Source organism: Pseudorca crassidens, chromosome 11, assembly GCF_039906515.1.
Source record: "Pseudorca crassidens isolate mPseCra1 chromosome 11, mPseCra1.hap1, whole genome shotgun sequence".
Classification (NCBI taxonomy): Eukaryota; Metazoa; Chordata; class Mammalia; order Artiodactyla; family Delphinidae; genus Pseudorca; species Pseudorca crassidens.
The window spans coordinates 94,698,302-94,840,598 of NC_090306.1; the positions used below are offsets into that span (position 1 = coordinate 94,698,302).

Genomic DNA, 142,297 nt, shown 5'->3' on the forward strand with positions numbered 1-142,297 from the left:
TCTGAAATCGGCAAGGCAGGCCATCAGGAAGGGCCTGCAGAACGTTCAGGCCCAGGCTGAAGCTGTGGTCCGCAGCGGAATTTGTTCCCATCGCTGCATCTTTAACTTAAACACACCCGCAAGGTTCCTTTTGCCTTATAAGGCAGCATATTTGCAGGTTTTCCAGATTAGGATGGGAACACCTCTGGGAGGCCGACCACAGCCCCCGAGAGGCCCCGAGAACCCTTCCCGTTCATTCATTCATTCATTCTCTCATCTCTCCCCCGCATGGTCCACCTAAGCGCTAGGCCTGTGCTGAGGGCTGGGGGCACAAAGGGAGGCAGTCTGCAGCCCCGCCCTCGAGGGAGGCCACTGTGGAGGCCGAGGCAGCCAGAGAAACAAATGACCGTGATGCACAGTGGAGGTCAGGGTTCAGAGGACTTTGGTGACGCGGTGCGGGGTAAGATCTGGGAAGAGAGGAAGGAAAGGCTGGCTTGTATGGAGGGAGGAGGGTGTCTGTGGGACAGGGGCTGTGCCAGGGCGTGAGGGATGCCACGGCTAGAAAGGAATGGTACCCTCTCTGCAGTCAGGTTTATTCCCACCCTTCGTGGCAGGAGGGGAAGGAATCGGGTTCTAGGAAAACCAACACTGAGGTACTAGGGAGTGGAAAGCAAAATTCCCAAGGTTTCTGAAGAAAACAATGGAGACCCGAAGGGACTGTCGAGGGGACCTCTGGTTAGTCCTTGAGCCGCGGCCCCCTCCTTCCTCCCCTCCCCGCGCCCTCCCGCTCCTTTTACATCAGGTGCTGCTGGTTTGAGAAGCGCTGGCAGGTGGAGAGTCCAGGCGGGACCAGCGAGACCGGGGCGCGTTTGCTCTGCCCTTCATCCCACAGAGAGTGGCAGGAGAGAGGCCCAGCCAGGCCTTCCCTGCCGAGGGGCACACCTGAGGCTGGGGCACTGCCAAGGGCCGCTGGGCTGGGCCTCGCTGCGGGTGAGGCCTGTGAAGGCCTCTCCTTTCACCGCCTTCTCTGAGGGCCCCCGGCCTCGCCTCCTCCAACTGCTAAGTGCTAGGGACGCAAGGGAGAGCCAGGGTGGCCTGTAAAAGGAGAATTCAGGCTCCCACCACTTGCAGCCGAGTGAATGGGGTGGGAGGTGGGGGAGGGCGGATTGGGAAGGTCTCCTTTCCTCTGCTGTCACATTGGGGTAATTCCCCACCCTCATTCCTGGCCCAAGGTCATCGGCTCCGCTGTGGGGGTGGGGGGTGGGGGTGGGGGTGGGGGCGAATCCTGCCCACGGTTGCAAAGCCCCAGTTACTTCACCGCCTGCTGCCATTAACCACATCCGCAGCCCATTCGAGAAAAATCTCCAGCGAAGCAGCGTGTTCACCACACTATCCACAGTGTCTCCCTCAGTGTCACGCTGGGGGCACAATAAATACCCCTCTTCCTCCCCTCCTTCCTTCAAATAATCGCACATTAATTAGTCTATAGTGTGGCAGGCGCTAGGCTGAGACGTAGGCTTTACACGTTTCTTCACTTTACAGCTGAGGAAAGGGAGACTCAGAGGGGTGAAGTGACTTGCCCAAGGTCACACAGCAGGTAACACAACGGATATTTGGACCTAGTTCTTCTACCTGACTTTTTCCACGTGACCCAAAGTGTCCCAGCAGGGAAGTGTGGAGGCAAGGAAGCGGGTGGCCTGTTAAGGTGGCGGCCAGAACATCAGGAGATGAGCTGGGACAGGTGGGCTGAGGCAGGGTCACAATGAGCATCAGAGGTCAAGGGAGGGGGCTTCCCTGGTATCGTAGTGGTTAAGAGTCCGCCTGCCGATGCAGGGGACACGGGTTCGTGCCCCGGTCCGGGAAGATCCCACATGCCGCGGAGCGGCTGGGCCCATGAGCCATGGCCGCTGAGCCTGCGCGTCCGGAGCCTGTGCTCCACAACGGGAGAGACCACAACAGTGAGAGGCCCGCGTACCGCAAAAAAAAAAAAAAAAAAAAAAAAAGTGGAGAAAAGGAGAGGAAGGATCTCTGTAGAAGCAACTGGAAACACAGGCTGCCTCTGGGGAGCGGGCCTGGGTGGCAGGAATGAGAGACTGGGAGACTTTTCATGATGCCTTCTTTGTACCTTTCGAATTTTGTACCACGTGAATATTTTATCCAGGCAAACAAATTAAATAAGTAACATAATCAGGCAGTTTTGCCCTGACCCAGCTTTGTCCTGACCCAGCTCCCCCCACGCTTAACCTCCTGCATTCTGGAAATACTCCAGGGCTTGTGTTGTCCTTATCAAAATTCCTTTAGGCCTTTGACTCCTGTCTCAGCCTGACTGCAGCATCCACCAGCCTGTGGGAGTGGGGTGAGTCACAGACACCCACGGCCAGCTGTTTGCCATCTGCAGGCCTTCCTGGAAAAGAGCCCCTTCCAGCTGTGGCCCCCATCTCTGGAAAGCCGCTGGTACCCCTTTCATCTCTCTTTCTCTTACCTCTCCTGATTGACTGGAATTCAAATGAATTCAACCCCCATTTATTGGGTGTGTCAGGCACTGTGCTAGGAGCAATGAAAACCTCCCGACAGATCTGAAAGGGGGGGATTACTAGAGCAAGGAAAGAAGTGTGGGGGTGGGGTGGGGGGGGTCATTCTATATGTATGTCTGCAGGGAGGTACTTCTGAGTACTTTTCTTTTGTGGTACCACCTCCTCCAGGAAGCCTTCCCTGATGACTTCTCCCTGCAGACATTAAGGGCCCTGACTCCCAGCCCAGGGCTCGCCTGGAGCTCAGACCAGCAACACAAAAGGCTTCCAGAAGCAGGGATTGCCAGGCACTCAGACCCTGGGCAGTCCTTTGGCAGCTGGCACAGATGGGTGGCACTAAGTGCTGTCCCAGAAAGGGACCTGCCTACTTTATAACATGGGGTGACTCTGCCCTGGTTGGGCTCTGCTCACAGCAGCCTGCCAGGGCAATCCGGGGAGGGCAGGGCCACCTGATAAAGCCTATCTCATGGACCCTCCTAAGGGAACCAGATAGGAATCCTGCCTGTTTACAGGTAAGCAAATGAAGGTTTAGGGAAATGAAGTGGCTTGCCCCAGGCTCCTAGGCAGGGATGACCCAGCTGTGGCAGGGCCTGTACTGTTTCCACGACACCATTGACACCATTCTGCCTGTGCTTGGAGGTCCACAGCCCTCCCACAAAAACACACACGCGTTCCTGACAAGGAGCCTGGAACCTTGCCATGAGCTCTCTTTCTTCCTGGTTACCATGAACAGCCCCTAAAAAGCAGCAGGCACCCCTGAAGGAATTATCAGCCATTTCTACTTGAGTGTAAATTAGTCATCAGACCCTGAGACTGGAGCCGAATGCAGGGCCCTGCACCAAGTGACACATGGCAGGTGAAGAGGGAGAGGTCCCTGGGCAGGGCTGTGCCCTGGGAGTGGCTGGGTGGAACTTCCCTGGAAGCACCTGTGCCCTGGGCCCTGTGAAGTGTCCAGGGCTGGAGGTGCAGGGCGACGTGGAAAGAGCACTGACTTTTCTCGGGTTCCAGCCTGAGCTCTACCACCTCTTACCTGCGTGGCCTTGGGTGAGCCAGTCACCTCCCTGAGCCTCACAACCTCACCTGTGCCACGGGGATACTATTAGCGTATCTACCTTGCAGGTGGGGGTCCATCCCAGGGTTCTCAAATTGACTGAACATTGGAAGCCCCTGCAGGGCTCCTTAGAACCTAGGGTCCCCACCCCAGAGTTTCTGCTTTAGTTAGTCTGGGGAGGGGCCTAACTAACTAACAAGTGCCCTAACAAGTTCCCAGGTGGTTCTGGTGCCGCTTGTGCTGGGACCACTCCTCTACAAAAGATCTCTATGAGAACAGACTTGTGGTCGTCAAGGGCAGGGGGAGGTGGGGTGGGGGAGGGATGGAGGGGGAGGTTGGGATTAGCAGATGCAAACTGTGATACAGAGAATGGATAAAGAACAAGGTCCTACTGTACAGCACAGAGAACTGTGTTCACTATCCTGTGATAAACCATAACGGAAAAGAGTACGAAAAAGAATATACGTATGAATACCTACATATATAAAACAGTCACCTTGCTGTACAGCAGAAATTAACGCAACATTGTAAATCACTGTACTTCAGTAGCGTAAAGCTTTAAAATGACCTCTATGAAACTAGGGGATCAGGGAGGGGGCAGGCGCAGAGCAGAGCCCACAGAAGACGCTAAATACACACTTGGCGCTTTGCAGGGATTTCACGCCCCGTCACCACAGCTGCGCAGAGGGCACCAGGGGGCAGAGAAGAGGCGGCTACGGGGCCGGGGTCCAAGGGCCGGGGCTCTGAGCTCTCCGCAATACCCCCCTCTAACCCCATCTACTCTGTAACACTGCAGCGAGCAGGTCTTTTGCACCTAATTCATACATGAAGAAACAGGCTGGGAGAGGTCACGGGACGTGTCCAAGGCCACGCAGGCAGCAAGGTGGAAATTGAATCGGAAGCCAGACCTCTGACTCTGAGCCCTGGACGTTTTCTAAGCACCACACCGCCTCTCCTAAGGGTCATCCAGCGGATGTAAAAATATAAGAGCAGCGCAAACCCGTGCGGGTGGTTCTTCCCCCCCGGATGGCCCGGAAGCCCCAGCTCTGCAGAGACCGCTCTTTGCCCCCAGGCTTTGGTTCGTGCCACCCCGCCCCCCAGTTCCTTGCCCTTATGGGTCCTTCTGTCTTCCTGGAAAGGGACTGTAGCCATCGATGCTCCCCCCGCCCCCAGGCCCTGATGCAGTGCCAACACCCAGGAGGTGCTCAGTGAACTTGGGCTTCTCCTCCCCTCCTCCCCCCCTCCCCCGGCCCCAGCCCAGCTCCCTGCTCTCCACGCTCCCGGGAAAGGCGGTCCTCAGAGCCCCTCAAAAGTGAGATCCTCCCTCCTGAGCCCCGGGAGCCTGCACAGGCTGCCTGAGTGGAGCGGGAGGGAGGCATGCTGCATCCCCCCAGGCCAGCTGACAGGGTCAGAGGGGAAACTGCATTTCCTGCTGGGCCCCTGGGGAGCCTTGTCTCTCAGAGAGGCCGGCTGGGTCTCTGCACAGGAGCTCCTGGGGAGAGGGGGCAGGGATGGGGGAGGAAGGAGGGAGGAAGAGGAGAAGGGGAGAGAGAGGAAGGCAGGCATGGAGAAGAGGAAGGACAGGGCAAAGGGGAAGGGAGGCAAAGGGGAAGGGAGGCAGAGGGGGTTGCGAGAGAAAGAGAAAAAGAGGCAGAGGTGAGAACCAGAGACAGAGGGTGACAGAAGATTGGAGAGCATGAGATGCAGAGAGGAAGAGGCAGGAGAAAAGCGTCAGAGAAGCAGGAGAGGGAGAGCACGTTAGAGACGAAGTAGAAAGAGGTGTGAGAAAAAGACAGAGAGGCTTAGACAAAGGCCAACAGACAGGCAGAAACCTCCTGAGACCAGGCAGACGAGGCCCCGAGGAAACACTTGAATTTCCCACACGTCGCAGATTTTCTTTTGGGTTTTCTTTGCGTCTGTGCTGTGAGGCTTCAGGCCAGGGGCCAGCACCACATCGAATTGACCAATAAACATCACCGTCATGGCCACTGATGGCCTGATGGGTAACGGCCCAGCCGTAGAATTTGGAGGAAGCTGGCTGGGCCCGGGGGGGAAGTGGTCAGCTCCCCACAAGCCATGGGGAAGAGTCCCCCTGGGGTCCTGACTTGTAACAGACTCCTGGGAAAGGCCCTGCCTACCCTCCCCCAAGCACATCCAGTAATCCTTTTTTTTTCTTTTCTATTATAGTTTATTACAAGATATTGAATATAGTTCCCTGTGCTGTACAGTAAGACCTTGTTGTTTATGTCTTTTATGTATAGTAGTGTGTATCTGCTAATCCCAAACTCCTAATTTATCCCTCCACACCCCTCCCCCTTTGGTAACCATAAATTTGTTTTCTATGTCTGTGAGACTCTTTCTGGTTTGTAAATAAGTTCATTTGTATCTCTCTCTCTTTTTTTTTAGATTCCACATATAAGTGATATCCTATGATATTTCTCTTTCTCTGTCTGGCTCACTTCACTTAGTATGATAATCTCTAGGTCCATCCATGAAATAATGCAAATGGCATTATTTCATTCTTTTTCATGGCTGAGTAATACTCCATTGCATATATAAATACCACATCTTTATCCATTCATCTGTCGATGGACATCTAGGTTGCTTCCATGTCTTGGCTGTTGTAAATAGTGCTGCAATGAACACTGGGGTGCATGTATCTTTTCAAATTAGAGTTTTCTCCAGATATATGCCCAGGAGGGGTATTGCAGGATCATACGGTAACTCTATTTTTAATTTTTTAAGGAACCTCCATATTGTTCTCCATAGTGGCTGTACCAATTTACATTTCCACCAACTGTGTAGGAGGGTTCTTTTACCTCCACACCCCCTCAAGCATTTATTATTTGTAGATTTTTTGATGATAGACATTCTGACTGGTGTGAGGTGATACCTCATTGTACTTTTGATTTGATTTCTCTGATGATTAGTGATGTTGAGCATCTTTTCATGTGCCTGTTGGCCATCTGTATTTCTTCTTTGGAGAAATGTCTAGATCCTCTGCCCATTTTTTGATTGTGTTCTTTGTTTTTTTTTGTATTGAGTTGTATTAGCTGCTTGTACATTTTGGAAATTAATCCCTTGTTGGTCCCATCGTTTGCAAATATTTTCTCCCATTTTGTAGGTTGTCTTTTTGTTTTATTTATGGTTTCCTTTGCTGTGCAAAATCTTTTAAGTTTAATTATGTCCCATTTGTTTATTTTTGTTTTTATTTCCTTTACTCTAGGAGACAGAACCAAAAAATATTGCTGTAATTTATGTCTGAGTTGTTCTGCCTATGTTTTCATCTAGAACTTTTCTAGTATCGGTCTTACATTTAAGACTGGATCTTAGAGGAAACGCTTTCAGCTTTTCACCATTGAGTATGATGTTAGCTGTGGGTTTGTCATATATGGCCTTTATTATGTTGAGGTAGCTTCCCTTTATGCCCACTTTCTGAAGAGTTTTTATCATACATGGATGTTGAATTTTATCAAAAGCTTTTCCTGCATCTATTGAGATGATCATATGGTTTTTATTCTTCAATTTGTTGATGTGGTATAGCACACTGATTGATTTGAAGATATTGAAAAATCCTTGCATGCCTGGGATAAATCCCACTTGATCATGGTGTATGATCCTTCTAATGTATCATTGGATTTGCTAGTCTTTTATTGAGGATTTTTGCATCTATGTTCATCAGTGATATTGACCTGTAATTTTCTTTTTTGGTGCTATCTTTGTCTGCTTCCAGGATGATGGTAGCCTCATAAAGTGAGTTTGGAAGTGTTCCTTCCTCTGCAATTTTTTGGAATAGTTTCAGAAGGATAGGTGTTATGGTGCCTCTAAATGTTTGGTAGAATTTTCCTGTGAAGCCATCTGGTCCTGGACTTTTGTTTGTTGGGAATTTTTAAATTAGTGATTCAATTTCAGTTCTCGTAATTGGTCTGTTCATATTTTCTATTTCTTCCCAGTTCAGTCTTGGGAGATTATACCTTTCTAAGAATTGTCCATTTCTTCTTGGTTGTCCATTTTATTGGCATATAGTTGCTTGTAGTAGTCTCTTATGGTCCTTTGTATTTCTGTGGTGTTGGTTGTAACTTCTTTTTCATTTCTGACTTTATTAATTTGATTTTGATTTGATTGATCTCCCTTTTTTTCTTGATGAGTCTGGCTAAAGGGTTATCAATTTTCTTTATCTTTTCCAAGAACCAGGTTTTAGTTTCACTGAACTTTTCTATTGTTTTTTTAGTATCTATTTCATTTATTTCTGCTCCGATCTTTATGATTTCTTTCCTTTTACTAACTTTGTGTTTTGTTTGTTCTTCTCTCTGTAGCTGCTTTAGGTGTAAGGTTATTTATTTAAGACGTCTCTTGTTTCCTGAGGTAAATTTGTATTGCTATAAACTTCCCTCTGAGAACTGTTTTGCTGTGTCCTTAGGTTTTGGATCATTGTGTTTTCACTTTCATTTGTCTCTAGGTATTTTTTGATTTCCTCTTTGATGTCCTCAATGATCCATTGGTTGTTTAATAGCATATTGTTTAGCTTCCAGATGTTTGTGTTTTTTGCAGTTTATTTCTTGTAGTTGATTTCTAATATCACAGCATTGTGGTTGGAAAAGATGCTTGATATGATTTCAGTTTTCTAAAATTTACTGAGGCTTGCTTTGTGACCCAGCATGTGATCTATCCTGGAGAAAGTTGCATGAACACCTGAAAAGAATGTGTGTTCTGGGCTTCCCTGGTGGCGCAGTGGTTGAGAGTCCGCCTGCCGATGCAGGGGACACGGGTTCATGCCCCGGTCTGGGAGGATCCCACGTGCCGCAGAGTGGCTGGGCCCATGAACCGTGGCTGCTGGACCTGTGTGTCCAGAGCCTGTGCTCTGCAGCGGGAGAGGCCGCAACAGTGAGAGGCCCACGTACAGCAAAAAAAAAAAAAAAAAAAAAAAAAAAAAAAAAAAAAAAAGAATGTGTATTCTGCTGCTTTCAGATGGAATGCTCTATAAATATCAGTTAAGTCCATCTGGACTAATGTGTCATTTAAGGCCTGTGCTTCCTTATGAATTTTCTGTCACTGGATGATCTGTCCATTGGCATAACTGGGGACTCAAAGTCCCCCACTATTACTGTGTTACCGTCAATGTCTCCTTTTATGTCTGATAACATTTGCCTTATGTATTGAGGTGCTGCTATCTTGGGTGCATATAAATTTACCATTGTTATATCTTCTTCTTGCATTGATCCCTTGATCATATGTAGTGTCCTTCTTTGTCTCTTGTAACAGTCTTTATTTTAAAGTCTATTTTGGGACTTCCCTGGTGGTCCAGTGGTTAAGTATCTGCCTTACAATGCAGGGGATGTGGGTTCGATCCCTGGTTGAGAAACTAAGATCCCACATGCGGCAGTGCAACTAAGCCCGCGTGCCACAACTAGAGAGAAGCCTGTATGCCACAACGAAGAGCCCATGCACCACAACAAAAGACCCCACACGCTGCAACGAAGATCCCGTGTGCCACAACTAAAACCTGACACAGCCAATCAATATATAAATAAAATTTAAAAAAATAAAATAAAGTCTATTTTGTCTGATATAAGTATTGCTACTCCAGCTTTCTTTTGATTTCCATTTGCATGGAATACCTTTTTCCATCCCCTCATTTTCAGTCTGTATGTCTCTAGATCTGAAGTGGGTCTCTTTTAGACAGCATATATATGGGTCTTGTTTTTGTATCCATTCAGCCAGTCTACGTCTATTGGTTGGAGCAATTAATCTGTTTACATTTAAGGTAACTATCAATACGTATGTTCTCATTGCCATTTTGTTAATTGTTTTGGATTTGTTTTTATAGGTCTTTCTTTTCCTCTTCCCTCTTTTGTTCTCTTATGATTTGATAACTATCTTTAGTGTCGTGTTTGGATTCCTTTTTTGTGTGCATATCTATTATAGATTTTTGGTTTGTCATTACCCTGAGGTTTTGGTATAGCATAAAATCATTTTAAGTTGCTGAGCTCTTAATTTCAAATGCATTTTAAATATCCTGCATTTGTACTCTCCTCCTATCACGATTACTGGCTTTGATATCATATTTGTACGTGAATGATTTCCTACCTTTAATATATATTTGCCTTTACTGGTGAGCTTTTCCATTCATAATTTTCTTGTTTCTAGTTGTGGTCTTTTCTCTTCCCTTAGAAAAGTTCCTTTAGCATTTGTTGTAAAGATGGATTGTTGGTGCTGAATTCTTTTAGCTTTTGCTTGTCTGTAAAGCTTTTTATTTCTCCATCAAATCCAAACGAGAGTCTTGCTAGGAAGAGTATTCTTGGTTGTAGGTTTTTCCCTTTCATCACTTTAAATATATTGTGCCACTCCCATCTGGCCTGCAGAGTTTCTGCTGAAAAATCAGCTGATAACCTTATGGGGATTCCCTTGTATATTATTTGTTGCTTATCCCTTGTTGCTTTTAATATTTTCTCTTTGTCTTTCATTTTTGTCAATTTGATTACTACATGTCTCAGCGTTTTCCTCCCTGGGTTAACCCTGTATGGGACTCTATGCACTTCCTGAACTTGGGTGACTCTTTTCTTTCCCACGTTAGGGAAGTTTTCAGCTATTATCTCGTCAAATATTTTCTGAGGCCCTTTCTCTCTCTTCTCCTTCTGGGACCCCTCTAATGCAAGTGTTGGTGCCTCTGACATTGTCCCAGAGGTCTCTTAAACGGTCCTCATTTCTTTTCATTCTTTTTCCTTTATTCTGTTCCACAGCAGTGATTTCTACCACTCTGTCTTCCAGATTACCAATTCGTTCTTTTGCCTCATTTATTCTGCTATTGATTCCTTCTAGTGTATTTTTCATTTCAGTTATGGTATTCTTCAACTCTGGTTGTTCTTTATCGTTCCTAAAAATTCCTTGTAACTTCTCGCTCTGCTCATCCATTCTTTTCCCAAGTTCTTGGATCATCTATACGATCATCACTCTGAACTCTTTCTTGGGTAGATTGCCTATCTCCACGTCACTTAGTTCTTCTGGGATTTTATCTTCTTCCTTCATCTGGAAGATATTTCTTTGCTGTCTCATTTTGTTTAAATTACTGTTTATATTTTTATGTATGTAGTGGGTGAGTTATGTTTCTTGACCTTGGAGAAGTGGCCCTCTATAGGGGATGCCCTCTGTGTCCCAGCAGTATACTCCCCTCTCATCACCCAAGGGCCAGGAACCGGCTGGTCCTAGGGTAGGTTCCGAGTGTGTATGTGCACTCAGTTCCACAGGCTGCAGGACTGTAGTTTCTTGCTTCTGGTGTCTGCCCCTGGGTGGGTGAGGCTCGTCTAGATCCTTGTGCAGGCTTCCTGGTGGGAGGGGCTGGTACCTGCCCACTGGTGAGTGGAGCTGGGTCTTGGACCTCTGGTGAGCAGGGCTGTATCAAGGGGTGTGTCTAGAGAGGGCTGTGGGCTCAGGAATTCCTTAGGTAGCCCGTCTAAAGACAAGGTGGTTCTGTATTTCTGCCCTGTTTGCTGTTTGGCCTAAGGCATCCCAGCACTGGGGTGAGGCCAGGTCTCGGGGCCAAGGACCCAAGAAGTCTGCCTCCAGCCAGAGTTCATGTAGGTGAACACTCCCTGCTATGTCCGCCACCAGATTTTATGACCCCAGAGAGAACCACAGCTGCCCCCGCCTCCCCAGGAGACCCTCCAAGACCAGCAGGTAGGTCTGGCCCAGGCTCCTATGGAGTCACTGTCTTTGCCTTGAGTCCCAGTGCACACCAGACCTTGTGGGCACCCTCCAAGAGTGGAGACTGTTTCCCTCAGTCCAGTGGAGCTCCTGCAGTCAAGCCCCACTGGCCTTCAAAGCCAAACTACCTAGGGGCTCCTCCTCCCAATGACAGGCCCCTGTGCTGGGGAGCCTGGCATGGGGCTCAGAGCTCTCGCTCCTGTGGGAGAACTTCTGCAGCATAATTATTCTCCGGTTTGTGAGTCACCCACCTGGGTGAGATGGGATTTGATTATGTCTCAAGTGCACCCCTTCTACTGTCTCATTGTGGTTTCTCCTTTATGTCTTTGGATGTATAATATCTTTTTTTGGTAGATCCTAGTCTTTTTTATTGATAGTTGTTCAGCAGTTAGTTGTGATTTTTGGTGTGCTCATGAGGCGAAGTGAGCTCAAGGTCGTTCTATTTCACCACCTTGTCTCCCTTCCATCGGTTCATCGATTTTTAATTATCCATATGCCCGCCCTTTCATTTCCATTAGTAATCAAGATTTAACTGATAAACTAATTTAAAAAAACTGACTCTTCCAGGCTTCCCTGGTGGCGCAGTGGTTGAGAGTCCGCCTGCCGATGCAGGGGACGCGGGCTCGTGCCCCGGTCCGGGAAAATCCCACATGCCGCGGAGCGGCTGGGCCCGTGAGCCATGGCCGCTGAGCCTGCGCGTCTGGAGCCTGTGCTCCGCAACGGGAGAGGCCACAACAGTGAGAAGCCCGTGGACTGCAAAAAAACCCAAAAAACCCCGACTCTTCCAATACCAAAAGTCAAAGTGGTGTCACTGGCAAAGCCCACTGGGGTCCCCAGGAGAAATAAGATGGAATCTAGGTGATAAGTTCTACCCTCTTCTTTTGTGATTAGTCTAGTTTCACTTGCCTATACATGGCCCTGTGCAATGACCTGGCACTGACCACATAGGATTAACGTTCTCAGCACAGAACCACTGTGCCAGACACTGGCCGGCCATGTGCAGAAGCCAGCTTTTGTGTTCATAACCATAGGCTGGGTGGAAGATTTGGAATTGTTTGCAAAAATAAGCAACTGGTCAGAATTAGGGATGAGGAGGTCTCTAATGCCACCAGTCGAAGACCAGTGGGAAAGTTGACAGCACAGTGGACGCAAATGGAGAAGTGAGAACATGCTGGGACCAGGGTGAACGGTCCACCTCAGGGCCCAGCAGAGAGGAGGGATGACCAAGAGTAATGAGAGAGAGGCTGGGAGGAGGAGGGGCATTAGCAAGCTTTAGCCTCCACAGAGAGCACGTGGACAGCTGGAGACGGAGCAAAGACCCCTCCCTTCCACAGGGGCCTTTGGAATCAGTAGCCCCTGGGCTCTCATGCTCATGCATGGTGGGCGGTCAGGTAACCCTGGGGCTGCACCCCCTTGGTGGGCAGAGGTTGGCACCTGGTCCAGTACTTCCCCTGCACAAGGTGAACAGTCAAGCCAGAGGACCTTAAGGGGGGAGAACCGATATTTGTTGGGTCCTGTAGTGGGTTCAATGGGTGCTCCCCCTCCAAAAAAATGTATGTCCGTGACCTCATCTCTGCAACCTGTGAATGTGACCTTATGTGGAAAAGGGTGTTTGGAAATCCTTTAAGTTAAACATCTTGAGATCAACAATGATTATCTAAGTGGGCACTAAATCCAACGACTAGCATCCTTATAAGAGACACACAGAGAGAGCAGCGTAGGGGAGAAGGCCACGAAGAGACAGAGGCAGAGACTGGAGTGATGCGGCCACGAGCCAAGGAAGGCTGGAGACACCGCAAGCTGGGAGCGGTGAGGAAGGCCCCCGCCCAGAACCTCTAAGGGAAGCGGCACCCCAGGCTCCAGCAATGGCGCCCACCCGCCTCTCCCATCACCTCCTGCAGCTCCCTTCCCAGGGCCCGAAAGTGCACCTCCTCGGAGGCTGGATGGGTCGGCTGCTGGAGGCCTGGTGGGTGCCCTGTCTAGGAGTCTGCAGCTCTCCTTAGCAATCGGGCCAGCCACACAGTGGCCCCGAGGGCCCGCATGCAGACCTGCTGCCTGAGTCCACACCTTGGATCAAGTGGGCACCAAACCCCTTCTCTAAGGAGAGCCTTTGCCTGCCCCCCGTCCTGCCTGCAACTGCAGGGACATCTGTCTCCCCTGCCCTCGCACTCCCAGCGCTTGGCAAGGGGCCTGGTCTATGCTCAGCCTTTGTTCAAAGCATGAAGAAGGAAGGAACAAAGGCTCTGACGGTCCTGTGAAGAGCCCCTGCCCCAGTACCCACAGGCCTCAGCACCGACTCCCTCATTCCCCCTTCTATGGTACCTGGGATGAACCTCCATAGGGCAGGCTTTGCATCGTCTGATGACTAAGAAAGCTTCTGGAAGTCAGCGCCTGGGCCTTGTATCTCTATCCCCCAGGCCAGCTCAGTGTCCATCACATAGTAGGTACTCAGGAACTGAAAGGAACCAAGATTTATGAGACACTCTTAGCATCCTTGAATCTGGCCAGCCTGCCTTTCTGTGTGACTGTCACTCCCTACTGGAGCATGTGCCCCAGCTGAGCTGCATTCCTGGAAGCTTCCAGAAATTGCACAAAGTAGGTGCCTGCTGCAGAAGCAAAGCACAGTCCCTTCTAGGTGGTCCAGGTACAGTCCCTTCTAGGTGGCCCAGGTACAGTCCCTTCTAGGTGGCCCAGGTACAGTCCCTTCTAGGCCACCTGCTCCGGCGCAGAGACAGCCCCAGACACATGGCTCGTAGCACAAGGTTGTCTTTATTGTGATGCTCAGTGGAAAACATCTGTAAACCAGCTCACTGTAGTGGTGGCGGCTGCAACCATGCTAAGGCACTTCCATTATATAAAAAAAGGGCAGGGGTGGGAGTTCTGTTCACTCCTTTGTGACAGCAACTGGGACCTGAATTCAGAGCTTTTTAGGCATATGTAGCTTTTATATATCTTCATGATTTCTTGAGAGTTTGTTTCCTTAAAAAAAAAAAATGCCTTTTTTGCCATAAGTAAGTCTAAATGCAGCATATACAGAACAGTTAGGAATACGGGGATCAGCCACCAGTGCAGACCAGTGTAGGACAAGCTACTCTCTTCTAGACGTGGTTCCAAAGGAAAGGCAGTGATAAAGACTTGGAATTTTACCATTTATTACAGTTAGAGGGAGAAAAGACAACTGTTTTTTTCTTGTAAAAATATCTGTGCAGATGGCAGAGTCTTGAATTATACTGAGTCAACGGTGCAGGTCAGCTACCCTCGGGCCCCAGTCCTGGAGTAGGTTCGAGATCACCTGGCCCTTTCCACTGCTCTGGCTGTCAGGCTCGGGACAAGTCCCTTAACCATTAAATATATTTGGTCCCCAAGAGTGTTGGAAGAGGCCACGGCTGGCCTCTCCAGCTTGGCCCCTGGGCCCTGTCTTCTCAGCCCAGAAGCCCTGCTGCAGCAGGGGTGGGCTGCCCTCGGCAAAGGAGGGAAAGGGGTCATCATTGCACTTGAGACATTTCAGAATCAGGAAGGTGGTGGTGGCGCTGCCCGGCAGGGGTGGGGAGGAACGCCCCTCCTTCCCCGCGACAGCTTCCCGTGCCCTGCACAGAAGTGGACCCCCTGGGCCTGCTCATGCCGGACCACCCAGAGCCCACGGGAGTGGGGGGCCGCTGGGGCAGAGGGTGTGAGGTCACCGCGTGTGATTGACAACAGCAAAGAAGGGAGAGGGTGGCGGAGGCGGGGGAAGGTGACAACTCTTCTGGGGCGTCGGGCTAGCAAAACTCCTTAGTCTGAAGAAAAATAGATTCGTAGAAAACTCTCTTGCCCATCCCCGGAGGCCCGCCCTCCTCACCTCACCATCTTGTGCTTTTCGGCAAGGGAAGGGGTGGGGGGGATACTGCTGGTCGCTCTGTTCCCGGGCCAGGGCCCAGGACCCTGACTCTTTGGTATTAGATTCCGGGGGGCGGGGGGGGGGAGGGGGGAGGGGAGCAGGCTGCAGCAGAGGAAGCCGGAAGCCCTTCAAGGAGGCCTGGCGGGATGGGCGGGGAGGTGAGGCCTGAGGTCCCCTGGCCTGGGGGGACGAGGTGGGGTCACGGTCACAGCAGTCCCAGGAGGGAGGAGGGGTGCTGCAGGGCTGGGAAGGGGAAGTGGAGTCGGTGCTGTCGTCCGTCTCGGGCAGCAGAAGAAGAAGAGGTTGTTACTCGGCAGCTTTGGCCTCAGCCGCGTCGGCTTTGCCGTCCACCTCCTCGTCCGAGCAGTCGCCGGCACCTTTCCGGGCCATTCGGCGGGGCACGACGAACGGCAGGTCCCCACGCCTGGGGGGCAGAGGCAGCGGTCAGCAGTGCTGGCCAGGCGGCCGCAGTACAGCTCATGTGTTTCAAAGTGATCTTTAGAGGAAACTAGCTCCTGACATCCCACGGGGAGAAGCAACGGTGGGAGGGGGGCCTCCGGGGACACAGCCTCCAGCGGGGACAGGAGGGCTGTCCCCTCCTGCCCCCCCGGCCTGAAGCTTCCCACTTTCACCCAAAACACTAGCAAAAATCCGTCAGGTAATGGGGGCTGATTCAAAGCGGGGAGGCACAAGAGCAGATGAAGCTGCCCCTGCAAAATGCCACCCTCTGACCACACTCAGTACCAAACAGGTGAAACTAAGAGACACACAATGACTGTGTACAGCGCACAGAGACAGGCGTCTCCTTCCGGTCCCCGCTAAGAAAATCGGTATCACACACTGACCAGACTGTCTGCTCTTGTTGCTTTCATGCTTTAAAAAACGATCCCTGGGAAAAGGAGGTAAGCAGTGAGAATCTCGACCAAGAAGACCCTCTGCCTCAACCATTTCATGCTGCCTGAATGTGACGTTCCTTTGAGAATTGCCAAGCAGCCCTTTCCATTGGTTCAGAGCTAGAAGATGCCCGTATTCACCCGGCGCCTAAAGCTGCGCCAGGGACCGGCCGGTTGCCTCAAGCAACTTCCAGTTGACAAAACCTGAAAACGTTCTCATCAGGTTTAGCGCTGCGACAGGAACAGACTCTTCAGGCAGGACGGGAAGAAATCACCCGGAGAGTTTATTTAAAAGGCAGGGCTAGGACCTCCCTGGTGGCACAGTGGTTGAGAATCCACCTACCAATGTAGGGGACACGGGTTCGATCCCTGGTCCGGGAAGATCCCACAGGCCACGGAGCAACTAAGCCCATGCGCCACAACTACTGAGCCCACGTGCCACAACTACTAAAGCCCACGTGCCTAGAGCCCGTGCTCTGCAACAAGAGAAGCCACCGCAATGAAAAGCCCGCGCACCACAACTAGAGAAAGCCCGCGCACAGCAACAAAGACCCGGCACGGCCATAAATAAATAAATAAGTAAGTTTAAGAAAAAAAAAAAAAAGGCCGGGCTACAGCCCAGGAGGCAAGGAGAACGAGGAAGGGCTCTCTGACTGGCACTTTCTCGGCGTCATTAAGCACCTCGCTCGTTGACATCTAGCTGAGAAAGGTGACTGAGTTTATAGGAGCCTCATTTTCCAAATTCTGCTCTTCAGGACAAACTAACTTTTTGAAGGAGAAAGGGTCCTGTGAAGGGGCGGGTGGGGCCGGCGGGGCTCACCTGAGCTTGTTCTTGAGGGAGCTGACCTCGCGGTTCATGGCATCCGCGGTCTCCGTGGCATCCTCCAGCTCACGCTGCAGTTTCCGGCGGGAGGCATTAGCCCGCTGGGCCTCTTCCTCGGCCTCCTCCAGCTGCCGCTTGAGCTGCTTCAGGCGGGTAGACGCCTTGTCCGCCTGCGGAGACGCGTGGCCAGGGGCCCCGGTCACGACCCCACATGCCTGTGGCCCTCCCCGCCCTCAGCCGCCAAGGGGCAGGGCCCCGCTCCGCCGCCAACACACCTGGTCCTTGTACTGCTCGGCGCTTCTCCGCTCATCATCCACCTGCAGCAACACATCCTTCAGCTTCTTCTCGGCCCGACGCACCTGCTTGGAAGCCGCCTGGCGCTCCCTGAAAGGCATGAACACAGAGGCTCAGGGGGGCACCCTCTTTCGGAAGGTCTGGCCGACAAATCCACAGGCCGGGCCACCCATTCCCGGGCCTCACTGGTACTTCCCCTGCTGCTAAGGTAGACCGCCTTTACTGAACACTCTTATGAAGGCACTGGGATTAGCCCCATTTCACAGATAAGGAAACTGAGGTTCAGGGAAGGGAACTGACACATCTCAGAGAGCACATATAAAGCGAGGAAAAAGAGGACTTCCCTGGCGATCCAGTGGTTAAAGACTCTGCACTTCCAGTGCAGGGGGCACGGGTTCAATCCCTGGTCAAGGGAACTAAGATCGCACAAGCTGCCCAGTGCAGCCAAAGAAAAAGCAAAAAGGAAGACTGACCCCCATTACCCCAAAGAAGTCTCCGTTTTGTTGAGCCCACAGATGGGCTGCCCAGGTGGGTGGGAACCCCACCTCTCGGATTCAGCCCTCAGAGAGTCATCAGGCTCCCCAACTTTAGAAGTGGGCTGTGGGTCCTATTCAAACTCCACAAGCCCCGGCAAAAGGCCCCAGGGAAAGGGATGAGAGCCCCGTCAGGATGGGGGGAAACAGTCTCAGGGATGGGCACACAGAGGAGCCGGCAGATGGTGCCAGGTGACGGGCGAGGGGCACCCACTTGGTCTCGTTGTCCAGCTGCTCCTCCAGCTGTGCGATCTTGGCCTCGAGGGCGGTGATGGAGGCCTTGTACTTGGACTTGACAGTGCCCTCCATCTCCTGCAGCTTGACCTTGAGCTCCTTGTTCTGGCGCTCCAGCTGCTGCCGCGCGTTCTCGTTCTTCTGGGCGTGACTGCGCTCCAGGTTCAGGTCGGTGTTGATCTGGTCGATCTGTGGGAAGAAGGGCTGATGACCTTGAGGAAGGCGGGGATCCCGGCCGGGGGCAGAGGAGGGGCAGCTGGACCCTGCAGGGCCCCCGATCACTAGGCCTTCCCACAAGAGGGAGCTGCCCAGCATAAAGGGTCCAGAAGCAGCTCAGTGCCCGAGAGAGAGGAACCAAGGAGCCAGTGCAGGCACCAGGACATCGTCCCCTAAGCATCAGGGGGCGGCCGCCTCTGCCTCTGCCACTGGGGAGGCCCACCCGCGTCACCGAGGGGGCCCTGGTGCGCAGAGAGCCCCGCCGCTCACCTGCAGGTTGGCCTTCTTCAGCCTGTCGTTCACCAGCTCTGTGTTGCCCTGCTCCTCCTCCAGCTCCTCCTCCAGCTGTGCGATGCGGGCCTCCAGGCGCCGCTTCTCCTCCAGCGCCAGGGCACTGGGGAGTGGGGGGGGGGAGGTGAGAGGGGCCGAACCAGAGCGGGGAACCCCGCACCCGCTCGCGCTCGCGCCGGCTCACCCTTTGCCGCTGCTGTTGGCCATCTCGTCGGCCAGCTCGTCCCGCTCCTGCTGGGCCTGGCGCTTGGCGCGCTCGGCAGCTGCCAGGTCCTGCCACGGGAACCCGAATGTGACCCGCCGGGGCCGCCCGCAGCCAACAGCCCTCCTCTGTTCCCGGCACTCTGAGCCCCTGGCCCCCTCTTCCCAAACCCCTTCCCAGGCCTGCCTCCTCCACGAAGCCCGTTCCCAGGAGCCCCTCTGAGGCCACAGCTGAGGCGCCGTATGATCACACAGCCCCATACCTAAGCGCTAAGAACTAAGCCAGGGCTTCCCTGGTGGCGCAGTGGTTAAGAATCCGCCTGCCAATGCAGGGGACACGGGTTCGAGCCCTGGTCTGGGAGGATCCCACATGCCGCGGAACAGGTAAGCCCGTGCGCCACAGGTACTGAGCCTGCATTCAAGAGCCCGCGAGCCACAACTACTGAGCCCGCGCGCCGCAACTACTGAGTCCGCGCGCCGCAACTACTGAAGCCCGCGCACCTAGAGCCCGTGCTTCGCAACAAGAGAAGCCACCGCAATGAGAAGCCCGTGCACCGCAACGAGGAGTAGCCCCGGCTCGCCGCAACTAGAGAAACGCCTGCGCACAGCCACAAAGACCCAACGCAGCCAAAAATAAAAATAAATAAATAAATAAATAAAATAAAAACTAAGCCAGGTGCCGGGGATGTTGCAATAAACAGGAAATCATCCTGGCCTGACGGGATGCTGGTCCCTCTACCTTCCAGGCAGACAGGAAGCAGGGGCGACAGGACAAAGACGTGAGTTAAGGCCACAGTGTGGGGCTCTGAAAGCCGGCGGGGGCAAGGGCTTCACCCTGAGGGTGAGGCGGCCTCACCAGAGACCCACGTGTGCAGGAGGGCACAGCCGGTCTGGTCAGGGCAGACGAGGAGAGCCTGGATGTCTGGCCCAGCTAGGAGCAACTGGGTAGCCAGCATCATCAAGGCAGAAGGCTGCCTAGAGCCTGGGGACGCTTTCCCGACCTGCCTCGTGTGAGGACAAGGCGCCGTAAGCCTCTGGGAGGGACCCCTCCTCGCCAGGCAGGAAGTCACCACAGGTGGTGGTGATTCACGCGAGGGAGCCGGCCCCAGGAGGTGACGAGTTAATTCACACACACACACACACACACACACACACACACACACACACACACACACACACACACGTTCTAATCACACCAGGGAGCCTTGCTACTTCATGAAACCCCGAGGGGCAATTCTTTCAGAAAGCAAGAACCACACCGGCCCATCGCTGGAGCCTGGCCGTTCTTCCAGGTATGCCCGGGTGGCCCCGGCAGGTGGGTGGAGGCCCCGAGCGCCCTGCTCCGGTCCGGCCCACCTCCTGCAGCTGGATCATCTCGGCCTCCATGCTCTTCAGCTTCTTCTCGTTCTCCTTGGCCTGCGCCAGGATCTCCTCGCGGGAGGCGCGCGTGTCCTCCAGCTCCCGCACGCAGTCCTTCATCTGGGCCTGAGGGTGGGGAGGAGAGACTTGGTGCCACTGTCCCACCGCTCCCGTGTGCCCACACAGTGCCCGCCGACAGGGACCGACGGCTGGGCCTCAGCCTGTGGCCACATTCAACCAACATGGCTATAAAAGGGCAAAAGAGGAAAGACACAGCTTCCCTTTATTCTATACCATCTTTACACGCTTTTAACTGTCAGGATCTACAAAGCACACCTGCGGCAGCGTTAGTCCCCGGGTGGGTATTAGTCCAGCCATGTTTTTGTTTACTTTCTACCGCCTCCTGTTGACTTGGATCCCGCACTCTGGGGCCATCCCCACTGCTCCAGGTCAACGGCCACCTGCCAGGTTAGTCCCGGCAACATGGCGCAGTCACGTGTCCTTTGTTCACTGGTGATTCGTTTTAACTCTGAAGATCTTGGGAAATAGTTGTGTTTTTTTCCCTTTTGGAGATAAATCCCAAATTGGGATTCCCCAGGCCAAAGGATACAACCCTTGCTGGGCAAGGCCAAGTGGTACCAGGTAGAGTGGCCACCGCAATGAGAGCACCTATGCCCTATGACCTCGCAAACACCAGTGTTTACACTCGTTCTTATTGTTGCCGGTTTGCTGGATATGATGTGGCATCTCAGAGCTGGTTTTTTAAACTTATTATTCTTTCATTACTGATGAGGCCAAGTATGTGTTCTGTGCTCCGAGCTGCTTCTCTGAACCATCAGCTTAGAAACTTCCACCATTGTCCGTTAAGGCTGGGATGGGCCACGTCTGGTTTATTCTAGAAATCTGCCACTAAGTGACTATAACGCCATTGCATTTCTAGGTTTACACTTGTTTGTTTCACTCAAAGACAACAATCTTACTGCAAGTTTGCTTCTGACTAGTTTGTTTCTGCTCAGCTTCTGGGTCTCCATCTGGGAGATGGAGCTAAAGGCACCCAAGACCTTCCTCAGGGAGGGCAACGCGGCACTTCCCAGCATTCACCGGCCACCCTACTAGTGTCCCAGCCCCGTGCTGAGCCCAGCGCTGCCATGTGCGGCCGGATCTGGTTGGGTCCAGCCTGAGCTCACCTGCAGCTTCCGCAGCTGTTTGATGGCTTCGTCCCGGTTCTTGTTGGCCGAGTCGATGTGGGCCTCCAGGTCCTTCAGGTCCATCTCCAGCTTCTTCCGAGCAGCTACGGCCATCGAGCGCTGCTTCCTCTCATCCTCCAGCTCAGTTTCCATCTCCCGCACCTGGGGCGATGCCAACGGCTCAGGAAACCGGACGTACCCACAGACCCTGCCTCAGCTCACGTCCCGGGTGGGCTTGGTCCAGTCCCGTGGCGTCCACGGGGCGTCCAGGGACAGGGAGGACTCCTGACCATAAAACCCTAGTAGAGGGGGTCACTGACCTCCAGGCAGAGGATTGGAATGTGAGGACGTGGAGGGCGTAATCAGGGGACTCCCCCAGTCCCGGCGGAAGGAGAAAGGAGCCCCCAGAACCCGGGGCTCCCTGCCCGCCTCTGCCCAGGGGAGCGGGAGGGCCGTCCGCACCTGTCTGACCAGCTGCTTCTTCTTCTCCTCGCTCTGCTCGTCGCGGCCCTGCAGGTCCCGCTCGAACTGGGCCTTCATGGCCTGCAGGTTCACCTCCAGCCGCAGCTTGGCGTCCTCGGTGGCCTGCAGCTCGTCCTCCAGCTCCTCGAGCTGGGTCTTCATCTCCTCCACCTGCTGCTCCAGGGCCCGCTTGGACTTCTCCAGCTCGTGGACCTGCCGCCGAGGGGATGCGGTCAGGAACAGAGGGGCGCAAGGCCCCCAGGTCCCCAGCCTCAGTGTCCGTGAGCCCCTAATCCTTCGCGTCCTGAGGCCATCTCCCTCCCCCCCCACCCCCGCCCCAGTGCCGGCCGTGGGCTCGGGGACTCACGCTCTTGCCGACGTCGTCCTTGGAGCTCATGAGGTCCTCCATCTCCGCACGGAATTGCTTGTTGAGCCGCTCCAGCTCCGCCTTCTGCTCCACGGCCTCCTCCAGAGCCCGGGCCAGAGACAGCGCCTTGGTCTCCTTCTCCCGGGCCTCGGCCTCTGCCCGGTCGCGCTCCTCTGCGTACTTGGCGGAGATGGTCTTCTCCTCGGCCAGGAGCTGGGAGACAGAAGGGCACCATGAGGCTCGAGCAACCGGCTCTCAGAAAGAGCTCAGGGCCTGCTGGCCTCTGGCAGGTAAAGCATCTGGGCCCGAACTCCCTGGGGAAGGAGGGTCCCAGGGGCCAGGACTGGGGGGAGGGGGACCAAGGAGAGCAGCGAGCCGCTGCTTCCGATTGTGACACGTGCTGTGCAGCGTGTCCTCATAAGCAGACGGAGGTGGAGGTGGCCTCTGCCACAAACCATTGAGTCTGTGTAACTTTTATCACTTAGTAACCGAGGTTCTTTATGACACTCAGTGCCCCTTCCGGGAGAACCCACAGGCAGTAAATATTTCACCCTCAGGACCCGGAAAGCCCCTGGTTTTCCTGAATGACTGGTTGGTGTTTACCTTGAAAAGAAAGCGAATCTGGCTGCGCGGAGGCGCGAATCCCTTGTGGCCCCCCTCCAAGGACGTGCGGCATCTTTTCCCTGCGCTGGCCCACCCTGACCGTATCATCTTATTTCCCCCCTCCCCCTTCCCTTTGCTGCAGCACCTCTTTATTCCATGGACTTATTTCTTAAATGGGAAACGCTTTAGACTGCACGACTCCATTTTTCTATCCCACCCCACTGCCTGCGTCTCGGTAAGCCGCCTCAGAGCTCCTGGAGTAAGCAAGAGTTGTGAACGTATAAAGAAAAATTCTAATTAGAGAAGATTCGAAAAACATAAAAAACCAGGAAAGGGGAAAAGTTGCTCCCAAACCTATCGTGAGCGCTTTCTTTCCAGGCGCCTCAACGAGCTGGAATCTGGGAGGGCCCTCTGAGCGCCTGCCCCTCAGGGCCTCCTCCCGAGCTGGTGACGGTGACCCCGGGCTGGGCTGACGGACAGAGGCCCCTGCCCGAGGCAGGGTGTCTGCAGAGGGGAGGACATGAGGCGGTGGCAGCACCAACAACACCCACCTGGTCGAACTTCTTCTGCTTCTTCTCCAGGTTGGAGACGCTCTGCCGCTGGTGGTCCAGGTCCACGAGCAGGTCGTCCAGCTCCTGCTGCAGCCGCGTCTTAGTCTTCTCCAGCTTGTCGTAAGCGGCCACCTTCTCCTCGTAGCGCTGGCTCAGCCCCTCCAGGTCCTTCTGGAGCTTCCTCTTGGCCTCCTCGGCCGTCTCCAGGCACCCCACGCCGTCCTCCACCTTCTTCCTCATGTCGGTGACCTAGGCGGGAGCAAGGGGTCAGGAGGCACCCAGCACGGCACCTGCTCGGGTAACGTGGCCACACCTGGGACAGCTGGGAGCTGGCCTGCCACCCGCCAGCGGAGGAATGGGGCACCAACCCAGTTACGGAGACGGCTCCCCCAGCCACTTCCCGCTCCCTCTGGGGCCAGGGGAATGGAGGTTCTGCAGAGGGCCGGTGCCTAGCGCACAGAGCCCGGGGGAGGCGGACACCACAGGTCAGCTCGGCAAGGCCTCTCAGTCGTGACCCGCACCAGCCGCTCGTACCAAGACGGAGGCCTACAGTGGGAAGCCTCCTCCCCTCCCCCAGGCAGCAGCCTAGTGCCCCCTGCCTGCAGGCGTCCGTCTTGCAGCCCCCTCCTCGCATCTGGACACACAGCTGCCACCGTGCCCACACTCCCTACCGCCATCCAGGTACCCTGTACCCTCCCCGACCTGGTGCAGATCTTCTGGCACGTTTAAGTCCTAAGACAGGATCCGGAAGAGGGCCCTTGGTCTATCTTTGGCCCCGGACCCTTTCAGAGTCTAGAGAAGACTCTGACCTCCTTCTCATAACGAGGTTTGAACGTGCATAAAGCAAAATACGCAGGATTACCAAGAAACCAATACAGAAAAGTGCAGGTGTCGGGTATTTTTTAAGACTGTGGTTCAGTAACCATCGTGCTTCTTTATCAGCACAGCAGAGAGCAGGCTCCTGAGGGGCTAGGAGCATGATGACCTTCCCAAGGCCTGCCCTCAGCTCGGACACGATGACCAGTGGTTTCTACTGAACAGGCCACCGGCACTGCGAGGGCCACGGCTTGTTGCCTACATTCGTAACAGAAGAAAACGCCGAAGGCCAGCTGGAGATTGGTGAAATGACGATGTACGTCTCCTCCACCCAAGTTCATGGGTTCCTAAATTCTCCTTGGGGACCCCAGGCATGAGCCCTGGTCTGGGGAGGGCAGGAGCTCCCCCAGGGGAAGGTGTCCAGCTCGGGGAGGCCTGGGTGGACCCAGCGGCAGGGCTGTGCCCTGGAGTCCAGGTGGGCGCCCCATCAGAAGCTCCCCAGCCTGCAGGCTCCAGCCCACAGTTCCCAGGGGTGTCTTGCAGGGAACCAGCTCCGGACCTGGGCGTGGAGGGTGGCGATCTGCTTCTCGAGGTTCCGCTTGGCCTCCTCCTCCTCCTCCAGCTGCTCCTTTAAGGAGTTCTTCTCGTCCTCCACCTGCTTCAGCTTGGTGCTCAGACTCAGCTTCTGCCGGTTCTCCTCCTGCAGGAGCTCCTACTCCGAAAACAAGGAGGGCAGGGGCTCAGGACCCGCAGCGTCAGGGCCTCGCGGTCCCCATACCCTTGGTGGAAGAGGGGAGCAGTCCCTCGGATTCAGGGGGCAGCCTGGCAAGGAGCCGGGAGGACGCAGAGAGCCGCGGATGCAGGGGAGGACGCAGAGAGCCGCAGATGCAGGGGAGGACGCAGAGAGCCGCGGATGCAGGGAAGGACGCAGAGAGCCGCGGATGCAGGGGAGGATGCAGAGAGCCGCGGATGCAGGGGAGGACGCTCTGAGACAAAGACCCAGAAGCCTGACAGCTAATGCCGTGCGGGCACAGGAGCCGTCCCGCCCTTACCTGCGTGTCCTGCAGCTGTGACTCCAGAGTGGAGAAGTCCTTGGTGAGCTTGCTGGACTTGCTGTCCGACTGGGTGAGAAGACCCGTCACATTGTCCAGCTCGACCTGCGCACGGATGGGAGACAAAGCCCCGTGAGCTCGACCACGACTGCTTGGGCCCCACCTCGGCTCTCTCGGCCATGCTGGACCTGAGTCACAGGCTGAACCCCAGAGGCCTCGCAGATTGAGCCAGGTTGCAGAGACAGAGAGAGAGAGAGAGAGAGAGAGAGAGAGAGAGAGAGAGACAAGAGCGGGAGCCCTGGCGATGTGGGCCAGGACCCAGGAGGTCCGGCGGAGGCCTCACCTGCAGCTTGGAGACCTTGTCGGCCAGCTCCGTGCGCACGCGCTCCCCCTCGGTGAACTTGACCTGCAGCTCCTGAAGCTGGGCCTCCACCTTCTTACGCTTGTGCTCGGAGTCCCCCTTGCCCTGAAGTAGCACCTTCACCTCGTTGGCCAGCTCCCCTCGCTCATTCTCCAGGGTCTGCTTGGCCTTCTCGAGGTTGGCTTTCACCTGGCAGCGGGGAGAAAAGCGAAGACGTGAAAGGGGGCACCTGTGACGTGAGGCTGGTCTTTCTAACATCATCGAAGATCCGGCGGGTCCAGACCCAGAATTGGCTGCCTTTGCAGCAAAAACGACACTGGGCAAGTCTGGGGGATGACGAGCTGGCAAGGATCCCAGACTCGGAAGGCTTGGGCCTGATGTGAACTCAGCACCCAGCTGGGGCCGGACACCCGGCACGTGGGCTCCCCCAGCTCTCACACCATCCCTGCCCAGCCTCCTGCACCAGCTTCAGGGAGCGTCCAAGGGCAAGATGCCATCATTGCAGATGTTAAGATTTTAGCTGTTATTATAGGATGATGGAAATTATAATTGTTCGTAGGTAGACTTCCAGAAAAGCCTCTTGAAAATTTGATGTTCAAAGTAACACAGTGATGTTCTTCCAAACAACATAAAAGCCGAGTTTACAGAATAAACACGACAATCCCAATCTAGTCCGTACCGAGCCGGTCACAGCATCACGGGCAAGGTCAAGGGTAAACCGGACCCAGCGTGAATGCAAAGTCACTTTGGGTGAAAACAGCTAAAGGACCAGGCAAGGCTTCAACCTGCCCAGAACCAGGTGGAAATTGAAGGTAGACAGGTAGACAAGGCAGGTTTCTGAAAATATTGTACAGGTTGCCGTGTGGAAGAGCCTCTGCCTTCTCGGGCTGCCACCAAGGGTGGCCGTGAGCTGGAGGCCACCGGATGCAGGACTGGTCTTGTTCAGGAACTGCCCGGCCACAGCCGAGAAACCATATGGGGTCAACGTCCCCAGGGTTCTCCCACGAAGACTCCAACTGACCACCTGTTGGGGGTGTTCTAGAGAAGGGACGGGCTTCAGAAAAGGGGACCCCGATGGCCCTCTGAAACTCAGAGTCGCTCCAATTCCATGAAATCTTCTGGTCTGGCAGGTTGATGAACAAGGTAATAATGAGAATAAATGATTCTTGAACAACTTACCGAGCCCTTACTATCCAAGTGCCTCACATGTTACCGACTCCAACTCTCACATTAATTGTAGGAGACGGGCTATCATCAGCCTCCCTTACAGATGGGGAAACTGAGGCACAGAGGGACCTACATCCCCAAGTCACACAGCCACGAGGGGCTGGAGCCTAGACCCTGCAAGGGCCCCCTGACCGTGGCAGAGCCTCACGGAGCCAGTCCTGGGGAGGCCCACGCACCCGCTTCGTCTGCTCCAGCTGCTCTGCCAGCTCCTCCACAGCCTGCGAGTGCTTCTGTCTCATCTCCTGGATCTGGGCCTCGTGGGTCTTTGCCTCCTCCTCAAGGGTCTTCTTCAGGATGTTCACTTCCTGTTCACGTTTGGACCTGGACAGAGAAACGCCCTCAGGAGGGAGGCCAGGGATCCAGGAGCGGTGCTGCCCTGGGGCTCTTCTGTGGCAGCAGAGAGCACCCGGCAAGGGGCACTGGCCACCCCAGGAAGCTTTCTGCCCGCTGGCCTCTCTCCATGGCCATGCATCCTACAGCCCAGGCTCACAGACACACTTTTTTTTTTTTTTTAAATGTACTGTAGGCCTTTTATGTAAGGAATTGGATTTTATTCTAAATACGAGGAGCCAGGAGTGAGTTATAAGCAGATTAATTAAATTAATTAATTAATTTATTTGGCCGCGGCATGCAGGATCTTCGCTTCCCAACCAGGGATGGAACTCGTGCCCCCTGCAGTGGGAGCGCAGCGTCCCAACCACCGGACTGCAAGGGAATTCCCCACAGACACACTTTGTAGAGGCATCTGTAGCCTTTCAGCTTTAAAGCCCACCCTTGCCTCATCCCAACTCCAAGCCAAGTTCTTCTACTCTAGGGAGAAGCTGCTGACGAACCATCAGCTTCCGAGCTCTCTGCTCCATGACAATTGGCCACTGTGTGTATGCAGAGACTTGGGGTCCATCCCTCCCAGGCTACAGCCTCCCCTTCCCTGCACCACCACCCCTATCCCTCAGCGACTTGGGTGGTCGGTCCCAAGACACACCTGAGCTCCTGCTGGGCAGCCGTGGAGTCCAGAGTGTCCTCCAGCTCTGTTTTTAGAGCCTCCAGCTCCTCCCCGAGGTCTCGTTTCTGCTTCTCAGCTTTATTCCTAGCAGCACGCTCAGACTCCAGGTCTTCTTGGAGTTCGGAAATCTGAGATTCCAGCTCCCGGATCTTCTTTAGGGCCATGTTCTTCTGGGCGGCTTCTTCTTCCACTCTGCCAAAGAGAGCAACAACATCAGGACGAGGTCACTGTCACCTATGGAGAGCAGAGTCTGCAGAAAAGGCTTCAGAGGGTGCAGCCAAAGCCACTTCTGGCAGTCATAATCATGGCCCTTAGGAGCTCTTCTCAGCGAAAACATCTGACGCATCCAGAAGACTTAGCGCTATTCCACTTTGAGAATTCAAAAACCTACAGAAGAATCATTTCATTTTCCAAATTAAGATTCAGTCCTTTAAACATTAAAAAAAAATGAAATGTTAACTGAAAAAAAAAAAGGAAATAAAATGCTACAGTCCATGATTACAGCAACTAAGTAGAAATACAAATGTGCTCCGACTTTGGGGGATAATGATGTGTCAGTGCACATTCATGAATTGTAACAAATGTATCACTCTTGCGGGGGAGGTTGCTAATGAGGGAGGCTGTTCACGTGGGGACTTGGGAATTCGCTGTAACTTCTGCTCAATTTTGTTATGAATCTAAATATGCCTGGAAAAATAAAATCTATTTTTTAAAAGCATGCCTGTAGCCATGAAATTTTAAAAAGGAAAGGAAAGAATTGCTATGATTGGATGACTAGGGTTGTGGATGAATTTTTGGGGGAATTACAAATGACAGAGAAGCCTTAGACTGCACTTTTAGTGAACAGAAAATGTTTTGTCATTAATTGGCTTCCAAGACAACAGCGGAGCGCGTGCCCGCAGTCACTGGTGCACCGAGAGCCACAGCAGGGAGCACGCTGAGAGTGCGGGCACTGGCTGATGCTCTGGCCCTCACCTGGCCAGGGCAGCCTGGAGCTCCTCCTCTTTCTTGGCCAGCTGCATCTTGAGCTCAGCAATCTGAGCCTGCAGCTCGGCGATCTGGTCACTGAGGTCCGTGGAGTCTCCTTCTAGCTTCCGGCGGGTCTTCTCCAGCTCCTGACGCTGCTTCTCCTCTCTTCGCAGGCGCTCTGAGAAGGAAGAATGGAGAGATGCGAACAGACCCCTCAGTGGCTACAGATCTGTCTTTGTCTTCAAATCTTACATAAAATGCCAAATATTTGTTACAAAACATCCGTGCTGTTTAAATGATCATGATTCACACTCATACCCAACTCCTGGATGAAGGGCAAGAACGTCACCATAAGCTTCCAAGTCCTTGTCTCTCCAACCCCACCCACTGACCCTTCCCACCAAGGGAACTATTCCCCCAAAGTTCATGTTTACAGTTCCCTCGTTTCCCTTTGAGGCTCCACCATGTCTGCCTCCCTAAAAATTATAACATTTAGTCCTGCATGAATCTGAACTTACATTAGGGATCTGTCCTATATAAATTCTATGGAGACGGTACAGCGGGACCAGAGTCCAATGGGCTTTACGACTCCTGTTATGACGTCACCTAGGTGATGTCCTTAACTTTCTGTGCCTCATCTGAGTAGTAAGGCTATAAGACAAGCTACTTCCTTAGGCTGCTGGGAGGCTCAGATGCGTTGGTATCTGAAAGCACCTGGAACCATGCCTGCCCATAGAGTGCGCAGTAAGGGCTGGCGACTCTTATTCCTCGTCTTACCTTGGTCGCTCAGCATTAAAATCTTGACATTTAGCAACTTAAGTGTCACTGTAATCGACCCATTTGGACTTCTGTCTGTGTGTTCCACCATGTGAACACACCACAACTTACCTGTCTATCCTACAGCTGATGGGCACTTGTAGGATGGGCACAGCCTACAGCTGTGTGCCCTCCTGAGCCACGAAGCCGTGAGCATTCTTGCCCATGACTCCCAAGGCACATGGACAAGAGGGATGGGTTGCAGGCAAAGCTTCAACCTCACTAGGCACTGGCAGACTGTCCTCCGAAACTGTCTACCAAGTTATACTCCCACTGGCAGCGTGTGTGTGTTCTGACTGTTCTACATCTTTGGCAAGACTTGTTAGCGTCAAACTTTCACGTCTGCCAATCCAGGGCCTGCTGCTCCAGGACCTCCTGGATGATGGAGTCTTTCAGACTATTCCCAGGTGAAGAGATCTCTGTGTCAGGACGTCTCTTCCCCTTGATGGTCTGAACACCTTCACCCAGGAGGGGCCAAGAAACCAAGCTGGGAAAATTCTCCTAGCGACCAGCCCAGATGGTTTCAGCCCTACGTCCACTGGGCACTGACAACTGCCCTGCGCACCGGGCTGCCCCACGTCTCTCCAGAGGGAGCAGTGGTTTCTGGCTGGAGCTCAGAGCCCCCCCGGTGGTCTGGGCTCCCCTTGCCCCCTGTACCACTCCTCTCAAGGGGCAGGGGCACAAGGGGTCCCCAGACAGCACAGACCTGGGCTTGTGCCAACCTCCGAGCCACCACGGATCCCAGGGCACAGGGAGACGGAGGCATGACTTGTCTCCCTGCCCCACGTGAAGCAACGGCCTCTCGCGATACCTGCCCGGCATCTTACAACACACACAGCACGTCCATGCGCATTATTTAGTTCATTCCTCACACTCACCCTTTCGCTGTGTCCCCTTAGAGGTAAGAGAAACTCAAGCTCACGGAGATTAATAGGTACAAGATGACACAGCTAGTAAGTGGCAGAGTCGCGGTCAAACCTAGACGCTCCTAGGAAATCTCAGAAGCTTGGGAAACGCACGGTGCGCGACATGAGAGAAACGCCAGAGCTCAATTCTCAACGCTCGTCACTTGGGGGAGCGTCCCTACCAACCAGTGCCTGGAGGTCCAGACTCCACAGGGAGCGGGCGCTGACCCCCATGTCTCGAGGGCAGCGGCCGGATACCACAGACCCCAGCCTCGCCCGCACACAGCGAGCGGGAGACCCGGCCGGCACTCCAGCTCCTGGCAGCAAGGCCCAGGCTGGGCCCCCGAGCAGGGGACACTCGAGCGATCCCGAGTCCGACCATTGCTGCCGCCACCCCCTTACCCTCCAGGTCGGTGATCATCGCCTCGTGCTTGTTCTTGAGCTTGGCCAGGCTCTTAGATTTCTCCTCCTCTTCCGTGAGGTTGGTGGTGAACTCGGCTATTCTGTCTTCCAGCAGCTTCTTCTCCTGGGGGGCGAGGGTGAGTCAGAGCTTAAAGTCAGTTGAGCGCAGAACACGTCAGCTCTCCTCAAGGCACGGCTCACCCCGACACTGAGGACTGAATGGCGGGGCAGGGCCTTAAACACCTGGTCAAGTTCATTAGGATTTCCTGGATCAAAGGAGTCATTCGGAAAGGTCACTAGCTCCCCTGCAATAGCTGGGCCTGCGTCACCCCTTTCTGCTCAGGTGAGAAGAGCCGCCAGGTGACAGTGAGCGTCAGCGAGGGAATTCAGGGCAGGCGGGATGACGCCACCTCCTGCATGCCTTCGACCTCCCCCGTCCTCACCCCCCAAAGTGCCCCTGCCCTTCTCACTTTCTGCTCTGTGTGGCCACCAGTGGAGTCCTAATCCCACAGTGGCGGCCACACAGCCAGCGTAACTCCCCACATCACAGGGTCCCGGGCAGCCGCCCTGCCCTGTCAACCTGGCCACCCCCATCCTCTGGAGATGGAGGTCAGCATCCTGACCTTGTCCCTCCTTCTCCTCTAACTTGATTCCCAGCTGTTATCTGCCGCCAGGCGGACGCTGACAGGGACCCAGCCGCAGCCCCGAGCCTGGAGCCGCTGCCCCAGCCGCTCGCCCCCGTGCCCCGGCTGCCGGGCTGCCGCCCCACCTTGGCCAGCTTGCAGTTCTGGTCCTCCAGGATGATCTGGCCCTCCTCCAGCTTCTTCAGCTTGGCCTCAGTGGTCACCTTCTCCAGCTGAAGCTTCTGCCGGGCGCTCTCCTCTTCCTCCAGCTGTTCCTCCAGTTCCTAACGGGAAGCCGGGGCGACGCCTGAGCAACTTGGATGCGGCCCGGCCCCCACGTGTGCGGTCATGTATTTAAAACCAGGGTGCGGGGACAAGAACCCCAGTCCAATCGCGGGGTCACGTGTTCCGAGGGGCCTCGTCCAGCAAGCATCCGCCCTCCGCTCCTCAGACCAGCCAGAGCCAGGACGGAGGAGGGGAATTAAATTGGCTTCGACGCTCAGTGGGGCAGGCATCTGACACGTCAGAAATAACCACCCAGGGAATTCCCAGGTGCTCCAGTGGTTCAGACTCCGAGCTCTCACTGCCGATGGGCCCGGGTTCAATCCCCGGTCAGGGAACTAAGATCCTACAAGCCGCGCGGCACGGCCGTAAAAAAAAAAAAAAAAATCCCCAAAGAGAACACGTCTCCAAGGCTGCCCCCGGGACAAAGGCTGTCCTCCCATGGCACTCGTGGCACCCCTGCTCCCCACGCAGCCCACCCCCCGCCCCATGCCTGAGGTCCGGCCCTGCCCCTCCTCTGGGCACCTGGATGTTCTGCTGCATCTTCCTCTTCTCAGCCTGCAGGTGCTGGCAGCGGTCTTCCTCCTCCTCCACCCTGGCCTCCAGGTCATGGCAGATCTCTTCGAGCTCCTGCTTCTTGGCGGTCAGGCGGGCCCGGAGCTCCTCGGCCTCAGCACACAGTTCCGTTTCTGCCTGGAGCTGCTCCTGCAGCTGCAACTTCTCAGCCATGAGCTGCGAGAACACGTGGGAAATGTGAGCGCTTACGGCCGCCTCGGGCCACTTGTACCCACAGGAGAACTGGTCTCCAGTGCAGGCTCCTGCAGGGAAAACCCTGCTGATGAGAGCAGCTCCCATCTGAGGACGCTTAAGCTGCCCTGCATGTTTAAACATCACGTCCACCGTCCCTCACCACCGCTCCGTGAGCTGTACGTCAAGATCCTGAGGAAACAGGCTCAGAGAGGGGCTGGGCCTTGAACCCAACACTCATGAGCTTCCCATCCCATGGGGTAGCCTTCCTACATCACGAAACCCCGAACAGGGTCGGCAGAGAAATTAACCAGGCATGCCTCGCCTACTGGTTGCCAGCAGGTGGCAGCACTGCCTGGGCAGAGCCTGCAGACACCCACCTGGGACTGGAGGGTCTCCATCTCTGAGAGCCTGCTCTCAGCGGCCAGCTGCTTCTCCCGCACCTTCACCAGCTCCTCCTCCTTGGCCATCATCTCCTCCTCCTGCCGGCTCACCTGCAGCAGCGGCTTGACCTAGGAGAGGAGATTGAGGAGGAAACGTGCTCAGGGGAAGATGCCTGTCCAGGCTGAGAGCCGTGGCGCCTTCCCCTCACCTGTGGAAGCGCAAGCTCATGAGAGTGAGGGGCAGGTAGGACGCAGGGCAGAGGAGGTGCAAATGGGTACAATCTTTCTGGAAATCAATTTGGTACTGCGTGCCATAGGCCTCTGACCCACTAACTACGTTTCGGGGAAACTACCCCTATGTGTACGTGAAGATGTTCAGGACAGCGTTGTTTATAACAGTGAAAATTTCAGAGAGATAAACATCCACTGCTGGAAAAAATAGTCAGATAAATTATGAAACAGCTCTAGGGAACAGTATGCTGACTTTTAAAAAATGATGCTCATGAAGGAATTTTAGATGCAAAATGCAAAGTACATGACTGTTTATACAAGTCAAAGCTCAGCTACGTAAGAACGTGTGTGGTTTACACAGCAGAGATTTACTGGGAGTGAAAAAAAAATTTTTTAAAAGCAGACTAAACATGGAAACATCTATTCAATATTGACGTTGGCACAAGGATGAAGGGATTATAGGTGAATTTTTATTTTCTTGTTTACCCTTGTGGTTAGTCTAACTTTTCGCAATTACCACAGATTACTTATCATAAACAAAAGCAGCCTGAACAACTTTACTAATTAACGAACTTTTTGTAAAGGCTAGGGAGGACCCATCCAGCGGGCGCAGATTCTGACCTGCCCGTGGTTTCTGGGTGGGCAGCTCTGTCTCCACGTGGAGCCGTGGTGGGCGGGCTGGGCCCTGACATCCCAGGAGCCGCCCTAGCCCAGCCCGATAGCACTGTGGCCGTCCACGCCGGACACGTGCCCCGGCTCACACCCCTCTAGACCCCATGGGCAGGATCATCCAGGGCTCCTGTGCTGAGCACAGGGACGCAAAGGCAAAGTACCAGCCCCAGGGCCTGAGCCCTGCAGGAGGCCAGCGTGAGGCCTGCCCGTCCCCCGTGTCACGCGGAGGCCCTTCCAGACCCACCTTGGTGAAGAGCCGCCACCACTGCCAGTTGCGCAGCTTGAGGTAGGCGGCACAGTTCCTCTGCAGGACTTTCATGGCCGTCAGCTGCTGCTGCCTCTTGGCGAAGGCCCTGTGGGGCGAGGGTCACAGTCAGCCCTCCAGGTGGGGGACGGCACACCTCCCTCCCGACAGTCCTGACCTCACTTGTGGAGGCTTTTCCGGAGGGACCGACCCCTGCCGGGGGCACCACGAAACAGACGTGGCGGGAAGGAGGTCGGCTTCGGGTAGAATCCTGTGGGTGACCTCACAGAGGGTGCCTGGGGCCGAGGTCACCACAGATCCGAGTCAAGTGTGAGCCCTGGTCATCAAGTCCGTCTATCGACCGCAGCTCCCCACCCTGGTACCACCCACGATCTTGTGGCTTTGGTTTAGAGGGAGAACGTCCGCAGCTGATGACCTACACAGGTCCATTTGTCCAAACTCCACAAACTCATGCTGCGTTCCCCAGCGCTCAGATCTCAGGCTGGAACAGACACCCCTGAGCACAGACACGGAGGGCTCAGGGGACAGATGTGCAGCTGCCCCATCCACCTTCCCGCAGCAAGTCAGCCCCTGACCCCCACAGGAGCTGCTCGGGACTCAAGGCTGACCTCCTCCTCTGGGAGCACGGCGTCCTCTGGGGACAGCCAGCTCTGGGTGTCATCCTTACGTGAGGGACACAGGAAGGAATAGCGGTGGTAGGAGCTTTCGTGACGAGCAAATCCAAGCGCAGTCACCCCTCCCACCAGCTCACTTTAAACCTCAGGCAGAAATCCAGGAAGTAGGGGGGCAGGGAAGGCCACGGGGGCCTCCCGGGGCGACACCTGACTGGCACTAGGGCGCCCAGGCCACCGCTTCCTCAGTGTCCTCCGCTACAGGAGAGCTGGGAGGGCCCGAGCGCGGGGCAGGCTGGGTGGGGTGGGCGTCCCAGGACTCACTTTCTGGCCAGGTAGCCCCTGCAGCAGGCCTGGAAGCCGATGATGACGTCCGTGATCTTCAGGTCCCGTTCCTCCTCCAGGTGAGCCAGCACGCCGGCCCGGAAGAAGACCTTGCTCTGGCCGATGCGGTACAGGTTGCTGTCGAGCTCCAGGGCTTTGATCTAGACGGAGGCGAGTTGGCCACTTACCCCTTGCCACCCCTGCGGAGCCCTGGAGCAAGGCCAAGGACGGGGGAGGGGCCTGGAGCCTGGGTCAGGCCTGCTCTGTGGGCAGCCTTCTCCTGGTGCAGGGAAAGCGCGGCCGGGGGCACGCTGGGGAGCAGGCAGGTGGGGGCCGGCATGGGGCAGGTAACGAGTCAGACTTGCAGAGAAGCACAGAATCTCGGCCCTGAAGGGAGCCTGGAGGTCTCCTCTTCCTTCCCCGTGCCGCCCCGCACACTGCAGTCACGCTCTACAAATGCCCAGTCAAGTCTCCCTCCAAGCAGAGGTGGCCAAGCATCATTGTTTGGTCCAAGCCCAGCAGAGACTCCAGCTCAGGCCAGGATCAAATACTAACTAGATGACCCTAGGCCTTGACCTCCGTGAGCCCATATTTCCTCAGCTGTAAAATGGGAATAACGGTTTCTTTAATTAAAAGAAAAGTTAACAGACAAAGCAAATAATAGCACCTCCTTTCTAGGAGAGCCGTGGGAGTCAAACAAGAGAACGCACAGAAAGCACCTAGCACAGGGTCAAGCGTGTGACCAGTGCCGAACGGGCTTCAGCCGTCATTACCATTACCGGGCTGTTCTGGTACAGGAACCAGGCTCTTTTACTAAGCCCACGGGCAAGGGTCTGTCTGTCCAACTGTCTGCCTGGGAGAGAAGAGATTTAGAACAAGCTCCAAGAGGCAGAGCCTTGAATAGGGTAAGTGGGATCGGGGGGCCTTGGTGTCCACGAACGACCCGGCAGAGGCCCTGTGAAGAGGGAAGCCCAGGGCAGGTGGAGCCACTGAGGGCATCCCCCGGCCACGCGCCCCACCTCCCTCCCGGCATGAAGAGCCCAAGCTGCCCATCTTCCCTGCAGGGCTGGACGGAGGGGACCTGCTTATGCCAGAAGTGGGGACACCCCTCACTGGCCAGCAGCTAACTCAGCCTCCGGAGAAACAGCGGCCCAGACACGAGCTGGAGGCACACCCTTCTTCCTTCACGCCTCCTCTCTGCCAGGTGACAAGCATCGGAGAGCAGGGAGATGTGTCTTCTCCCTCCTTTTCTAGCCCCCATCTCCCTGTCCCTTAATGTGCTGCTTTGCACAGAGCAGGTGTTGAATTTTTCTTCCCTCTTCTCTTTCCTCCCCCACCCCCAAGCCCGGCCTATCCTCGGCTGACTCTTTGGAAAGAACGCGAAGTAAAGCAAGCAGGAGGTGGTGGCTACTGACTCTGGACACGTCAGGCCCAGCGGGACGCCTGCCTGCAAAGCAGAAAAACGACTGAGTGGGTACAGCCTCAGCGCGGCCACTGGGTCACCACAGGGCCTTCATTCGCTATGCAGAATCCAGTGCCCACTGCCCGTCAGGCACTGGTTCAGAGCTGGGGGAAAGAGAGGAAAGGTCCAGAAACTCAGACACCGGCAGCTTTGGGCTGGTCGTGGCGCCCTGGTGGCAAGCTGCCCCGCCGACCACACCGCATGTGAAGACCGGAGGAGACGTGCGCAAGAAAGAACCAGAACGTGCCCAAAAGGAAGAGGCCGTCTCACACCACAGCCTTGCCACGCCGCGGCTCTGGCCTCCTCCCTCCCACCTGGCTCCCACACGCTGTCCTGACCCCACCAAGGGCTAAGGGGGCTGCCGCTCAGGGCACCTGGCAGAGTCAGAACCGGCTTGTTGGAGGAACAAGAGAGCACGGTGCCAATGGATGCAAAGGACCCTGTCCAGTCACAGGGGCGCTGGCCACACGGATGCCCAGCAGGCCACGGGTCACCCAACACAGGAGGCGGGGCCAGCAGCTCGACTCACCATGAGCACACACGCCTGCTTCCCATCCATGAAGCCCTTAGGAATGGAATTTGGTGTCAGGATCTCGTATCTGAGGAAGAGAAGGACAGCCAGGTCAGGTTAGCCCTCGCTTGGATTCCACGTGGCCTGGAACATACGTGAGAGATTAGGGTCGTCCCTGTGGTGTAGCAGATGTAGAATTCTTTCCACAGAGTCTCCTAAGGAAAGGGAACATTTGGTGAACCCCGCCCTGCTCTTTCCTTAGGCCAAATGGCACGAGGAAGGCCTGGTGCTTTCCAGAAAGCGAATGGAAACTCATGTCGGGCTGTTTCATTCACTCAAGGGTGAGTTTTGCAGTGGGCTTACTAACTGCTAATCACCCAGCATCCGCGTCTGTAACCCCAGAACAGAAGGCCACGCCCACCTCTTCACTGAGACGCTGCAGGGAACCACCAATCAACGGGGTGGTCCAAGAAATTAAACCCAGGGCTGCATCAAGACGGCAACTGGCGCTAAACACAGTCATTAAGCAAAGAAGCCGGTGTCACTACTGTCCCCCTCTGCACACATAGCAGACTTCCATTTCCATCAAGTTCCTTTAATACCCAAGGCTCCAGCTGATCCTCCTTTAATTTCTTTCCAGAGCTCCTCTAACTGTAGCAAACAGCGCCAGGCTCCCAAAGTGACTAGGAGTGAAAGCCAATGAGATAACTTTTGTTTCAGAAACAAAACAGAGAAATCCCTCCTCCCGCAGACGGTGGCACAGAGAACCGTGTGAGGAGCCGGCCGGAACTCAACTCCATGTGGACGAGGAAACGGCTCCCCTACCGGAGGCCCCTGCTGGGATGCAGCCGGCCCTGGGCCCTGCTCACCTCTGCCGGAACTCCTGGAAGACCACGCGGTTGGGGAAGCCCTGGCGGCAGATTCGGATGCCCTCGAGAACCCCGTTGCAGCGCAGCTGGTCCAGCACCAGATGGGGGTCCAGCTTGCCAGCCTAGGGAGGAAAATACACGCACCTGCTCTTACTTCTGCGCCCAGGAACTGATGGAGAGAGGGGCAGCCCCCTCTGCATGAAACAGGGCAAAAGCCCCCAAGGGAGTTGGGAGTCGCTGCCGCCCACAGGTTTTGACAGCCCAGTTAATTACGTGATCCAGGTCCGGGAGAGGCAGAAACACAGGCTACGAAGGCAGCTTAGCCCCTAAGGGTGCCTGAGCCACCCCGCCGGGGAACTTAACCGAGGCCACTGTGTGCGGCGGGGGACAGAGCTTCTGCACAGGGAGACAGACCAGAGTGGAGTGGCCCGCATGTGTGCCCGCCCACACCTTCTTCTCGTGGTTGGGGATGATGCAGCGGACGAAGTTGGGGTTGGTGTTCCTCAGCGTGGCCATGAGCTTGACCAGCTGCTCCTTGTACAGCTGTCCCACCGTGCGAAACATGCCCTTGCGTGTCTTGAAGGCCCCTGGCAGCGCCGTCTCCGACATGCCAGCCACCTGGTCCAGGCCGATGATGCGGTCCACTGCAGAGAGCACGCAGAAGCACTTGAGTACCCGGCGGTCCCGGTGAGGGCGGAGGGGTGGGAAAGACAGACAGACAATCTGGACAGAAAGAGAGGAGACTACGGAACAGCAGACTGTTTCCACTTGGAGTCTACACAGCAGGCTAAAGTCATCTCCAAATGTTGAGCGAAGGTGGCCTTGTGAGCAAGGAGCAGAAAGCAGGAAGCACTCTTTGGAAAGGCTGCAGAGCCACTGAGGGGAGCAGCGCACCTGTGAAGGCTAACTCCACATCCACGGCGCTCATCTCAGCCACCCTGGAAAGCTCCTAACCCAGAGACACGACAGAGCTAACACTGGGAGATTAGGATTGACGTTTATACACTACCATGTGTAAAACAGATAGCTAGTGGGAACCTGGAAGCACAGGAAGTTCAGCTCAGTGCTCTGTGACGACCTAGATGGGGGGGATGTGTGTGTGTTGAGGGTGGAGGATGGGGGTGGGAGGGAGGACATATAGGTGTACATATAGCTAATTCACTTCATTGTACAGCAGAAACTAACACAACATTGTAAAGCAATTATACTCCAAAACAAAACAAAACAAAACAGAATCCCCTTTCACACTAGCTGCGATTCAGATAAGTTGATAGGCGCTGTGTAGCCTTTTGGTGAGTGTTGTGATGGCTGGTAAATAGCAACCCTTTGCTATGAGAATAACTGTAAAAAGAAAACAGACCTAATAACGCATTTTGGAGCGGCGAGCCAAGCTCGCCCACTTGCCTGGCTCCGAGGAGGTGTTCAACTTGACTTACAGGAACCCTGTAGTCCTCGGATCCCAGATGAAATGAAAAACTCAGCACCCTGAATTCAGGTTGACCTTTACCCGAGAGCACTGGGCTAGGAGTCAGAAGGCAGGAGCTCTAAAGCGACTCTGCCGTCGCCTGCAGGACTCTGGACGAGCCCCTCTCTGTCTGCAGCGGCCCCACGCAGGGCTCTCTACATCAGGGACCTAGCGCAGCAGGAATGGTGTCGGAGCAGAGAGTTCCAGACAACCACTTCTGCCAGTGACGACCCCTTCTCCCTCTCGTCTCCCCTGGTCTCCAAGCTCAGGGGTCTTTATCATCTAAGCCCACCCTCCAAGGAAGAAGCCCTCATCACCATGGCTCCCACCCAGAACAATGAAATGAACTGCTTCCTCCCAGGCGGAAACAAAACAACGAACAAACCCAACCTAAGTGGCCGGCAATTTGAGGCCAGTCTTAAGCAAGAGCCAATGTTAAATTTGAAAGCTTCCATTGCTGGCTACAAAAGTTAAGAATTCTGTGACAAAGTCGGTTTCCTATTCCTCTGCGGCCAGATCTCTTATTTTTTTGAAGGCAACACAAAGGACTGTTGCTCAAGAGGGAAGCTGGGAGTGAGGATGGACCCGATGAACCCTCTCAATTAAAACGGGAGGCATCTGGACCTCATGCAGCCACCGCAGGGCCCCTCTGGCCACCAAAGGTGTCCTGGGAGTGGGTGGCTTGTGACGGCCACTCAGGTTGCCCAGCGTGAGGTCAAACACGCCCCGTAACAACTCGCCGTTTCATGTAAGTGTGCCCTGCCCCCGGAAGGCCTGGCCCGGGAGGAGCAGGTGACTGCTGCGTACACACACAGGTGCACGCACGCACAGACACACGAACGTGTAACAGCAGTGCGCACAGCACCTCGTGCTGAGACACGGCAGCCATGCAATCAATGAGACGCCGCCTTCACGGGCGGGAGTTCTGAAGGGGATATAGATTGTAAAATGATTTTTTTTCCTTTTAAGATCTAACAAGAAGTGTCAATATCAAAACACGGCCCTGATGTGCCTGGTTTTCCACTGGAGGCCTGGAGGCGATGGGGAGGGGGAAGGGCCCTCCCCACAAGCCCGGGGCCGAGACCAGGGAAGGGGCACAGTCAGGCAGCAGCAGCCACGGCAGAGAACGCTGAGCAGAAGCGCTCGTCACGCAGCCCTGGGTGCACCACACACGGACGGACGCCGCACCGGGCAGCCAGTCACCTGGTTCTAGGAGGAGGAGGGTAGGAAAGCGCTGATAGAAATGGGCTCTCTGGGTGCTCTGCGTCTCTGCAACAGAGAGGTTAAAGCAACACCCAGGCAGAAGGGAGGAGAGACCAGCAGAGACAAGGAAAAGAACGACTTCCGGAGCTACCAGCTACCGGGGAGAGGCAGGGAGGCAGTAAGGAGTGGGACGGGAACCTGGGCGCCGGGCCATCACGCGACCCCCCCCACCCCCCGCGCTAGAAAGGGCTTGTCTGTGGCCGCGGAGCCCAGGGAAGCCTCTGCCCAAGAGCAAGTGGCTGCGCAGCATGTTCAAGGATGCTCGGGGCTCAAGGACAGGGTGACCGTAAGGGTCGGAGGATCCCAGGCTCCCGGGTGCTAAGCGGTCCACGTCCTGGGCTCGGCCCGCTGCCGTGGAGGGAAGAGGCCCAGCCGGGGGCACCGGGAGGCGGGGTGAGGGCCAAGGGCGTACCATCCTTCCACAGCTCTGAGACGAACTTGTCGGAGGACTGGTGCAGCAGCGTGGCGATGTTGTCGTTCAGCGGGTCCATATTCTTCATCAGCCACTCGTCAGCTTTGTAATCCACCTGCAAGACGGGACCCCAGGTTACGGGCTGCTTGGGGGACTTCGGCGCGCGCAGCCTCTCCGATGACCAGCCGACCCCACAGGCGGAAACATTAAAAACTGTGAACCCCCGGCCCGGCATTTGCATCCCCAAGAAGGAAATGATGAGTGGCCAGGGCGGAGCCTCCATGAGATGTTCTCTGCGGAATCACGCAGAAAGCAAAAAATTTAAGCCACGCGAACCCCAAGCAAATGGTTATAGTTACACCACGGAATGTTCTGTTTTTAATTTTTTTAAGGTAACGTGAACATAAAGAAAAAATCCTGAAAGGACGTTAACCAAAATGTGGTAATATTTCTTTTTAGTAACAGGCAAGTAAGTTTTACTTTTTCTTTGTCATTTCAGGATACCCAGGTTTTCCTGGATATGTGTTATTCTTATCTTTTTTTCTGTTTTAATTAATTTATTTTAGTTTTGGCTGAGTTGGGTCTTTGTTGCTGTGCGCGGGCTTTCTCTAGTTGCGGCGCACCAGCTTCTCATTGCGGTGGCTTCTCTTGTTGCGGGGCACGGGCTCTAGGCACGCGGGCTTCAGTAGTTGCAGCACGTGGGCTCAGTAGTTGTGGCTCCCGGGCTCCGTAGTTGTGGCGCACGGGCTTAGCTGCTCTGCAGCATGTGGGATATTCCCAGATCAGGGCTCGAACCCGTGTTCCCTGCATTGGCAGGCGGATTCTTAACCACTGTGCCACCAGGGAAGCCCCTTATTCTTATCTTTTTTGAAATATGTCCTTAATAACAAGAGTGGTACAACATTATGTATTCTAACAATACAAACAGAGCGGGAAGCTGCTGCAACTCCCGCCCTAAACCACATAGCAGTAACCGCCGCTCTCAGCCGGTGGTCCCCTCCTGGCCCCTCTCGACAGGTTTCCGCACACATACTGCTATTGATGACAAGGTACAGGATGGTGGCTTCTTTCTCCCTAGGGGCAGAGTTACCTCCTGGGAGACGACAAACCCTGGAGCTTAGTGTCTCGGCCATCTGTCCCCCGGGCACAGGCAGCATCCTTGTCCTTTTAGCTGCTGTGGTGCAGCGCAGGCGAGGATGCACGCGGTCAGTCTCACCGCTCAGGCCCCTCGGGGGCTTTTGGGTGTTCCCAGTTTCCGCATCACAGACAACAGTACAACAAAAGCCCTGCTATATTTCTAACAGGGGTGGAAGTGGAAATGGGGCTTTAGGTGCCGTTACCTTAGGTAACGAGAAAACAGAGGTTTTTTAAACAGGGAGCTTGTGGGAATTCCCTGGTGGTCCACTGGTTAGGACTCGGCACTTTCGCTGCTGTGGGCCCGGGTTCGATCCCTGGTTGGTGAATTTAGATCCTGCAAGCCGCACGGCACAGCCCCCCAAAATAAATAAATCTCATCACACACCCGAGTGTAACCAATAGTTAGATACTCCATGCAAGCAACACAGTTTGCTGAGAAAACCCAGCTTTAGTCTAAGCACGGACCTCTGCAGACTCGGGACATCCCTGTTCAGTTAGGTTCAAGCCCCAGGAACAAGCCAGCTGGTGTGAAGGCAGCTCTGCCACTTACTGGCCGGTGGCCTTGGCAATAACAAAGCCATCATCTATGGGTGTGTCTCACCCAGAGGACTGTGCCACCCCCATGTGGCAGATGTTCTGGGATGTCTGGAGACATTTCTGGTTTGGCAAGTAGGGAGGGTGCTGCTGACCTCTGGTGGGGAGAAGCCAGAGACACTGACAAACATCCTATAACACACAGGACGGGCCCCAACCACAGACTGACCCGGCCCCCGAGTGGGCAGTGTGGAGGCTGAGAGGCCCTGCCCCAGAGCACCGACCGCCGACTCTGGGCTCACAAGCTCCTTTAATCCCTGTTACCCAGTTCAGTGGTGGTCACCCCCACTTTCCATGTGACTCAACCAAGGCTCAGAGAAGTGAGGGAACCAGCCCAAAGTCACACAGGGGCAGAGCTCTAACACAGACTCCACGGCCTGCGTCTTTAGCACAAATCTCATTTCCGCACCTGGAAAATGCACCTAATGATAAGACACAACAGGACACCAGCCTGAGCACCTCACAGGATTGCTGCAAGCTTCTAACAAAACGGAACACGTGATGGTGCTTGGCGAGGTGGGGGAGTCCCGTGAATGCTGAAGGCACCAGGCACATTATCGGACGAGTCACGGGACAAGGATACTGCGCCCCGCCCCACACCTCGGGGCTCCCGGTCTTAGAATCGCCTCTAAGTCTCCTACGCAGGTCCGGCCGACACCTTCCTGTACGTGTGCGCCTCACCTTGCCAGCGTAGTGGATGATGCAGAAATCCGCTTTGTCCTTCAGCTGCTTGGGCTTCTGGAACTTGGGGTGGGTGCCCTGCTCCTGCACCACCTTCTCCACGAAACTCTTGTCCGTGGCTTTGGGGAACCAGCACTCCTCGTCCAGCAGGGCCAGGATGCCTGGGGGGCCTGCCTGGAGGAAGCACAGCGTCGCACGGGTGAGCTCGACCTGGAAACCCACCCATTCCTGCCCTCGTAAGAAGCCCAAGCCCAGAATCTCTCCAGAAGGTAGGCAGTGCTTCCCCGCAGGGAGGAAAAAAAAACAGAAGAAGAAGAAGAAGAGGAAGAAGAAGAAGCAGCACTGCCGAAAGGACTCAATTTAAGAGCTCTAGCTCAAAAGAAACTGCTGGGGTCTAGGCTACAGCTGCATCAGAAGGGCTCTCCAATGAGTGCACTGGAAATCCCTTGGCGGGCTTGATGGGCCAAGCAGACCCCCGGCCCACGTCCAGAGGCTGCCCCCAGCAGATGCCCCGTTCCCCGAGTCCCTCCGCATCCCCTCCCCCGCCCTCCATATCCACACAGCTACATGGTGACAGGTGACACTTAGGACAAGCCCCCCGAGGAGGAGGAAGCACCCCAGAGCCCCAAAAGCCTTCCGTACACTGAGTTTATAAAACAAGAGAGCAGACTCGGACATCGTGAGGACTGGCTGACAGGCCTGGGAGCCACGTGGGTTCTTGTTTGTTAGAAAATGCAACTGATGAAAAAAAAACTCATCGCAAAAGCAAATCGTTTCATGTCAGAATTCTGGGTAGTTCCAGCCCCAGAAGGGCAGAGCGAAGAGGGCGGTGGTGAAGCCCCCCCAGGTGTGGCTCTTACTGGCTTCTCGATGAGGTCGATGCAGGGCTGCAGGTCGAGGCCGAAGTCGATGAAGTTCCACTCGATGCCCTCGCGCTGGTACTCCTCCTGCTCCAGGATGAACATCGTGTGGTTGAAGAGCTGCTGCAGCTTCTCGTTGGTGTAGTTGATGCACAGCTGCTCGAAGGAGTTCAGCTGCAAGAGGGAGACAGGGTCACGGACGTGCCACCCTCCCACTACACGGCCTGCAAGTCCCTTGGCAAGAACCTCCTGGGCCCACGGACCTCGCCAGCAGCCTGTAAAGTCCCTTATCTCAGGATAAAGTTTTTAAACGCATAAAATAGATTCTAAAAGAAAGAAGTTATGCTGAAATGTAATTATCAAAATATTGTGACAGGAATACACGGTGCTCCTTCATTAAAAGGCACGAGTCACAGGCTTAACAACTTCCAGAATTTTGAAGGAGACGAACGTAACTGATATTATATCTCTTCAATGACTGCTGTGACGTGAAAACGTCTGATTTCTAGTGGTGACACATCCAACCACTGTTAATGCAACTGAGGTCTGCACACTCTGTTCAAGCCACAATTCAAAACACTGCATCATTTCAATGAAAAGTTAGTAAAAATAAAGAGGTGATTTTTTTTCCCCACCCACGTTCATGGTTCCTCTGAAATCTGCCATGGACCCCAGGATAAGAACCTCTGCTGATCTACTTTATCAGTTTTTCCTACCTGATGTCTTTATGGGCAGGGACCATATCTTGTCACAACGCTCATAATATTTGAGAATACATAAACAATGAATCAACAGAAAGCCCCTGTCCATGAGGCCTCCTGGAACCCCATCCAGAAGGTATCATTCTTGCCAGCATTTCTGGTTGGCAAAGGGCATCTTTTCTTTTTTTTTTTTAAGTTTTGAATTTTATTTTATTTATTTTTTTATACAGCAGGTTCTTATTAGTTATCCACTTTATACATATTAGCGTATATATGTCAATCCCAATCTCCCAATTCACCCCACCGGGCATCTTGTTTAAGCTAAAAATACACCCAACCGGCGTCTTGTGTCTCCACACAAGCAAGGAGGTGGCCAGCTCGCATTGCTGTGGGGCTATGGGAGAAAGGACCCCAGTCCCAGGAGAAGGCAGCCCAGAGGCTCAGGAGGCGGGAGGGGGCAAAAGGGAGAAGCTCACATCGAAGATCTCGAAGCCGGCGATGTCCAGGATCCCGATGAACGAGGCGCCCTGCCTCTTGGTCTTGTCCAGAGCCTTGTTGATGCGCAGGACCAGCCAGCGGAACATGCGCTCGTAGGTGGCCTTGGCCAAGGCCTCAATGGCAAAGTCAGCCTGGTGCAGGGGACACCCGGGGGGGCGGGGAGTCAGATACAGGAAGCCTTCAAGTCCTCATTCCCTCTGCCCCAGTAATATCCCCTGTGGACCGCCCCCCCCCCCCCACCAAGAGAAACAGCCCCAAGGATGGAAAAAAAGCTTCATGCACAAACACGTTCACTGTGGTGTTGTCTACAATGAAGGAAGCTGCAGTAACCTAAATATCCAACAATACAGGCAGAGTGAACTTAGACATCTGCAAAGACCTTTTTAAAATAAATGGAGATGAACTGAAGTATCTACAGAAGAAATGACAAGATGTCCGAGATTTGCTTCAAGTTACACAGTTAGGGGTGCAGGGCGACCAGATGAACCAGGAACCAAGCTTGGCCTTGAGTCAGTGACTCCTGAAGACGCCTGTGTGATGGGCACATGGGCTCCCTGCGCTATTCTCCACTTTACTGTGCAAATGTTCAAGAAGTTCCGTAATGAAAAGCCAAGGTGACAACTACGTTTAAAAAGGAAAAAAAGGGGGCTTCCCTGGTGGCACAGTGCTTACGAATCCGCCTGCCAATGCAGGGGATACGGGTTTGAGCCCTGGTCCGGGAAGATCCTATACACCACGGAGCAACTAAGCCTGTGAGCCACAACTACTGAGCCTGTGCTCTACGGCCCGTGAGCCACAACTACTGAAGCCCGCGTAGCTAGAGCCAGTGCTCTGCAACAAGAGAAGCCACCGCAATGAGAAGCCCGCCCACGAAACGAAGAGTAGCCCCCGCTCGCCGCATCTAGAGAAAGGCCGCGCACAGCAATGAAGACCCAATGCAGCCAAAAAATAAATAAATAAGTAAATTTTAAAAAAAAAAGAGTAGTTTAAAAAAAAAGAAAGAAGGAAAAGGCCTTGCAGGAAGGAAAAAGCTGCCCAGTAAGCATCACTGGGTAGGACTGGGGCAATTTTTTTCCATCTCTAGACTTCTTTGATTTTTCTGAATCTTAAGTGTTCATGTAGTATTTTCATAATGAAAAAATTAAGCTTCTTTAATTATCAGGGAAATGGACAGTTGGTCATGATCATGCCCGCTGCCTTCTGAAAACAGCTTTGGAGGGAGGGCTTTGCCCAGAACCAGCTGTCAGCCGCCAGCGGGAGGCCCAGTGGGCGGCACCCTTTGGAAAAAGAACTCAGCAAGGTGAATTCAAAGAAATTTTGAGAGACGGGAGGAGCAGCGGCCTAAAACCACCCAGCGCCAGGGCCGTGAGAGAAACTAGAAACCACCCACAGAGGCCCTGCGGGCAGGGACTCGGGTCCTGGGCGGCGGGTACGTGCGAGCAGCACAGACCCCTGCCCGGCTCTCGCCACGTGCAGCAGGACAGCACGTGGGGGACAGACAGCCCTGAGGCCTGGGCTCCAAGAATGGCGGGTGCCGCCGCCCTGGCACCAGGATGAGTTGTGCTACAGGAACGCTCTGGGCTTGCCTCGCTTTATCCTGGAACAGGATACCCCTGCATCCTCGCCCACCCATCAGCTCAACATCGACTCCAGGGAACAGGCACATGGCAGCCCAGAGTTCCCACCGAGGGCGGCGCTTCCTAGGCGGGGGCCTTGGCCATGTTCCTGGACCCTGGGCCCAGCTTCCTTGTGCTCTCAGTGGGGGTAACACCACCTGCTCTCCGAGGTGCTGTGAGGACCCAGTGAGGAACCCAGGCGACAGTACCGAACACCGAGGATGCTGCAGCGCAGGCCTCAACCTGGCCACTGCAGCGGCCCGACCCCAGCCCGAGGGCTTACCTGCTCCTTCGTCTGAGCCTTCTGGACGTAATCCCGTCCCACCTTGATGCGAGGGGTGAGGATTCCTCTGGTGAAATCGGTCACGTTGATACCCAACAGGTGGGACACTTTTTGGGCAGCTGACGATTTTCAAAGGGTAAGGAGGGAAGGGGTAAAAGGCTTGAATTAAACCCAAGAGAATGGGTCCCTCTGCTCACCCTGGGAAAGTTGTGGTTACTGGGCGATCGTTACCGGACAACCAGCCCGGGCCCCGGCCCTTCCCCCACGGCACACGGAACAGCCAGCTCTCCCCTCAGACAGGCCGGCGGCACGGGTCCTAACCGGGGGCCTGGCGTCCGTACCTCCGCACACCCCTGGCCATGTCCTGAGTGTGAATGAGGGTCCTACCCACAAACAGGACTGCCTTGAGGCAGCGCTGCCCCAGACACAGGGGACGGAACAGGGCAATCCACACGCGCGTGGGTTAAATTTTTTCAAGAGCCCCTAAGAAGCGCATGTGAAGGCTAACGTAAGCGAGTCTCCTGCAACGACCCAAGGGACGAGCAGTGACCGAGGAGCTGGGGTGACGACACTGCTTCACGTCCTCGCGAGTTCACGTGCAAGGCAAGTGACAGCAGAAATGACTGTTTTACAGAGACAACCGGTCTGGTCTCAGAACAAATGAGGGGAAATGCTGGGCCATAGGATCATGGCTTTTCGAACTCATTCTGATGCTTACTCTGTGAAGCAGCAGCAGGGTCGTGTTCATGTGTGTTTCACAAAAAGTACAGAGTGATGGGCAGCCACAAACACACACGCAACAGAAAAGACAGGAGTGTGTGCAATTTCTCCAAGACTCTTTCTCCTAAGCCAGTGCAAGCCCAGGCACCTGCCCCTCTACCTCAGGTGAGGGGCCCATGCGGTCACCTGTGTTGTCGGGCATGGATGCCTGGTCGGTGTTACGCTCCTTCTTGAAGACGATGTTGCCGAGCTGGAGGACCCCCGAGATGACCCGCAGCAAGCCTTCAGGTGCAATCGAAGGCAGGTCAGAACCAGGCGGGGGGTGGAATAAGCCCCTGAGTGGGGTGTCTCCCCCCAGAGGCCCTCAGGCAAGACGAGCCACGTGGGGGGCGCCAGGCCTCGGCCTAAAGCATGTCTCCAGGGCCTCTGGCTGACCTCAGCTTAGATACAAGCTCTGTTAACATTCCCAACATCTCCAAGTCCGGACCAAGGATGCGCCTCTACCCAGGGGCACGTGGTCTATTTTTTTAAAGTTTTATTGGGACACAGCCACGCCCATCCATTCACATGCTATCTGTGGAGCTAAGGTGACTGACCCTAACGCTAGAGAATGGAAGTCTCCCAATCTTCCTAAAATAAAGCCTTCAGGCCCTCCTCACCCTCCCTCTAGAGAAACGAGAAGACACAGGCAAGCCGCACACTGTGTTCACTCTGAGCTCCGCCAGCGCGGAGACCCCAGCCAAGCCCCTTCCACGCTCGCCCTGGACAAAGCAGGACTAGCCCACTTTTAGCAAATGGCAAGAGCACGAGTGGTGGACCCAGACCCTGGGCACTTAGTAGCCTGTCCTCTGTTCCCCTATGTCCCCAGGCAATACGACCGGGAAGAAATAATCCTGAGCCTCCAATCTGAGGGACCGTCTACCACACACTCAGGGCCCTCCTCCCGGCCGTTACAGACTCCCTAAGGGCCGGCGCCAGCAGGAAGTGCTCCCCAGGCTGCCCCAGGAGGAGCGGCCCTCACCCATCTGCTCCTCCTCTGGGATGCCCATAATCCGCATGGCCTCCATGGTCTCCTGGAACATGTCCTTGTCCTGCTGCCCGGGGATGGTGACGTGCCCGTTGGACAGGAAGCGGTATTTGCTGTACGGCTCCAGCAGGAGATCAGCTGTGGGGGGCAGAGGGCAAGGTTTCGTGAAGGTCAGGAGGTGCTGGAACCAGAGGCTCCAGTCAACACCGTGACCTCAAAGGTGTGGGAGACCGGGGAGCGCCCTGAAATACCCCAGAAACCGCGGAGTGGCTGGAAAGGCCGACTCTCCCCAGCGTGTGAGAGGGGCACGCACGTAGAGCCCCCCCCCCCGCCTGAGAGCACTGGGGCCCCGAGGTCCGCAGCTGCACAGGGACCTGCCAGGCTTTCCTCTGGCGTGGTCGGAAACAGAGGCCAAGCAGTCAGCCGGCCCAGGGACGGAAGTCACGCCCCTCTGGCCCACCCAAAGGTCGAGATTTCATTTCCTAACTGCAGTGTGTGGCCCGACAGCAGGGGGAGCCCCCGTGTCAGGCTGTGGGCCCACCACTCACTCTTGAGATGCTCCCCAGCCCCAGACAGCAGGTAGTAGAAGATGTGGAAGGTCCGCTCTTCCTTGGCTTGGCGGATGGCACGAGATTTCTCCAGGAGGTCTTTGCAAACATTAAGGAATCGTGCTCGCTGGAGAGGGGGCAGCCAGCCCTCCACATGCCCCCAGCCCTGTCCAAAGCCACGGAACTTCACCAGCAGAAAGTGGCAAAACAAGACAAAGGCCAACTACCTTGGCCCTACCCTCCACGGGTGTAGCCTGTGCGGCAGCAGCCCTCACACTTGGGAGCCTTATCTGTTTAAAGGGCCCCCTTCTCACAAGAGAACAGAGCTCAGAACACTCTCACCAGCACAGGCTCTAACACCAGGGAGAGATAAAGTAGCGTCCACCCAGTTCCACTCTCTGGGACCCACACTGGATGATCTTCCGTGGTTCCATCCCATTCTAAGCTGAACTTTTTCCCGCCCGTAAAGAGAAACCTGAGCTCTGAGCTGAGTTCTCAGTGAGCTTAATCCCGGTCCTCTTCCGGGCGGCACAGACAAGGTGTCATAACAGGCCCGGAGAGGGGAAACTGCTGGAATCAGGAAGCAGCTTCTTCTCCATCAAGGTCACATCTCTCCCCCCCAGACCCAGAACACTTGTTACAATTAACCACAAGGATACAAGTCTCAATGTTGGCTCCCACAATGTAGCCATTGACATCAAAGTTGATGCGAATGAACTTGCCCTAAGGAAAGATGGATGAAGAGATCAGAGGCCCCATCCTCCAGTCCCACCTCCAGTGGTACAGCCTGGAGGCAGAAAGCCAAGAGACTGAGCCTGTGTCCCCGGCCAGGGGCCCCGCACCCCAAAGGCATGGGTGCTCGGGACTCAGAAGGGCCACACGGCTAAGCCTGAGCCGGACCCAGCTCCAGCGGTGCCCGAGTTCCGCCACAGAGGGGAAGAGGGGAGGAAGGAAGAAGTCATCTGGAGGTGTTCCTCCTGCCTGGTCTGGCCCTGCGTTCTAACTGGCTGCCGGTTACAGCAGGACAAGCAGGGCACCGGCAGGGACTCCCCACCGCCTCGCTGGCTTTACCACCTGAGCCGAGCAGGCTCCTTATACAGGTGCATGATCCAGCCTACTGCACGCGACAGGCCGGGAAGCGCCAAGTCCGACCCTCGTCCGCGTCTGGGGCGCGAGCAGCCGGTGGGGAAGGCGCCCGTGAGCGCCAGCACTCACAAATCGAGAGGAGTTGTCGTTCTTGACGGTCTTGGCGTTCCCGAAGGCCTCCAGGATGGGGTTGGCCTGCAGCAGCTGTCGCTCCAGCTCGCCCTGGAAAGGAACCCAGAGGGGCAGTGAGGGCCAGGCAGCGGCGTGGGCTGGCAGACCTGCCCCACCAGGTGGAGGGGAGGTGGCAGAGCTGTGTCCACACATCCGACCTGCCAGGGACTGGGGCTTCCGGATGGGCTCTGGCCACACCGGTCTTGGCAGTCCCCGTGTCACTCCAGAGTGACCTTCCCGCCAGGCATCTGGAAACCCTGCTTGGTTTGAACTTACTTCCCTGGGCTTACTTCCCAGGGATCGAACTTACTTCCCAGGGATCGAAAAGGAAAGCAGGCGGCTCACCCAGCTAGCTCTGGGGACCTGGCCCAGTGGCCTGGATCAACCCTGGAGGATGCGTCGCGAAGTAGCATGTGAGCCAAAAAGAGACACGAAGGCGCCATTCCTTCCCCTGGACAGTTTCCTTCCCAGGTAGGCTGGCCTCCCTCTGTCCTCCTTGCCTCTAAGCCCCACCTCACAGACCGCAAAAAAATTTTTTTTTCCCACAGGACAAGGAGAGAGGGAACCAGATCCACAGAAGACACCAGCTCGTCTCGTCCGTGTCCTAATAAACTCTGCATTCCCCTTGCCGGTCCCCTGTCCTCCACTCCCCCCGCCCCGAAACCTGCTCCCAGCAGCTCAGGCATCTGAGCATGGGATCAACAAGGCCCACGTTGCGCTCTGAATCACTTGTCGAGAACACCAGTAAACCCGACTTGGGGTCTCATGACACCTGGTGGTTGACAACATGCCCCCTTATTTATGCCTTCTTAACCCTGGATTCTCACGATACTTAGGGTAGGAAAGACAGAATAGCCCCATTTCAGAGAAGAGAAGACAGAGGTTGAGGGAGGGGGAATGATTTGCCCAAGGTCATCCAGCCATCAACCAGCAAAGTAGGTCATCGAATTCAAGGTTTCTACCTCACACCTGTCAGTCACTGCCCTGTCTCCCCTGCATCCCCGGCCCCACCTGGGGGCTCTACCCTGTCAGGTGGGCAGGCCTTTCATCCTGCCAGCAGGCCAGGTAATAACTAACACTGCCTGAGGAAAATACGGCTCTTGTTCACCTGCATAGCCGGGCACCCTCTAGGGAGAGAGGACACCACGCAAGGGCCAGGTGGGGTTTTATATTTATCAGCGGGGCTGGAGTCAAGCCAGGACTTTCCGGAAATAAAGGCTGCCTGTAATTTGTGACGAAGGGCAGAACGGGTAGTAGCCGGGGCTCCCGGGAGAGCCGTGAACTACAGCCTCCCAGGCACACCTGCCGCAGACGAGACCTGTCGGCAGAGCACCCAGGATGCTCTGGGGTCGGGCCGAGCCCACCAGAGACCAGAAGGGGCCCCGGCAGACGCTCCTCTTCCCACAGCCAGCCCCGGTCAGGGCTCCTCCCAGGGCTGGGGAGTCTTGTTTTCGGACCGCACAGATTAAGTGGAGGAGGGTCAGTGGAGCCACAGGCGGGCTCTACGGGAGTGCTTGGCACCAGCGGTCATAGGACACTGGGCCTCCATCCCCCGGGCTCAGGCGGGCCTGGGAAGGCGGCCAAGGCAGCCCATGGAGCCAGATTTGGATGCGCTCTGCTCACCCACCCGCTACAACATCCTCTCAAAGCACAGGCCAGGCTGCCAGGCTGGCCGAGCCACTCCCGTTCCCGCAGTCAGATGGGAGCTTGGCCCCTACCGGAGCCTGCCGCCAGCCTGGACGCAAAGCTAAGGCCTCTGTCGGGGACACGGGCTGCTACCGTGGAACGTGGGACCACCAGGCCAACCCAGGAGCGACCACCTCGGATTCCCAAGCCGAGCTCTCTGCTGACAATGGTGGCAGCTAACCTATGGGTTTCTCTTCATTGAGAACAGAAGAGACCTTTATTTTTCAATGAAATCCACATACTGTGAAATTACAAGGTAGGCAGTGCGTGCTCACGAGGTTTGGAATTACCCACCCGGTTCCTGAAGGGCTTCACTGGGTGGAGTTTCTGCCCGGGGCTCTAACTAGCACACAGAAAACAGAGCGAGGAAGAGGAAGAGCGTGAAAGGCCACTGTTCAGCCTCTGGAAGCCCACCTGGAGAGTCCCTTCACCAAGCTCTGCTTTGCCAACCTGCCGTCTGGCCAAAGCCCGGTCCCCCACAAGGTAAGGTGTGGGGTGTCCCGACGGGCAGTCTTGGGATGAGCACCTGGGTCACGGAGGGGAGCGCACGCCCCCAGAGTATGCTGCGACAGGCCCAGAACACAAGGGCGCAGACCAAGTTCAAGAGTGCCTCGTGGCCCAGCTGTGTGTGGGCAATCCCTTCACAGCTTCAGGCAAGGAAATCAACCACACTGGTCAATGGCCTTCACAACTGAGGACCTGATCAGTCACGGGAAGCCAGGGGCAGCCTATTCGATCGCTCGAGTTGAACTTGGAGCCGGAGACAGGGTGCCCGCCACAAAAAGTGACCTGAGAAAGGGGACGTGACAAGTGTGCCCCTGCATGTCACAGCCCTCACCTGCCGTCCTGAGTGCTGGGGGCCTGCCTTCCCCCCTGCAGCTGGAGCAGCCCATGACGGAAGGCGCGTGGAGCCCTGCTCTCTAACTGTGGTACCGCCTCCCATCCCGCAGGGCAGGGACTCCAAGGCCACCCTCCAGAAATCCAGGCACATACTAGGCATTCAATGAATAGTTGGGAAATGGATTTTACTGCAAATCCAGAGATGGAAAACCACAGCTAGAGAACTCCTAACCTCACAGCCCTGTTTTAAAAATAGGTCCCCTAAAAAGAATGGAAAATGGGGGAGGGAGGTGGGTAGAGAGAGGGAGCAAAAGAAAACTTGATTCGTTTCTAAATATAACTCTTGGAGAAAGATTCAGAATGCCTTGCGAAGTTGGACACATGAAAAGTTACTTTTGGTTCGATTCCAGAAGACTGTGCTCTAGGACATTCTGCAGGACACACCCCAGATCCACATGCAAAGAGACACACACCACTACTTACTTATACAGGCTGCGCACGGCGCCCCAGGAAGCGGGGGGCACCCAGACGGCACAGTTCCCCCTGATGGCTTGAGGGGACACCACTGGCACTTAGATTTCACGGGGAAGTTTAAGAGTGTGTGCTTGAGAGAAAGAGAGCACCACACGGGCATGCTTCCGACTGACCACACCTCACTCTGGGGAAGCCTTGTGCGCGGCCTTCCCAGCACTGCTTCGGGCTGGCACTGTGGTGGCAGGCGGGAGCCACCCATCTCCATCTGGTCCAGAACACTGAGCGTGTGAGGGTCCAGGAGGGCAGATGACCACTCCGCTGTGCCTCGGTCAGGGTTCTGCACGGGGCCTTCCATGCCGTGTGCCCGTGGGAACTCTGGGCCTGACTGGAGCATCTGAGAACAGCTAGGTGGTGAGGCCTGTCCCCATTCTGCAGGAGCTGTCATTTCAGAGTGCACGCGAGGTCACCGTGTGTCACAACCCAGCCCCTCCTCCCAAGACAGTCAGTGAGCCGAGCCTACAAGAAGAGGTCTAGACGCGGAGAGTGACAATGGTGTGGGGTGAAAAGCTGCTTAGGAAAAAAAATCGTAATTCAAGGGCACACGATGGACAGAACACGCATTCCTGGTGTAGAACGTGCAGTAAACGTGCAGCTCACCTAGCGAGGACACTGCTGGGTTCGACCACAATCCACCAAGAGGGAGAGGGGAAAAAAAGGGAAGTGAGATGTCTTTCCAGCTGCCCGTTCTCTCTTCGCTGGGGGCTGTCCACCCACAGGCACTTCAACAGCAGGCAACAGAAGCAGGGGTTCCAGTGCAGGCCTGCCCGAGATCCTGCACATCTCCATCAACTTGAGAGCCAAGTTTCGGAACCTCTCTTCCGACCTCAGAGGTGGGGGCCACGCAGCCCCCATTAGCTGCGAACCTCGGGCCGTCTCCGGTTTCCATGGCGACTCAAAGTTAGCAGGTCAAGGGAGAAACGGGCGGGCTACCACCAGACCCACTCCCAGCCTCAGTGAAAGCAGGCCTGGCCTCTGCTTCAGCCCCGCAAATACTCTCATTTTGAGCCAAACCACGAATCCTTGAGTTCTCTTCCTCGGGGAGGAAGGCCTGCACTCACCTGGTCCTTCTTGCTCTTGTGGGAAGATGCCACGTGAGCCAGGTACTGAATGACTTTCTTGGTGTTCTCCGTCTTGCCAGCTCCAGACTCGCCCCTGCCGGGACAGCCAGGGAAGTTCTCAGGGGAGAGGTGGCCAAACCCTCGGCGTCTGCCCCTTTCCCACTACGAGCTCTACCGTCTCCCATTCTGTGGGGTGCCAGTGAGGGACCCAACAGCCAGGAGCAGGAAAGGGGACGGGCAAGCAAATGGGTAGCTCTGAAATCCTCACTCGGGCCGTTTCCCATGGCCCTCCGCAGCCCTGACCAGAGTAAACTTCTGTCCGCTGCCTGCCCTGGTCACTTAGCAGCCTTTGCTTCCAAATGTCTTAGGAGTCAGTTTTAGGCGGCTGTCGACTCAGGGGTCAAAGGCATGTATACATGTCCCCTCGAAACTTCACTCGAAGGAATGTTTCGTGCCGTTAACCTCCTTGGCTACGGGTTTATTTATCAGCTCCTCGTTAGGTTCAGAGGACGGAGGTGAGAAGCCCAGATAAAGAAAGCCGCGGTTCGGCACCAGAGTGAATGTGTCCTGGGGGCCCAAGCAGCTCCCAACCCTGCCTTGTTGAGAAGATGCTTGCTTTTCCTCTCCGCACTGCCACCCTCATCCCCACCGCCTCCTCTGAGGAAGGAGATTAAATCTCTGGCCGTGAAATCAAGCCCATCCACGCTGCAGGACTACTAAGGAGCAACGTGAAGCCTGGCCCTTGGGCAAGCGGCAGGGGCTTGAACTGGGCATGGACCTCATCGACCTAGGTTTTGGTAGGGGCCTTCAAGAGTGAGAGCAGATCAGGGTGACGCAGGACCTGCCACCCAGACAGAAACACTTACGTGCACAAAATGGACTGGTCCTCTCGGTCTGAAACAAAAGAGACATCAGGTTAACCTCCAGCAGACATGAAAAGCCTCCCGCTCCGGCTTCTGAAGAGCCGCCCATCGCCCTGCCCACTTCCCAGGAGCGTGAAGCCTGGAACGCTGGCCCTCCGTGCCACCGTCACAGGGAGGAGGGACATTCCTGGGTGGCAGCGACATGGGGCAGCTGCTCCCTCCTCCGGGAGCTCAAACTGCCCGCCCTGGCCGCCCACCTGGCCCCCTGACACTGAAAGAGTTCTGTTGCTCCCCCTCCGAGAAAGCCAACCTCTGGAGAGCTCCCTGGAAGTCCACTTTCCTGCCCCGCGTGTTTCTAACTGGAGGTTGACGCTGTTAGAAACGAGGGCCGTGGCAGGTGTTTTAAACACTGTCCCCATCTGGGTAAGAGGCACAGGTGAGACGTGGGCTGAGCGGTGAGGTCAAGGCTGGCTTTGCCGTGGGACAGGCCTGGGCTAAGATGCTGTCTCGGCACGGCCTTCCTGGAGCCCTGGGGGATGATGGTATGCGTGGAAGTCACACACGTGAAAGCACCAGTGTGGGGTCTGGCACGGGGAAAACTCTCAGGAATGGGAGTTTGGAGGCAGCTCGGAAAGAACAGCGGCTCATCAGAATCAGCTTCTGACCAGTTGCTGTGAGCCCTGTGGTCTCCAGGCCCGGGGGTCAGGAACTTTCAGCAACTCTCCCAGCTCTGTGAACCGGTCAGCAAGTATGGATATAAACAAGGCGCTCCCCTGGAAGGCAGGAGGAACGGTGATGCCCGGCTTTGAAAGAGAAGTTTTGCAGAAACGCTTTAAGATATTAGGGCTGACCTGGCTCAGGACCGAGAGTCCAATTTTAAGCAACAGCTGAAAATATAAACTCATTTTATCCCATCGCCTGGGAGACCCCCACCTCCTGGAGGTCAAATCAGCCTGAATCCAGGACCAGGCTACTGACCAACACTGGGCTGCAGCGAGGTCAGTAATTCCCGAGTCTCGGTTTCCTTATCCATAAAGTAAACATGCTACTAACTCTCTGGCAGGATTAGTTTGAAAAACAGAAAGAACATGCAAAGGACCCAGCCCGGAGCCCTGTAGACAGAGTGAACCCCACAGGCGGCTGCTGTCTGTCCACTTCCCCATCATGAAGTCGCTGTGACGGGTGGCGACGGCTTGGTCAGGGCAGCGGGAGAACTAGTTGAGAACTAGCAAGGGTTCTGGTAGCTGTCAGTGGTGTCAGTGCTGGATAGACACCGATGTCGGTGATCTGGAAGGACACCCACACCGGCTCAACTGCCCAGCCAGGAACCTGCAGGGCGTCGGGAGGGTGACTCAGGGCTGCCTGTGTGTATGGCCTCGGGAGACGGACTTAGCTGTTCGGCACCAGTAGAGACACTGTGCAGCGAGGCCACCAGCCTCTCCGTGAGGGAAGCCTCCAGCGCACTGATCCCAGCAGCCTGCACGGGTGGGCATTTATGACCACCTCTTCTCCTGTCTCGGGAGGGAGAGAGGAAGTCCGGCCAGGGAGAAGTAAAAAGAAACCGCTCATCCAACACAAGCTGCAGCTGCCCCCGCCCTCCCTCCAGCCCCTGGAAATATCAACAGTGTGGGGGGTGGGGGTGTGCGGAGGGAACCCAGCCACTCACACAGACACAGCCCACACCCTGCCCCGTACCGGGCAAGGGCTCAGAGCAGACCCAGAGGGTGACCTTGCTGCACCCTCTCGACTTTCCCACAGGACCAGGTCCTGCGAGGCTGCACAGCAGGGCAGAGTCTCATAGACCTGGCAGGGTCCCGATAAGGCAGCAGGGAAGGCGGGGGGTGGGGGTGGGGGGAGGCACGGCGGGAGCGGTGCCAAAGTCTGGGTAAGCCGTGGCAGCTTCCAGCACCCACCCCACCTTGATGAGTCTGGAACCAAAACAGCTACGACGGGGCTGCACCTCCCCCACTGCATGTCGGCAGAGGCCCAGCGGCAGGCAGAGGCCCAGCAGCGGGCGTGTTCCGTCCCCGCTGGGAGAGTGGCAAGAATGTACCTGTACGGGCCGGGCGGGTGCCACTACCATAAAAGGAAACGTTCCCATCCCTCCCAGAAAGAACTGTTTTCCCAGGGCTGCCCAGGCCTGGTCCCTGGGATGGCTGGAATTCCTCTGATTGTGTGAGAAGGAGTCGGATGCTGAACTGCTGAACAACAGGAAGCAGAGCCCCCAAACACACACATGTGGGCGCACACACACAGACCCACTTGCGCACACGCAGGGACGTGGACACGCGTGCACACAGTGCATGTACACGGACACAGGCATGCTTAGGAGCGTGTACAGACACGTGTGTGTGCACACAGGCACATGTACACACACACGCCTGTGGGTGCACACACAGGTGCACGGCATACAGAGATGCACACACACAGACACGCACATACACACAGGCCTGCACACGCTTCAAATCCCAATTTCAGACCCAAACTCCTCATGTAACCTCCACCCGCCCCACCATCTCCAGCTCTCCCTCCCCTCTGACCTTCCACCTCCAATTCCTGAAGCCAAGTGACCACTGTCAACACAGCGTGAAAGGAAACCCTCCAATCCTTGCATGTTACACTTTAAAGAAGCCTTAATTTGCTTTGCCAGAACATTCATTTGGGCAAATGCTTTCACAGAGGAAAAGTGATGGGAGGCCTTTCTGATTTCCTCAACTCTGCCCCCGAATCCACCTGCCCACCACGAATGACACTGTGGCCCCCAGCGTCGCTCTTCGCAGTTTTTACAGTGGGTTTGGGTCTGTAATCTCTTAGGAGGTAGGTGAGGCAGGCGCTGTCCCTGGTCTGCCCAAGCCTGTCTCACCACGCTTCTGCTCGGTTCCTGAGCTCAGAAGCATCTCTTCTGGGTAGGGGGTGGAGGGAATTCTCAGCAGCCAGCCGGCTCTCCGCCTGGCTCAGTTCACTCTGCCAGAGCCCCGGTGCATTCCGGCTGGGACCCTCCTTAATGCTCACTCCCCACATGCTCAGCTCTCAGGACACGGACCTCGAGAGTCCAGACCTCTCCATTGTTCGCTCAAGTCCTTATTTGGGTCTACGTGGACCGAAGGCTTATTTGAAAACACCCTTCCTTCCTCCACAACAGAGGAGACAGACAGACAGACAGGAACCCGACAGCCCAGAACCAGGGGAGTGCGCCCACCAAAGACAGCCCTGTTCTGGGAAACAGGCTCCCCGCAGAATGAAGACGTTAGCCTGACGTAGGCCCCTGAACCCCTCCTGCCCTAGTACTGACTTGATGGGGACGGGGTAGAGACAGAATACGAATCTCTTCAGGGCTTTTCAACTCTTTTAAAAGCAGCAGCAGCCTTTCCTCAGGATAAAAATCTGCCTGAGTCCCTAATATGAAGAGCAGGAGATAAAAATCAGAGTTGCTTGGGCAGTGGAGATGGGGTTCCTGAGAGCACACTTTACAACCACCAGTCCATGTGTCTGGAGCAGCGGCGGAGAGAAGAAAGCCAGTGGCTGCGCGCCCTAGAGCCCGGGGCACGATCCTCGCTCTGCACGGCCCCTCGGGATGCCTAGCCCCTTGGCCTCTGGGGAATCAGAGGGCAGGGCCGCTCCAAGGACCGAATGATGTGGGTGCCTGAAGCGCGAGGCACAGTGCAGGCGCTTGGAAACTGTCCTTAATGACCCCCAGCCCTTTGCACCTCCCAGCTCCCCCACTGCGCAGCCTCCTCGGAATGACGACAGCGAGAAAGCTTTTAAGTTACATATTCGGTGATGAGGTCATTCCCTCCCCTGATTTTATTTTAAACCCCAAAAGCCCTGAGGCCTTTTGGAGCCGATTCTGATGTCCAAACAGACAGGTGTTTCCAGCCGGCTCAGAAGGCCCCGGCGCAGGTGGGCGGAGGGGAGCCCTGACCGCAGGTATTTTGGCCCAGGTACGGGCTTATGCGAGGGGCCTTCTGGCTCACTTCCTCTGTGAGAGGAGCTGCCGATTCTTGTCCATAAAAGGCCACGAGGCTTGCTCAGCCGCGATGTGACATCAGCCCCGACAGGAAGTACAGGAGGAAGGGAACGGGCCCGGTTCACCGACAGCGGCTGCCCGGGGCTGACTCACTAGAGCGCTCACTGAGATAACGCCTGCCGAGCTGCCGCGGGGCTGCTCTCTGGGGGCACCTGGAAGAGGGTCCTGCCCGCGGGACCTGTCTTCAGGTCAGCCGGGTTTCTCGAGAACTGACAGCCGTGCATACGGGCCAAGCAAAAACGAATGCAAGGGCAGCTACAGGTTGGACAACACACCTGCGTGGGGTGAGAGACGGCGCGACCCATGGCCAGCGGGCCTCAGACTGTCCACCACCAAGGGGGTTGTCTTGCGAAAACTGCACAGCAGACCCCTGTGGGACCCCTGCTCCGTGTCACCTGGGATGGGAGCCCCGGGCTGCTGGGGCAAACTCCGGGGCAGCATTTTGGTCCCAATGGGCCAAAATGCAAAGCACTTCGCCAGGTGTAAAACGTGGAGAGAACTGTGGGTTTGAGCTCAGACCCTGGAGGCTGGGAAGGCTCTAGAGAGCACGCAGTCCAATCACCTGCATCTAGAGGTCAGGACACCAAGTCCCGAGAAACCCAATGACTTGGTCAAAGTCACGTAAGCTGGGCTAAGAACCCAGGCCTCCAGATGCCTGCCTAGTTCCCCACTTTGCTCCCACAGGGCAGGGCCCTCTGTGCCACCGGCCGCCCCGCCTCAGTGCTGCGCGGAACGGGCCACCCCCACTCACGATGTGTCACACCGGCCGCCCCGCCTCAGTGCTGCGCGGAACGGGCCATCCCCACTCACGATGTGTCACACCGGCCTCGCAAGCTGTCTGCTACTTTCTCCAAAGCCAGCCCAACTCACGAGCTTGGGTTACAAGCGCTTGGGAAGCAAACAGAGAGGTGAGGAAAAGCAGGTGCAAAATAATGCTTCCTGCTAGCAGAGGCTGCGGGTTGGTGCCACGCCTCAGCGGCCTCGTGTCGCGGAGCCCTGGCAGCCTGCCTGCCTGCCTGCACCGCGGTCAGCCAGCGAGGAGGAAAGCCCGCCAGCAGCTCCCAAGCACACGGCGTGGGCACCAGCAACGTTCTTGCCAGGTACAAGGGTGGGCCCGGACCAAGCAGACGCTCAGTCAGCAGCGTCCAGGCCAGAAGCCAGCTGGCCCCAACCACTGCCTCCACCCACATGCTCCCATGGGTAGGGTCGGGGTTTGAAACCCAGGTACAGGAGACAGAGATCGGGCAGCCCTCCCCAACCAGCACCCCTGACAATTAGGAAGAAGCCCGAGGGACTGCTCTTTCATTCTGTTTGGGGGCAAGCGAGGCCCCCGACAAGCCCTCTCTTGGCCAAAATGCACCCGGCGGCTCACACAGGTGGGCTCCCAGCGCACAGGCAAACCTGCCCAAACCACTGCTCGTTGTTTATCCACCTTCCTGCGGGCAGGGCCGGAAGCAAAAACTTCATGTGGGGTTGCTGCCGAGGATGAGCCTTCCAGGATGGACGGAGATTCCAAAGCCACGTGTGAGTGTAGACGGCCCACTGCAAAGGCCACGAGGACACCGGGGGGACCTGACAACCCCTGAGGCCAGTTCTGCCCTGCTCTGAAACAATCCCCCGGGGAAAAGAAAAGACAGGCAGGAGGAGGCCCTGGCTGAGTCTGGTACAGAGAGCACTAAGCCACAGGTCACAGCTCTGCAGAGGGCTGGGCTCTCGGGGGAGGACAGGAAGGAAGAACAAAGGGACACGAGCAGGAAATGAGATGGACACCGCCAGGCAAAGCTCAGGACAAACCTGGCTCCAAGTCGGAGCACAAACAGTTCTCCAAGGAGGACAGCAGGCTCTGCGAATGCCCCATTCCCAGGTTCGGTCAAACCTGGAGAACCAGGAACACAAATGCTAGGAGACGAACCACAGTGGCACGTGAAGATGCTCCCTGCAGAAGCCAGTGGCTCCGGTCGCCTTGAGAAGGGCGCTCAAATGAAATAAAAGATGGGCTGGTAACTGTTGGGCCAGATTTTGCTCCTGGAACAGGGCTTCTGTTCTTAGCTTTCAGCTTAGAGCTCTGCCCTATTTGCGTCTGCGGTCCGGCTCGTGTTGGAGAGACCAGCTCTTCGACAAGAGTCAGGAAGCCCAGCTGGAATGGCACCCCGAGCCCCAGTCAGCGCCGTTTGCCAGAAGAACGGAATTTATTACAAAGGTCGATACTGGGCCATTAGCCTTGGTCAAGACTAAAGGGATTTTACAGAACCCACTTACATTATCCTGACTTTTAGGCCTGCAGGCTCTCAGCTCTCTTTATCTCTTTAGTTTTAGGGAATTTACTTTGTTCTCCTCTGATAGCTTAATTCCAGAAATCAGGCAGGGGAAGAAAGCAACCCGTTTCTCCAAATGCACCAATGTTCAGCCCTGACATACCGGGACATGCTCTCCTGGGGTCTCAGGGCCAGAACTTGGGAAAACAGGAAAAACGAGCTGCTAGGCAGTGTTCAGCAGGTAGTGAGAGAGGAACTAGGCCAGGGAAGTTAAAAGCAAAAAGCAGGGCTTCCCTGGCGGCGCAGTGGTTGAGAGTCCGCCTGCCGATGCAAGGGACACGGGTTCGTGCCCCGGTCCGGGAAGATCCCACATGCCGCGGAGCGGCTGGGCCCGTGAGCCATGGCCGCTGAGCCTGCACGTCCGGAGCCTGTGCTCCGCAACGGGAGAGGCCACAGCAGTGAGGCCTGCGTACTGCAAAAGAAAAACAAGCAAAGAGCAGCTCAGCCATTAGAGACTATGCAGGTGAGTTTTTGTTGTTTGTTTGTTTGTTGGGGCGAGGGGGGTTATAGTAACAGAGACATGGGCCCAAGTTCTCGACCACCGCCAAAGTTTCAGGTTCCGAGAGGTCACTTCTTTCTCCTTTCCCACTTCAGCCGGCCCAGAGCATCGCAGAGCCGCCCTGTTGGGTTGGATTAAAAACAAAACAAAAAAAACAAGCCGAAAGCTGAATCCTTGAAAAGGACCCATTAACCACAGATTCCTCTTCTGCAAAGACCGTTATATAGAAATGAGACTGACAGGCGTGACCACAATTAAGTAGCCTCATTCCGCGGGCCGACTTCCCTTCTGGGGGGGCCTGACCAAGCAGCCTCCTTGTCCGGGCTTCGGTGTGGGGGCAGGGGGCCAAGGGCTGCCTGTCACGACGCCCCTCTGGTAGCCCACCAGCACATCAACAGAGGACGAGTCCAGTGCCACGGAGGAACCGTCTCTCGCGTGCACAGCATTCTCCTGAAGACCCCCGAGGCCACGTCGACCCCAAGGCCTCGTGCTGCCAGCTGAGGCCCATGGACCACATCAGACAAGCTAGAGGCTGCGTCTGCCACTGCACACCTGTGTATCACACGGGCACTACAGGGAATCAGCTACAACAAGCCACGTCCTGTACGTGCTGGTACCCAGAGCCTGGCCTCTGGGAGGATGCTCACCGAGGAGATTAAGAAGCCACCTGAGGAAGCACTTGGTCACCACTTTCATCACGCAAATGGGAGCGTGGATGGACGGGATATGCCGTGTGCAGGTCTTGCGGAAGGCAGGGACTGTTTAGTCAAGACACTGCATCTCCAGGTCCCACTGCTACCTTCTAATGGGCACCTGTCACAGGCCAGGAACCGTACGCACGGCCCCTTGTTTGATCCTGACAGTAAACCTGCCAAGTACGTTTATCCGGCCAAGAGGCAGATGAGACAATGAAGGCCCAAAGTGGACCCCAGTCGGTCAGGACGTGACGGAGCCGGACGCTGACCAGTCTGAACCCCACGCTCTCTTTTCTGCATACTTCTTGGTCACAAGGCAAGCTTCTCCCTCAAGCTAAGGCCGAGAGAGACCCGGCAGACGCCTTCTGCTGACCTACTCCAGAAGCGCTGTGTCATTTGTCAAGGCGGCCCCCGAGATAGGTGGGCCCCCAGGTGCTGGACCCTCACGCTCCTGCTGCAGTGTACCTGCCTGCCTCCCAGGCCGCCCCCGCCCCCAGCAGGCCCCAGAGGGGCTGCGTCCAGCATGGCCGGCCGGCAGGGGTAACCGTGTGGCAGGGGTGACAGAGCGCAGCCCTCGGGGTGAGCTGCTGCCTCCAGGCCTCCCTCAGACAGCGGGGCCTTTGTGTGCCGCCGGCTGGCAGGGCTCCCTGGCAGGGCCTTAGCCTCCTGGCCGGCACATTCCTGCTTAAGTGGAATCATCACATCCGCGGCTTCCTCGGTGGCCTGTCCCGGTGAGTCTGCTCAAAGGCATGGTTTACTGGACCCTCGAAGCACTTCCTAGCACCTCCCCAACATGGAGCTTTTCCTCAGAAAGACCTTGGAGGGCAGACAGCTTCACGGGGGCAACAGGTGGCAGGGCCGGGAGAACGACGAGAGAGGGGCAGGAGGGCCCCTCCGGCCCTAACCAGCCAGCAGGACGGGAGCATCCCTCCAAACACCAGCCAGGGGGAAGGAGGACCCACGGCGCCCTGGAGGATGGGCACCAGGGCGGGAGTCGGGGGACCGGGTTTCTGGGGCTGGCTCTCTGTGGGCCTTTGGGCAAAGTTAGTTAATGTTTCTGGGCCTGTCCCTTTACCTGTGATGCAGGAGGATCGTCCTCAGACGTGAAGAGAACGCTCAAATTCTGCCCTTCCTTGTTTACCCGAAAAGGTTAGTCAAGCACCGAGAGGCACGTGGACACTCACCGGGCCCTTGGTGACCAACCACTCCTGGGGCAGCTTCCGCTGAGAAGCAGAGGTGGGATTAGTGCAGAGCGAAGGGTTAAATAGTTCTTGGATTAGTTTAGGTCGGGAATGAGAGCAAACCCTGCTGCCACTCCCCCAGAAATGCTGGGAGCTCATTAAAATACCATAAAGTCACCGAAAGTGAACCAAACCTGGCATTCTAACTAATTAACAAAGAAGAGGGTCTTTTTCTTCTATTCCTGGGGAGATAACTGAGCTCAAATTCTTCAACTGGCCGGTTCTCCTGTGAGAACACACACACTCTTTCCCACGGAGGGTGGAAGTCAGAAGCGCCCTTTCCCCACCCAGCCGTGCGTCTGACAGACCACGTGCTGCTTCTCCCGAATTCCCCGGGCAGCCCTGGGTACCCTGTCTCCGCAGGGCAGATGATGCTGCTTCTCCCAAATTCCCCGGGCAGCCCTGGGTACCCTGTCCCCGCAGGGCAGACGTCTGCCTCCCGCTCTCTCATTTTCCCGGCCTTCCGCGCTTTACAGAATCCTAAGGAACGGTTCAACCACAAGGTAGGAAGACCCAGTAATGCCCAGGACAACAAATTAACCGAACGGGAAAGCCAGGGTTGGGAGGGTGAACCTACCAGGTCACCGCAACTTTAATTAAACCCAAGGCTGAGGATTAAAACAAACAAGACTGGGCCGGGCACGTCTGGGCTGTGCTGCAACCATTTACTGACATATACCTGCCAGCCTTTCCACAGGAGCCGACCTCCAGGGTGCCATTCCGACCACCCTAGGCCTCGGCGGCCACACCTTCCTCTGAATTCCCAAGACAGCCGACACCTGCCGCAGTCACACTGGCACCAGGTGGAGGTGGCAACTCGTCCTGTTAGACAGCTTTGGCCACAGATCCCTGTGTACAAACATGTCTGTCTCTCCACCTGGATTGCCGTCGCCTCCGGTGCCAGAGCAATGTACTCAACCTCTCAGTATTCAGGCACTTTCCAATCTCCTACCTCCGTGGCCTAATCCAGGCTACCATATGCTGCCATGCCCCAACCTGTGCCCACGGCAGACAGCACTAATCTATCCCAGCATTCCTTGGCACTGAGTCTCAGATCCTTTGTCAGCACAGGGTTAGGCAAGGCACTACTGACAGGAGTTGACACTTAGAATAAAACCAATCTGCAATGCTTAGTCCAGTGGTTCTGCAGTGGGGACAATTTTGCCCCCCAGGGAACATTTGGTAACAATGTCTAGGGGCCTTTTTGGTTGTCACAACTGCAGAGGGAGGGTGCTGCTGGCATCGAGTGCGTAGAGGCCCGGATGCTGTGAAGCATCCCATAATGCTCGGGACAAACTGCCCCCCCCCCAAAAAAAAAAAAAAAACAGAGAATAGATGTCCAGGCCCAAACCGTCAGTGGTGCCAAGTTTGAGAAACCCTGGCTTCGTCCGACAAACAGGTAAAGTAACCATATAATTCATCATCTAAACGGGAGCGCTTCTGAAAGGGAGAGAGGGCAGTGTTAGTACTAACTGCAAGACGGCAGGCGTAAATCAGGACTTACAGGCAAACCAGAGCATTTAAGAGATGAAAGACGGAGGGAGGTCCCTGGGAGAAGTCAAAGAGCTCATCTCATAAACGTCTCCAGACAAAGTCACCAACTCCCCTATTTGGCAGAATAAATGCTAGTATGTCATAAGCCACGGCCAGCTCAGGGAGGAAATCTTTTTCTAGTTCCTGTTTAAAGAAAAAGCAGAAAAGGAACTGTCTGGCTGTGGCTTTTAGGATGGAAGTGTCAGAGAACAGACCTGTGTTCCCCTAAGCCAGAGGGGCAGCATGTGCTAATAAGTAAGACACGCTCTCCAAAAGAGAGGCACTGATTCTAATAGCCTGCAGACCCCAAGGCTCCACTGTCCATACCTGACTCAGGGCAGGCACCAAAGGCTCCGCTCGAGACCTTCCTTTACTTTACTGGTGAACCATCTTGTCCTAACAGGGGCAACTTCTGTTAATTAACTTCCTCCCTGTCCCAAGAACAAGAAATCTGTTGCTGATTGCTTTGCGGGTCAACTGTGTGCGACAAGAGGGAACTTGGAAACGTCCTCGGTCAACATGGGGGCTGAAGAGCTGCACCGGGTCTAACATGAAGCAGAAACGGGCAAAAACTTCTCAGACTGAGGTTTAGAAAGTACACGGACCCAGCACCCACACAGGTAATTTTAAAAAAGCAACAAGACCTTAGGTTTCCTGTGCCTACAGATGCCCAAAAGATGAAAACACCCGCCCATTCACCCTCATAACTTGGGGTGGCTCCTCAGTTCCCATCAAGGCCATTGCATTATGGCCAAGACTTCCTGATCAACACACAGGAAAGCTCCAGTCCTCTGCAAGCTCCTTTTTTTTTTTTTTCCACAATTATATCCAACCTATAGCGCTGACTTTTGCCCCTCAAAATTCTTTGTGGTTGTTGAACACACAATAATTGGGCGAAATCTCTTTGGGAAGAAGTCCCACAGATTGTCAGAAAAAAGGCTGGCAGTTCAGTTCCAGAGACTCCGACTCCTGGCACCATGCTGTACATCACCACATTATTCTTATCATAATGGCTTGGGAAGAAGTGAAAAATCCCACTTGCTAGAAAGCCTTTCAGGTCTGGGATGCAAGTGTGGGAACACGCCCTAACTCAGTCGTGCGGAGCTCAAGAATACTCCAGGGTGCACTTCCTGCATGAGGCCAATTATGAGAACAAGGAGAAAACTGACTCATAACCTCTAGAGACAGACTCAGGCTCTTCCGGAATCCCACAGAATGTTCTCCTACCAGACTGTTCTAGTTAGCACTCTGAAACAGACATCCTACTTTAAAACTAAAGGGCTGACTTCTTCAACGAATTTTGATAGACGTGAACATGAGGCAAAGGGTAGGCCAAACGTGTACAACCTACGTAATTCACCAAGCTTGGCAAGGAAACACCTTCCACAGCACTGTGTGGATGGTACAAGACAGACCCACACGTTGCCATTTTAAACCACTAAACCAGGGACAAAGTTGTTAATACGATAAGACTCATCACCACCACAGCCTAGATTGACTACAAAGTTTAAAGGAAAAAAAAAAAAAGGATGCCCATGTAATAGGACGTGAAAAACCACTATCCATACAAGATATGAGAACATAGCCCTGTGCTAGGGAGTTGACTAAGCTCTGAGAATATAAAGGCAACCTGGGCCCAGTCCACACCTAAGTCAAAGTATTACTAGGGCTAGCCCAGACATCCTCCCAGGCTGGCAGTAATGCTTCAGTCGTGCCTTTAACAAAAGACTGGAGACTTGCCAGCTATTTCAGGGCAGATGGAACAGGCGTGGCGGCTTCAGGCAGAGAGGCCTACTGGAGAAATGTAAGGAGTTCCATGTAGCCAGCAAGTTGGAGAGGTAGGCAGCAGGCCAATTACAAAGGGCACCGTATGCTGCTGGAGGGTTTAAGGGTTATCTCTGGGGCAATTGAGGAGACTTTTGAAGAGTTCAAATCAGGGGTTTGGTCAGATTTGCATTCCAGAAAGACGACTCTCTGATAGAAGCACAGAGAGAGGGCTCTATTAAGAGCAAAGGTTAAGAGGCACAGCAATAGTACAGGCAAAAAATTGTAGAGGCCTGAACTAAGGCCAGGGCCACAGAGACAAGAGGGGGAAGGAGGTCAGAAATGTTAAAAGAGATAAAATCTATAGAGAGCGCTGACTGGCTTGGAAAAAGGGGTGAGAGAGAAAGGGGACAGTGTAAGGTGAGCCAGGTTCCAGGCTTAGGTGACTGGGTGGATGGAGAAATGGCAGCTGGGAGCAAGTGGCTGGCAGCAATCAGCTAACAGAGCCGGCCCTCAGCTGGAAAGTGATGGCGAAACCACTCGAGTGGATGGGCCATGGTCCAGAGGACGAGACCTCGAGAAGCACCAGGTGTAACGGGGGAGAAGCATGCAGATGGGCAAGGCAGAGATTAGGGGAACCAGAGAGTCACAGGAAGGAAGCGCTTTCAAAAGGAAGTGGGTAAGACTGTCCAATCCTGGGAGAGGTTAAGTAAGATAAGAGCTCAGAGCTCCACAGAAGGGAGGGTGGCCTTTGTCACACAGAATGGGGGGCATGACGTGCAGGGCAAGGAGCGTGGCTGAGAAGTGGTGAACAGAGGTGGTAAGCACGGATACTTCCTCTAAAAAGCTCCACTATGACGGGGGAGAGAGAGCAGAGACAACCTACAGTAGGGCACAGAATCCAGGAGAGACTTTTTGTGTTTTTTTTTTTTAAAGATGTGAAAACTCAAGCATGTTTCCAAACTGTGTAGAAGAGAAGAGGTGAAAAGAATGAAGGAAAGGAAGTAACTGGTGGAAAAGGGGGCCTGAAAGTCAGAGGACTGGCACAGGAGCTCCTGACAAGAATGAGAAATTGGGAAAATAATTAGGAAATGCATTTTTTAAAGCTTCTTGAACATTCTATCAACAAACAAACATCTCCTTTGATAGCCGCTGGTCTTGACTCTCACGCAATGGCTTACAGACCTCCACAATGCACGGCCCCCTCACCAGTGCCATCAACACCAATGCAGCCACAAGATCACCGTGAAGGAGCACCTGCAAAGACGCCAACAAGGCTAGAGGTAAAGACTCAGCCCTGGGAAGGCCACGGCGCTCACCTTGCATCATACTCCTGTAGGCGGTGTCTGTGATGGCGTAGATGTGGGGAGGCATCTCATGCCTCTTCTTGCCCTTATACATTTCCACGATCTCTTCGGAGTAGATGGGCAGGTTCTTATAAGGGTTGATGACCACACAGAACAGGCCTGAGTAGGTCTGAAAGAAAAGAGCGGCAAATAGGAATGGGTTAGCAAGTCTGATTCTCAACGTCGTGCACACTTTGTGGCAAAACGCCTGCTGCCCCTAAGGACCCCGAGTCAGCCTGATGTGAAAGCCCCCCCTGGAGCCCCCGGTTCTCCGGGCCCCACTCCGGCAGACCTGCCGAGGCGCTGGGGCACCAGCACCATCTCTGCTCTTTCAGTTGAGGGGAGCCTCCCTCGACTGCAAGACTGCTGCCAGCTGTGCACGCTGACAAGCGTGTGCAGCGGGCGAGATCTGGGGCAAGCTTCGTGGACAGTAGGAGTCCAGTTACGAAGCTTAGATCCAAGGACGATAAAGATGTGTTTGGCATCGTGAGAGATGCACAAAGGGAAAAGGATTCGGCTGCAGCAAGCAAACGGTGTGGAAATACAAATTATTCTACCCTTAAGGACCCGCTGAGATATTCAAGCCTAAACTTTCCCAGCACGGGGAAAGACTCATGGCACTCCTCAACCATCTAGGATGCTTTGTGGGATGACAGATCGCTGACAGATACCTCTCTCCCTGGAACCTTCCAGAGACACTCACATGAAAATCTCTAAAAAACTTAAAGACCGGGGGGGCTTCCCTGGTGGTGCAGTGGTTAAGAATCCACCTGCCAGTGCAGGGGACACGGGTTCGAGCCCTGGTCCGGGAAGACCCCACATGCCGCAGAGCAACTAAGCCCGTGCGCCACAACTACTGAGCCTGTGCTCTAGAGCCCGCGAGCCGTAACTACTGAAGCCCGCGCACCTAGAGCCTGCTCCGCAACAAGAGAAGCCACTTCAATGAGAAGCCTGCACACTGCAACGAAGAGTAGGCCCCGCTCACCGCAGCTAGAGAAAGCCCGTGCGCGGAAACAAAGACCCAACACAGCCAAAAATAAAAGAAGATAAAATAAAAATAAATTAATTTTTAAAAAAACCAAAAAACAAACTTAAAGACCACCTTCATGTCCCCTGTGAGCCTTCTCCAAGACTCAGGTCTCCTCTTGAAGGGGAACCCAATTCGTCAACACTCCTCGTGAGGCTCCCGAGAATATACCCGATACCCCAAGTCTGAGATGACCAGGTTAAAATCAGACACCCCCCCAAAAAAAAAATCAGACCCCAGAGTCAAACCTCAGCAAGGGCAAGTTTCTTAACCTCCCTCTCCCTCCATTTCTCAATCTGTAAAATGGGCACACGCAGACTAGTTGATCCTCACTGAGTGGTTATGCGGATCACAGCACCCAGCACAGCCGTGGAGAGAGGCTCAGAGTAGGTCAAGAAAGCAGTTTCCGGTGGCAACGGTCTAGGCAGATCTGCCTTTCTTCAGTGTCCTCTTTTTCTAATAATTTTCCCGCTATTTTTTTTTTTTCAAGATCCTTCTCCCCGACAAGAAAAAAAAGACAGACTCTTAATAGCTGGACGAGACCCCCTGAGACCACCCAGGTGACGGGTGCTCATTGTGGGGGGACAGCTTTCTTTAGGTAGCTGGAGCAACCCAAGCACCTTCTCCCTAGGGAAACAGGCCACAGGCCCAGAAGCCAGGCGAAGCAAGGCCCATAAGCTGTGACTCACACCTGCAGCCCCGACTGTTGAGTGATGGCTGAAGGCCACGAGGCAGTTCCTGGCAGAGCTGGGAGCAGACCTAGGTTCCACAATCCCCCCAGTGCAGACCTCCTTGGTCATGGAAGCTGGTTCTCCAAACTCCTCACATCTTTTTGTTTCCCTTGCTACAGGTGGCCTTGACCCTCACTGTCCACAGTGTTGCCCCCCGATCCAACAGCAGGCAACATCTGAGGGGCTGGGTGTGTGTCAATCCAGTCCCTTCCACCCTGCCCACTCCAGTCTCGCCAAAACTGAGGGTGGATCTTGTGGCTGAATCCAAAGACAGGGTCCACACAGGAACCAGTCGGGAGCACAGAGGCCCTTCCCAGCACTGGCCAGGGGCTACAGGTCTTGGACTTTTCAAGCAGAAGTCAGGCTGAAAGCAGAACTCGGGAAGGACCCACCAACCACGCACCGGCCCCCGTGCAAAAGAGCAGATGACCTTGGAAATGAACAAGGGTGCCTGACTGCCTCTTCTGCGTGGAGGAGGGGACGCAGGGCCCTGAGTTTCCTTCTTCCTGGGATAATCAGTCAATTGTTCTCCCTCCAACTACTCTCTTCAGGAGGTACCAGGAAAGCTCTGAAGCGAAGAAGTCTGCACGAGGTGTTGGCAACCTGCAGCTCGGGTATTATGGGAAGACGGGAGCACGGCGGGAAACCTCTGGTTTTCCCTCCATGACTGTCGGGTGGGGCTGAGACAGCAGGCCAGGGAGCAGCGAGGTCATCCCAGGAGCTCAGAAACAAGTGAGCTTTGTTCCTGGGGTTTGAGAAAAACCCCACTCTAGGAACTCCAGCCCGACGAAGCCAAGGACAACGTGGCCACACGTTTAGGGCGTGCCACGGGGCCAGATGTTTGGAAACAGCTGGTGGTGACGGCAGAAGGGGCCTGGGTTTTACTAGGACAAGCCTTTCTGACAGCTGGGTGGGCAGATGGTCCCATGGGGGGGTTCAAGAGGACCTCAAAGTTCTCTGGGCTAATCCCATCAAATCAGTGGATGATGAAACTAAGCCCCGAGGAATGAGCACTGCAGCTCAGGTGGGAGGAAGGGGCTGTACTGTGAGCTCATCCTGCTGGAGGCCCGTGGAGGCGCAGACACCGAACAAGTGGCTCTGCTCCCACACGGCCACACCAGGGAGCTGCTCCATTCACGGGCCACAGAAGCTCTTTGTGCCCGACTGCCCCCTGCCCCCGGGCCTCCCCCCACCAAAGAAACAGACAGAGCAGCTGTGGCGCAGAATTAGCCACGCTCCCCACAACGCCAGGCAGACACACCGCACAAAGGCTCCCGGGGTCGCAATTTGGAACAGCGTGTGCAGAGAGAGGGCCTGTGAATGAGGCAGCGCCCCCTGCCCAGGCAGCCCCATCGAGCGGCTCTGATCTCCCCGCAGCTCTGCACCTGCTGGGGGTCTCCATTAGGGCAACTGCACAGACAATCGACTTCCTTTTGGTGAGGATGCCAAGGAGGAGGCTGGACTGAAGCAGGAGGATCTGCACACGGGAGATGCCAGCAAAGAAGCAAAAACGGGAGTTAAGGCCTAACGCCTCCAGCTGAGGAGTTCTGGAGAAAAGGCTCTGGTCCTGCCCACGAGTTGTAGGCGCAGGTCCATGCCTGCCTAGAGTAAAACCCACGCTCTGAGAGATGAAGCAACTAACGTCAAATGCACTTTCCTAATATTTCTGTTTGCAGCCAGCTGATAGGCAAGTGCAGGCCACCGACTTGTTTCACACTCAGCAATGCTCTAACAGGACCCAGGCTGAACAGCGACACCCATAAAAGGCCGAGCAGAGGGTCGGAATTACCTTCACCTACGACAAAAGGGAGCAGCTACAGAGCCGAGGCTCTCCGCGAGCCCAGGGCTGGCTGGTGCTTTACAATGCTTTCACGACTCCTCATAGATGAGGAAGTGAGGCCCCACGTAGCCATGTCAAATGGTCAGGAAGGGCCAAGACTGGAATCAGATCCTGGAGGCTCCAATTCCCATGACCTGAATCACTCTGCTTTGCTGAGCAGGACCCATTTCTTAGAGCCAGCGGAGTGGTTCTAACGTAAGCAGTTGAGGATGCCAAGGGGAGAGTCCCCCTCCCAGACAAGAGCACTTAGCTCCCATCTCCCCTCCACAGACAAGCAATGCTTCCTTTAAGGCTGTTTGTTTTTCTGCAGGTCACTAATGCTGAATTTAAGTGGTTAATACCCCAAGGGACAGGGGCTTTTAATTTGGTCCATACAATATTTTCATCAAGAAAGACAGAGATACTGAAACCCGAGTTCCAGTCTCAGGCCTGCCAGTACCTGGCCGTGTGACTCTGCATAAGTCCCTTGCCCTCTCTGGGCCTCAATCCTTCCCACCTGCCATATCAGAAGCCTGGGAGAAGCTGGTCTATAAAGGAGGACTTTTCCACTTAACACCAGTCAGTGTATCTCCTTCTCGTTAGGTCCTCCCTCCCGCCTACAGCCCCACTCACTTATGTAAATAAGCCCTGGAGCCTCCCTCCCGTGCAGAGCCCGCCCACTTTATGTAGATGAGCCCTGGAACCTCCCACCCGTGCAGAGCCCCGCTCACTTACGTAGATGAGCCCTGAGTAGTAGCGCTCCTTGAGGTTGTGCAGCACCGAGGCTTCGTTGAGGCACGTGAGCTCCGCCATGTCCTCCACCTTGGAGAACTTGGGTGGGTTCATCTTCTGGATATCATCCTTGTTCACCTTCACCTTCTTCCCGTTCTCCACCAGCTCCACGATGGCCTCCTCACCCATCTCTTCCTTGAGACTGGCGGGCTCAAAGCCACTCTTGTCTGAAGGCACCCATACCAGCTTCTTGGCGGCCCAGTCAGCCTGGGCCAGCGGGTTATTGATGAAGTTTTTATCCACATAGAGATACTTATCGGCAGCTTGCTGCGCCATGGTGACTTAGAGCCAGGACCGGGAGAAAAAAAGGATACAACGTTAGCTACAACTATACCAGCCACAGAGAGATCACTCGCGTCATGTGTTTGCAAACTGTACAGCATTATAATAAGTAAAATTATATATAACCAGATCGTACAATTTGTCAAAATTTTCTTGCCCTCTACTTTCGGGAGAAAGGTGTACATCACTGAAAAAACAAGTTGATATCAGAGATTCAGTAAGGAATTAATGGTAAGTCGTATCCCAGGATTGATGCACAAACAAATCTATAAACAACGATTGTGCCAAATGATATGCATAATAAGTCTCAGACAGATGTAATTAGAGTCACACTAAGCCACACCTGCTAAGGCAGGAAAGTGACCACACAGTTTAAGAGGACTTCCAACAAGAACGCATTTCTAGTTAACCCAAAAAAGGCAACTGACTACAAGTGCACAGAGTGGAAGGCTCCAGTTTAAAAAACTTTTTCTTACTTCACGGAGTCAACCAAGAGAAGAAAACGCAACACCAATATGTTGCCAACAGATTTTAATTCCATCGCCGAAGAAATAAGGCGAGAAGAAAAGAAGTCAGGCTCCAGGACACATCGTGGAGAGTAATGAGTGCTTCCCTTCTGAGGCACTAATGTAAAAAGGCAACGCTCATAATTTATGGGCGAGGAGAACATAAGTCCATGTGTGTTTGCCTTTTTTGAAGCTGATTTGCAAAAGAAAGATAAAATAATGATCCCTCTTACCTGAGTGGTTTTATAGTTTATGAAATACTATCACACACACTTCACTATCTCAGAAGATCCTCCTCCTAACAACTCTGTAAAGTGGGTAAAGTACGTGTTATCATCCCATTTTACAGATGAGGAAACAGAAGCTCTCTGGAGGTAAGGGGTTTAGTCCAGAGTTACCTAAGAAGGACTCCTGGTCTCTGTGGTCTCCCATAGTCTAACCACAGTACTTATTCCTGCTCACAGGCTCAGGCTGGGATCAGCGGGGAGGACAGCTGCTTTGAGTGAACCAAAAGCAGGACTAAGAAACCCTGGTCTAGGGACTTCCCTGGTGGCGCAGTGATTAAGAATCCACCTGCCAATGCAGGGGACACGGGTTCGAGCCCTGGTCCGGGAAGATCCCACATGCCGCAGAACAACTAAGCCCGTGCGCCACAACTACTGAGCCTGTGCTCTAGAGCCCGTGAGCCATAACTACTGAGCCCGCATGCCACAACTACTGAAGCCTGCTGGCCTAGAGTCCGTGCTCCACAACAAGAGAAGCCACCACAATGAGAAGCCTGTGCACCACAACAAAGAGTAGCCCCTGCTTGCTGCAACTAGGGAAAGCCTGCACGCAGTAGCGAAGACCCAACGCAGCCAAAAAATAAATAAATAATTAAATTAAATTAAATTAAATTAATAAAAGAAAAAGAAACCCTGGTCTAGGACAGAGCCAGCCCACAGCCACCAGAGGAACAACCCAGAAGCTCACTGACTAGCTCATGACACCGGGAAGCTTTTCCCTTGTGAGATCAAGGCTCCCTCCCCAGGCCCAGGAAGCCAGGAGGACCCCAGATCCAAACCCAGAGTCTCACAGTCTTTCATGCTTCCTGATCCCAACAGGAATTTGGATGCCAAGGAGGCTGAAGGCTTGGGAGGCAGAGAACAAAAGCGAAAGTCTGGGCTGCCCAGGCCTTCTTATCTGGGCTCATTAAATGGTTTCCAGATCAAGGCTGAGGGGCTCCCCTGGACTCACTCCAGGAGAGGCTGTTTTCTAGGAAGTCTGCCAGCTCCCACCCACCACAAGGGAAGGCAAAGCCAAGCGGCAGGGCCTGGCAGCCTCCCCAGCGAGCTCAGCCAGGGGCTTTGTTTACGTTCGCAGCACAAGCAAACCCTGGCAGCCCCTCTGGGGGGACCAAGGGGCGCCATCCACCTGCGAGGACCACCCCCAGAAGCAGCAGGCAGGGCCCGGAGTCAGGCAGCAGCAAACAAGGCAGGAATGGGATGGCTGCAGACCACCTGGCCGGCCTCATCTTCCGGGTGGGTCTGGAGGCTAGACAGGCCCAAATCCAGCCGTCCTCACCTCCACACTGGCCAGTCCGTTCAAACAGATCAAAGGCTTCTCTGTGCCAGAGTAAATACCAGTTGTCTTCTGCCTCTCTGCCGTCCATCTGACCACGGGCCAGTCGCCCTCTGCAAAGTCCTAGCACCCAGGGTCCCCAAACCGATCTCCCCAGTCACGTCACCACCGTGCTCGAGAGCTCGCAACAATCAGTGAGCACAGAGCCTCCCTGGCTGCTGGTTCCTCAGACTTGAAACCCGGAAAGGAGAGGACGATCTCCCATCGATATGCAAAAAGGGATTCACGTCAACCCTGTCCCCCAAAACCCCAAGTCCACTGCTCGTTAGGAGTTCCACCAACCCAGTCCGGTGAAGGCACCCTTTACAAGATCACTCCAAGAGAAGGGGGGAAGGGGCCAATCATTAAGTACCTACCTACCAACATCAAGTTCGGTTTATTCCCAACCTCACCTAACCATCAGTCACCCTGGGAAAAAAAAGCTCTTATTTTCCCCAGTTTACAAATGAGGAAACAGTCCAGAGAGGGCAAGTCGCTTGTCCAGAGTTGCCCGGCCCAGTTATGGGCTAACCCAGATCTGCCTGGTCCCCAGGCCTGGCCTCTTCCCAGCATACTTGTGCCTGGGGTCTTGCAAAAGAAGTCAGGCCAACATTGGGGCTGGGCTGAAACTGTCAGTAAGCTGAGGGGAGCACGGGCGGTACAGGGGAATGCATCCCACAACATTCAGCAGATATTCACTGGGCATCATCAGGCAGCCAGGGAGGCTGAGAATGAGCCTTCCTTGTATGGACCATGTGGCCTGTCAAAAAGCAGAGCAGGGCTTCCCTGGTGGCGCAGTGGTTGAGAGTCCGCCTGCCGATGCAGGGGACGTGGGTTCGTGCCCCGGTCCGGGAAGATCCCACATGCCGCGGAGCGGCTGGGCCCGTGAGCCATGGCTGCTGAGCCTGCGCGTCTGGAGCCTGTGCTCCACAACGGGAGAGGCCACAACAGTGAGAGGCCCGCGTACCACAAAAAAAAAAAAAAAAAAAAAAGCAGAGCAGGGTGAAATCCAACATTCTCACTCCCTCGGCCTGAGACCGTCAACAGTGAGTGATCCCTCAGTGATGGCAGAATGACTTCTGGTCCTCATCAAACTCCAGTTCACCCCAGCAACTCCAACCCCGGGGGAACCTAGAGCAAAGAGTATGCGGGCTACCTCCAGGTTGCAGGCCCTGGGCGTTTGGCCTTTGGCCTACCCTGGGAATCTGGGTGAACTGCCAGGCCCTTTCATCAGTGAGCCTGCACTGGAGGCCATGAACATTGCAGCAGGTAGCAGGGAAGACTCCACCCAACCCCCCACCTTCAGCTCCTGGTTCTACCCTACCTTCAGGCCTCAGTGGGGGGGCAGGGGGCAGGTACAGGCCAGCACGGTCTACCTCTGATAGCTATCTGAGATTTGCAGGCCAAGCCATACTTCCTATAAGAGGGAGGGGTACACCCCACCCCCTCAGAGCTGAATCGGGCTGCAGCCCTCTGCCTCCAGCGAGGCCAAGCCACCCCTGGACAGTGGGTTTGAGGAGTCCCGACTGGCCTCAGCACCCCTCTCTGAGCAGGACTTTTCATTAAACACGGCTGCTTGACCAGGCCAAGGACAGAGCCCTTTGGTTTCAGCGACTCTGCCGGAATGATGTGCCCAGATCAATACATGGGGCTAGACCGGTGGGGAGAGCTGCAGAGGTCACGATAAACAATGGAGTTTCTATTCAAGAGTCTTCTCACCAGGCCTGGACAGGAACATCCACATTCAAGGATTTGGGGGCCACAGGGCAGCAACGGAGCTCCTGTTTCCACCTGTGTCAGGTAGAGGCTCCTGGGCCCCAGTGGCTGCTGACTCTTGTGTCCCTGGCGGGGAAGCCAGCACACAGGTTAACTCTCACCTCTAAGGATGCAGGTGGAGCAAGCCGCCACCGTCCAGAGCTGTGAGCAGTGAAGGAAGGGGCTTTATAGAAAGGACACCAGGGAGGCGGCTGCCTGATTGCGGCCGCCAGCACCCGCCACTTCTCCCCGCCCTGTCTTGGGACCATGCTAAACGGCCTCTGAAATTTTTTTAAAACTGCGTGTAATAGAACAGTTTACAAGATGAAAGAAAAAGACGCACCACCAAATTCCTGACACTCTCCCCACAAAAATTAGTTTTCTCTCTCTTTTTTTTTAATGGTCCCTTCTAGTCCCAGCTCATAGAAACACTTGATTTTTAACTATCTCAGGCAGGGAGTTTCACATTTTGTATTTTCTCTCCTCACTCTGACCACTTCCCCACAGGGCCATAGTCTGCTTCTTAGTCTGCTTCTTGATGGTTTTTATCCAAATGCTTCATTGTTACAGGGGACAAAGCAGAGGCTCTGAGAGGAAAGTAACCTGTTGTTGACACAGCTGGGGGCGAGGAGGACTCGAACCCAGGACCCCTGACCCCAAAGCCTCGTTAGTGATCACTTTTAATGGCTGCATGATATTCCAAAGTGATTTAAAAAAAAAAATACCGCTTACTAGCTCTTTTCCTCTTATCTAATGGACCACCTTGACATAAGTTCTCAAGTGGAGTTATGGGAGCAAAGGAACATCTGTCCGGGTGTTTTTCTGGCCCCCGAGGGTACACTGGTGTGCACGGCCGCTTGGGCAGGGTACCCACGTGGCAGCAACGACACCAGCACTAAGAAAACCGTCTGCAGGAAAGAGCTCGTGGCTCAGATCAGGGAACCTCAGAAGTCCTGGGAAGTTGTGGGACTCAGCAGGCCAGCAACGGGTTAAGGAGAAAGGAGGCGGCTCTGGCCCATTGGAGATCAGATCAGGCTAAAGCCAGCCCTTTCCATGCCGGCTTCCTGTGGGTGCCAGTCCAACTCCAAGAAACCCAAGTCGTTGCCTTTTTAGGCCATAATCGAGAGGACACAACCAGAGGCTAAATTAGGATTCTCAGGAAATGATGAAACTGAAAGTAGATAGGTTGACCAAAAACCTCTGCTTTTAACACAAAATGTCATTCCTCGATTCTTTGCCTTCTCCCCTCCCCCCCAAAGATCCATTTGGATCTTTTGCTCCTTCCTGTTTTCCGAAGGCATCCTCTCCCTCCCCCTCCCTCCTTCCTTCCCTCCCTCCCCTTGGTTGGTTCTCTTTGTACTTGCTTGTGTGCTTGTTTGGAAAAGAATCTGCGAGCCCCTTAGAGACATAATTTATTGTACTAGGACAAATCAGTGGTCCAGACACTGTGAGCTTTTCCATTCCTAGACGGTAGGATTTATGTAGCCTTCCACGGGCCAACTTCTAGGCTTGGAGCTTTCAAAGTCATCACAACTCATCTTAAAGCTACCATCTTAACTCATCTTAAAGTAATGAGAGCCTGCTACTGAGCTCTCCGTTTTCTCACTCAGTCCTCACAATCATTTCATAAGGGGTATGTCATCATATGCATATGACAGGTGGGGGAAATGAGGCTCAGACAAGTCACAAGAGCCAGGTTCAAACTCAGAGCCACTCGGCTGCAAGGCCCTGCTCAGTTTCCACTTGAGACTGCCTTCCCGCGAGCTCTCCGCGGCCATGGGGAGAACACAACCCTAGAACCCCGCTGGGGAAGCAAACCAGTGAAACGGACATTAATTATGCCAGCTCTAATTATGCCAGCTCGAGGCTGCAAACCCCATCCCCTTGTGCTGGTTTGTACAAGGGACTCTTCACATTTCCACCTTAAATCGGCGGAGCTAAAAGTAAGGTGAGGGCCGTGACCTTGGGGGAGCCATTCAAGTTCTCTGAGCCAAGGTTCCAGTTCAGAGACCCAGGCTGCCTCAACCCAGACAGCAGAGCCCTGTTTCAGCTCAGTCACTGATGTACGCAAGCAGGCCCCTTTAATTTTTTTTTTTAATCCCCACCCCCATCCCAGAGAGCACAGGTAAACAGGCCCCTTCTCTTTCTCCTTATAGTCATTGCTTTTGAGTGAAATTAAACTATCGAGGTGCCTGAGTTCCATTGTTAAGGAAAAGAATTTGAAAAAGAATAGATACATGTATATGTATAACTGAATCACTTTGCTGTACACCTGAAACTAACACAACATTGTTAATCAACTATACTCCAATATAAAATAAAAAGTTAAAAAAAAAAGAGCTGGGCTTCCCTGGTGGCGCAGTAGATAAGAATCTGCCTGCCAACGCAGGGGACACAGGTTCGATCCCTGGTCTGGGAAGATGCCACATGCCGCGGAGCAACTAAGCCCGTGCGCCGCAACTACTGAGCCTGCGCTCTAGAGACCACAAGCCACAACTACTGAGCCCGTGTGCGTAACTACTTAAGGCCACGTGCCTCGGGCCCATGCTCGGCAACACAGAGAAGCCACCGCAATGAGAAGCCTGTGCACTGCAACGAAGAGTAACCCCCGCTTGCTACAACTAGAGAAAGCCCGCACGCAGCAGCAAAGACCAAAATTAATTAATTAATTAATTTTAAAAAACAAAAAGGCCCAGGTGATTAATGGAAGACAGAAAGCAGCCACGCTGAGGGCAGGGCAGGGGGGAGCGCGTCCATGGCTGGGCCAGCTCACCCCATCGTACTGCAACCGCGTGCAGCAACGAAGACCCAACACAGCCACAAAATAAATAAATAAAATAAAAATTAAAATTTTTAATAAAAAAAAGAGCCTATGAAAGCACCTGCTGAAGTAATATAGAAATTTTCAAACTCATGAGATTTACTTATTCAATCAACTAATACATACTGAGGCTCTACGTGCAAAAATACTGTGACAAAGGTGCAGAGGACCCAAGGAGCTTGTAATGTAGTGAGATGACAGGATAGACACATACCACTAGTGACAGTGCCAATCTGGGACTTTATAGAGAGTACAGAGTGGACAGAAAGCAAGCTCCTTGGTCTCCTCTCCCTTTCACAGCTGCACCCAGCACCAGATATGGTGGGGGCCCAACAGATAGGTTGGCTGTATGGATGAAGAAGAAGTACTGCTGGCCCTTCAAATCCGCAGATGCCACCAACCACGGATCAAGACTCCATGAAGGAAAACAGAGGAACAAGCAACTTGCTTGTAGGAACAGAGAAAGGGGTGATTCAATGGAAAACTTGGAAACTCAAGGCAGAGTTTCATGGAGGAGATGACATTTAAGCTGGGTCCCGGAAGATGGGTAGAATACTGATGGGGGAGGAGAAGGATGATCAAAAAGTATTCCAGGCCAAGGGAGAAGGTATAGTTTTTCATGAACTACGAAATTATGTGATCAGTTATGGCAAGGTTTCTCAGCCTCAGCACTGTGAACATTGGGGACCAGATAATTCTTTGCTGTGGGGCCTGTCCTGTGCATTGGAAGATGTTTAGCAGCATCTCTGACCTCTATCCACTGGATGACAGGGGCACTTGGTCCCCAGTTTTGACAACCAAGATTGTCTTCAGACATTGCCAAAGGTGGGGAGTGGGGGGAAACTGCACCCAGTTGAGAACCACTGATTTAAGGGATTAGTATGAACAAATATTGCATCAGGGACCCAGACCTCTCCTTAGTAAATCCTCTCCCAACTCTCAAGGGCACAAGCCAACTCTCAAAACAGAAGTGCTCAGAGTGAAATCATTCCCAGGACCCAAACAATGACCATCATGGATGGTGCTGTCACCGAGGAAGGACTGTCCCTTGTAATACACTGTATTTTAAGGGATACGACCACTACTGGACTGTACTTTAAAGATTCCTAAATGCCCAGTTAAAAAAAATAAATCAGGCAAAGGAGGCTGATGTACTTCCCCAGACAGGACATGAATCTCCCTCAGAGCCTCCAACACGGCAGCTCAGGCAGTGATTCATAAGCAAAGTTCACCAGCATCAAGAGGCCCCGGTGACGGGCTTCCCTCGTGGCGCAGTGGTTAAGAATCCGCCTGCCAATGCAGGAGACATGGGTTTGATCCCTGGTCTGGGAAGATCCCACATGCCGAGGAGCAACTAAGCCCGTGTGCCACAACTACTGAGCCCACGTGCTGCAACTACTGAAGCCTGCACACCTAGAGCCCATGCTCCACAACGAGAGAAGCCAGCGCAATGTGAGGCCTGTGCACCGCAACGAAGAGTAGCCCCTGCTTGCCACAACTAGAGAAAGCCCACGTGCAGCAGCAAAGACCAAAATAAATAAATTCATTAATTAAAAAAAAAAAGAGGCCCTGATTAATGGAAGACAGAAAGCAGCCACATTGCGGGCAGGGCAGGGGGGAGCGCGTCCATGGCTGGGCCAGCTCACCCCATAGTCCTGAGAAATCCATCAAATGCTATTTACTGGATGGTTTTGGCAAATCAGAATTAGTCCCAGGGAGGGAATTCCCTGGCAGTTCAGTAGTTAGGACTCTGCACTCTCATTGCCGAGGGCACGGGTTCCATCCCTGGTCAGGGAACTAAGATCCTACAAGCCGAGCGGCATGGCCAAAAAAAATTTTTTTTTTTTTGCGGTACGCGGGCCTCTTACTGCTGTGGCCTCTCCCATTGCGGAGCACAGTCTCCAGACGCGCAGCCTCAGCGGCCATGGCTCACGGGCCCAGCCGCTCCGCGGCACGTGGGATCCTCCCGGACCGGGGCACGAACCCGTGTCCCCTGCGTCGGCAGGCGGACTCTCAACCCCCACACCACCAGGGAAGCCCATGGCCAAAAATTAAAAAAAAAAAAAAAAAAGATAAAAAGTAAAAAGAAAAAGGATTAGTTCCAGGGATGATACCCAGGTGAATGTTTCCCACCTACCAGAGGGACGTCTCCACCTGGTGGACCCACAAGCATCATCACACCTGAACTCCCCCCACCCTCCTCTCCCCAAACTTGCACCCTCTTCTAGGTCTCCATCTCCAGCTAAGACACTGTCCTTCTCTTCACCCAAGACAGTCACTGTCAATTCCTCCCCGGTGGATTAGCAAGCCCTCCACCAACCTCATGGCCAGCACCCCTTCCATACCAGGCCTGCCTCCAGTCCTTTCTGGGTTGTTACAGCTACTCCTTGCTGGTTCTTCTTCGAAGCCCTGCATCTTCCACCTCCTTCAAATCCAGCCTCCTCACTGCCTTCAGGATGACTCAGCAGCTCCATTTCTAGGCATGCTACTTTCTATTTTATTGGTATTCCTAGCCCATCCAACAGTTCAAGGGCTCTGCGACTTCCCCCAAATAAAATCAAATCATCTCTGCACGGTGAGTAGGCCCTTGTGACCCTACCCATTGATCTCCTCTGTGCTCCTAGCTCTTCCTTTCCCCCTGCCCTCCCTTTGTGGTGCAGCCTAAGCCTTTCCCAGATCCTCATAAACAATTCCTTCACATCCCACTCTGCTTACGCCTCCGGGCCTTCGAAGAAGAGGTGTCCTCTGCACCAGGAACCCTCTCTCAAATAGCTCCACACTCCGTCCTCTGATAGCTGTGAAAAGACTTCCCTCACGTCCCTCCCCTCTGGGCTCTGTCCTGTATCCACTGCAGTAATCCAGCAGCTGGATTGTCATGATGTGCAGTTTTATCTGAGGACAGGGACCAGCTCTCATTCATCTTCAAACGTCTAGGGCAATGCCCGACTTGGAGCAGGTGCTCAGTTAAAGTTTCCTGAATGAATGAATAAGGAACAAGATGAAGAGGAGGCAGGAGGAGTAATGGGGAAGGTTTTCGAAGCGCTATGCAAAGAAGCCAGAGAGTATAAGAGCTGAAGTGACAGGGAGAGCAGAGCTGAAAGCACACACCAGGGTCGTAGCCACCTTATCTGTCTTCTTTGTTACAAAACCCGAGCCATTTGTGGACTAATTTTTATATCCCCCAAGCAAAAAGGGAAATAAAGCATATTGGGGCTTTCAACCCACAAAGAGAAATAGTACTAAAGATAACTTACTGGACCCCAAGAAGCTCTGCATAAGGCTGAATAAACCATCTCAGTTTTCTGGAACCATCTAGCGCCCCCTGATTAACCAAGATGGAGGTGCCTGCCATCTACCACCAGACATAGCAGAAAGGACCTCAGCTGCGGTGGCAAGGCCTCTGCCCTCATTGGGAGCCAGGAAAAGCCCTGGGCCATGCTTCCTGCCTCTCCTGTCCTTGGTCTGCATCTGCTGAGCAAGTGCCTCAGGCACGTTCTCTGGTATCAATTCAGAACAAAGAGACAGACAGGACTTGGAGAAACCACTGCCTGGTGGGGCACCGACTCTGCAGATCCCAAGATAAAATGTTTGTAATGCACCATGATGGAAAGGAATGGAATGGGCACGAATTTGGAGTCGGACGGCCCTGGGTTTGATCCCCAGTTCAGGATTCCTGTGATCTTCAAACTGGGAACACCTCAATTTCCTAGCTTTAGAAAGAGAAAAAAGTATGGACCGTCAACCATTGGAGGAGCTGTAACTCAACTTCCCAGCAAAGAATCCGACATTTACTAGGAACTGCCTCCCAACTCCTCTGTCTTGTCCTCCTGACCTGATTAATCCTAACCCTTCCTGGAATGATACCTGGGACTTACGAAAAAACCTTCCAGAAGCTTGGTGACTTTCTCCAGGTTACGCTACTCCACAGAGAACAAGGTGGTACAATCCCGTGACTCTTAGCCACCTTAGCCTCCTAAGTGATTTGCCCGAGGGGAGAGGGTTTTCTGGCCAAGGAAGGTTGGAAATGCTGCATCCCATGGCCCTTCTGCTGAGCCGAGAGGCACACAGAAGGTTCTCAGAAGCCTGCAGTAAGGAAACCCACTTCATTTTGCCCATTCAGGCTTAACGCCCAGAAATATCCTTCATGAAAAATATTTCTTGATGCTGGCCTGGGAAATGCTGGTCTGGTGGGATGTGTGCAGGAGGTCCGTGGCAGAGGAGCAGGGGTTGAGTCCGGCTTGGCACTGACCAGCTGGGTGACCCTTGCTGGGCAGCTGTTGTCAGGCTCAAACAAGATAATAGACACAGAAGCCTTCCTGCATAAGCACGGGGGCTGTTCAGCCACTGAGTCACCCAGGGCCAACCTCACAGCAGCCCCCACCCCGAGGTGCTCACTCTCCCCAGGCTATGAAGGGGGGAGGGGCCCCCCAGCAGCCCAGAGCCCAGAAGCTGCTGAGGAATGGGAGAATGGCGGATGGGCCCCTCCCCTCCCCACCTCAGGAATGTTGTTTGCTTACAGAAGAAGCTGGGACTTGTTTCCATGAGCAGTATTCCAACCCAAGCCCGTACTGATGCTTAGCAGATAAGAAAACCAGACCAGAGACAGGCCAGAGAGGAATTTAGCACCAGAGCCCCAGATCCCATCCCCTTCACCCTTCCCTCCTCAGAGGCCATCAGGAGGGGCTTCCCAGGACTCCTGAGTTCCCCAGGGAACGCCGAGATACACGGCCTGCACCCAAGGAACCCAGGCCATCAAAAGTGACACCAGACTTGAGTATGCAGATTCCCTCCTCCTAGTGAGGCACGGGGGGAGGGGCAGGGGGCGTGGGAGGGAGTAGCTGGAGACTGGGGGTGGAGGAGGAGGGTGCACAGCTGCTCACCCAGTATCTTATCAGCCAAGTTGAGGAATGTGGACTTTACTCTAGGGACAAGGGGAAGTGGGGGAGGGTGACATCACTGGATTTGTTTTTTTTGTTTGTTTGTTTGTTTTTGCGGTAGGCTCTCACCACCATGGCCCCTCCCACCGTGGCCCCTCCCGTTACGGAGCAACAGGCTCCAGACGCACAGGCCCAGGGGCCATGGCCCACAGGCCCAGCAGCTCCGAGGCATGTGGGATCTCGCGGACCAGGGCACAAACCCGTGTCCCCTGCATGGGCAGGCGGACTCTCAACCACTGCGCCACCAGGGAAGCCCTGGATTTGTATTTTAAAGAGATCACCCTCCTCGCTGCGGGGGGGGGGGGGGGGGGGGGGGAATAAATAAATAAATAAATAAATGAAATAAAGAGATCACCCTCCCTGACCTCAGTTTAAGAGGGCAATGAGAGAAGTCAGCAGCTGGAAAGTACCATGGACCAGCCAGGAGGGGGCTTCCAACCTGAGAGGAGAAAGAGTTCCTTGATAAGGCTGGGGAGAAAGAGATCACGTGCCACACGAGGGGGGGCAAATGGAGGCAGACTTCACCCTCTGAGCTACCACTCCGAACAGCCCAGCTCAGGGAGAACCCAGGCAAGGAGAACCCTGGCAGTCCATGCCCACTGCGGTCACTTCCTCCTAAGTGAGAAGTGACCCAGCATCCCAGGAACTCTCTGGCCAGTGGCACCAAAGTGTCCTGGGCATAGATCTCCTGCATCATGTGTCAGAGACCAAAGTGCCCAACTGAGTCTCCTCCACTAAGATACCATCCTGTCCTCAGGGGCCACAAGGTACATTTTTTTTTTTTTTTTTTTTTTTTTTTTTTTGCGGTCCGCGGGCCTCTCACGGTTGTGGTCTCTCCTGTTGCGGAGCACAGGCTCCGGATGCGCAGGCTCAGCAGCCATGGCTCACGGGCCGAGCCGCCCCGCGGCATGTGGGATCTTCCAGGACCGGGGCACGAACCCGTGTCCCCTGCATCGGCAGGCGGACTCTCAACCACTGCGCCACCAGGGAAGCCCCACAAGGTACATTTTTAATGAATGAATCAAGCAATTAATCAGGGCAGGAAGCAGAGCTTGAAAACAGCTCTGCTATTTAAGAAATCCACCATTCAGAATGACGACCTTTCCCACCTAAAGAGAAAGATCCCTATGGCCTTTAGAGCCCAACCAATTCCCGCAACCAGTGCCTCCAACTACCTTTCCAGCCCCATCTCTCCTGTCCCCTGCCAGACACTCTCATTCAAACCAGGACTTCCCTGGTGGCGCAGTGGTTAAGACTCCACCTGGCAATGCAGGGGACACGGGTTCGATCCCTGGTCCGGGAAGATCCCACATGCCACGGAGCAACTAAGCCCGTGGGCCACAACCACTCAGCCTGCGCTCTAGAGCCCGTGAGCCACAACTACTGAGCCCGCATGCCACAACTACTGAAGGCCGCGTGCCTAGAGCCCGTGCTCCGCAACAAGAGAAGCCACCGCAATGTGAAGCCCATGCACCACAACAAAGAGTAGGCCCCGCTCGCTGCAACTAGAGAAAACTTGCGTGCAGCAACGAAGACCCAACACAGCCAAAAATAAATAAAGAAATAAATTTATCAAACAAACAAACAAAAAAAACATACAACTCCCCAGAAGACAGTCTTCGCTTCATCACAATTCTCCACTCACCCAGGCAGCCTTTCCTAACACCCGGTATATTATTCCTCTTTCTCTCTCCTCTCCCCAGGCCTGCTCCAGCACAGTCTGCCTTATACCAGAACCAACAAAACCTCTCTGCCTGTCTCCATAGTCCCTGGAACTCCTTCAGGTGCTGACTGAGCCCAGGGTTCAGAGAGAAGGTCCTCAGTCAGTCGGTGCCTGTGGACGTGAACTCGCCTATTCAGAATGCTCGGGTTAACAGCTCACGTTGTGTCTTCTGGAACCTGGCTGTCCAGCAGAATCACCATTCCCTCCTAACCCCTCCTGTCTGGTGTCAAAGGACAGGACAGGCACAGCAGCAATGCAGCTCTCACTCAATGGGAAGAAGCTGGGCGAGCAGCTGCCAGCAGGTCTGCGGGTAAGTTGTCTGCACTGGATGTTGACTTTGCTTTTAACTGGTTCAATATTTGTGTAGTGAGATCACACAGGTGCCTCACCTACTCGGTAATGAGCTTCCTTCCACTCGGCTGCCCAGGAGAAACTGTAGAGAAGCAAGTCGTTTCAGACGTGGTGGTGGGGTCCCCCCCAAAGAGCAAGGTGCCCATTATCCTCCCAGATGCACCCCCGGGTTTGACAGAATAGCTTGGCTGACTTCTCATCAGGAACTGTGCACGGACACACCACCCTGTCCTCCTGCAGATCGCATCTCCTGAACCCTCAAGAGCTTCCCACACTCGCACAGGGGCGACACAAACCTTCAGATTCCTGCAGTCAAGTTATTCCTTCCCTTTGGTTCTGCTGATAGGACGGTTTTTCTTTCCCCAAGCACGCAAGCACAGTTTGCTGAAGCCCAACACAGAAAAATAACCATACTGAGAAGATTTAATTATACGGCCGCAGTCTCAATGGGAAAGTGCAGCACGCGGGTTTCCTGAGTCCACATCACGATGGCTGAGAAGCCCAACTTGAGGTCAGAAACGAAAGACAAGTTTGAAGACCCCTCAGTCCAGGGCCCACCAGGTCTTCGGCAGCTTGTTATTCTGAGTGATGTTCAAATGACACAAGAAACAAACAAAATCCCTGAATATCGTAGCCGCTGCCACCAATAGCCATCCCGATCCCATTCTGCTGGGCTGAGAGCTCTAGGGCCACGGTGGATCCCAGTCACCACCAGGTCCCTGAGGACGGACCTGCGTAGGTGCTGAGTAATCCCTAATGAACTTTAGAAATGGGGAAGGTTCCAGTCTCCCGAAAGGTCCAAACTCCAAGGACCAAGCCCAACCGATTCTCTGCCACCCATTCTTAAAGTGCCTGAGGATAAGCCCAGTAATCCTGCATCTTATTTTCCAAACCTCAGTGGTTCTCTTTAGTAGACAAGGCAGTAAAGGCCCAGAATGGGCTGAGCCTTCTCTGTGGCCATTCAGGATCGTATCAGCAGCCTCATTCTTCTCCACCGCCCTTCCAGCTAAATCTGATGTACACTAATCTCTGTTTTGTTTCTAACTGACACACGACTGGCTAGAGGTCAACAACGATCTTCCTGTATTGATCAGGCAGTCATTTAAGTAAGGCGGCCCTGAGAGGAGAGAGACCTTCCAAATGGTGATAACTTAATTCATGACCTTTATGGAAGGCGTCTTAGAAAATCAGACTCAGGAGACAGCCAAGACTGGCTGGGGGATTGCAGACCCGTCACTTTACTAACAGAAAAAACTGGGCCAGGTTGACTGGGCCCCTAGGCCTCGGTTTCTCCATGCATCAACTGGAGATACTACCAGCTGCCCCCCCACTCCCCGGGTCAGCTGGGAGGACAGGAGGGCGTGGAGCTGTGCAGCCCCCAGCGGAGAGCTGACAGCCCCATCTCTGCAATGCGGTCAGAGCATGGCTCAACTCACAGGACTATTGTGGGGACCAAAATGAGCTAAGGGAGGAGCGGTGCTTGGCGGCGCCCCGGGCCCGCCGGTGCCCCTCCCGGACAGTCTTGCCTCTTCTCTCAAGGAGTTTGTGTCGCTGCTGAGCTAGCTCATAATGAGTCAGTCACAAATGCTGCCCTCACAAAGCCCACTCGGGGGGTTTGAAGTCACATCCTGCCTAGCCTCACTCAGCATGATTTATTCCACCCCAGGAATGCAGCTCACTTCCCAGAATTTTGTGAAGAACTTTAGTTAAAGAGTTTGATCCTGCAGGGAGCTCCATTTACGGGCTCAGCTGCAGGGGTGGAGGAGACCCAGTTCAGCTCAGACCTGTGGGCAGGAACCACACAAGTCAGGGCTGAAAGACCCCACCTCACCCAGCCCCCCGCAAGAAGCATCTCATCCTGGGGGCGCCAACATTTTTTTTAAACTCTCAAGTCGCAGTAGAAAAAAAAGATTTAAAAGCTTTTTATCGCGAATACGCAAATGTGTCAAACAAAAGCTTTGCAAAATGATATGTGCACGCTATGCACTCGAGTCTATTTAATTCCTAACACTACTGGTTGCCACCGGTAATCTCACAACCCACCAGCGAGTCTCAACTGACAGCCTGAGAAACACCCATCTGCCCTCAGCCTTCACTGGGTATGTGAGGCTCAGACTAGGCCAGCGACTTGCCCAAGATAACAGTGAAGTTCACAAGCAAAAGTTAAGTCCAAAGCCAAAGCAAGGCTGGGGCGGGGCGGGGGGGCGGTGTCAAACCTCCAGCCTGTAAGGTGGCAGCTGTAGCAGCCCAGTCACCTGACATGGGCTGGACTGCTGGTCCCCTGCCGCTCCCATCATTTGATCCCGACACCCTCAGTAAAGCCATGGCAGGTATCCTACGGCCCCTGCCCCATTCCCTGCTCCCCACCGTCCCCCTTAAAAAAGAGGGAGACCGATGCTCAGGGAGGTGAAGTGACCTGTGGGGACCTGGGGTTTAGGAAACATCTTTTGAGGACCTGGAGCCCAGGTGGAAAATCACAAGGACAGAAAGAAAGAAGAGCCCAGTTTCTTCTGTATGCAGAGTAACAACAGATCAAATCCACTACTATCAAAACATCACCACTCAAAGCTCCAGGCAGAGCCCCACACTGAAGAGATGCCCAGAAGTGCTATATAAAAGGCTTCATACAGATGAGATGGGAGAGGAAAAGCCCACTGCCCCAGGAAGGGTACTCTCCTCGCATTTATATCCTGGGGACAATGTCACCTAACCCTATAATGAACAGACCTTGCTGCCGATAATAGCCTGTGTGTGTGTGTGTCTGTGTCTGTGTATAAACAGATATGCCTCTGCACATCTGTTTATACACAGACACACACACACATACACACACACTCTATAAACAGGAAACCCAAAGTCCCCATTTCTCTTGATCAGTGGTTTTTAACACTTCCAGCCATCAAAGACCCCTTTGAGAATTGGTTGGAGGCTGTGAACCCTTTGTGTATCAACTTAGGGGGTCACAGAGACCCTCAAGTACAGTCCACGGACTTTTACGAGCCCCCTGGTTACCAGCTCAAAGGCAAAGGGGCACTGGAGTGGCCTCCTTCTCCACCAAGGCAACGTGAACTGACTTCAGAGGGTTTTCTTCCTTCATCATCTCCAGAGGGGCTGCGGTCGGGATGGCCCAATAGTGAGAGTTTGCCTGGGAAGCAGAGGACCCGGGATGGTGACAGCAGGAGGCCATGTCCCCTGGGCTGCTCTGATCACTCTGGACGGCAGAAACAAAACATCCAAAACTGGACGGCAAACCGTCTCCCTTTCGTTTCCATCCCTTGGGCCTGTTCACCACTGAGCCAGCAGGGAGCCAGCCCTGGGCACACAGGCTGGAGGGCGGGCAGAGACAAGCCCTCCAGAGAAGCCAGTCTGCACAAGCGGCATCCCAGAGCCTTCGCCCTCCCGGGAGAAAGTGACCCAAATACGAGCCACACACGGGGTGAAGATAAAACCCACTTATTTCACACTTGACACAAAAATTGAATGACAGCTCCTAGAGCATAGTGTGCTAGCACCCGTGTCTGAAAGGTCGGCCAGCCCAGCTGTCCTTGAGCAGGGAGCCTGGTCGCAGGGATGACCTCACCACATCTGTCACCAGAAACCTGGCCGCCGCTTGTTTAACCACCCGCTGAGAATCATTCCTTTGCCCGGGCCACAGGCTGGTCCCAGAGGGGCCAAGGCTGAAGCTGTGTGAAACCGTGGTGGACCCTGCCTTAGGGAGTGGCCAGATGCGGCCATACCAGCCTGCCCTGGGCGGAGCCTCCCCTCCCCCACACACAGACGTGCACACACAGACGTGTGCACACACACCCCACAGAGGCTGTGGGATCAGCGCAGGATGGGACACATCCGGCCAACCTGGATGTGGGCACTGGAGTCTCCATTCACTGGCTGAGGGATTCTGGGAACATAATTTTTTTTTTTAATTTATTTTTGGCTATGTTGGGTCTTCGTTGCTGCACGCGGGCTTTCTCTAGTTGCGGCGAGCAGAGGCTACTCTTCGTTGTGGTGCGCAGGCTTCTCATGCAGTGGCTTCTCTTTTTGCAGGGCACAGGCTCTAAGTGCGTGGGCTTCAGTAGTTGTGGTTCGCGGGCTCTAGAGCGCTGGCTCTGTAGTTGTGGCGCACGGGCTTAGTTGCTCCGCGGCATGTGGGATCTTCCTGGACCAGGGCTCGAACCCATGTCCCCTGCTTTGGCAGGTGGATTCTTAACCACTGCACCACCAGGAAAGTCCTGGGAACATAATTTAAGCATTCTGCACCTCCCTTTCTTCATCTCAGGAATCACAAAGCCCCTAGTACAGGACCATGCTGACACTTAGTTCTGGGTGCTTCTCACATGAGACCTCACTACTGCACACGACAACGCAGAGGTAGGTTCTGTTAGCGTCCTGCTTTGCAGATGAGGAAACCAAAGCCCAGGGTGCAAGAAGTAGCTGCTGTTGCCTGTACCGCGGAGTCTGCGCCTACCCAGCAGGCTCTGAACATGCAGAGAGGCAGCAGAGGCACAGAGCAGTAGGCAAGGCTGGTGAGAAGACCTGGTGACCGGCCGTCAGCAATGGGTCAGGAAGGGGACGGCCCACAACCTTCCCTGCCACCCAGCACCCAAGCGGCCGACGCAAGCCCCCTCGCATCAGGCAAGTTTCACCTGCAAACTCCTTTAACCCGATTTCTCTCAGATGTGCTTGTCAGAAGGGGAAGGTTTCCCTCCCCGCCCCTCCCAGCTGTCCCCTGCGGATCCCACTGAGGAGGCAGGAATTTAACAGGCCTGTGGTTCACACTCCCGACCACAACCAGTTTGGAATGTCCAGGTCCAGGAGCACAAAGGCGGCAGGCGAAGGCAGGCGAAAGTCCCCGAAGGGCCCAGAATCCTGCCCCAGCCCCCATCTTTGCTCAGGTCCTCAGTGGAGTATCACATTCTTCAGATTCTTGTCTGAAAGCCAGGAGGGGACGGGGGCTTGGCTACTTCAACCTAAGGATAACTAAAGCCTGAGACTTGTCTTAAAGGGGAAGAGAGCCATCCTTTTTCAGCCTCTGTCACACTGGTCTGCCCTAGGTGTGTAGACTGTGGAGACCTGCACACGGGGGTTTGCAACCCGGAAGAGCCCTCGGCCCAGTGTCCCCAGCGTGTCCGCACTTTGAGGACAACCGGGCTCCAGGGCACGTGGCTGGTAAGAGGCTGGGAGGGACGTTGCCATGCTGCATCTTCAGTCTCGGCCTTGGAGGCCACTGTCTGTTCCTTCCTCACTGATGTGAGGATTCAAGTGCCAGCCAGCAAGTGGGCAGAACCAACTCCAGGGAGGTCTGGAGGGAGGTGAGAAGCCACAGTGCGGACGGGGCCTTGGGAATTCCACCGGGCTCGGCGGCCAGTGATGTATCCCGTGATGAGGCATTTTTCATGAGCGCTCGGGGTAACACAGCCACTTCCTCCACACCCTGGCAGGCGCAGGAGATGGTTGGGGGGCAGCGGGCCCAGCTCTGGGCAGAAGGCAGGCTGGTGGGCTAGGAGGCGGCCAGGAGGCAGCTAGGAGGCAGGAGCAGTGCTGGAAGGCTGAGGGGGAACAGCTAAGATTCCCTGTAGGAGCCATGCTGAGCCCATCTCACACACCTGGCCGCCCACCCGCACCTGCCGCCCACGGATGTGTGTCTCCAGTGGAGCAGGGAAGGCTGTATTTCACACCTGGCACCATAAGCCAGGGAGGCACCGGGCCGACAACCACTGCATTAAGGTTGTGTACAAAAGCGTGAAAGTCTACAAGCCCCCAGCTTCACAGACACTATCTACTTAAAGGGTTAAGTGGGATGAGAGGGCAAGAGAGGCAACGGAAGCAGATATGGACAATCACTGGCCTGAAAATTAGAGGAGCGGGGAGAGGACCTGAGATCTCTCCCGTACTACCTGGGGTGAGGCACTTAGGTTCTTTGAGCCTCGATTTTCCTAGCTCTAAAATGGGAACATCGATACCGCCACCCTCGTGGGATTGGGAGACTTCAACTGCAGTAACCTGAGTGTGACTTCAAACTTCACAGTGATAGAAAAAGTACATGAAGATCGGTTTGTTAAAAATGGATAAAATAGATATATTTATAATAGACAGCCGGGCACTGGGCTGGAGAAACTGTATGTTAATAAAACAAATAAACAATAAAGCTAAACTTTACTGAGCACCAAAGCGCTCATGGTAGTTATTTTCCCCTTTCCACAGACAAGGAAACATATGCACAGGAACGATGCATGACTCCCCCAAGGTCCAAGAGCTGGCACAGGGGAGAATCCGAATTAGGACAGAGGGTCTGACTCCAAGTCCCCTGCCTATGTACACAAGTACCAGACAGAACCATGGCACAGTGGTTAAACCTCAGACCCCAAAGAAATAAAGCCATCTACCCAAGGTCACACAGAGCTAAGTGACAGTGCTCATGCTGAACCAGGTCTGTTTGGTTCACGCTCCAGTATGAATATATTCACTCCTCTCTGAAGCATGTATTAAGTGCTTACAGTGGGCCACATACAGTGCAAGGGTTCCAGTGGCAAGTCCTCTAATAGGGCAGGGACACCAGCAAGTAGGGTCGAGAAGGGCTAAGACAGAAACCAGTGGGGGGCGTGGGTGCTGACAGAGCAAGGGAAGCTCTCCCTGGCAGGCAGCCACCCAACACTTCGGCCAGCAACTGGGATTTTCTAATCCTGCAGAGTTTTCCGCAAGCGTTTCCTCTTGCTCACGTAAAAGCAGTGTTTATGGCTCCTCAGAGGGGAGAAGTCATCTCCAAGAACACTTGCTCCACAAGAATGGGCGGAGGATGCCATCACCCCTGTAAGGAAGGCAGAGCGACCTAAGAACTGTCCACCCCTGGTCCATTCTGGGGGCCTGGTTACTGCGGCACTTTGATGTCGAGGAGTGGAACTCAGGAGCAGAGAGGATGAAAGAAGACAGAAGGCAAAGGCGCTCTGTGAACCAAGGGCGGGCGGGGGGCAGAAGAGGGTATGGGGACACATTTACTGGGGGTCCCCCATGAACCAGACAGTGCACGGAGTGACTTCCACACTTTAGCTGCCCAAAGGACACCACAAGATGGGTTTTATTAACCAGATTTTACAGGTGAGCGAACTGGGGCTCGAAGCAGTTAAAGGAACAACTGGTGAAGTAGGGAGAAGTCCTAGAGGGACCGTTAGAGTGTCCCTGGGTTAGAGAGGCCTCCTCTGACACTGACACATACCCACTCCCCTCTCCCCTCTTATGGTCTGCACCCTGCCCCCCAAATTCACATATTGCAGCCTTCACCCCCGGTACCTCAGAATGTGATTGTGTTTGGAGAGAGGGTCTTTAAAGAGGTCTTTAGGTGACAATGAGACCACGAGGGTGGGCCCTAATCCAATCTGACTGGTGCCCTAGTAAAAGGAGGGGCTTTGGACATAGCAGGGGTGTGTGCAAAGAGGCAAGACTGAGTGAAGAGGCTGCAAGAGGGAGGCCATCTGCAAGCCAAGGAGAGAGACCTCAGCAGAAACCAACCCTGCAGACACTGTGATCTTGGACTTCCAGCCTCCAGAACGGTGAGAAATAAATTTCTGTTGTTTAAGCAGCCCAGCCTTTGGTGCTCTGTACATGCCTTCACCTGACCATCATTCTCTACAGCATGACCGCCACCCTGACCTGCCACGGTGAGCCTGTTTGGCTGTCTGCTGTCTGCTCCTCCCCACTGGAACGTCAACCGCAGACTTTGGTTACTTTTACCCAGTCATGTATCCCCAGCACTGAAACAGACTCTAGCAGACAGCCAGCATTTGATACATATTTAATGAATAAATAAACTGAGTAAAAATGGGATTTAAACCCAGCTGCCACTTCTAGAGTCACCCACTCCCTTCCCCACGCCCCGCTGCCTCCTTCCCCTTTATCTAATTCTCTAATCCTGCCCCACCTCTCCTCCTCCAATATAAAAGCTGGTAAATAATTTTAAATCGTATAAATTCAAAGATAATCTCTAGTCTATCATCACCGCCAAACAGTAGTGTAAATAAGGTGACAGGAGATTTAAAAAAGATACACACTGGGGCTTCCCTGGTGGCGCAGTGGTTGAGAGTCCGCCTGCTGATGGAGGGGACATGGGTTCATGCCCCGGTCCGGGAAGATCCCACATGCCGCGGAGCAGCTGGGCCCGTGAGCCATGGCCGCTGAGCACGCGCGTCCAGAGCCTGTGCTCCGCAACAGGAGAGGCCACGACAGCGAGAGGCCCGCGTACCACCAAAAAAAAAAAAAAAGGGCTTCCCTGGTGGCGCAGTGGTTGAGAGTCCGCCTGCCGATGCAGGGGACGCAGGTTCGTGCCCCGGTCCGGGAAGATCCCACATGCCGTGGAGCGGCTGGGCCCGTGAGCCATGGCCGCTGAGCCTGCGCGTCCGGAGCCTGTGCTCCGCAACGGGAGAGGCCACAACAGCGAGAGGCCCACGTACCGCAAAAAAAAAAAAAAAAAAGATACACACTGGACCTCACCTTGACCACCAGGGAACATTATGATCTAAGTGCTGAAATCCCCAGCTAATGGTTTATTCTCATTACTAATTTAAAGTCAATATGTAAAAAATAAGGTTAGGTGAGGTTTAGGGTTTGTTTTTGGTTTTCTGAGTGTGTATTTGATGGAGAGGGGAGCACACTGAGGACGACAGAGCTCTCCTACTCAAACCTCAACCCTGCGGACCTGGTACTGATCCAAAACGCCACTGCAGCCTGGAGAGGGGACCCGATGAGGTCGGCAAAACCTGAAACAGACAGCACCACGGAGGTGTCCCAGTGACCACGGCCTGCCCTGGCCCTCTCATCCCCCCTCACTCCCTCGGGGTGTGGGTACGGGGATGGGGCTGGCTTCTCTCCTGCGCTCTAGGAAGACTGCAGCATTCAGGCCAGGCTCCCTTGAGCCAGAAGCTGGGGCTGGGGGACAGGGGCAGTGGGCAGCTGGAAAGAGGCAAGAAGCCTTGGCAAGGAAGCCATTAATCTGGAACGAAAGAAAACACCAGAACAAAGACACTGTAGCAGTTTCTAGGCCCTTGACCACCCGCCTTCTCCCCTCACACCCAGCCCCGCCCCCCAAAACTCCTTTACTGTTGTAAAGGTCTGTCTGCTTAAAAGCAGCCACTAAGATTCTGCAACTTCCTCTTTACAACAAAACTACGCTGTTGCAACTTGTTGCCACAGTTGGTTCCTTCCCCAGAGGCAGGAGCCACAGCACAGCCCAAGTGGCCTGCCTGGCTTTGGACGGTTCTCAGATGTCCCCACCCTTGGCCGCCTCCCACCGTGGTCACCAAGGGGCCTCCCTCAGAGGGCCAGAACCCCCCCCCACTGACATGGTCCCTCGGAGCCGCTGTCCCTCACTACCGCCCACCGCCACCCCACCCCAGGCGTTTTCTGGTCCAGACCTGCGTGAACCAACCACTCGAGGAGGGAGGGCATAAAGATCTTCCTCCAATGAGCCCAGAAAGATCTCCCAGGTCCACGTTCCTGCGCTTTCTCACCACTGATGACAAAGTGGTTTTACCTGTTTTCCATCAACTCTACCAGGGCATCTAAGCTGCCACTTTCTCCAGGGCTCACCACCATCACAACCAACGACACCCAAGTGAAGTGATTCTTCCCTGGGTATAGACTGTGAGCCCCCTGAGGGCAGGATCTGGGATGTCTCATTCATCTACACCCTAACCACCCAACAGTTTCTGTATTTGCCGCATTAATGAATTTCCAAAAGACTCAATAAAACCCATGGAACTTTCTGGCAAAGTCAATAATGGTTCTTTCCCACCGTGGACCATAACATAGCCATTAAAATAATAACTGTGGAGACTGCTGCAACATAGGAAACTTTATATTACAGCACTGAGTAGTCACAACACACGACAGTATCTAATTTAATTTTAGCATTTAATTTTGTAAAATATGCAAGTATATGGACAGGAAACCCAGAAAAATGCAAACAGTGGATGGAGTGAGGGGCAAATTTGCTTCTTGCCAGGTTTGTTATTATATCATTTGTGCTATAAACAAACCTCCCCTCCTCGCTTTTCTTTTACTTTAAAAAGGGAAACGAGGGGCTTCCCTGGTGGCACAGTGGTTAAGAATCCGCCTGCCAATGCAGGGGACACGAGTTCAAGCCCTGGTCCGGGAAGATCCCACATGCTGCAGAGCAACTAAGCCCGTGCACCACGACTACTGAGCCTGCGCTCTGGAGCCCGCGTGCCACAACTACTGAAGCCCACATGCCACAACTACTGAAGCCCGTGCTCCTAGAGCCCGTGCTCCACAAGAGAAGCCACAGCAATGAGAAGACTGCACATTGCAACGAAGAGTAGCCCCGCTCGCCACAACTAGAGAAAGCCCGCACACAACGAAGACCCAACGCAGCCAAAAATAAATAAAATAAAATAAAAAATTAATTAATTAAAAAAAGAAAAAGGGAACCTATTCCAGGAACAATTGTCTCTCTCAACACTCCATGAAAAATGTCATCCCAAATCCTTCAGCTGGGAACAGTGTCCTTGCTGACCACATAACCAGAGGGCACAGGCAGAATTCCCAGCAGCCACCCAGAGGTTAAGGGCCTGGGAGTGGAATCCCGGACCGCCACATTGCCCAGGAAATGGCACAGGGAAGCAGACCTTAATGGGCCATTTGGGCTGCTTAAGGGGCTTTGAGATGGGGCCGGGGCCTGGAGCCACTAAGGAGAAGAAATCTTTTACTAGCCCAGGGTGACTCAGAGGGCCTTGGCCACCTGCATCACGCTTACAAAGCTCCACCGAAGTCTGAGTGAATGAACAAGGTCCCAGCCCTGTTCCCTGGATGCGCTGTGCCACATCCCTACCTTGCAATCAGCTCAGATGCTACCTCCTCCAGGAAGCCTTCTCAGATCCCCCTGGGCCCCCAGCACTCTGGTGGGACACCAACAGCTCCTGGAAACAAGGGCCCCTGATTCCTTCCCCTCCTTATTCCCAGCACCCAGGCAAGCACCCAGCATACACTGTAAAGCTCTGAGGAGTGGTTACTGAATGATGATAGACAGATGGACAAAGGAAGCAGGAAGGAATGCAAGTCTGCAAGTGGGCTGATGTCAAGAAGAGCCCACTATGGAGATGGTGGCGGGCCCTCTGGCTGGCTGGCTCCCAGTGAGGACTAGCCAGGTCCCCGCCAACAGCAGGCAGGCACGGCAGCCGGGATTTACGCTGCCCTCCCTTAGGACAAAACACACACACATTTGAAAAATGGTCGGTTGAGGTTAAAGGTGAAGTCAGTAGCCAAGGCAACACTATCGAACTGGCAACCTCGCTCCAAACAGCTAACTGCACTAGGGGTGAGGTGCCCCATCCTGCCCCGGCCCAAAGCCCTACTCTTTTCATTAATTCTCGGCCACTGGCGAGGAAGGAGGACTCAGGGACCAGTCCGACCCTTCACTGCCAAGTGAGAACAGGCAAGCCCAGGAGGGAAGGGCATCTGTAGGGACACACAGGGGTCAGGGCGCCTGAGTCTGAATCCCTGCTCAGTCTCATCTGTAAAATGGGGATCAACTTCCTACCTCCTGGGAATGAACTGAATGAGAGAATTCATGTAAAAGCACTAGCACAGCACCTGGCACCTAGCAAGTGCTCAATAAAATTTATCTCTTATTGTTATTACTATTACGGGCAGGGCTGGGACTTCAACCTAGATATCCTGATTACCAGGCCAGCGTCCCTCCACCAGAGCCTCTTCCTTCCTTCCTTGCCCACCTTCCTCATCTTCCCTCCTCCTCCCAGATGATCCTAGCCTCCAGGAAGCTGGCTCGAGATGCCCAGAAATCCCTGCTCACTCAGGGTGGCACGGGCTGCCTCACGTCCCAAGTCTCCGTCCCAGTGTCCCAACTCCCTAATAAAGGGTAGGGCTCCTGAGGCCAGGGATGGGCTCTCTGCCCTTGTCCCCACTGAAGCCCCAGCAGGCCCAGCACAGGGCAGGCCACACAGCAGGAGCCCAAGGCATCTCTGACGACTGACTTGGCCAAGAAATTTGGGATCAATACCCAACAGTTGGCTCTTCAATATTAAAAAACAGACAAAAACTTTAAAACTTTAAAACTTTAAAACTTAAAAAAGCTCCCTGCCACCAACTTTCTTATCCCAGAGACTTCCAGACAAGTACCGAGCATCCGCCTTTTATGAAATGGAGAGATCACTAAACGGCAATCTAGAGCTCTGGCTGCCTGGCCCCCCGCGTCCCCAGGCTTACAGGCACAGGTACCAGTGAGACCTGAACTCCACTCGTGCAACAAGGACGAGAGGTCAAGTCCATGCCCGGCGCTGGCGAGAAACTGGGGATGGAGAGATGAAAGAAGACCCCACCTCTGACCTCTCAGTTCAGTGGGGTCTAAAACCTTCTCCCCCATTCCAGCCCAGTTAGATTAAGTCACCCAAATGGTTCCAAATGCCTCGTCTTTATGTTTATCAGACAGGAAGCTGCCTTCTCCAGCCCTGTGACTTAATGCAAAACACAGGAAATGTGGCGGCTTTTGAACATAGACAACTCAAAAAAAAGGTGCCCTGGCAGCTTTATAATCGCTTTTTTAAAATGCTTAAACCGACTCAGATCAGTCACCAGTTGAACTGTACGGTCTGGGGAGAAGAATGCAAAGGCTGCAGGCCTGGAAAACCTCAGCCTCCAAGCCCAGGGAAACTTTCGCAGGTTCCTCAGTCATCCCTCCGCACCACGTTATCGAGGGACGGGCTTGTTGCGCAAATTCAGAATCTTTAAAACCTGAACATACATCTCCAAACACCGGAGGACAGAGGATGTTGGCGACGACCTGCAAAAGGGAGGAAGAGGAGGAGGAAAAGAACTGGCCCACTTGGCGTATGTTTATATATAAATTACAACAAGCCTACAAAAGCGACATCTCCATGTGGTAGATGAGGAAACTGAGGCTCCAGCCTAGCAGTGGGAGGAAAGGCAAGGGTCTGGTCCTAGCTCCACCAGATCCCAAAGCTCTGGTTTGGTTCCCTCTACGTGGGTTTTGTATCAAAGATACAACACAGCGATCACCCAAGACGTTAAGTGACGTCTAAAATTACTAGAAACCAGGACTGGCTGAAGGACCGTGGAGAGCTGGTGTGGTTCTCTGAGTGGCCCACCCGCTCGCTGCCTGGCGCTGCCCCATGTGAAATATTGATTTTTGAGCTGCAGGAACTTCCAGCCCAAGTGGAACTGTCCAACTGGAAGAAGTTCAGAGAAACCCGAAACACTTCCCACCCCATTTCTTAACCCTTGGGCCCCTCCCCCCCACCCCCCAAAAGAAAAAGATTAAGGGTGTGGAAAAACAGACTCTTGAGGGAAGATTAAAGGAGCTAAGTACGTGTTGCTGGGCTAAACAGTGCATAAAGTTGAGGAAAGGCATGATAACAGCTCAAAACCACTTTTAAGCGAGGCCACGTGATTTTGAGAGAAAGGCACTGGGGTTAAGGGAAACCAGGGGCCAGGGCGTTCTTCTACCAACTCACAGAATGAGCTTGGGCGACTCACTCCTCTAACTGCGGGGGGAGGCGGCAAAAATTACACTATCCCTAAGACCCCTTCCAGCTCAGACATTCTATAATCCTAAGCAAATTCAGTAGGGAGGACTGTCCTGTCGCTGTTGATTTTCCTTTTAAGCGGGGCATCATTCAGGATTAGAGTTAAATGAAAGGAAAAGAAAACCTGAGATGGAAGTTCCTAAAATAACATCCATGGAGGTGAGAGAGGGACCTCCCCTGGAGGACCCCTGGTCCTCTGGGCAACACGGTAAGGACCATAAGGACCAAGGACCTCTGAGAGGCCCCAAGGAAGTGACCTGCAGGCGGGGGGAAGGTCGGTTGCACCTTCGACTTCCCTGCAGGCCACAGCCCAACCTGCCCAGGCAGGAAGCCATACCCTTCAGTGGCAACTTCCAGAAGGCCCTGCAAGGTTCCCTCCAGCCACAGCGGGAGGCTTCCGCACCCAGGCTAGAGACGAAGACAGCTGCTGAAGACACCACGGTGAGAACCTGAGAGTCAGGCTGCAAAGAAACTCCCTACACGGCCTCGCCCTCAGCCAAAGGTCGGCCAGGAGCCTTCTCTGGGCCCACCTGCCCAGGCCCGGGTGTGCTGTGTCCCATCCTGGGTGCTGAATCACCTCAGGCTGGAGAAACCAGTCGGCAGAATGGGGGCCTGAGAAAGTCCAACTGCAGCCTGCCTGCCTCAGTTACTTTTTAAAGAGACCCACATCAGACGCGAGGGGGCAGCTCCCCAAATATCTGGTGCCCCTCAAAGCCTGAGGGGCAGGTGCGGGCAGAGGGGGCAGATACAGGCTGGCATCCAGACTTCAAACCGCCCGCCCACGGGCTGGCAGGCCCATTTTAGACGCAGGCTCATTCTGGGTGCTCCTGTGTGACTCACGCCACTTTCCAGGAGGCCTACAGGCTGCCTGGGAGGGACACAGCCCTGCCCGAGACCCTGAAGGGGTCTTCCACCGGCTGAAAGCACCAACTCGGTGGTGAGCAGAGCCTACGTCTTCTCGGGGGCCCACATCATGCAAGACTAAGGCAGTCCTCCTTGAGAGGGGGATCGGGGCCCTCCAATTCAAAACACCCCTCTGATCACATCTTCTCAAGAATTTGGGCTTTTCCAATGTTATTAATACATAAAAACCACAGGCCAGATGTGTGAGGGACAACCGGAGACGGGGTGGGTTGCAATGACCCCAAGTTTCCAAATGAGGAGGACCCAAGAGAATAAAGGTCTGGTCTTCTGGTCAGGGTGGTCTCCCCAGGCAAGGACAAGAGGACCGTTTGGAGCCAGGGGGATTGTGGGAAAGCTGGCAAAGGGGCATCCTGAAATACTTTCCAGACACATCTTGCAGGCTTCCTTTTCTCATACTGCAGAGAAAAAGCAATCATCTACCATCTTCCAGAACACGAGGGAGTGGATCAGAGTAGACATTTGTCTAAAGGGGTTACTCTGGTGATAATATGACATCATGGAGAAGAAAACAGGCCCGAAAATGGTCCAACCACAGAGCAATTCAGCCCATTTTTAAGACCCTTCCTCCCTCCCTGCATACAATAGGCACTCAGTGTGCAATCTGGAATCCTGAGCAAAATGCATTTTAAAGCGGAGACCTCTGAGACTGGCCAGCCGACCACTTATTTGTATAGATAATAAAACTAAGAAAATTTTGAATTTTTGACTATTTAAGGGCAACGCATGTGAAAAGGCATTTAGTGAAAAAAGTAACGCTCACCCCGGACTCCGGCTTCCTGGGCCCTATCTAGAGACAACCACTATTACCCGGGTTTCTGTAGCTTTCCGTGCATAGAGCCCAGGCGACACACCCTGTTTCACCCAAAAGGGAGCAACACATATCCTACTTTGCTTCTAGTTTTATCCACTTACAATGTATCTTGAAGAGTATGGCCTATCGGTACCTATAGGTCAGCCTCATTTTTTCAAGGGCTGCAAGGATTCCCGCTGTACAGCTGTGCCATGATTTATTTGACCCTCTTAATGGACAGTTAGCTTGTTTCCTGTCTTTTTCTATGACGATGCTGCGAAGAATGTCCTCGGACATTTCCTTTTGCACGTTTGAGTTTCTCTGCCGGGTGAGTTCCTAGAAATCAGTCAGAAAGACAATGCTTTGACAAATATTGCCAAACTACCTCCTCAAAAGAGAGTTGTTACAACTTAGACTCCCACCAACAGGGCATGAGAGTGCCTAAGAAACTGGGGCATCTTGGAGAAATTAAAATTAATCTTGGAGAAATTAAAGTGCATGTTTCAGGTATAATTGGTGGACACATAAACTGGTATGATGCCTTTACGGAGCGATACGGCACCTCCTACCAAAATCAAATGTTCCCCCAACCGGAGCCAGAGCCAGAAGCCAGGCCTCCAGACACTAAGTCCAGTGCTCTTTGCATGTCACCCCTTGGCTCTCTCCTAGATCACGGAAACCGTGTTTGAGAACTAAAATCGCAGTGAGTTTGTGTACCTTCTGCCTGGGCCAGGGCCCTGCAACAAGGCTAGTGAGCACAAGCTCATCACCAAGAGCATCCAAAAGCATCAGCAGATGGGACCCGGAAGCACCTGTGTTTTCACCACTCGGGCTTTGTGGTCAATGAGCACTGCACACACACAAGCGCACCATTTTTAGAAGTACAAACAGCACTGCGCTAAAAGCCGGGAAATCCATCTACCCCGCCTCCCGTTTCCTCACCGGACACCCCAGGAGTTAAGTTAAAAACGTACATAGTCACTATATATCAGGCCCTTTATATCCTTTATTTCTTTTAGTTCTTACATCTAACCCTGCAGGAGAAGCACCATGATTCCCATATTACAGATGAGGACACTGAGGCTCAGGGAGGCGACATGACTTGCCTACAGTCATAAAGTGGCAGCGTCGGGAGCTGAACTCTGCCTAGTGCCAAAGCTCACGACCCCACTCTTCCCAGCTCTCAAGAACGGGATTCCATAAGTCACAGGCTCACCGCTTCCCAGGGGGCAGCCGGGGTTCCACGCCATTGTCACCAGAGGGCTTAAGCCCAGGGGCTCAGCACACCAAGGGTTAAAGCCGAGAGGCAGTGACTCTCTGAGGCTGCACAAAGGGAAAATGCGCTTCCTGCCCCTGCGGGCAGAGATGCTGTATTATGCTCAGCAAATTAGGACGTTTGTTTAATTAAGAAGACACACAGATTTTGTTATTCTAAATATTTTTGGAACATGATGCTTGGGAGGAAGCTGTCAAGGCACGGATTTTTTTTTTTTCTTTTTTCCCTTTGCCTTGGGTTTCTCTTTCTCCCCCTCCAAGAGAAGGGTAGGGCCAGGCTCACAGGAAAACAACAGCCAAGCCCTCCTCTCCCTTTGAAATAAAGATGTCAAGCTGGTAAAGGCTGTCTTAAGTACTTTATGGAAGGATTAGCTGGAAGAGGAAGTGAAGAAAGCACAGCTAGCCTGGCTTCTAGCAATACCCTCCACCAGGCAACACAACAATGCAGCATTTTTGAGTGCGCTTTTCTCCCTTTAAAAAGCCCTCAACAGATCCTTGTTTTGTTTTTTTCTGGAGCAAAAACGGGCAAGAGGCAGGCTGTGATTAACATGCGTCCTTCATCCTGTAAGAGGGAAGTTGTCCCATCTCCAACCCCTTAGGTTAAAAAGTTTAAAAATAAAAAATAGGGCTTCCCTGGTGGCGCAGTGGTTGGGGGTCCGCCTGCCGATGCAGGGGAAACAGGTTCGTGCCCCGGTCCGGGAAGATCCCACAAACCGCGGAGCGGCTGGGCCCGTGAGCCATGGTCGCTGAGCCTGCGCGTCCGGAGCCTGTGCTCCGCTGCGGGAGAGGCCACAACGGTGAGAGGCCCGCGTACCACAAAAAAATAAATAAATAAAAATAAAAAAATAATAAAAAATAAAAACCAGAAAGCCCTGCCCCTCTCTTTCCTCTACCCTCAAATGCCCTTCAGACTAGGAGCCCCACAGAATGCACCTCTTGGGCTGCCCTTCCCCAAACAGAGCCTGCCAATCCCAGCACCTGGATCTGCCCACGGGCACTGCCGGGACTTGCTGAATGTGAAGAGTAGAGCTTTTCAGTGTCACCCTGCAGCCATCTGGGGGCACAGCGGCTCTCAAATTACATGGAGCAATCTCTTGATGTTTTTAATTACCCCTCAATTATCCACTAAATGAGTCCTCACTTTCCCGACACTGAATGCTTGCCTGGTTTGCCAAACCTGCAACGTCCTCCTTCCTGGGGGCGGCTTCCCTCCTCATCCCAGACAGTAGTGGCCCCCTCTCAGAATTCCTCGAGTCCTTTGTCTGCGGCCTGCTTGGGACACTCATCACAGGCTGCTTTTGTATTTCAGTCACTGGGCCACTATTTCCCCCTGAGGACTGTCAACTGCCCCTGGGCAGAGGCCTCTGGGTTCCCCCACGGATAGGCTGGCTCCCTTCTCCCAATCCCCATGACTCACAGCACCCTTCTAGAGTCTCTGTCATCTCTGCCTCACATTAGAGTCATCTGAAGATTTGTTTCAGCTCTCCCCTAGATGCCCCAGGGCAGGGGCCAGGTCTTGCTCAACCTCACCCCCCTACCACCTGGCAGAGTCCCTGGCACAGAGAAGCCAGTTAAATATTTGCTCAGTTACACATCTGTGTACCCGCCCCCCACCCCTAGCAGCCTTGTACGTAGATTGACTAATATTAATCAAGTGACTGTCTAAATAGGCCTTAAGGCAGCCTCCCTCCCTACCAAAAAGGGAATAAAGCACCCGGTGAGGTTACAGTCTCAGATAGTCAGAAATGGCCACAGTGTTGCAGGAAGGCGCTAAGGCTCTTCCCCTTCGACAGTTACTCGTTACTTTGCGATCCTGTTAAACCCAGGAAAGGGTGCACTGAACCGAGAAGCGACTGGGCCTCTCAAGTGCCCAGCGGAGAGAACCGCCCGTCCCCAGGACCTGGGACTTCCCGGGAACCTTCTCCCCACACCGGCTGGGTGGGGCCGCAGACAGCAGCCCCGACGCTCGCCCTGCCCCCGCCTCAAGACAGCCGACAACCTGGTCCAGGAGGGTACCTGGCCTGTTTGAGACACCGGGGTTCTCGGGAGGCATGCGATGGGGGGGATGCAGTCCCGCCCTCGGCGTGGCCCGAGGATAGCATGGGGTGAGGACCCTGCACAGGGACAAATGGGGCGGGGTGGGGGTGGGAGGTAAGTAGAAAACCCCGGATCTGGCCCAAACGGGAACGATGCAATAGCCCAGGCCGGATCCTAGAGGAGCAGGGCCCAGCTCTCCCCGCCCCCGCCCTGCTGGGGCGGCCCGCAGGTGCGCTGGAATCAGGTGCGCGCCGGCCCGCGGACATTGGTGCGGGCCTTCCTCTCCCGGGGAGCAGAAGTCAAAAGTCAACGGATGAGGATCTGTGGGGGAGGAGGGGAGTCTTTCCTGCCTCGAGCCGCGGTCTCCGCCGGGTACCCCTTCCCATGCACCCACCCGCACCTCTCCCGGTTCCCCTCCTCCGCCCAGCCGATCGCAGCCGGCCGAATGAGGAAGTCTGGAGCGGAGGGGTGAAACAGCAGAGCGCAATGTCTGCAGCAGGATTCTCCGATTCTGACTCAGGAAGACGCCCTGACAGTTGCCAAACGGTCCCCGCCTACCCGTTACCTCCGTTTCGAAAACGCCCGGCAACTTCCAAAGGAACCCCCGCCCCGAGCCTCCCACCTTACCCTCACCCGTGCGGCTGGGTCCAAGGGACAGAGGCTCCCCAGAAGGGGTTAAAAAGTTTGCCCAACTTGGGCACTGGGCGAGGCGAGGGCGGGGCGCCTGCCCCGACAGCAGGGGGAGGTCGAGGCTCCCGGGTGCCCGGCTGGCGGAGTGCGCCAGCGGGAGGGGGCGGGTGGAACGGAGGGTTTCCGGGGAGCGCTCGGCCCCGAAGCCTTCCTCTGCTCCACGAGGCCTCGCTTCCAACGGCGCCTTCCCGGAGCGTCCGCGCAGAGGTCCCGGAGACCCTCCCGGAGCGAAGGATGCGGTGCCCCGGACCGGCCCCGCAGCTTTCGCGCCCGCCCGCGCCGGTCGCCGGCTGCGCGGAGGCCAAGAACCACACATCGGCCCGCTTGCCCCAGACGCCGCGCGTCCCGTAGCCGCCCGCCTGCTTGGGGCGGGACCCGCCGGTGGGGCTCGCTCACCTGAACCTGGATCTGCCCCGGGGAACAAGCGCTGCTTCTCCCGAGAGGTCTTTCTCGAGCGCTCGGGCGACTACGGGATGGGACGAGCGCCTGAGGCGGGAGCTGCAGCAGGTCAGCCTCGCTCAGCCTTCGGTACCCTGCTCAGGAACCGCGGTGATATGCGCGCCTCACCGCACCCTGCTCTGCTCCTCGCCTCCTTCCCGCCCCGCCCTCTCCGCGCGGGCCCATTCCGAGCGGGGCGCCGGCTGCGGGGCGGAGCCTGGCGGGATGAATCCGCCTCCCGAGTTGTCTCACCCACTCCAGCCCGCTTCTGGTCATGATGGACAGACATATTGACCTGTGGGAAGGCAGCGGGCGGAGCCTATGGGAACAGAGGGGTGGGAATTCATTCTCCCCATTCGCCCCCACCTCCACCCTCTCCACCTTCCCCCGCGCTTCCTAGGCGGGAGCCCCGCCCCCTAGGGCGGGCCCAACAAACAACCAGGTTCCAGGAGGAGGATTGACACAGAGAGAGTCCAATCAGGAGGATTAGACTCTCAGAGGCCTCCCGGCCGGGATTTTGGCGCATTGCCTGACCCAGGGCGAGGCCAGGCGGGAGCAGACTGGGGAAGTCCGGGTTTCTGACACCCCGCCCCGCGAGCTGTTTTCCCTGACCCATGTCATTCTACCAGAACAGACATTAAGTACCATATATGGGAAAAGTGCTATTTTACAATTAAGAAGGCCTGTGGGGGCGGACCTGGACTCAGCCCCGGATCCGTTTTGTGCTCCCTAAGTTCGATTTCTGACCCGCTCTTTGGAGTGGGCATGCTGCCGTCTTTCAGCCTCCAGACCTTTGCACGAACGGGTTCCCTGAGCCTGGAGTGCCCTTCCGAGCCTCTCTTTACCTCCACGTGGTTAACTCGCACACTTCCTTTCGGGTATTTGTTGCAAAATGTTTTTGGGGGTTTTTTTAGGTAGGCAAAGCGCATTTTTTTCCCCTGGTTACTGCCCACACAAGAGGATTAATTTTGTTTTTTTAAGATTTTTTTACATTTTTAATCCATCTGGAATTCATTTGAATTCCGGAGTGGGAAAGAAATCGAATATAATTTTTGTAATAGCCAGCTATCCACACACCACCATCACCTACCGAACTCATATATTCTTGGATCTGTTTCTGAGTTGTATCCAGTGACCTTTCTGTGTGTTCCTGTGCCAGTTCCACAATACTTTAAGGATGGTAGCTTTATAATACATTTTATATCTAAGAGGGCAAATTTCTCATTACTATTTCCTTTTGGAATGTTCTTCCTATCATGACTATTCTCCCAAATGAGCTTCAAAAAAAGTATGATCTAAAGGCAAGAGAAAACTGGAAAAAAGATTTTGCAACTCTGTGACAAAGAATTATTATCAACAATATGTAAAGAGCTCTTCTGCTTCCATAAGAAAAACCCCCAATACTCCAAAATAAAAATAGCCCAAAAAGGAACAGGCTATTAAAAGAGAAGAAATATAAGGCTTCCCTGGTGGCGCAGTGGTTGGGAGTCCGCCTGCCGATGCAGGGGACACGGGTTCGTGCCCCGGTCCGGGAAGATCCCACATGCCACGGAGCGGCTGGGCCCGTGAGCCATGGCCGCTGAGCCTGCGCGTCCGGAGCCTGTGCTCCGCAACGGGAGAGGCCACAACAGTGAGAGGCCCGCGTACCGCAAAAAAAAAAAAAAAAAAAAAAAGAGAGAGAAGAAATATAAATGGCCCGTAATTATGAAAAAATTAGTCATCTGAAATACAAACAAAACTACACGGGATGCCATTTTCCACCTATCAAATTAAAAAAATAAATAAATAAAAATGTCCACTGTTAGCCAGGTTTAGAGATACAGGTGGGAAAATAAATTGATCAATTTTCTCTGATAATTAATCATAAAATAATAACTGGAAAAGTGCACCAAGATGGGTTTAAAAGTTCTTTACAACATTGTTTATAGTCATTAAATATTAGAAATAAATGTACAATGTAAAAGGTTGAATAAATTTTAATACATCCACATGTTGAATACTACCCAGAAAGTCATCAAAAATTGTATCTAGATTTGTATTTACTGACTTAAAATATACTAAGTGAGGAAGAGCAAATTATAGAATGCTATGATAGCAGGATTTCATTTATTTTTTCATAATGTTTGTGTGTGTGTTATGTGTGTACATGTATGTATGTCTCAGAGAGAGAACGAGGTTTAAAAGGCATTATATCAAAGTGTAAGTAGGGGTTATGTCTTGGCAGAAGGACTGTGACTGATTTTTTTCTTTTTCTTATCTGTATTTCTAACACATATATCACTTGCATAATTTTTTCAAAACTGGGAGAAAAAGACTCACTCCCACATCATCTTTATTTTTAATTAATTTATTTTTATTAATTTATTTTTGGCTGTGTTGGGTCTTCATTGCTTTGCACCGGCTTTCTCTGGTTGCAGCGAGCAGCAGCTACTCTGTGCTGCAGCGCGTGGGCTTCTCATGCAGTGGCTTCTCTTGTTGCGGAGCACAGGCTCTAAGCGTGTGGGCTTCAGTAGTTGTGGCACGCAGGCTCAGTAGTTGTGGCATGCGGGCTCAGTAGTTGTGGCTCACGGGCTCTATAGCACAGGCTCAGTAGTTGTGGTGCACGGGCTTAGTTACCCTGTGGCATGTGAGATCTTCCCGGACGAGGCCTCAAACCCATGTCCCCTGCATTGGCAGAAGGGTTCTTAACCACTGCACCACCAGGGAAGTCCACCCCTACATCATCTTGAATTTATCTCTCATAGTATTTACACACTAGATTTTTTTTTTTTTTTTACACACTAGATTTTAATTGTCCATGTACTTAACTGTTTTCTCTGCTAGGAGCTGCCTGAGGGCAGATAGGAAGTATGACTTATTTGTGGACCCAGAACTGACACAAGGCTTGGCATAAAATGGTCCTTAGTGGATGCTTGAAGAGGAATCAGAGAGCATCTGTTTCCTTATCTGTAAAATGATTGTAGGGACTTCCCTGGTGGCGCGGTGGTTAAGAATCTGCCTGCCAATGCAGGGGACATGGGTTTGAGCCCTGGTCCGGGAAGATCCCACATGCTACGGAGCAACTAAGCCCATGCACAACCACTGAGCCTGCGCTGTAGAGCCCGCGAGCCACAACTACTGAGCCCGTGTGCCACAATTACTGAAGCCCAAGCGCCTAGAGCCTGTGCTCCACAGCAAGAGAAGCCACCACAATGAGAAGCCCGCGCACCTCAACGAAGAGTAGCCCCCGCTCGCGGCAATTAGAGAAAGCCCGCGTGCAGCAATGAAGACCCAACACAGCCAACAATAAATAAAATAAAAATAAATAAATTTAAATAAATAAAATGGATGTAATCACGGGGGCTTGCCCAGTCCGCAGAACTGTTGGGAGGAACACAGAAGCAGGCTTATAAGTGTTTTATAAACCGCTAACAATGTGTACTTACAACACAACATTATGGAAAATGATCATTTCCATTTTCCTCACCCTCAGTCTCCTACACCACCCTTTCCTGGAAACTGAGGTCACTCAGAAGATAACCTGTCAGATAAACTCTGAATTCTCTCCTCCCCATCTACTAGCCTGGATTCTTCCCTAAAGCAGGAAGCCCTCCTACTTACTGTCCAGCCTAACCCTTCCTCTATCTCCCAGAACCTGCACCCTCAATGGTGTCTACCCTCGTAATATTTTAGAAAAATATTTTATCTCTTTTGTCTGAGTATTAAAATAGTATTACGGTTGGTGTAGAAAAACACCAAAAAGAAGACAAATCAAAACCACCCACAACCTTACCACCACACTGTAGCAACTGTTAACAAATCTTATTTCCTTCAAATCTTTATACACACACATATTTAAAATAAAATTGAGAGATCCACATATATATATGGTCATCTGATTTATTACAAAGGTGCCACTGCAAAATAAATGGGGAAAAGATGGTCTTTTTAATAACTGGTTCTAGGTCAATCACCTATCTGCACATGGAAACATGAATCTTTACCCCTTGTCTTATACTTTTGAGAGAAATAGTTTAGGCTGAATCCAAGACCTAAATGTGAAAACTAAACAATAAAACTTCTAGAAAAAAGTTCTTCATGACCTTGAAGTAGGCAAAAAGATTTTAAGACACAAAAATTATGAATAGGAACCATAGGAAAAATTGTTAACTAGAACTTCATTAAAATTAAGCACTTTCATTCATCAAAATATACATTTAAGAGAGTGAAAAATCAGACCACAGACTAGGAGAAAATATTTACAGTACATTATATATAACCAAGGGTGTGTATCCAGAATTTATCAAGAACATCTATGTTAAGAAAAAGACAGACAACCCAATTTTTTTTAATGGGCAGACTTGAATGAGTACTACATAAAAAAATAACTAGCCAGTAAGCAAATGAAAAGGTGCTAAACATCATTAGTTATAAAATGCAAGTTAGGGCTTCCCTGGTGGCGCAGTGGTTGAGAGTCCACCTGCCGATGCAGGGGACACGGGTTCGAGCCCTGGTCGGGGAAGATCCCACATGCCGGGGAGCAACTAAGCCCGTGTGCCACAAGTACTGAGCCTGTGCTCTAGAGCCCATGCTCTGCAACAAGAGAAACCACCGCAATGAGAAGCCCGCGCACTGCTCACCGCAAATAGAGAAAGCTCGCGTGCAGCAACGAAGACCCACTGCCGCCAAAAATAAATAAATAAATAAAATTTAAAAGAAGGAAATGTTCATAGCAGCTTAACACAGCCAAAAACTAGGAAGAGAAAAGGCTATCAACAGTACAATGGGGCTTCCCTGGTAGTGCAGTGGTTAAGAATCCACCTGCCAATGCAGGGGACACGGGTTCGAGCCCTGGTCGGGGAAGATCCCACGTGCTGCGGAGCAACTAAGCCTGTGCGCCACAACTACTGAGCCTGCGCTCTAGAGCCCGTGAGCTACAACTACTGAGCCCGAGTGCCATAACTACTGAAGCCCGCGCGCCTAGAGCCTGTGCTCTGCAACAAGAGAAGCCACCCAATGAGAAGCCCGCGCACCGCAACGAAGAGTAGCCCCCGCTCGCTGTAACTAGAGAAAAGCCCGCGCGCAGCAACAAAGACACAAGGCAGCCAAAAATAAAATAAATAAATAAATTTATTTTTAAAAAAAACGGGCTTCCCTGGTGGCGCAGTGGTTGAGAGGCTGCCTGCCGATGCAGGGGACGCGGGTTCGTGCCCCGGTCCGGGAAGATCCCACATGCCGTGGGGCGGCTGGGCCCGTGAGCCACGGCCGCTGAGCCTGCGCGTCCGGAGCCTGTGCTCCGCAACGGGAGAGGCCACAACAGTGAGAGGCCCGCGTACCGCAAAAAAAAAAAAAAGACAAAGACCTTAACAGAAAAAGATATACAGAGGGCAGATAAGCATATGAAAAGATGCTCCACATCATATGTTGTCAGAGAAATGCAATTTTAAACAACAATGAGCCACCGATACACACCCATTAGAATGGCCAAAATCCAAAACACTAACAACACCAAATGCTGCTGAGGATGTGGAGCAACTGGAACTCTCGTTGATTGCTGGTGGGCATGCAAAGCCACTTTGGAAGCCGGTGTGGTGGTTTCTTACAAAACTAAATGTACTCTTACCGTATGATCCAGCAATTGTGCTCCTTGGTGTTTACCCAGAGGAGTTGAAAACTTACATATACCCAAAATCCTGCACACAGATGATTATAGTAGCTTTATTCATAATTGCACAAGCTTGGAAGCAACCAACATGTCCTTCTGTAGGTGAATGGATAAACTGTTGTACATCCAGACAATGAAATATTAGCACTAAAAATAAATGAACTCTGGAGCCATGAAAAGACGTGGAGGAAGTTTAAACACATATTATTAAGTGAAAGATACCAATATGAAAAAAACTGCCTGCTATATGATTCCAACTACATGACATTCTGAAAAAGGCAAAGCTATGGAGAAAATGAAAAGATCAGTGGTTGTCGAGGGGTTGTGGGAAGAGGGAGGGCCAAACAGGGCAGAGCACAGAGGATTTTTAGGGCAGTGAAAATACTCTAATGGGAGATACATTCCTCGTTCTCCCCTCCTTCTCATCAGCAGACTTCTCCAGAAAGCGAGCCTTAAATCGCAGCATCTGCATGAGGTTCCCTGATACCTCACCTTGCTCTCATTCACCTTGGGCCCCTCCCTCTCTCCGAAAACTGCCCGTCCGTGGTCCACAACCCAATGCCTCACTCAGGTCTTGCCTTCCTGGATGGATTTTGAAGGTGCTCAACATCCCCTCCTCCCAGCACAGACTTTCTAGAAACTCCCCAGAAGGACTGGTCACCTTCCCTTTTCTCTCTTCCATGATTGCTGGAATGCACATGTTTGCGCTGCATCTGTTTTTTGGGGTTTTTTAATTTTTATTTTATTATTTTTTTGCAGTACGCAGGCCTCTCACCGCTGTGGCCCCTCCTGTCACGGAGCACAGGCTCCGGACGCGCAGGCTCAGTGGCCATGGCTCACGGGCCCAGTCGCTCCATGGCATGTGGGATCCTCCCAGACCGGGGCACGAACCTGTGTGCCCTGCATCGGCAGGTGGACTCTCAACCACTGTGCCACCAGGGAAACCCCTGCATCTGTTTTTTGAAGGTGGTATTTCTTCCAATTGGTTGGTACCTGGGTTGTATCTGTCCTTAAATACTTTTAATAGCGCCTCTGCCAGAGGCTGACATTTATTGAGTGATTTACCATGTGACAGGCACGGTGCTAAATGCCTTGTTTAAATATCATCTCATTTAATCCTCGCAAGGATACTGTGAGGTTAGAGATGAATATTATCTCCATTTTACAGATGAGGAAGAGGAGGCTCAGAGAACTTAAGTGACTTGCCAAGTTCACACAGTGGTGGGATCAGAGTTCGGCCCATGTCAGCGCAGCTTCAGAGCATATGTGCCACATACTATACTGAGGTTCCCCCTATTTCCAGCTCTCTTCTCCCCTCTTCTCCTCTGTCCTAGAGCTGGGCTTCTAACCCACTCCCCCACTTTTAAATATTATAGCCATGTGAATGACTTGCAAATCCGTATCTCCAACACCAGCCTCTTCCTGATGTTCAGTCTTCCTTTTTTTTTTTTTTTTGCGGTACGCGGGCCTCTCACTGTTGCGGCCTCTCCCGTTGCGGAGCACAGGCTCCGGACGCGCAGGCTCAGCGGCCATGGCTCACGGGCCCAGCCGCTCTGCGGCATGTGGGATCTTCCCAGATCGGGGCACGAACCTGCGTCCCCTGCATCGGCAGGCGGACTCTCAACCACTGCGCCACCAGGGAAGCCCCAGTCTCTATTTTTTAATTTGTTTTTATTGTGGTTAAAATACATACATAACGTAAAATTTACCATCTTAATCAGGTTTAAGTGTACGGTTCTGTGGCATTAAGGACACTCATATTGTTGTGAAACCGTCACCACCATCCTGCTCCAAAACTCTTCTGATCTTGCAAAACTGAAACCCTATACCCAGTAACTAGTAACTCCCCATCCTCCTCTCTTGCTCTGCCCCCACCTCCTGGGAAACCACTATTCTACTTTCTGTCCCTATGAGTTTTTTTTTTTTTTGCGGTACGCGGGCCTCTTACTGCTGTGGCCTCTCCCGTTGCGGAGCACACGCTCCGGACGCGCAGGCTCAGCGGCCATGGCTCACGGGCCCAGCCGCTCCGCGGCATGTAGGATCTTCCCAGACCGGGGCGCGAACCCATGTCCCCTGCATCGGCAGGCGGACTCCCAACCACTGCGCCACCAGGGAAGCCCTGTCCCTATGAGTCTGACTCTAGGTCTGTCACTCCTGGTAAGTGGAATCAACAGTATTTGCCTTTTTGTGACTGGCTTACTTCACATAGCATAATGTCCTCAACTTTCATCCATGTTGTAGCATATGTCAGAATTCCTTCTTTTCTAATGCTGAGTAATATTCTATTGCATGTACATCCCATATTTTGCTTATCCTTTTAACCATTGATGGATACTTGGGTAGCTTCCACATTTTAGCTATTGTGACTAATACTGCTGTGAACATGAATGCACAGATATCGCTTCTGTTTTCAGTTCTTTGGTATATGCTCAAAAGTAGAATTGCTGAATCATATGGTAATTCTATTTTTAATTTTTTTAGGAATACCATACTGTTTTTCACAGCAGCTATATATTTTACCTTCCTACCAAGAGTGCACAAGTATTCCAATTTGTCCACATCCTCCCTTCTGCTTATTTTCTGTAATAATAAATTGTTTTTTAAGTACTGTCAACAAAGACGATATATGCAAGGAAAATAGGTGAAAAAATTTTTTCTTGGTAGTAGCCGTTTTAATGGCTGTGAGATGGTATCTCATTGTGGTTTTGATTTGCATTTCCCTGATGATTAGCGATGTTGAGCATCTTTTCGTGCGCTTATTGGCCGTTTGTATATCTTCTTTGGAGAAATGTCTATTCAAGTCCTTTGCCCATTTTGGAATCAGACTGTTGGGATTTTTTGTTGATGAATTTTAGGAGTTCTCTGTATACTCTGAATATTAATCCCTTATCAGATATATAATTTGCAAGTATTTCCTCCTAATCTCTGGGTTGCCTTTTTACTCTGTTGATACTGTTTTTTGTTTTGTTTTTTTTTTGGCTGCATTGGATCTTCGTTGTTGCGTGCGGGCTTTCTCCAGTTGCGGAGAGCAGGGGCTACTCTTCGTTGCGGTGTGTGGGCTTCTCATTGCGGTGGCTTGTCTTCTTGTGGTGTGGGCTCTAGGCGTGCAGGCTTCAGTGGTTGTGGCGCACGGGCTTAGTTGCTCTGCGGCATGTGGGATCTTCCCGGACCAGGACTCGAACCCAAGTTCCCTGCAGTGGCAGGTGGATTCTTAACCACTGCGCCACCAGGGAAGCCCTCTGTTGATAGTGTTTTCTGATGCACAGAATTTTTTTTCATGAAGTTCAATTTGCCTATTTTTTTCTTTTGTTGCACGTGCCCTTCAGTCTTTTTTAATCCACATAATTTTTTATGCTAAGATAATACATTTTGGACTAAACATAGAGTATCTTGGGAAGGATATACAAGAAGTAACACTGGCTGTTCTTAGAAGAGCTGGCTGATGGGGAAACAGGAGTAGGAGAATTTTCACTGAAAAAAACCTTTCTCTCTCTTAAATTGAGACTCATATGAATGTATTATCTATTTAAATAAATCAAATTTAAATATAAAAAGATACGCTACAAATTAAAATATAGGTATAAAATAATACATTCTCATTTTTTAAACCTAGAAAACAATTTTAAGCATAAAGAAAAACATCTAAATCACCTACAGTTTTACCCAAGATTCTTGGTGCATTTCCCTATTGTTCGGTTGTGTGATGATGAGGTTCTCGCCAAACCTGTCTGCACACCTGACTCCCAGCTCTACTCACGTTGCCAGCCTCTCCATGCCAACCAGACCCAAGCCCAGAGGCCTCTCTCGCTCCCCTGTCCTTTCTCCTCCCTGACTCCCTGACTTCACTCCTCACTCCCCTTACCCTCACCTCACCCAGTCTTCCTTTCCTTCTCCCCAGCATCTCCTTGCTCTCGGGCACTTGCCCTCCCCTCCTCCCCTCCAGACCGTGACCTGAGCTTCCCAGCAGGGCTCTCCCTCACTGTCTCTTCCCATTTCCACTGGTATTTTCCACATCCCAAGATTGATGTCCTGGAGCCCAGCTATGAGCATCAGCTCAGCACAGACTTACTGAACTCTTACTATGTGTCAGGCATGGAGCTAAGCACTTGGCACATCCATTGCCTTATTACATCCTCATCTCAGTCTTTTGATGTGGGTACTACTATTCTCCCCCATTTCACAGATGAGGAAACCGAGGCTCAGAGGAGTTAAGTAATTTGTCCAAGATTATACTAGATCGCTCACGTTCTGATAACAACTTTAGGATTATTATTGGTTCATTACTCTCAACGACCCAATCATCATGACTTTTGCTCCTCATTTTACAGAGAAGAAAATAAGCACAGATCGTTAAGTGACTTGATCAAGGTTGTTCAGCTAATAGGTGGTGAGGCTGAGATTTGAACCCAGGTGTGCTCACTGCACAAAATCCAAACCCTCTCATTTTGATGCTCTGTCTTCGTAGACTCTGCTCTGGCCCTCAAAGAGCCTAGATTATGTTCTGCCCTTCTCCGGCCAAAAACCTTTGCAGTGCTTTCCTTGTGAAGCCCAAACTCCTAGCCTGGTTTCCTGGGCTGCATGCGATTATCTCCAATCTCCTGATAAGACCTGTCACCCTCTGGTCCTCTGCAGGGACCCACCACGCAAGCAGCAGCAGCTCACTGAACCTGCCCATTCTACGAATTGGCCACTGTCCCACCACTGCTTTCATACCTTCTCTGGCGATTCTGCCCGCTGGCCCCAACCCATCCGTCCAGACCCCGATCCCCCTCTAGCAAGAGACCCCTCCCTCCTCCTGACATAGAGCATCCTCTGACCACACGTTTCCCCTTCCATCGTGTCCTGTCTTTTGCCTCCTGGGTCACAATCCAGACTCCAGCACCTACTGTGCCTCAGTATCCTCATTTGGAAAATGGGGATGGTGATAACTCCTTACAGAGCTGGGTGGTTGTGAGGATGAAACGACATCATGTGCGTCAAACACCCACAGGAGTCAGGGCGGAGTAAGTGCTCTCCCCAAGTATTTCCTGAGGGTGGGTTATTTGCCAGCCCCTGTGCCAGATGCTGGGATTTGGTGACGGACAAGCTTCAGTCTCTGCTCTGATGCTGGTGCTAACAGAACAGCCTGGTAAGGGCTGCAAAGAATAAGCACTTGAGGGGTGTGTGGGGGCAGAAGGAGGACATCTAGGGGAAGCGGGAGGAGCAGCTTATTCCAGGCAGGAAAACTGAGTGCAAGCCCCAGTGGGGAGAAGACACAGACTGTGCAGGACTCAGCAGCTCGGTGCCTGGGTGGGAAGTGTCAAGGAGGCAGGAGGGGTAGGAAAGGACGAGGACCTGCTGCAGAAACTCGGGTCTCCGGACCAGCAGCGTAGCGGCACCAGCCTCACCTGGGAGCTGGTTAGAAGCCCGGAGTCTCAGGACCCAGCCCAGACCCACGGAATCCAAATCTGCATGTTAACAAGCCCTCCAGGTGCTTTGCATCATCTTTAAGTGGGGCAAACACTGGGCTTAATCAGGTGACCTGCGGTCCTACAGAGGAGCTTCCACTCCAGTGGACGTTGGAATCTCTGGGGAGATTTGCATCCAATCAGTATCCGAGGTGGTGGGTCCTGAGGGTCCTTATTTTATAAATTTGTTATTCATTCAACAAATGATTACTGGGACTTCCCTGGCGGTCCAGTGGTTAAGACTCCAGGCTTCCACTGGAGGGGGCACGGGTTCAATCCCTGGTCAGGGAACTAAGATCCCGCATGCCGCACGGCATGGCCAAAAAATAATTAATTAATTAATTAATTAAACAAAATATATCACATCTTAAAAAAAAAAAGATTACTGAGCACAGGACCATGCCTTCTCCTTTCCTGGAATAGTACTCAGGGCCTCTCTCTTAGCACACACTCAACAAACATCATGCCAGGAATCTGGTGCATGGGCTCCCAAGCCCAATTTACCTTTTTCTGTCTAGGGTCCACCCTGGTCTCCCTGCCGTCACTCAAAGATGCACACACACTTCTCCCCATTCCTCTTCAGCCTCTGAGTGTGTTGACTCCTTCAGGAGGCCTCTCAGATCTTCCTACCTGGTACGGAGGTCCTCTTCCCATAGCACACTGGGCTTGTTTCTGTCATAGCATCCTTGTACTATCAGCCTGCCTGCTTCTGAACAAGGAGCCAGGAGCTTCCTCTGCACAGATCACTGCTTTGTTCGTGCCTGTATCCCCATGACCCGGCACAGTTAAATGTTTGTAAAGTGAATGAACAAATAAATAACCTAATAAAAGTTAAAATAGACACACTACCATATAGGGGGTAGATAACCAAGGAACTACTGTTGGGAACTATATTCAATATCTTATAATAACCTATAACGGAAAAGAATCTAAAAAAAGAATATATATATATATATATATATATATATATATATATATAACTGAATCACTTTGCTGTACACCTGAAACTAACACAACATTGTTAATCAACTATATTTCAATAAAAACTTTTTAAAAAAGAATAGATGTGAAAGCATGACATCAATGTTAGATAATACAATTATTCATTTGTGTTTGTTGCATGGTGTCTTTCCACAGATGGGTGCTGGAGAATAAATAACCATGCCTCTATTTTTCTTAAGAACTTTTTTGAGATATAACTCACATACCTTTCACCCATGTAAAGTGTACAATTCAGTGATTTTGAGTATAGTCATGGAGTTGTGCAACCATGACCACTATTTAATTCCAGAACATTTTCGTCATCACTCCAAAGAAACCCCATATCTATTAGCAGTCAATCCCCATTTCCCCCCAACCTCCTCCCCCTGCCCTAGGCAACCACTAATCTACTGCCTGTCTCTATAGATGTGCCTATTCTGGACAGCTTATGTAAATGGAATCATACAATATATGGTCCTTGGCGTCTGGCTTCTTTCACTTAGCATGAGTGTTCCAGGTTCATTTACGCAGGACCATGTATCGGTACTTCATTCCTTCTATTGCTGAAAGATATTCCGTTGTATGGCTACACCACATTTTGCTTATCCACTCATCAGATGACAATAACCAACTTTCATGCAGGTTTACAGCGTTTAGCTTTTGCATCTGCATTCTCATGCTGCCTCGCTTCGTCTTGACATTTACTGTTTGAGGAAGGTTGTGTTTATCCCCATTTTGCAGGTGAGTAAACTGAGGCTAGAATGAGCAGTTTTGACTTGCCAGAGATCACAGGCTATTAAACAGCAGAGTCATAATCTGAAGCCCTTTTCTCTGTGCCATTCTGCCTCCCTCCCCAATCCAGTTTATGTCACATCTCCCTTTTCCCTTTATAAATCCACTTTTCATGGTGTCCACAGTGCCCTATGGCTACCGGACCTTGGATACACAGAGGTTTGGATGTATGCTCAGGAAGGGTGTTGAGCCTTTATCTGATCTGGATTTATAAGCCAAAGGTCTGCCCTGTTTACAGCCTCAGTGTAGACAGGCCACTTCTGGCTCCTGGATGGGGGCAGCGGAGGGGGAGGGGTGTTAGCTGAGAGGAGACCAAGTTCTGGGAGTATATTACCCCACCATCCACCCTGTAGAAAGCGGCCTCCACCACCGGCCCCAGCGCCGCCCAGACCTTCCTGTGGCCACTCCGCCTGCCTGCCACGTCCCTTCCTCTCCAGTCACAGAGAACTTTAAACACGCCTCTTGATAGCCCTGGTCACACTGTCACACAGTTCTTTGTTTATTTGTCTGGTCCCCCAAACCTGTGAGCGCAGACCTGAAAATCACCTTAATATCACAGCAACTGACAATAGGATCTGGGTCAATGCTAGTGGAATGAATGGGTCTTCCGTGTTTTAGTAATAGTGCCTATCAGGAATTCCCTGGTGGGCAAGTGCTTAGGACTCGGAGCTTTCACCGCCATGGCCTTGATTCAGTCCCTGGTTGGGGTAAGATCCTGCAAGCCGTGTGGCGTGGCCAAAAACAATTAATTGATTAATTTAAAAATAGTGTCTGTCATCTACTGCATGCTGACCACAAGACGTTTTATCCTGACAACAACCCTGGGATGTGGTGTCTAATCTCCTTTTCACAGAAGAAGAATTGGCGAGTCAGAAAAGTAAAGTTTACAAGCCCAAGGCCTCCTAGACTGTAAGAGACAAAGTGGGGATTTAAATCTAGACCCATTTGTCTTCCAATAGGCTGCTCTTTACCACCAGTGGGTCCCTCTTAGGGCAAGGGTGACTTTAGAATCAGGCCTTTGGGAGTAGATGATTTGTTTTAAAAAAGAATAAGTTTCAACATTGTAAATCAAGTATACTTCAATTAAAAATGAAATAAAATATTCAAGTGATATTTTAAAAATATAAATATAAATAAATAAGTAAAGGACAAGGTTGCCCAAAGCTCCTCAAACTCTACTTACCTGTGATCTCTACTACTAGATCCCACTTCAGGTCTCAAGAGAGAAAATCAGCTCAGAGAGGTTAAGTGACAATCCAAAACACACAGCTCAGTGGGAGGACCAGCCCTCAAGGCCAAACCTGCTTGTTTCCAAGGGCAAACTTGCTTCAGCACAGCACAGTTGCTGGGTGTTTATTCCACATTGCATCGCCCAAATGAAAGTCTCAGTTCCCACTGAGAAGCTTTACAAGGAAATGAATGAATCCAAATACCAGAGAAATTGGAACCCTGATGCATCACTGGTATCGTAAAATGGTACAGTCACTTTGGAAAACAGTGTGGCAGTGCCTCAAAGTCCTAAAATGAAGTTACCACCTGACCTAGAAATTCCACCCCTAGGTATGCACCTAAGAAAAATGAAACATATGTTCACACAAAAACTTGTACATGAATGTGCATGCATGTTGATAGCAGCATTATTCATAATAGCCAAGGAAAGGAAGCAACTCAGATGTCCACGGACTGAGAAATGGATAAATAAAATGTGGCATTCCGTACAACGGGGTGTTATCTGACAATGAAAAAGAATGAGGTTCTGGTACGTGTTACAACATGGATGAACCTTGGGAACGTGATGCTCAGTGAAAGAATCCAGACACAAAGGGTCACATATTGTATGATTCTACTTCTCTGAAATGTCCAGAATAGGCAGATGTATGGGGTCGGAAAGTAGATTAGTGGTTGCCGGGGGCTGAGGGGGGGAGGGAAAGAGGAGTTACTGCTCACGGGATGGGGTTTCTTCAGGGGATGACGAAAATGTTCTGGAATTAGATAGTGGTGACGGTTGCACAACTCTGTGACTACAGTAAAAACCACTGAATTGTACACTTTAAAAGGGCGGATTTTATGGTATGTGAATTATATATATAAAGTTGGTATAAAAGGAAAAAGAATAAAAATGATCTCTGCCTTTTCCAGTCCCATGGAAGCAGGTATTTGAAGGTGCCCTGGTCCCACGCCCATGCTGTGACAGAGCATGGCGTCCACTCACTGGGCCCAGCACGGCACCCACCGCCAAGCGTGGCCTCTTTGATTTGGTGTGGGAGTGTCTCTTAGCCTCTCTTCCCCTTGAGGGTGCACCCTTAACATTGGGTCTTCTGTGTGGCAAAGGACTTTACGGTCATAACGTATCCGTTCCCAGATGGGGAAGCCATGGTAGGTAGCCGCCCAGCCCAGCTGGGTGATGACAGTCAGGTGACGTCATAGGGTGTCAGCGATCTGGAGCCAACGATTTGACCCCCCGTGTGAAGCAGCTGGGATATAAAGGCAGGCACCCTGGATCGGGAACCTGAATGCCCGGGTCTGAATCTCAGCTCCACCACCTGCTAGCTGGGTGGTCCGGAGCAGTCTCTTAACCACCTGGAGCCAACATTTGCTCACCTGAAAGAGTGAGGGGGGTGATCCCTAGGTCTGAGGACACTGAGAGGACCCCAGCTATTCAAACTGGAAGTCCACTTAACCCAGCAGCTTCAGTATCCCCTGGGGGCTTGTTAGAAATGCAGAATCTCAGGCCCCACCCCTGACCTGTTGGATCCGAATCTTCATCTAAACATCACGACCAGGGGATTCGGGTACATGGTAAAGTTTAAGAAGCACTGGTGAGAGTTAAATGAGATTATGCAGGTAAGACCCTGCCACAGTGCCTGGCACACCATAGGTGCCACACACGTGGATTATGGTGGTTTATTGTTACATAGAAGAGAGGGCTGGACTGGTCCCGACTCTGCCACCTCCTCGCTGTGTGGTCTTAAGCTAGTCACTTAACTATGTGGGCCTCAGTGTTTCCATGCCCTGTCTATCTAACAAGATTGTTTGCATGAGGCTCCTCTGATACAATATGTGGAAAAGTGCTTTACAAACTCGAGAGGCCTAAGTGCGGACATGGTTGTCTCGGCCAAAGTGGAGACAGGGTGACTTGCTAGATTCTGGAGATAAGAGAGGGTTTGGAGCACGGCTGAGGCAGCCAGGGCCAAAGACCCTGGCAAGCAGAGAAGACCGATTGAGGAAGCACTGCTCTTGCCCAAGAGAAGCCTCTGTACCTCAAAGACATGTAACCAAAGGAAATGGAGACAAAACCACAAAGTGCTTGGGCAAGACAGGGAGATACCATCAAAGGCACGTGAGGTGGAGGCTCACAGCTGGTGCCTCCTGGTAAACAGGTGGCAAAGTTTTCGCGCTGCTAGAAGCACCCGTGCGGGGGGCAGGTGCTGTGAATGGCAGTGTCTGGCTTTCAGGTGGTCTCCAGGGGGCTGGAAATTCCCTCCTTGCTTGTAGTCCCTCCATCGGTGGCTTCCCATGGCCTTTAAGAGGACAGTAACAGGTGATGTTTATATGTGCCGGGCACTTTCTGAGAACGTTTCTTATATTCCCTCCTGTGATCCTTGCAACAGCGCTACGAGGTAGGTCTCTTTACATTCCGCACGTTACAAACGAGCCCACTGAAGCACAGCGAGATTGAGTAACTTGCTCAGTTTCACAGAGCTAATAGTGATGGAGCCAGACTTCCAGCCCAGGATGCCTGACTCCAGGGGCCCAGTTCTTAGCAACCCTTCTCCTGCCCTTTTTTTTTTTTTTTTTGCGGTACGCGGGCCTGTCACTGCTGCGGCCTCTCCCGTCTTGGAGCACAGACTCCGGACGCGCAGGCCCAGCGGCCATGGCCCACGGGCCCAGCCGCTCCACAGCATGTGGGATCCTCCCGGACCGGGGCACGAACCCACGTCCCCTGCATCGGCAGGCGGACTCTCAACCACTGCGCCACCAGGGAAGCCCCTCCTGACCTTTTTTAAACTGACTTTATTTAAAAATTTTTAAAATACATTTATTTATTTATTTATGGCTGCGTTGGGTCTTCACTGCTGTGCACGGGCTTTCTCTAGTTGCAGTGAGCAGGGGCTACTCTTCCTTGCGGTCTGTGGGCTTCTCCTGTTGCGGAGCACGGGCTCTAGGTATGTGGGCTTCAGTAGTTGTGGCATGCCGGCTCAGTAGTTGTGGCGCACGGGCTTAGTTGCTCCAGGGCATGTGGGATCTTCCTGGACCAGGGCTCGAACCCGTGTCCCCTGAATTGGCAGGTGGATTCTTAACCACTGCGCCACCAGGGAAGTCCCGACTTTATTTTTTAGAGCATGATTAAGTTCACAGAAAAATTGAGGGGAAGGTACAGAGATTTCCCGTATACCCTTTGCCTCCATATATGCATAGCCTCCCCGTTATCAATGTCCCCCACCAGAGCGGTTGAGACATTGTGGTTTACAAGAAACATGTATTTGGTCATTCAGATAACCAAAATATATTTTTCATATATATATTTGGCCTTCATCCACAGTTCTTTGCTCACAGATCTTAGAACCCTTGGAATTTCCTAAGTGAAGAGAGCAAAAAGGGTGTCTTTTGTCATGACTTTCGGACCCCACTTAAGGATGGGACTGGTTGTCAGGGGAGCCATCCTTGTGTCAGGGTTGGAACTTTCTCTCCCAGCCCCCTGACCTCCAGGGAGGGGAGAGGGGCTGGAGGTTGAATCAGGCCACCAATGGCCAGTGAGTTAATCAAGCAAGCCTTTGTAATGAAGCCTCCATAAAAACCCAAAACGGACAGGGTTCAGAGAGCTTCCAGGCTGGGAGACACGTGGACGGTGGTGCACTCAGAGAAAGCATGGGAGTTACGCCCCCTCTCCCCATATCCAGCCCTATGCAGCTCTTCCATCTGGCCGTTCCTGACTTACGTCCTTTCCTAACAAATCAGTGGTCTAGTGAGTAAATGGGTTTCCTGGGTTCAAAATTAATTGAAGCCAGTGAGGAAGTCATTGGAACCTCCGAGCAGTTGGTCAGAAGCACAGGGGACAACCTGGAGTTGTGGTTGGCATCTAAAGTGGGAGAAGGGAATGGTCTTGTAAGACGGAGCCCTTAACCTGTGGGATCTGACACCATCTTCAGGTAAATAGTGCCAGAATTGAGTTGAACTGTAGGGCACCCAGCTGGTATCCAGAGCAGTGCTTCTTGGTGTGGGGACACACACACACACACACACACACACACACACACACACACAGAGGAATTGATAACTAGAACCCTTTTTGGTGGTACATTTGTTACAACTGATGAACCCACACTGATACGTCATAATCACCAAATCCACCGTTCGCATCAGGGTTTCCTCTTGGTGGTGCACTTTCTGTGGATTTAGACAAACGTAGGATGACACGGATCCTTCATTATAGTATCATATAGTTTTTTCACTGCCCTAAAAATCCCCTGTGCTCCGCCAATTCATCCCTCTCCCCCACACTTTCCCCAAATCCTGGCAACCGCTGATCTTTTTACTGTCCCCATAGTTTGCTTTTCCCAGAATGTCATATAGCTGGAATCATACAGAATGTAGCCTTTTCAGATTGGCTTCTTTCGCTTAGTAATAATTCATTTAAGGTTCCTCCATGACTGTTCATGGCTTGATAGCTCTTTTTTTTTTTTTTTAGTGCTGAATAATATTCCATTGCCTGGAGGTACCACAGTTTATTTATCTGTTCACCTACTGAAGAACATTGTGGTTGCTTCCAAGTGTTGGCAATTATGAATGAAGCTGCTATGAACATCCATGTGCAGGTTTTTCTGTGAACATAATTTTCACTTCTACTGCTTTTTAGTCTGGAGATGGAGACAGTGGGTAGAGGCTGGCCTGAGAGTCCTCAACAGAGGGATCAGGCTGGGTATGGTCTTCTAGGGCCTTCATCATCATCATCATCATGCAGGCGTAATAAGAACTATGAATCCAGCAGTCCTGCTGTTAGCATCGGTCCAGCATGGAGGTCCTAGGACCCAGGGTCACTGAGCAATTCCAGGTGTGCTGCCTAACTCATTACATTCCCATAGCAACCCTGCATGGAGCAAATCCTACATGCCAAATGCTACAGCAGGAACTTTACCCAAGGCTGTTTTAGAGTTTTTGTTTTCTACCCCCAACCCACTGGAAGAAATATATTTCGTAATACAAATACTCTTACATAAATGAAACAGGTACCCCCCAGTACTCTGATATTTTCTAATCGCTTTCAGTTTTGAAAGTACCAGTCATGACATTACCTTCATGGCACGTCAACGGAATCCTGCTGCAGAATTTGGCAAGTTACTGAAATGTTGTTGTGAGTAGTAAGTGAGGTAAGGTATGGGAACAGTTTAACACAGGACCTGGTTCACGGTTAGGGATGAAGAAATGGTCCCTATGTCAGCAAGATGGGTGTTATCACCCTACAGATAGGGTAGAAAATGAGGCTTAAGGAGATTAAGTGGCTCCTAAGGTCACATAGACAAGGGCCAAAACCAGGACTGAGCTGAGAATCAGGCTCTTTCCAGCAGTTCCACGCTGCCTTCCTAGAGAAGTTTAACTTGTTTGGTGTGGCTTCCAAAGGTTGTGCTACTGGTTACAGCTCAGTAACTTGGGTCGAGACAAAGTTCGCTTCTCCTGGAGACGATAAGAAGCTGCCCCTACTCTCTCCTGGGTCTGTGACTGTCTTCTCTCCCCCTACTCCATTGTCCAGTTTAATTCAATGTCTATTTGCTGGGCACTGACTGGACACATGGCCATTCCCTCTCTCAGCCTGGAACACTACTGATGCTGCCCTCCCTACCTCATTCAGGTCGCCCCTAAAATGTCACCTCCATACAACCATCTTTACACCCCTAATCTGAATGAGAACCAGCACCCCCTGTCCAGGGCAGCCCCTTTCTCCTGCTGTAGCTTTCTTCATGAGTGTGTTTCAGCCTGACAAATGATACACTGCCTTGGTTTATCCATTAACACTTATCTTCACTAAAACATAAACTCCAGGAGAGCAGGAACTTATAGGGCTGGTTCTCTGCTCTATTCTCAGGGCTTAGAACAGTGGCTGGCACAGAGGAGGTGCTCAATAAATGTTTGTTGAATCAATCAATGACACTGGGCCCAGACTGCGGCGCTGGGCTAATGAACCAGTGGGGACCATGGCGAGCCATTCTGGTGGACATTCTAAGTACAAACCAAGTGCCCTCAGGTCACAGAGGAAGCAGAGATCAATTGTGACTGTGGGTCAAGGAGGAGGAGGCCTCTGAGTGATCCCTGAAGCTGGGTGGAACGGCAAAGATGGAGCTGTAAGTAGAGAGAGAGCATCCCATGTGGAGGGAGAGGCAAGGGCAAAGATGCAGGGGCAGAAAGGTGGATCGGGCACACAGAACAATCCACGGGCTGTAGCTTTGTGTTCAGGTTTGATGGGCAGGTGGGAAGATGGCTAGGGTGGGTTGCAGAGGGCTTTGAATGCCAGGCTAAGAAGTTTGGAGTTTATAAGGCTCTGGTAGTGTCTTAAGATGATCTATTCATCTATTATCTATTATCTATATCTAAAGGCATATCGATTTCTAACGATCTGCATACACATATGTGGAATACATATACACAAATACCATGGGAGCCTAATAACATAAATTTTAAAAATGTATATATTTAAAATAAAATTAAATATAAAATTAAAATTATACATACAAAAATTACACATACACACATGTATGGTTTTGTTGGTTTGTTTTGCGGTACGCGGGCCTCTCACTGCTGTGGCCTTTCCCGTTGCGGACCACAGGCTCCGGACGCACAGCCTCAGCGGCCATGGCTCACGGGCCCAGCCGCTCCCCAGCATGTGGGATCTTCCCGGACCGGGGCACGAACCCGTGTCCCCTGCATCGGCAGGCGGACTCTCAACCACTGCGCCACCAGCGAAGCCCCTATATTTTTAATTTATATTTTATTTTTACTAAATATGTGTATATATGTTTTGATAAGCTTCCAAGGTTCACAGTTTGGGCATACAAGGTTTTACAATAAAAATCTCCCTCCCACTCCTGCCCTTCCCTAATGTTACTGTGTTTTTATTTATTTTCTAGTTATTTTATTTTTGGCTGCGTTGTATCTCCGGTGCTGCACGCGGTCTTTCTCTAGTTGCTGCGAGCGGGGGCTACTCTTCGTTGCGGTGCGTGGGCTTCTCATTGCAGTGGCTTCTCTTGTTGCGGAGCACGGGCTCTAGGCACGCGAGCTTCAGTAGTTATGGCACACGGGCTCAATAGTTGTGGCGCACGGGCTTAGTTGCTCTGCGGCATGTGGGATCTTCTGGGACCAGGGCTCCAACCCGTGTCCCTTGCATTGGCAGGAGGATTCTTAACCACTGCACCACCAGGGAAGTCCTGTTACTGTGTTTTGTGTCTTGCCCCAGCAGATTCACATTTACAGCGAGGCCGCACTTGCGGAAAGGCTGTAAACCGGGTGCAGGCGGTTGGCACCTCTGACCCACAAACGCAGCCGGGCCTGTTTCACCGGGTGCGGTGGTCCTTCCACCCCTCCTGCCCGGAAGTCCTGGGCGCTCCACCCTCTGCCGGGTGGATTGATTGAGCCTGCCCACTTCTGTCTCATGAACCAATGAGCACATTTATGTAAATTAGATCGATTCTCCGCCCCGCCCCCACCCCACCCCCACGACAACCAATGGTTGCTGAGGTGCAACAGGTCCGCCAGCTTCCCGTTCTGACCGAGCTCGGAGTAGTCTGTAAAATTTCTGCCAAGGGTAAAAAGAGTTTAGAAACTTCAGGAGCTGGAGAAATGAGGACTGGGGCATAAATGGAATGCCGAGGTGAGACTGACGGCATTGAATCACAGAAACTGAGGCTTGAAGGGTTGCTAGAGGTCATTTCGTCTGACCTCTGGACTGACTCCCTCCCTCCGCGTGACTCCTGACAGGTGCTCACACGGTCCGGTGAAATCACTACCCGCAGACGTGAAAAAAGGACGCGGCTTCATCAGAAGGAGCAGGTCCCAGATCTGGGAGTGGGTGTGGGGGAAAGCCCCGCAGAGGGTCAGAAGCAGGCTCAAATCCTGCCGCTGTTATTTCTTAGCTGTGTGACTGGGCACTCCGCCTCAGCTCCCTACGCCTCAGTTTCCTCACCTGGAAGTTGGGATTAATAACACTACCCTCCTGGCTTTGATGTGAGGATCAATGGGCTAGTCAAATGGAAAACGCAAGGGGTTTCCATCTCTGCAAGTCATAGTGCTTGATGATTTTAAAAGTATCACTGTGAGGGCTTCCCTGGTGGCGCAGTGGTTGAGAGTCTGCCTGCCCATGCAGGAGACACGGGTTTGTGCCCCAGTCCGGGAAGATCCCACATGCCGCGGAGCGGCTGGGCCCGTGAGCCATAGCCGCTGAGCCTGTGCGTCCGGAGCCTGTGCTCCACCACAGGAGAGGCCACAGCAGTGAGAGGCCCGCGTGTATCACAGTGAGGTTAGACCCACCAGGGTTTAAATTCTGGTTTCCCCAGTTATTTGTGATACCCGCCTTAGGAAAGTCACCTTTGCCACTCTGACTCTCGCTTTACTCAATTCTAAAGTCAAAAGTCTAAGGGCTGTTTTCAGGATTAAATGCGTTAAGGTTTAATAAGGCCCTTGGCACAGGGCCAAGACACGTGTGGTGGCCAGAAACAAACATGGGACCTCCCGGACCCTCAGTTTCCTCATCTGTCTTCGGGATACAACCAGAATGTCTTCCCCATATGCCTCAAAGGATTGTTATGAGGCCTAAATATCTTGTGACACAGTTTAAAAACATTACACCAATGTTAATTAGTGCTAACGCAAGGCAGCCAGCACATTGGGAAAAAGCATGATGTTGGCCCTGGCTCTGCCTTTTATTCCCTGTGCGACCTTGGACAAGTGATTTCCCCTGTCAAAGGGTCGGCTTCCGCTTCTGCAATATACCACCTTTGTAGGGCCATTGTGGGCGTCGGTAAGATGGTGTATGGAAAGTGCCTGCTATACACGCAGTACACAACAAATTTTAATAAACGGCCTCCAATATTACTCGCAAGTTTTTCTTTAAAGTTCCCTGGATTCTGTTTCTGGAACTGAGGGACTGAGAGACAGGGTTGAAAACACAACTTGCTTCTCATTGTACATCCTTCTGTATCTTCTGATTTATATTATGGGAATGTATTATTTTTTTAAAATAAATAAAATTTAAATTTAAAATGGAAATATAATGCATTGTGTCTGTAATAAATAATAACAATCAAAATGTAATAATTTAAAGCTAAATTTTAATCTCATGGGTAGAGGCCTTCTCTGCAGTAAGAAGATCCCCAAATGCAAAGTATAACCTGGTACCCACACAGGCCAGAATGTACCACGGAACAGCAGAGTCATGTTTTTTCCTAAGATCCCAGGGAACATTGCCAGATCCAGCAAAGGGTCGCCTCTGAAGGGACTGACCATCCGTTGGTGTAAACATTCTCAAAGCCACTTGAAGTCATGCTCTATGGAAGGAAATGACCTCGACCTGGAAGCCCTCTGGATAGATTTTCCTTGGCATCAGGGGTATTCAGGACTCTGGGTGACTCACTCCTCCCTGCGGGGTTTTTCCTCCAACCTGGATAAGGTTGAACACCTCATCTGGGAGCGATAGCTCTCCCCAGACCCTAATGCCTTACATGAACATCAGCTAGCTCTGGGCCACCCAGCCAATCCACACCCAGACTTCTCCAATGTCCTACGAAGCCTCTGGCCTTGGACAGCCTTCCTGCTTCCTCCCCTGGGGCCACCACTGCTCTACACTGGAGGCGCCCATTCAGCTGAGAAAGGAGGGCAGTTAGAACCTCAAGGCCCAAGGCCACAGGGCAGAAACCCCTGTGTCTACTGTCACATCTTTGCTGTGTGTGGCAGTGACCTAGCAGTTCAGGTTCTGCTTCACAAATGATCAAGGCAGACAGGAGAGAGCCTGACATCTGGGGCCTCGGCTTTAACTGCCGTAACCCGAAAGTGACACATGTCACTTTCACACATCTCGTTGGCCAGAACTAGTCACAGGCCCTGCCCAAGAAAAAGGGTGCAGGCCAGTGCTGGGGAGTGAGTGGAGTATCTGGGGGACATTGCTGTGTCTGCCTGCTCAGCCTTTTAGCCAATATTAATTGACTCTAAAATCAGAGGACATAAGAATGCGAGAGATCTTGGGACTCATCTCATCCAAAAGCAAATCGGAACCCTGTGAGGTTTTTGTCCAAAATGCAGAGTCCTTGGTCCTACCCCAGGCCTGCTGAATCAGAACAGTCTAGGATGGGGCCAGGGAGCTACATTTTTAGTATTATTTTATTTTATTTTTTATTTTTTGGCCACATGACCTGCAGGGCTTGGGGGAATCTCAGTTCCTCGACCAGGGATAGAACCCGGGCCACAGCAGTGAAAGCCTAAATCCTAACCACTAGGTCACCAGGGAACTCCCTGGAATCTACATTTTTAAAAGCTCACCAGGAGGGACTTCCCTGGTGGCGCAGTGGTTAAGAATCCGCCTGCCAATGCAGGAGACACGGGTTCGAGCCCTGATCCGGGAAGATCCCACATGCCACGGAGCAACTAAGCCCGTGCGCCACAACTACTGAGCCTGTGCTCTAGAGCCCGGGCTCCGCAATAAGAGAAGCCACCACCATGAGAAGCCCGCGCGCTGCAACGAAGAGTAGCCCCCACTCTCCGCAACTAGAGAAAAGCCCGCGCGCAGCAATGAAGACCCAACACAGCCAAAAATAAATAAATAAATTAATTAATTAAAAAAAAAAAGCTCACCAGGAGATTCCAGCAGCAGTCAGGCTGGGGACCCAATGATGGAGTCAAACCCCCTTTTATAGATGAGGAAACTGAGGCTGGGAAGGACAGTGACTTTCTCCAAGCCACACAGGGATAAGTGATCAAGCTTAGACCAGAAACTAGGCTTCCTGACCATGGCTCTTAACACCTGTATTCGTCACCTGTAGTCTCTGCCTGCCCTGCTTCTGATAATAGCACTTCAGTTCTCTTTTGGGGAGACACGGGTCATGGCTCAAGTTTCCAGGGTTCAAGTGGGGCTGAACCACCCAAGTCTGGAGCGGGTACATGACATGGAACTAACCAATCAGAATCCCAGGATATGTTCTGAGATGGTCTAAGATTAAGTTCAGAAAGTGGGAGGCAGCCCCAGGATGTTTGCTAGAACTATTTAAAGAAAGAAACTCTCTTTCCACTGAGGTTGCTCACTGGTTCGCTGTGAGCCTGGAGCAGCTCACTGTCTTTGCCATCATGTAGAGACAGCCTGCCTGGAAATAAGCCCTGAATGGAGGGAAGCAGAGCTAAGAGATAGAGAAGGGTCCTGAGAGCCTCATCAGACGCTTGCATCCAGCTCTACCTGGACTTTTCCCTGTGTGAGCCAGCAGATTCCCTTTCAGTTCCCTGAGGTTGGGGCTCTGCCCGTGCAACTACAAATGGCTGGGGACAGAGCTCTGGGGTCCAGAAGCACCCCATCCAGTTAATGAGGGAGGTGTCAAGTGTGAGGCCCTGCCCCTGCCCCTCACACACTGGAACACGGGACCAACACACAGGCAACAAGGGTGCCTAAGACAGTGAGGTGACTAGATCAGCATCACAGACATCCAGGGTCTCATCTGATCTCCTCCCCAGGAGTGAAGCAGGGGAAGTATAATCATCTCTAAACGATGAGGAAACCGAAGCTCAGAGAGATGAGGTCGCTTGCCCAAGGTCACACAAGAAGTGGCAGAGCTGAGGCTTAGGTGTTCCAACTCTCAGCTGGAGGGCTTGGCGCTCCACTGGGCTCTGCTCTACCTGTAATTACAGCCAGACACTGTTGTGAGAGCTTGCCATGTTTTGCTCATGTGGTCCATACAATAAGATGCTGGCGGGTATGGACTCCCCTGGTGGCGCAGTGGTTAAGAATCCGCCTACCAATGCAGGGGACACAGGTTCGAGCCCTGGTCCGGGAAGATCCCACATACTGCAGAGCAACTAAGCCCGTGCATCACAACTGCTGAGCCCATGTGCCGCAACTACTGAAGCGCACGTGCGTAAAGCCTGTGCTCCACAACAAGAGAAGCCACTGCAGGGAGAAGTCCAGGCACTGCAACGAAGAGTAGCCCCTACTCGCCACAACAAAGGAAAGCCCATGTGCAGCAACGAAGACCCAATGCAGCCAAAAATTAATTAATTAATAAATAATAAATAAATAAATAATATCAATCTCATTATTATTAAAAAAAAAGATACTGGTGGGTATGATGCCGGCGATGATGACACCATCACACAGTTGAACAAATAAGGGAAGTCGGGAACTTAGTCAAGGTCACAAAGCCAGGCAGCATCAAGGTTGGATTGTGGCCCAGGGAGTCCGGCTTCTGAGCTCTCTGTGGCTGGAAGTTCACGCACACTCCTTGGTCCACCACATCTAGGCAGATGGCTCCCCAGCTTCTTGTCACCTTCATGAGAATGGCTGATTAGAAACCAATCTGGGGAGGTGGGAGTGGGGGAGGATGGACAAGGGCATCTTCTCTGATCACATTGACTTCCCTGAAACGGCCCCTGGCCAGACTCACTACTGGAAGGCCACAGACAAGCCCCATGGGGATTCTGCTAAGAGGCAGGAAGTGTGGGGTTAAGAGTGGGCTCCGGACTCCTATGCATTCAAAAGAATTGAAAGCAGGGTCTCAAAGAGACATTTGTACATCGACATCTATAACAGCATTATTCACAGTAGTCAAAAGGTGGAAGCAACCCAGTATCCATTAACAGATGACTGGATAAATAAAATCTGATATTTACATATCATGGAATATCATTCAGCCTTAAAAAGAAGGAAATTCTGAGACATGCTGCAACATGGATGAAGGCATTCTCCTTTGTGAAATCAGCCAGACACAAAAGGACAAATACTGTATGATTCCACTTATAAGAGGTACCTGGAGCAGTCAGTGTCATACAGACAGAAAGTAAAATGCTGCTTGCCAAAGGTTGAGGGGAAATTGTTCAATGAGTACAGAGTTTCAGTTTTGCAAGTGAAAGAAAGATCTGGAGATGGATGGTGGCACAACAATGTGAATGTACTTAATGCCACAGAACTATATGCTTAAAGATGGTTAAAATGGTAAATTTTATATTAGTTTTTTACCCCAATTAATAATTAATTAAGGAGAAAAAAGAGTAGTTTCCAGAGACAGCCTGCTCTCAAATCCCAGCTCTGCCACTCATGAGCTGTGTGACCTTGGGCAAGTTGCTTTCCATCTCTGTGCCTCAGTTTCCTCACTTATCAAATGAGGATCACAATAGCACCTAGCTCAACAGAACTGTGGTGAGGTTTAAAGGACTTCATACCAATAAAGTCCTCAGAACTTAGTTCTTAGTTCCAGTGCCTGGAACTAAGTAAGCACTCAATAAGTTAGTTATTGTTATTTTCATACAGTCACTTCGGACCAAAACTAAATGAGAGAAGAAAAATGATGATTCTTTCTTCTGTATGTTCTGTGTCTCTTCCTCCAGGTTCCACCAGCCTAAAGACATTGGACTGTCCATGCTTCAAGCCACAGGGTGGGCTAGTGGAAAAGATGAGTGTCATAGCCAGTCAGCAGGGTGATTCAACCCAGCCCCTCCATGTGCTACTGTGCGACTTTGGGCTGGTTCATTGACCTCTCTGTGCCAGATTTTTCTCCTCTATGAAATGGTTAAACTACTGCCTATCTCACAGGTGAAGCAAGGGTTAAGAGAAAGAATGGACCACCCCACACATGTCCATCCCTCCCTTTTTCCTGGATCCATGGCAGGGGTGGGGCCTGGGGGTTGGGGCAGTGTGTCCCCTCACTTCCCAGGCTGCCGCTGGTTTGTAAAGGACCAGAGAACTGTTGTCTCCAAGGACGGCCGCTTCAGGCCACGTGACTGGAATGAGAGACGTTAACAAAAGGCCACCCACCCTCCAAGGGCTGCAGAAGAGCCTTCTCCCTCCCCCCAGGGCCTCGGATGGGGGTCAGGGAGATGCCCAGGGAGATAAATAAAGAAGGAGCAAAAATAAAGCCCAAAACATGTTTATTTTGGGATGAGAGTGCATTGCTCAATACTACCCACAAGGCCTGATGTACAGAAACTCCATGCTGGGGTGCTCTGGAATGTCACAGGCTGCAGCAGTGTGAGCCTGGGTCTGAATAGCTGGGCTGGGCCTCAGAGGCAGGACCAGGACTCGGCCCGTGCAGCCCTCCCAGGCACCCTGGCACCTTCACGTCCAGGAGTTCGTGATCTCTTGCACCTGAGCCCACACAGCCTGGGCCACCCACATGGACACTCATGCTGCCCCCTCGCTGTTCCTGCCACCACCCCTCTCCTCTGTAGGACCCCTCTGCCCACTCCACCCACCTTAGTCCCACTAACTGCAGCTCATCCTTTACCACTGTGTTTAGACACCACCTCTGCTGGCAACCCTTGGTTGACCCCATCCCACCACCCAGACCCACATAACCCCTGCGTTCATCTCTGTCACAGCCATTCTGCAATGCATTGCAGTTATTTGTGTACTTGCTTCTCTCCTCTACGAAGCGGTAAGCACTTAAGGATAGTATAGGATGATGACTAAGGATGTGGATTTGGAGCCAAACTGCCATGGCTTGAATCCCAGCTTCCCAGCTGTGTGACCTTGGATATGTAATTTAACCTCCTAAGCCTCAGTATTTCCCTCTGTAAAATGGGGATGATAATGACAGTGTCTGCCTTATAGGGATTCTGCCAATTGCTGAGTAGGTCTGTTCCAGTTATGCATTCTAGAACTGGAGAAATAACCACAGGATGGGTTACGGGGACCCACTTAGCCAAGTGTGGGACAGAACTGAGTAAAAACTCCATTGATCACCCGACTTCCATAAGCCCTTACTCTGGTGGTGGACCACAACGACGTTTTGGGTCTCCTGGAATTAGGGTCAATTCAGAGCCAGAAAAGTCTGATTATCTTCTTCTCCCTAATACACTGTCACCCAGGTATATGGCTGGAAGTCCCTTTGGGGAAGGCTGGGAGAAGGATAAAGACGGTAACTTTCTGACGGTGTAGCGGGGTCCCTCCTCAAGGGGAACCAGCACCCTCCTCATTCAAGTTGTCTGGGTCTGTAAACTGGTTCAAGTCTGGGAGCTGGTCAAGGGCAGTGATTGTTTTGGTGACTCAAGTTAGGCTCTGTTCACTTGAGCTGGAATTCTGCCACTTACACTGATCAAGTAAAGTTTAGTAGACCGCCCAACCATTGTTTTCTAGGGACACGGTGATCAACTAACCAATGCCACAAGTGTCTACAAGTTTAAATGGATTTGAGGGGGTTGATATAAATGAAGCACTAGGATAGAGCCTGCCACGCTGCACGCAAAAGAGAAGTGCTTCTCGTCATTGCCAGTCGTCTTTATGCTGCCTGTTCCTGACAGCAAGCAGGCACCCAGTAAATGATTACGGAACGGGGTGGGGGTGAATGGGTCCGTGGTTCAGGTGCAGCTGGAATCTCCACTTGAGACCTAAGTCAAGTTCACCTGTGATTCAGGTAAGACTGGAGGTTCTGGGGTATCCAACATGGTCCTATCTGCATGGGGTCCAGGAGAGTTCTGGGAAAGAAAACTCACTGGAAGGTAAAAGAGAGTCCAAACATGGAAGGCTGGTTTCAGGGCACCGGGCCAAGGCCAGAAGGGAGAATTAGGGACACAGAGTAGCCCGGGATGTGACCCTCAGATGATCTCTACTAGGCTTAGTTATTTGTTTTTATTTAGCAGCTATGGACCACCAGCTACATAGAGTTGAGTTGACGTTCTTTCAGGGTATAGCAGTTCATTTTGGTGGTTTATATAAGACCACGTTCTTATTCATTTTATGTTTTCCTGCTTCCCTGATCCCCACTCCTATTCACTTTCCCCAAATACGCATGAATCTTGTAAATTTCCTTTTAAGGACTTCTTGCATGCATTTTAATTTTCAAAAATGAAATTTTGCTCTCTTTACTATTGATACTTCGTGATCTACCTCTCCTCATTGTTGTATAGACATTGTATGTTGTTTCTTATTTTTTATTTTTTTGCGGTACGCGGGCCTCTCACTGTCGTGGCCTCTCCCATTGTGGAACACAGGCTCCGGACACGCAGGCTCAGCGGCCATGGCTCACGGGCCCAGCCGCTCCGCGGCATGTGGGATCTTCCCGGACCGGGGCACGAACCCGTGTCCCCTGCATCGGCAGGCGGACTCGCAACCACTGCGCCACCAGGGAAGCCCCTGTATGTTGTTTCTTGATGCTGCTCCAGCTTCCCTAGCACGGATCTGCTACATTCTGCCACTAGCAACGTTGCAGTGAACATCTCTGCCCAAGTTGCCTCAGGGAGTTTTAAGAGATGATTATGTTTATGGGATGATTACCCAGAAATAAGATGTCTGGGTGACAAGGTATTCCCAGATTTAACTTTGCCAAATACTGCCAGGTTTTTCCAGAATGGCTGCACCAATTCACATGTCCACAGCAGTACTTGGGGCCTCCCGTCTCCCCACATTGTCACCAACACTTGAGAGTATTGACCTTTCTGATCTGTGATGGGTGTGAAGTGATATCTCACTGTTTTAATCAGTGTTAACTTAACATCTGTCTTCCCTGCTGGATTGTAAATCAGTGAGGGTGGCAGGCCCACACAGAAGGTACATCTATATCCCTAGCATTCTGATCAGTGCCTGCCGTGTATGAGGTGCTTCAATTTATACCTTTGAACGGATGAATGGATTACTCCCTCAAGCAGCCCTCCTGAGTTCAAGCTTGACTCCTGGGGAGGGGAGAGGAGTGAGTGAGCCAAACAGGAAGATCTGCTTCCTAAAGTCTCAGAGGTCACTGGTCAAGAGGAAATTCCTTAGGGACTCCCATACACAGCTGGAGGAATGCAAAGGAGTGAACATTCCCACAGAGCCAAAGAAAAGCCAGGGGGTGCGGAGACTGGCGTTTGTATTCATCTAGAAAACATGAGTTCTGCTGAGATCCCAGAAGACTCTGGCAGGAGCCGCCAGGCAGAATCTCCACAGACAGACTTGAATGTCGAAGGAAAACAGGTTTGCTGCTGGGTGGTTGGACCACATGGACCTTTCTCGTGTGTTATTATGAGTTTTTTTTTAAATTTGGGATAAAACAGAAGTCACATGCCTCTGAACTACTTGGACCAAAAGTCTCCCAGTGGGGCCTGCACAGAACCACTGACTATCCTGTCAGAGGTCTAGGAGATGCTTTTCTGCTGGAAGCCTTAATTTCCTCATCTGTGAAGTGGGTACAATAATGGCACCTACCTTATTGCCCAGCTTGTAGTAAGCCTGGAGTGAATGCTGGCTTTGGAAAACTTCTCGAAGGCTCAGGCTTGGCACTAATGAGGGCCAGGAACACGGTAAGAGGCAAGCAGCCTGGCCTCCCTATGGCCTCACTTTTTTGGCTCCTGTAGGCCCCCTCCTGTGACTTATGTATCTATATACCCTCACTCATTCAGTCAGCAAAATCCCACAGGAGCACTGAGAACACAGTGACAAACCAGACACCCCCTCTCCCCCCACCCTTCAAGGGGCCTGCAGACATGGGACAGAGTGATGAGGTTATGATGAGGGAAAACACAAACGTCCGATGGAGCAGAGGAAGCCACCCACCCCATGCATCTTCCCCTCTCTGTCCCTTCCAGCTCTGTTGGAGCCTCACTTTTCCCACCTACAAAATGGGACTCACAGGGTTGTTTTCAGGTTCAACCCTGGATCTTGAGCGAGAGAAATACGTTTTGAAAAGGAAGGTAGTAAACAGGAAAGCACAGGCACCCCAGGACCAGGGCGGTAGGAGGCGGGGCCCTGTGATGATAACTTGCTGTCCCATCCTCTGCACTGACCAAGTCACTCAGGGGCAGTTCTCGCTATATCTTCCCTTTTCACTCAAGACTATGTTCCTCTTCTGACCAAGAAAGTGACCCAAAAAGGACTGTGGTCACTTTCTTATCGGGCCTGCGGTGGAGGCAGAGGGCACACACATCAGACCCTTCCCCAGCTCCCAGGGCCCCAGGCGCCTTCTCCAAGGAGGATATCCCAGCTCCACTGGGGGTCACCACAGGGCACCCGCAAAAAACACTGAGCCAGAGAAGGAGCCCCAGGTGGTGCCCTGAGGTTGGGGTCCAACGTGTGCCGGGCCAGGCAGTCCTGGGAGAGAGCACGGGCAAGGGAGTTCCGCTGCTGACTTGTAGAGTGGCCCCACCCAAGTGTCTATGCTTCCGAACCTCCGTCTCTCCAACAGCACCCACACTTCAGGGTCACACAGCGCGTACACAAGAGGGCTTCAGAGACCAGAAACTGTCATAAGTTACCATCCCAGGGAGCACAAAGCCCTGGCCTTACTCCACCCAGTGTCCTGGCACCTGGCACAGGGCCTGACGCCCGGGAGGGGCTCAGTGAATGCTTGCTGAATGAATGAGAGCTTGAATGTGTCACCTAGGTTTTTTTTGGTTGTTTTTTTAAAATAAATTTATTTATTTTATTTATTTATTTTTGGCTGTGTTGGGTCTTCATTGCGGTGAGTGGGCTTCTCATTGTGGTGGCTTCTCTTGTTGCAGAGCACGGGCTCTAGGCATGTGGGCTTCATAGTTGTGTCATGCGGGCTCAGTAGTTGTGGCTCACCGGCTCTAGAGCACAGGCTCAGTAATTGTGGCGCACAGGCTTAGTTGCTCCGCAGCATGTGGGATCTTCCTGGACCAGGGCTCAAATCCGTGTCCCCTGCATTGGCAGGCAGATTCTCAACCACTGCGCCACCAGGGAAGCCCTGTCACCTAGTTTAACAATTCAATCCAACATGGTATTGCTAAGGGCTGACTATGTGCCAGGAGCCGGGCTGGGGACTGAAGAAAATCACAAATAACAAATGAGATTTCTTTTTTTTGTTTGTTTTATTTTTTATTTTATTTTTGGCTGCGTTGGGTCTTTGTTGCTGCACACGGGCTTTCTCTAGTTGTAGCGAGCAGGGGCTGCTCTTCATTGCAGTGAGCGGGCTTCTCATTGCGGTGGCTTCTCTTGTTGCGGAGCATGGGCTCTAGGCGCGCGGGCTCAGTAGTTGTGGTGCACGGGCTTATTTGCTCCATGGCATGTGGGATCTTCCCGGACCAGGGCTCAAACCCATGTCCCCTGTGTTGGCGGGCAGATTCTTAACCACTGCACAACCAGGGAAGCCCAAGATGAGATTTCTTACTCTCAAGAGATCATGGCATAAGATGGGAACAGGGGATTCCCTGGCAGTCCAGTGGTTAGGACTCTGTGCTTGAGGGCCCAGGTTCGATCCCCGGTCGGGGAACTAACATCCCACAAGACTCACAGTGCAAAAAAAAAAAAAGAAAAGAAAAGATGGGAACAACTTGCCTGTATGGGTCTCATGTCCTCTTCTCATTTAACTTGAATTTCGACTCTAGGAGCTGCTCAGGCTGCTTGTGGTGGCTGAGCCCTAGAGCAGGCCCATGAGCCCACCTCCAGGTGGTCGCATCCTTGTGGAATCCCCTCCCCTTGAGTGTCGGTGGGACCATGATTTGCTTCTAACCAACTGAATGTGGCAAAGGTGACAGGATGTACATGATGATGTGACTATGAAGCAGACTGGGCACTAAAGTATGTCCAGAACTTTTGAATAGGCTGCACTAGTAACTCTCCAGAGATTTAGAGATATCAGTTCGGTCAGGGCACGCAGCGGCAAACAGTGGAATCCATGCTGCCTTGAAACGAGAACGGGAATTAACTAGAACAGTGATTCCCAAACTTGAGCCAGCAGCAGAATCCCCCGGAGGGCTTGTTGAATACAGACTGCGGGGCCCCACCCTCACAGTTTCTGGTTCAGGAGGTCTGAAGTGGGCCAAAGAATTTGTGTTTCTAACAAGCTCCCAGTACTGCTAACAAGTTTCTAACTGCAGGTCTTGGGACTGCACTTTGAGAACCACTGGACTAAATGCTATTAAGAAGGTTACATTATGGTAAGTGAAATAAGTCAGAGAAAGACAAATACTGTACCATACCACTTATATGTGCAATCTAAAAAAAAATACAACAAGTACTTCCCTGGTGGCGCAGTGCTTAAGAATCCGCCTGCCAATGCAGGGGACACTGGTTCGAGCCCTGGTCCAGGAAGATCCCACATGCCGTGGAGAAACTAAGCCCATGGGCCACAACTGAGCCTGTGCTCGCGAGCCCGCGAGCCACAACTACTGAGCCTGCGTGCTGCAACTACTGAAGCCCACCCACTTACAACCCGTGGTCCGCAACAAGAGAAGCCACTGCGGTAAGAAGCCTGCGCACCACCACAAAGAGTAGCCCCCGCTCACCACGACTAGAGAAAGCCCGCATGCAGCAACGAAGACCCAACACAGCCAAAAATAAATAAGTTAATTAATTAATTTAAAAATTACAACAAACTAGTGAATATAACAAAAAAGAAGCAGACTCACAGATATAGAGAACAAACTAGTGGTTACCAGTGGGGAGAGGGAAGGGGGAGGGGCAATATGGGGGTGGAGGATTAAGAGGTGCAAACTGTTAGGTATAAAATAAGCTACATATGAAATGATATGTTTTATAACATGTGGAAATATTTTGTTAAAAAAGTCAATATTTTATAAAAACTATAAATGGAGTATAACCTTTAAAAATTGTGAATCACTATACTGTACACCTGTAAATTACATAATATTGTACAACAAATATACTTCAATAAAAAAAAAAAAGAACGTTATAGAACCAGTAAGGGAAACCGAGAGTCAGGCATAGAGGCTACACAGCAAGAAGCAAACTCAAACCACACGATGGGACAGCTCCAGGGAAGGCCCACCTGAAGGTTGCCCACTGACCTGAGGTGCTGGGCACCTACCACCCCACCATTCATCGCTCTTGCTAGAAAATGGACTTGGCATGTCACCAACCCCAACCCATCATCCCCAGCCTGGTGCCTGCAACCCAAGTCTCCTGCATGTGTCACTTCTAACTGGCAGAGCCTGAGTCTCGTGCCTGCTTCCCAGCTGCAAAAGAGGCAGGAAAAGGAGGTAAGAATCATAATGTGAAAATGTTCCCAAACATAGGAAGGGTTTTCAAAAATGTCAGGCAGCCACAGAGCCCGATGAACATGGATTTAGTGTGCCTACTTCATGTATATCAGG

General features: G+C 52.8%; 1 protein-coding gene across 2 annotated transcripts; it reads right to left on the reverse strand.

Moving 5' to 3' along the window:
* Positions 1 to 14,012: 14,012 nt before the first annotated feature.
* Positions 14,013 to 107,386, reverse strand: MYH9 (myosin heavy chain 9). Of its 2 annotated transcripts, none has more exons than XM_067697928.1 (41): positions 107,171 to 107,386; positions 73,460 to 73,797; positions 69,121 to 69,277; positions 55,731 to 55,758; positions 54,865 to 54,958; positions 50,705 to 50,797; positions 50,149 to 50,212; positions 49,490 to 49,588; positions 48,936 to 49,079; positions 48,101 to 48,196; positions 47,195 to 47,313; positions 45,274 to 45,426; positions 44,097 to 44,270; positions 43,237 to 43,410; positions 40,825 to 40,939; positions 38,135 to 38,328; positions 37,685 to 37,806; positions 36,834 to 36,903; positions 34,843 to 35,003; positions 33,887 to 33,995; positions 32,737 to 32,868; positions 32,135 to 32,341; positions 31,474 to 31,611; positions 30,705 to 30,828; positions 28,588 to 28,759; positions 27,592 to 27,804; positions 26,786 to 26,930; positions 25,365 to 25,571; positions 25,022 to 25,126; positions 24,529 to 24,681; positions 23,154 to 23,402; positions 22,000 to 22,212; positions 21,633 to 21,845; positions 21,171 to 21,332; positions 19,981 to 20,109; positions 18,608 to 18,696; positions 18,403 to 18,526; positions 17,897 to 18,105; positions 17,131 to 17,239; positions 16,853 to 17,025; positions 14,013 to 15,563 (listed from the first exon to the last, which is right to left on the reverse strand). In XM_067697928.1, the coding sequence occupies exons 2-41, from the start codon at positions 73,790 to 73,792 to the stop codon at positions 15,446 to 15,448; spliced, it is 5,883 nt and encodes a 1,960-aa protein (XP_067554029.1). In that variant the 5' UTR covers positions 73,793 to 73,797; positions 107,171 to 107,386; the 3' UTR covers positions 14,013 to 15,445. The 2 variants fall into 2 exon arrangements, with proteins under 2 accessions (XP_067554029.1, XP_067554028.1); XM_067697927.1 differs by lacking the exon at positions 107,171 to 107,386 and adding an exon at positions 106,712 to 106,733.
* Positions 107,387 to 142,297: the final 34,911 nt, after the last annotated feature.

Coding starts and splice junctions, on each gene's coding strand:
- MYH9 (XM_067697928.1), bottom strand. CDS start 73,792: ATGGCGCAGCAAGCTGCCGATAAGTATCTCTATGTGGATAAAAACTTC. Junction 45,427..47,194: donor AGGCTCAGACGAAGGAGCAG/GTAAGCCCTCGG, acceptor CCCCTGCACCAG/GCTGACTTTGCCATTGAGGC. Junction 31,612..32,134: donor AGATGCAGCAGAACATCCAG/GTGCCCAGAGGA, acceptor GCTTCCCGTTAG/GAACTGGAGGAACAGCTGGA.